Source organism: Herpailurus yagouaroundi, unplaced genomic scaffold, assembly GCF_014898765.1.
Source record: "Herpailurus yagouaroundi ecotype Mexico unplaced genomic scaffold, PumYag 139, whole genome shotgun sequence".
NCBI classification, from domain to species: Eukaryota; Metazoa; Chordata; class Mammalia; order Carnivora; family Felidae; genus Herpailurus; species Herpailurus yagouaroundi.
This window is the reverse complement of record NW_024412394.1, coordinates 74828505-74972683: the sequence shown is the minus strand read 5'-3', so window position 1 is coordinate 74972683 and position 144179 is coordinate 74828505. Positions and strand designations below refer to the sequence as shown.

Sequence of the window (144179 nt, the reverse complement as noted above, 5' to 3'; positions counted from 1 at the left end):
GGCACATTTTTTCTGTTGCTCTTCATAGAAGCACTTTTCCTGTCACTAAACATTTTGTAATGTTTGTATAATACTCATTACATAAATTTTCCATAATTAACCTTTGCCTTCATAATACAGGTTATTTAAATAGAAAAATTTTTTTAAGTCTCATGTCGGCTTAATCTCTCATGTATTAAGTGTGCACTATGTGCCACTTTGTTGACCACAGGGAACACAGCAGTAAGACAGGTACAGCTTGGGAGAGGTGAAATGGGATGATGATAGTAATACATTTTTAAGTTTTCCCTGTTTTCAGTTGATTCCATTTGATTGGTTGATTAGTTTCTAATACTGATGGGTTAGAATTTATTTAAATGAATGTTTACATGCTCCTTAAACCTTTACAATTCAGAAATTCTATGGATCTAAGTTGGTAGTCTTGTTTTATTTAACTGAAGTGACTTAGATTTGTAACTGCTTCTTTGGGATGTTTGATATTAACATTGAGCAACAATGTACATTTTCAGTAGAAAAGAATTGAAGTGTTAACATTAGATCTTAATCAGGGTGCTATAGTCAAAAGGCACTGAACTAGTTGAGTTGACTAATTTTGGTAAAACAAAAAATTTTAATGCTATATAGTTACTATTGCTTATGGATTTGCAAATATATTTGTTCTAATGAAACTTCATCCAAATGATATTCAACATATGGGAATTTTCCTTATAATGATTATACCGCTAGATAAATTCATTTGTTTGACATTTTTCTAATTATCAAACTTTTTTCTTATATCTTAAGTCTGTCCCCTCTGTGGAGGAGCTGGTAAGTGTCCCGTTTCTGTTTTGCTTTAATATGTCATGCTGAAGTGTTCTTAGTGTCTTATTTGCATATTGCGTGTTGTCACTTTGTATTTGAAAACGATGGTCATGATGGTGATTTTTTCATGTGCCAGTACCTGAAAAGTTCAGTTGGTGGCCGTTTGTTCTTTTTCGCTACATGTTGTTAAAGATTTTTCTTTTGTTTGTAATTTTATAACCATTATTTGCAGAGCCCATCAATGTTTGACAACTCCTGAGCCTTGTAACTTGCTCAGACCTCTACTTCAAAAGAGCAGTTGGTTTCCTCACTTGAATATTTCAAAGATACATTAAGTGGAAATAGCTTTTTCCTCTTCTATTTGAGTTTATCCCCAGGAAAAGAATGTGCATGTTGGTTTCTTACTCATCTACTGCATGTGCCATAACCTTTTAGTAGTCTTGGAATAATTGTATGGCCTTTGAAACAACTGAATTTTGAAACTCCTTATCAAAATTTATTTTAGAAAATAACAATATGTAAGTTCTTAATATTTTTCCCACTCTCCCAATCTAATCAGCCTCCAATTTATCTTATGGTTTTATTTCTTTTCAAAATACAGTGTTTGACTATCTAAATACAACATGAGTTTCTTGGTTGTTACCTAATAATAAACAGGCTAACTAAATTTTTTTTTTTTTAATCTAAAAGTGATTAACTTCAGTTTTCTTTGTCCTTTTCATGCTTGCAAATGTTATTTTTAGGCCTAAGAGTTTGCCAGATTCATTAAGTGTTTGAATTGTGAAGACAAAGTGGTGGCTTAATACGTGTTTCTCAGATTCAATAAATATTATGTAAATAGCTCATTGAAGTAATTGTTAAGTAGGTAATTCTTAATGTAAAGTTTATTTAGCCCATAAGCCAAAGAATACCTGGTCTTCTAAGAACTCTTTTTCTGACACAAACAGCATTAACCCCAGTAAATGTCATAAAAAAGATTTTTGTTCATGTTATCCAAACTTTGGGGGGTTTTTTGGAATTGATACTTGCCTTTTAGGAAATAGGTTCTGAAATAAATTGCAATTTTAGTAATTCCAAAGTTGTTATAAAAGGAAGATTCTAGATTATTCTTCAAATTCTTTAAAAACAGTATCTGGAAGTTAGGTTTTAATGGTTACATTTTTTTTTTACAGAAGCTGAAAAAAGGCTGCTAATTAATTTTCTTCTGTTTATAATAATAACAAATATTTTTAATCAAAGACGTGATAAGTATATCCAACATTTGGTAGTTACTCATTTTAGCTTGTATATTATGTTTTTGTGTTTTAAGTTTGTGGTACTCACAGCCTTGTATTTGAATATATCAAATAGTGATGTTTATATCATTTATTGATATACTATTGTCAGAACAGTTGACCAAAGCAGACAGTTAAATTAGTACCAAAATATATTCCATGAGTTGTTAAAAGTTTTTAGAATTTATTTCTCAGCTTCTTAATATCCAGAATAAAAAGGGAAATAATTACAATAATCAGTACCCATACAGTAGAAACTATCACTTGCCATTTGCTCAAGATAAAAATCTTTCTGGTGCTGAGGTAGATTTTTTTTTTTTTAATAAGATTTTTTTAAAGTTTATTTTCAGAGAGAGAGAGAGAGAGAGAGTGAGAGTGCACGCGTGCATGGGGAGGGGCAGAGAGAGGGGGTGTGGAGAGAGGCTCTGTACTCCTCGAAGAGCCCGATGTGAGGCTTGATGTCATAACCGTGAGATTGTGACCTGAGCTGAAATCAAGAGTCAGATGCTTAACTGACTGAACCGCCCAGGTGCCCCTAGATTTTTAAGTCTCACAAAGGGGACATAGTAAACAGTGTCTTCACGGCTCATCAACAAATATAGCCACATTGTCACTGATGCTGTGAATCAGTGAGTTGGTAAAAACAGTTCTGTAAGGCAGTAAAAACACTTCTACTTAGGATAAATAAATGGAAGTTTACAGTGTTTGGATAGTTTTCTTGATCCAAAACTAACACTTAAAATATCTATCAGGGCCATTATTAAACTCTCAGAAGAGTTTTGTTTGGCCACAGAGTTTGTGTGTGTACTTGAACTTGACTGCCTTTAGATTTTGTGCCTTCTGTTTTCCATTCTACTTTGTTTTGTATCGGCCTGTCTGTTTTGTGTTTGGGTCCTGAAGGCATTTACATTAGTAACTCCTGATTTATAGGAATAGACATACTGTACTTTATATAATTTTAAGGTAAATTGAACATTATTTCTCACATGTGAGCTTGTGATAAACATTTGATGGCAAAGATCTTGAGGTTTTATACTCTGGCTAACACTTGTAATTCACGTATATGGGCTGTCTACCAAGTGGAGCATACGATGGTATCCTTTTATGAGAGCTAAAAATGGATGTCCATCCTACCTCATAATAGGCAAGTGGGGCCCTGTTTTTCCTCAGCAAACAGTTCTTCATTCACTTTAACATATGGACAAATAGATGAGTCAGATCCCCCAATTCAGTGATAATCTGTACCATACATATGCTTATGTAGAGAAATTTTTTAACGTATGTTTCAATGCAGTTGTTACCAGCATTTTTCCATGACCACCAAATGTTCTTTATTTATTATTTTTTTCCATCAAATGTTCTTTAAAAAATTAGAGTATGTGTTCTAATTTAAGCAGTGCAACTTTCTTGTAGTCCTCTCAGGTAAATTAGCTGTGGAATCTGTTCCACCGCTGAAGGATTTTGACTTGTTTATAGAATTGTTGCATTAAAGTTAAATAAATGTTTGGGTACAACCACCAGTGTGACTATTTTTATTTTAGTCTAGGTTCTTGCATCATTCTTAGAAAGTAAATAGAGAGCAGATTCAATTATTCATTGAAACCACTCCTATTAGTATATGATGACATTAGCTTAGAGAAGACTAACTCTCTTAGTATCCTCAGTGTCCAAGTACTCCAAGGCATGCAGTTATCTTATGTGGAAGTGGTCCCAGTACCTTCTGGTACTAGTTAAAAAGAACTGTGTCCAAATCTTTGTTCCATTTTACAGAAACAAAGTGGTAACTTTTATCATATGCTTTCATTGTTGGTATTGTAGATTGTGCGCTTTTCTGTATTCTGAGGAAATTGGTCTGTTGTTAAAAAGCCTTAAATGTATTTTCATTACATTGTGCTGTTTTTTTAATTTTTTAATTAGGAGAGAGAGCTTGAAGCAAACAAAAAAGAAAAAATGAAAGAAGCCCAACTTGAAGCTGAAGTGAAGTTGTTGAGAAAAGAGAATGAAGCCCTTCGTAGACATATAGCTGTTCTCCAGGCTGAAGTTTATGGGGCAAGACTGGCTGCCAAGTACTTAGATAAGGAACTGGCAGGAAGGTGTGTAAAAAACGGTACCCTTGTACTCTTAGGTAACAAATTGGGTATTTAATGAGGTTGACTCTTAACCTCTTGTGATAAATGAAACATTAATCTTTACCTTAAGACTTATTTTACAGTTTGCTATAGCTTACTGTTAACTTAATATTGATAGCATTATATATTGCAGATTTATTTCGCTGTACTACATAAATATTTCTGGTTTTCACGCGCACACACACGCTTGATAGGAACTTACTATGAAATGCTAATAACTCCAGATCTGCACTTTTCAGCCATTTCGTGCCTTGAAACCATAAAAGATGATGTTCACATATACAGCATGACTTCCATAAGAAATTTTTTGTGTGATCGTTGAAACCCAGTCTTTCTTGACCCTTTAAAACATGTTTGAATGGCAGTGATTTTATTATAATAAAACAGTTCTGCTTGCATTAATTTTTTTACAAATAACTACTCACAAACTTTGGTGATTTATTATTGTTGGTAAATAATGTTTTACTCTTTGTTTTGATATCATGTTAAGAACTGATGTGAAGCAAATAAAAATAATTTCTGTCATGTTGAAGTGAAGATTTTCTAGTAACTTTTACCATATTTAAAATAATCATTTTGTAAAAAGAAGCTATCATTAAAAGAAATGTTTTTGTACGGTTAGTTTCATGTGAAGACTAGTAGTCAGTAGTATCTGATTTTATTGCCCTGCCCTGACTGCACGCAAGACATGAAACATGTTCACTGACATTAGTCTCAAAAGTTGTTTTTTAGATGCATTTGAATGAAGTATGTGATTAGAAAAGGTCTCATTCATTCTTTGTTTTTAAAACTGGTTTTCCCTTGAAGACATCTGTTCTTTTCAGAGTTTTCATATTTTACAAATCTGAAAGCCATCAGGAGGTTCCTGAATAGTAGTTTTAATACTAACTTAGGTATATGTAAAAGCTACTTGCATTCAGTAATTCTTGTGAATTCTCTCTGTAATAAAAATTATAGTAATGAAAAACTAACTGAATTAACTCTTTTCCCAATATAAAGGGTCCAACAAATACAATTACTAGGACGAGATATGAAGGGACCAGCTCATGATAAGCTTTGGAACCAGTTGGAAGCCGAAATACATTTGCATCGTCACAAAACTGTGATCAGAGCCTGTAGAGGACGTAATGACCTGAAACGACCAATGCAAGCTCCTCCAGGCCACGTATGCTTGCTCTGTTCCTATTTCTTACTTAGCCTCTTCTTTTCTTTAGTCAGAAATCCTTTCCATTTTTTTTTTATTCTAATAGTATTTAAAACCATTACTTAAAAAGTAAAAGCGGAATTAAACTTATTTAGAGCAGATACATATAGTTCTTTTCTGACTTATCCTGAAATGCCCTAAAAGTGATGTTTCTGAAAACTTAACTGTTGCTAGCAAATATATATTACTTTTACTTTGGCTCATATTTCAGAGTTTTCCTGGATCATAATTAGGCATGTTTAAGTTTGTTTTTCAAGCTTAGCAGAGAACTTGTGGTCGTATTAATAAATTGGCAAGTATTTTGGGGGTAGTTTATAAAATAGTTTTTGGTAACTAGATTTTCTGTAGTTTTTGAACTAACATTTACACCTGTTTGGTCTTGAATTAAGGTGGAATTTGAGATCTGTGTCCAATCGTCTGTTTCTAGCTACCATTGTATAAGAGCTTTTCTATCTGGATAAATCTTTATTAAATTTCATTACTACAGCTGCCTGATAATAAAAGCCTTACCATAATAAAATTTATGCATGTCTGACTCCTACCCAATGGCTTGCATATCTTCATACCAGATAAAGCATGGCCTTAAACAGTTAAAGTATTTGTTGCCTCTGCAAAGATTATCATAAGAAGAATTGATATGTACGTGAACTTGGTGGGCAAAGAGTGAGAATTACAATGTCAGACATTGGGGACCATTAACTTCTAGGCAGTGGCCAAATGACAAAAATTATTTTATGCTAAATAAAGGCTTATGAACTTTAATCTGATAAACATGGGATTTTTTAATAAAATGGTGGACTGAAGATTTAACATTATTTTGACAAATTACTTTGGTATAGTGAAGAGGATATACCAGGAGAGGGCCTAATTAGAGTTGAGGAGATACGTTAGGAAGATACTTTAGTAAGCTGAGGAGAGAGTGATGGACAAAGAGGAAGTGTATTTGAGAGGAAGGACAGGTTTTAGAGAAATAGCATCAAGAGGACTTGGTGATTAATTGCTTTTGGTTAAGTAGGTATTTGGTTAAGTAGGTATTTGGTGTTACCTACTTGGTTAAGTAGGTATTTGGTGTTGGCAGTTCAGTGAGATGATGGCATTCGTTTATAAAGCAAACAGAAGAAAGGAAGATTTGGAGGGAAATATGATGAGATTTGTTTTAGCATGTAGTGTTTGAGGTACCATTGGGTCAAACAAAATGTGTCCCATTGGATATATGACTCTGGAATTTAGGAGAAGTCTGAGTTGAAGAAATATGACGGAAATCATCTATCTGTTATAATCAAAACAATAGAATTGATTAACCCAGGGAAATGTGTGGAAAATAAAAACAATAGGGGTTCTTAGGTGGCTCATTCGGTTAAGCGCCCGACTCTTGATTTCAGCTCAGGTCATGATCTCACAGTTCATGAACTCGAGCCCCACATATAGGGTTCCTCACTGACAGTGCGGAGCCTGCTTGGGATTCTCTCCCTCTCCCTCTGCCCTTCCCACTCTCTCTCAAAATAAATAAATAAAATATATTGGAAAAAGAAAGAAAAGACAAGAAAAGAAAAAGAATAGGAGGCCAAGGATGGAAAGAAACTTTTATGGAGGGAAAGAAATGGATCATTTAAAGGGAGGATTCTGAGATGGACCTGTCAGATATAAGCCATCTGGGAAAGTACTATAATAGAAACCAAGGAAAAGAGGGTTCCAAGGAGGTAGGGTGATGAACAGTATCAACTTTGTGCAAGGTTTAAGTAGGGTAGTAACTAAAAAGTGTGCATTAGATATAGCCATGTTGGTTGCCAGTGACTGTAGAGAAGACAGTTTTAATTAATGGAGCAGGTGGGGGCAAAACCCTAATTACAGTGACTGGAATAGTGAATGTGAGAGGCAAGGAAGTAGATATAGTTAGGTTTGACTTCGTGTGAAGGTTAAGGAAAGATGGAGGGAAGATAATAAAAATAATAGGTGATTGAAGGGTTTTTATTTTGTTTTGTTTTATGTTTTTACGTGGATAGTATTTTAAAGCTGGAAAAGGCTTGGAATTTGTTTATATGCAGAACAGGGCTGCAGCTTAACAGAAAGGAAAGAATAAAGGTACCAGAGAAAGAACTATTAATGGAGTAAAGTCCTTTATTTAAGAAGTAGACTCCAGAGCTCAGCAGAATGGAAAAGTAATTAGTGAACCAATTAGGAATTTTTTTCAGTTCTACAAGTTAGTTAAAATGGTTGTAGATCTTTATGATATTTTTCTAATGAAAATAAACATTTTATCAACTTTTATTTCTTGAAGATATGTGCTCATCAGTTCATTCCTGGCAGTAGTTTCCTTTGTAATGTCCTGCAATTTAAAAGATGAGCAGTATAAAAAAATTACCCTAAGAGTGAGAAAATCATCTATACATTTCACTATATTAACAGAACAACTGTTTTCATTTTTCCATTTTACCTAGTAATTAATTTCTTAACACTTTACTGTGTATCCATTCCAAGAAATTAATAAAGATTTCTAAAAGCAACGTATATAGCATGGGTTTATTCTATTTGATATATCTTTTAAGTAGTACTAATTTTTCTTCTTTTTTTCCCCTAATAAGGATCAAGACTCTTTAAAGAAAAGCCAAGGTGTTGGTCCAATTAGAAAAGTTCTCCTCCTTAAGGAAGATCATGAAGGCCTTGGCATTTCAATTACAGTAAGAAGTAGTGCTTCCAGTCTCCTTTTCTATAGTTATATAGTCTAATCATGCTTCTGTGTTGGACATCCTTGGGAAACAAAGCGTTCTGGATATATTCTCTAAGTAAATAAGTTTATCCCCCTGGGCACCAACACTTTTGTGTAAACTTTTTTTTTTTTTTGGTATGTAAATCTTCCTAATGACCATTAAGTACTACTTTAGTAAAATTACTACTTTTTTCAGTATAATTTAACATTTTCATTATGCCTTGGGTCATAGTTCTATACAATATCCTATTATTGCCTCTAGGAGCCTTTGGGAATGGATCTGTTTTCTTCTGTGTTAAATGGCTCCATATTGTATTTTTCTTTTCTCTGGAGTGTATGTGTGTTATCTTTCTCTTGTCTCATTTCTTTGCTGTCAGATTTCACTGGCTCTTGGGTCCAAATATCCTTTCTAAATCTGATGCCTTTACAAACATTTATCTTGGGCAACATTTCTGAGAGCAACCTGTTAGGAAAAAGTAATATATTTGGAGTCATTTGCTGTTGTTTAGTGCTTTGTTTTAGATGAATGAATAAGATGGCTTTACAACTATCTTTGATTTGGTAATACTTAGACACTGTATAATACTTAGACACTTAGAACTATATAAGTTCATTTGCTTTTTGGTATTGCTTAATGTAGAAATTATTTTTATAATAACAAGTTTATCTGTTAAGGATTTATTGATTACCTACCTACCTTTTTGAATGCAGTGCCCTCAAAGAGCATAAATTTTAGGAGAAGTAACACACATATATACAAATATAATACATATATACATCACACACAAATAATTAGGATACAGGCTAGAAAATGAAAGGCACCAAATAACTGCATTTCATCAATTCTTTGTTGCATATTTTTTCACATTTTAGTATCTCTGAAATTGAGATTACACTCTTAGAATGATTTTTGTAGTACATAAAATAATGGTATGTCTTACCATTCATAGTGATGTAGAGTTGATAAAATCTAACAGTGCTGTGGAATATTAATACATAGAATATTTTTATTTATGTTTAAAAGAGTTTAGCCAATATTTTGGCTTTGGAATGTGTTTAAGAAACCACATGCATGTTACTGTTTTATTCAGAGAAAACTTTTTGATACTTGTAATAATATATTTACCATTACCTAAGAGCAAGTAATATTTCACTCAGCATCTATACAGTATAGATACTTATTGAAATGCATTTTTAAGAAGATATTTTATTGTTAGGATGGTATGTGACTATACAAAGAGTAAACTAATTGATTGCCCTTCACCTCCCCCCCCCCCCGCTTTTTTTTTTTTTTTTTTTGGTCAGGGTGGGAAAGAACATGGTGTTCCAATCCTCATTTCTGAGATCCACCCAGGGCAACCTGCTGATAGATGTGGAGGGCTACATGTTGGAGATGCTATTCTGGCTGTTAATGGAGTTAACCTAAGGGACACAAAGCATAAAGAAGCTGTAACCATTCTTTCCCAGCAGGTAAGTCCCCTTTATGTAATGAAAATTGGATCTATCGATTGGTTCCTTTTGAATCTATTGAATATTTTGTACTTCCCTAGGAGGCTTCTCCAGTCATAAAAGTGTTCATATATGGATACTAGGTTCCTTTGCTTTGGGCCTTTTATAGAACACATTCATCCAGATTTACTGAATAAAAAGATTTTATTTGCCTTTTTCCACAGTTGTGTAACTTTTAGCAAGTTTGTTAAGTCCCCTGCTGCAATGTCCTTATCTGAGAACTGTCAGGATTAAGTATGTTGATTCATTTAGGATGCTCAGAACAGGACCTGGTACTTAGGAAGCAAAACATCATTAATGACTAAAAAACACTATACAAATAGAAGGTATTATAGAAAAAACAATATGCTAGACATAGATTGGTTTCACAGTCATAAATATTAGAACTGAAAGAGTCCTTAGAAATCATTTAGCCTATCCCTCTTATTTAAAATGAGTAAACTAAGGTTCTTAGGGTTTAAATAATTTGCTCAAGGTTGCAGAGCAAATAAATTATAGACTTTGGATTCATATCTACAAGTCATATTTGTTACCAGGTTAACTTAAGGTGGGTTTTTGTTGTTCTGTTTTTTCCTTCAAGAATAGAGTTGAAGAAATTAGGTGTTGACAGTACATTGAGATTTTTGTTGGGTCATCAGTATGGAATTGAATCTGAAAGTTGAAAGTGAATTTATAGCTTGTTTGGTCCAACCATACATGTGGTGTAAATTTCTACGATATCACTAATCGAACCATTTACATTAGAGGAGGACCTATTGATGATAAAGTAGTCCATTCTGTTGCTGTATATTGCTGATTTTTAGAAAGCTCTTCCTCATATTAAGCCTAGAATCCATTTTCATGACTATTATGCACAGACCTAATTCTTTAACCTAGAACTTTACTGAAGACCACTGAATTACCCATCTTTCCTCCGAAAATGGTATTTTTAAAGCTTATCTGCTAAGAGAGATCTAAGAATGCAACCCTATCCTCTTTGTTAGTGTTTTCTTAACCAAACTTGGCTACATCCAGTAGTGTAAGAGTGAGATGAATGGCAGCTGTGATAAAGGAAATACAGACAGGCAGTCATAAACTTTTAAGGAAATGCCACGCACATTTTAAAATTCTGAAGCATAACCTTAAGAGGAGAACCAAAGAGACTGACTTAGTGAGTGGCAGTAAAAAATGACATACTTTCTTTGGAGCAAAGGCAGGACATAATTTTCAGAGTTGCAAATACCAGACTTGTGTATAGTGGTTATAGTCTCTTATTAAATGACTTGGAATGTTTTTTAAACATAAAATAATCTGTAACTTTTTCTCATATGCAAGGTTTTATTCAAGAATAGGGGTACAGATATTACACATTTAGTCTAGTAGAAAAAGCAAGGACTTTGGAGTCAAATTTCTATTTTTTGTTTTACTTGTTCATCATATTGGGAGAATTATCTGCTCTTTCCAGACTCACTCAGGTTTCTCATTCATGTAAAAGAGACTACACTACAATAGGGTCATTCTGAAGATTGAAGGATATAGTTTCGTATAATAAATATGATAATTACTATTATTAGTGACCAGATTACCTTAACACTGTGGTACTCAGTGAAAGTTAAGAAAAGGTTCAAGACCTGTTCAGTAACAACCAGGAAATCGTCATGTAAAGGTTTCTTGAATTAGTCAAGGAAATGTTTGTGTGATGCCCTTAACTGCAACTTTACTATCTGCCTACTTAGATGGATTTGCCAAATTGCTGTGTAAAGTACAATATGGCAAAATGACTATTCAAGTGAATATTTGTTCCAGAATTTTGTAAGTTGAGTAGTTCAGCATCCTTTTTTTAGTTTAGATCTGTTAGCAAAAATACTGTCATCAGTAAAAAGAGCTACTGTAATATTAAAAGGAAATTACTTAGGATTCCCAGGGTTGGTCTGGACATGATGACCTCTGTGTTCTCTTCCACCTCTTGAGAGTCTAGAATTTCATTATTTGTTGTCTTGAAAGGGGGCTACATCGGAACTCTCTTTCTCCTCGTGCCTATTACCCCAAGGAATTTGGAAATCGTTTTTGAGTACAATTAAAATAACTTCCTCATTTTCTTTCCTCATTTTAGAGAGGAGAGATTGAATTTGAAGTAGTTTATGTGGCTCCTGAAGTGGATTCTGATGATGAAAATGTAGAGTACGAAGATGAGAGTGGACATCGCTACCGTTTGTACCTTGATGAGTTAGAGGGAGGTAGTAATCCTGGTGCTAGTTGCAAGGACACAAGCGGGGAAATCAAAGTGTTGCAAGGTAAAAATTACTCTAAAAGTTATTTTTAATACATTTATTGTTAGTAAACTTAAGTTTTTAAATGTTCACTTATTTTTGAAAGAGAGAGAGAGCACAAGTGGGAAAGGAGCAGAGAGAGAGAGAAGGAGACACAGAATCCGCAGCAGGCTCCAGGCTCCGAGCTTTCAGTACAGAGCCTGATGTGGGGCTTGAACCCACGGTTCATGAGATCATGACCTGAGCCAAAGTTGGACACTTAACCGACTGAGCCACCCAGGTATCCCTATTATTAATAAACTTTTAAAATACAGATTTTAGATTTCTTTGGTAACACTGTTTTAATGATGGGGAAGCCATCATTAACAGAATGAATGAATGAACAGAAAACTATAAGCAAACAGAAACTTTGCTTATAGTTTTATTGTACACTGGTCATTATGCCAAAATTTTATTTACATAGAAGTTCTTCTGGATTCTTTAAGACAAGTATATTACCAGTTACTGAACTATATGAGATCCTGGAAAAGTAAAAAAAATTCAAGTTTTCGGGACTGAAGTAAAAACCAATATGCCTTTTAGAATAGATTTATCTTAGTGTCATCTTGCTGTCTTAATGCAGATTCTTCTCTCATAATACAGTGATTTATAGACTAAATATGAATATGTTATTAGACTGTGGTGATTGTTATTAGAATCCAGATATGTGATCTTGAGGATTTTTGGGTTAATTCCTTTGCTATTATTTACACATATTTTAAAGAAAAATTCTAACCTTTCTTTTACGTAGAGCAGTGGTTCTTAAATTGTGACCCATGGATCTCTGGGGGTCCCCGAGACCCTTCTAGGGGATTCGTGAGATAAAAACTGTTACTAATAATGCTAAAACATTATTTGTGGGTTTTTTGAGTCGATATTTGCACTGGTGGTGCAAAAGCAATGGGAGTAAAGCTACTTTTGCCTTAGTACGAATCAAGGCAGTGGTTCTACTACTATAGGAATCGTTTTCTTCCTTGCCATCTACTCTGAGTAAGAAAAAAAAAAGACAGTGACAGCTTCATGAAATAGTAAAATTAACTGTTCATTTTATTAAATCTTGACCCTTGAGTACATGTCTTTTTTAATACCATGTGTTACAAGATGGGAAGGATGCATAAAGCACCGAGTGCACGCTGAACTAGGATGCTGGTCTCAAAGAAGAGCACTTAGTGATTAAGTAGCTAGCTGAAGTAGCCATTTATTTCATGGAAGATGATTTTTTACTTGAAGAATGATAAATTATGGTTGTTCAGGCTATTTGGCAGCCATTTTCTTTCAAAGGAACAAAGCGAGTCCATCACTTCAGGGAAAACAGCTGACAGTATTTATTGCCAATGATAAAATGTCAGCTTTCAAGTGACAGTTAGAATTTTGTAAAACATGCATCACCCCACCATAAGCTTGATAGCTTTCCAGTGCTTAACTTGTAAAGTAAGATTGGTGGTAATGTTACTAAATGTGATTTTTTTTTTGATATAGTGAAATGAAATTTGTCATTTCATTTGGAATTGCTACATGACTCAGTGATCTAATATTTCTCAAATGACCAGTGTATGATGTTACAAAATCCTGCATGGGTAAAAGCCATTCAAATTGCAAGATAGACCAATGGATTTTGATGTAACAGAATGTGAACACTTTACTGATATGGTTTCAAGTCTATGGTGTCAAATTTTAGTATAATATCAAAGAATATTGACAGTTATCTGAAAAGGCTATTAAAACTAGTCTTCTCCAGGTGCCTGTGTGGCTTAGTTGGTTAAGCGTCCGACTTCGGCTCAGGTCATGATCTCGCAGTTTGTGGGTTTGAGTTCTGCGTTGGGCTCGGAGCCTGGAACCTGCTTCGCGTTGTGTCTCCCCCTCTCTCTGCCCCTCCCCCACTCATGCTCTGTCTCTCTCTTTCAAAAATAAACAAACATTAAAAGAAACCAAACCTAGGGGCGCCTGGGTGGCGCAGTCGGTTAAGCGTCCGACTTCAGCCAGGTCACGATCTCGCGGTCCGTGTGTTCGAGCCTGTTTCTGATTCTGTGTCTCCCTCTCTCTCTGCCCCTCCCCCATTCATGCTCTGTCTCTCTCTGTCCCAAAAAAATAAATAAACGTTTAAAAAAAAAAAAACAAACCTAGTCTTCTCTTCCAGCTCTATATCTGTGTGAGGATGAACTTTTTATATACTTGCTACAGATGGAACAGAGGCAAATAAGAAAATCCAGCTTCTAGAAAGCCAGACTTTAACGATATTTGTAGAATTGAAAATTATGCTCCTCTTCTGACTGAATTTTTAGAAAATGGAGTTATTTTCCCTAAGGCAAATGCTGTTCATGTTAACATTTGTTGGGCTTATTTTCATTTTTAACAAAGTAATAATTTTTTTAGATTTCTCAGTTTTAGTTACTAATATGGTAAACGCCATTAACCCACATAACATTAATAAACCACATGAACAAAAGTCTTTGGAGCCCTCAGTACCTATTAAGAGTGGAAAGGCATCCTAACACCAAAAAAAAATTGAGAACGTCTGGTATAGAGTTCTGTAGTGAACTGATGAACGGATGCCCTTCTGATAAGCCTGGATCTTGTGAATTCTCTGCGTGTACACAGCAGTAGCAGTTGTATTCTCCCCGTGCGTCTTGATCAAAACTATTGTGGCAATATGTCAAAACTTTACACTGTTGGTCTGCTTTCCCTATGATTTCATTGTCTTTTATCCTTTCTACTATCTGTCGGGATTAGAAGGCTTTGCCCCTCCCTTTTTTGCAGCTGAGGCTAAAAGACTTCTCTGTCACCTGTGTGAATTGCAGACCACTGAAAGTGTGACTCATATAACTAAAATGTATGCTCTTATGATATATTACTATTAATGGACTCAAACCACAAAATATAACCATTGGTTACTGTTTAGCACATGTCCAGACTTCATAGCTCACTAAGTAGATGACATAATCAACTCTGATTTATTTGCAAGCCGAGTATGTATTTTTTAGATTTACCAAAATTTGTTTTAAATGTTATCTGGACATTGTCTTGCCAACAACCTAGATTTTTAGCAGTAGGCTAGCCTGTGCCTTAGTGCACTGTAGTTAAATAATCTGAAAGCAAAATGTAAAAGAAACATATAACTTACTGTTCAATATATATTTGTATAAGTGGAATTAACTGAATTTTACGATTGTTTGTATCAGTTCCAAGTTTCACGGAAATTCTGGTAGGACATTTTATATAATTTTTTGATAGATCCAATAAATAATATGAAAAATCTGTACAGTGTTTGATATCTGCTGTAAGAAGAATTCCTCTGTCAGAAATTGCTAACTTGATTAGTTTAGGCCCCATTATTTACCTCATTACTATTACTAGTTATAGTGGGTACTCCTTTGTTTTTGCTCAGTAAAATTGAAAGACTTCTTTCAGATTAGATAGAAAGTTTCTATCTTTTTTTTTTTCCTCTTTCTTTCAGGATTTAATAAGAAGGCAGTAACTGATGGACATGAAAATGGAGATCTAGGAACTTCAAGTGAACCTCCTGTAGAAGACAGTGCTTCTAAACTAGACGATCTGCACAGTCTGTATCACAAAAAATCTTACTAAATTGACTGTCTCTCCAGACAAGATTCTTAATCAGACTTTTCTGAGTTTGGGGGCACTAGGGAAGATGGTGACAGAGACTATACAAGATCAAGGGAGGCTTGTAGCCTAAATGAAAGGCGGGTACCTCAGGGCTTCATGTGAACAATTCTAAATGCATAAAACTCCTGTTTTCTGTGGTATACCATAATTAGCTATTGCATGTAAAGCAATTTTGATTTTCCTAAAATTGTAAAGCACCAAAGCATGTGTTTCCCAAAGGGATATTACTAGGCTCTTAAGTACCAAATGAAGCACTACTGTTTTATTTGGCTCCTTTTCTAGTTAGTAGAAGGACCGTGCTAACCGGAATTTATAAGAAATAGCCTTTAAATACAAGAATAAATGAATCCATATTATATATTCCAGAATGTTAAGTGTGGTATTTCAGAGGACAGAACTTAACTCAATGAATTGCAGAAATGTAGGTTTGACTTAATTTTTTTTTAAACTAGAAGAATGGTTTTAGTTTTTTTATTTAATTTATTGTGCATCCTGATATCTAAATCAGTTCTTAATGATCATTTATTGTAATGAGTTTGCCTTTCAGCTTTATTCAATGCAGTACAAAATAGTTTTCTTTAAGCAATCCTTTATCAATCAATGCTGCACTAGAAATACTTCCTGAAAAGTTATTGTACATTGTACTTTTCCTGGTTTTTAAAAGAAATGCAGATGAGTATAAAATATCTGTTCTCAATTATGTTGATCTGTGTGCATGGTATTGGAGCATTACATTATTAATGTTTAGAGTCAGATTTTTTTTTTTTTTCTGGAATCCACGAAAGACAGTTTTCTACATTTTGAGTTGTTCATAAAGTTTGTCTTGTTGTGATAGTCTTGGCACTTACAGATACATTTTTCTGGCAGTAAAAGCTCAGATTTATTTGTCAGTGAAATGCATTTCATTCAAACAGCAGTTTTCTCTCAGAGTAACTAATTTGCCAGTCATCTAAAAAGCCAAGGCACTGGTGGGCAAGATAAGGCGAAGACATTTCAATACCGGAATTGTTTTGGTTGGCTTTTCATCTCAGTGTTTGACTGAAGTGCTCTCATATGCAAACTACAGATTTGTTTCTCTTATCCCAGGATTAAGCATGGAGGGCCTGTTCTCTTAGTTACTGCTCTTGGAGGCCACACTGTACCTTGCTGGGGAAAGTGAAAACATTGCATTTAAAGAGGTGATAGTTTTGCCAATATCACGTTTTTAAAGGATGTATGTTTAAGGGAATATTAAGTGGAGGAAAGCCTGCAGGCTTTAGAGTATTATCAGTACCTTCATGTCTAATAGTCAGATGTTATGTGATGTAAAACACATTTTTTTTCTTTCCTAGATGCACTATATATTTGTTCATAGGTAAATCTTTACAATGTATATACTTTATTTGGTGGTTTTGCTATTTATAAATTTGATGTTTTAACTATTGCTCCTTTATGGTTTGTTTTGGGTGGTTTTGTTCATCTGTATATCACCATGTTAGTTTATAATAGAAATGCACTTCCTAGTGTATATTGTTACTGATATTAAAATACCTTATAGTGTAACGTTGCCTCCAAGCGGAAGCTAGTATTTAATTGTACAACCAAATAAGCAAGCTATATGTTATTGTTTGTTCCTGACAGGCTAGGCCTCTTAAAAGAAGAAAAGAGTTTTTCCCTTATGCATTTCCCCCTGTACCAAACACATACCCCAGGACTGACATGGGATCTGCAAACTAGATTTCAGCCGGTATATTCATTTAGCCAAAAAAAATTCCATTGTAGCGTATCTGAAAACATTTTTGTTGTGACTCAAAACCATATTCTTATTTTTTTTTAATGCAGCCTGGGATGGGATGACCATGGCATTTTTTTTTGGAGAATATCCTTTATCCACTAGGTAGAATCCTTAGGAAATATTAGCTGAAACCTTTTGATTTTCAAGAACAATCTAGAAAGTCCACAAAGAGTTTTTCTAAGAACCTTCAATTGGCATTTCTACTTAGATGCTGCTTAGTAGGAATCCTATGGGGTGGTTATGACATAAACTCCTTTCAAGGATTGAAGAGCAGAATGAAAATTTTCCCCGATAGTTTAAAATTGCACAAGTCCGTCCCTTTTCATTCCTGCTTCACCTTGGTTTGCAAAGTCTACGTGAGAGCCCTGTTGCTCAGATGCTACCGTGAGCTTCCTGGCAGGTGTTTAGAAAGTACCCAGTTAAAAGTTCATTTTAGAATATATGGTCTCTGGGGGGTGAGCTAAGAATTATAAACTAATGAGAAGCGGTTTTTATATTTTCATATTTATAGGGAAGAAATCTCTAACACTCAAGTTTCTAGGGCAAAAGCAAACAGAAAAGAACTGTTGCAAAGCCATTACGGTTAAAAGGAAAAAGAAAAATATACACATTCACAAGCGGAATAGCTGAGAAAAAATGTTCGACAGAACGTGAGGCTTGTGTGTATGTGCGTATATATATTTACACTTTCGCCTCTAAAATTCTCTTCGGTGGTATCTGTTGTGAATATGATGGAGCAAAACCATTTGGGTCTTGAGGCTTGTTAAAGCAGGTTTAAGAGAGGTGAAAATGTTGTGAGTCTTATTAATTATAACTGAATAGTTGTCAGAAGGTAACACAGCTTGTGCCTGGTGCTGGTTTTATTCCCCACACGGTGGACTTACTTTGTTTTCCTGTTAAAAACAAAATATATTGATTCGTGTGTAAGCCGCACATTATTTGACATCTTTATTATGCAATCCACTATTCCACCTGTTCAGTCTTCCACTTACGGTTGGCCTCAGATCTATAGGATTTATGACAAATGTATTATATCTAGTTAAGTTGAGTTTAATATTTTTTTATTAGCCTGTAAATAAAGATGGCATCTTCTACATTAAAATGTGTTGATCTCATTTTTAAAAAAATAAACGTTTTAAGTTTCTTTCACATTCAGTATTTTGGTTTCTTTACTTCTAGTAGCTTCTGTCATTTGCACCAAGAGGTCCTAAAGTCCATGTAAAGGATGAAACCCAGTTACTATATTGAAATGTTTTTTTTTTCTTTTTTCTTTTTTCTTTTTGTAGTAGTTAACTGTTTGATCTTAGGAACTGTTTACTCTGGCTTAGTTAAAAACATGTTGGTTGGAAGGATCTGTCAGATCTGTCAGAGCAACTGTGGGACCAGTGTTTTGTTGAAACTTAGCAGATGGCAACTACTCCAGCCTCCTTGGGTTAGTTTTGTGTTGCAAATCTTGATAGTCAATGTTATCTCAGAGGATAACATTGAAACAAACTAGAAAACCAATCCTCTTAGATACACCATGTAAGAGGTAGATACACTATGTAAGAGGACAGTCTTCCATTTTATCACCTGAGCCTACAGGTTTGGAAGTTCCCAAATTATGTGTAAAATAACCTTTAGAAACATCTGGAAACATTATTCCGTTTCCTTGTGTCAGAAGTTTTACATGTGGTCGCTTACAGTCAGCCTAAGAACTGGGGGTAAAATACCTTTTCTTTGCTAAAGAGTTTTTGAGGTCAATCAGGAAGATAAACTTACAAATGATATTTTCCTCTAAGTGTTAATGAATACAAATCATATTTCAGAAAATTACTTGAGTTATGAACATTTGGAAATACGTATTTTTTGTCGTTGACTAACCTTGATTTAGTTCTAATACGATATGCTGTCAGCTTAAACTCCCAGTTCACTAAGCAGTTTGGAAGTCTTTTCCCCAGAATTCATCTGCATAGCATGTTTAGTTTATACCTTTTCATTCTTAACCAGTGTTCTAGGTGGTTTTACAACTTTTTTTTTTTAAACTGAAAGTGTTGCTAGTTACCATGTGCTGTTGGTGCTAAATATTTGATGATAAATCTTTTTCAGGTGTATTTGGAGAGCTGTAGCCCCATGGTGGCAGCCAGGAGAATGTGTCTCCTGGATCTCCAGCAAGAGGAGCATAGCGACTCCAGGCCGCCCCGCGGAGCCCAGAGCTGCTGGGCTCTGAAATCCAGTCCTGCCTTAACACCGAGACTCCCGCTTCTCCAGCTGCTGCCGTGACGCGGGTATCATGAGCCCTTGACTTTGGCTTGAGGACTCCCTGACGGTCTTGCCAGACTCCTGTGGAATTAACATGATCATCTGAAGTGCTTTTTTTTAAAAATTTTTTTTAATGTTTATTTATTTTTGAGACAGAGCATGAGCAGGGTAGGGGCAGAGAGGGGGGAGACCCAGAATCTGAGGCAGGCTCCAGGCTCTGAGCTGTCAGCACGGAGCCCTATGCGGGACTCGAACTCAACAAACCGCAAGACCATGACCTGAGCCGAAGTTGGATGCTTAACCAACTGAGCCACCCAGGTGCCCCTGAATTGCTTTCACCCAACCTTCCTTCCTTCCTTCCTTTCATTCAGTTGAGCTCATAACTGCATCAGAGTCTAGTTGCTTCCAGCTTCCCCCTAAACCCAGCTTCTGTTCTAGTTTTCCTCACCAGCATTGCCCCTAATCTGTTACACAGTGGACCCCTTCTTGGTCTTGGTGTCTGCTTCTTGGAGGACCCCAGCTAACACAAGTGGACCAGGAGTGAGATCTGAGGAAATAGGCTAATAGATTAGGAACTGGCTCATCTCCCACCCAGAGGGTGAAGAGAATGACCTCCTGCTGGGTAAGTGGGGCTACATATAGTCCTTGGCATGAGGTCATGGCTCAGTTACTAAGTATTTCTTAGATGGTGTGCCTGAACCTGTTATCCTTAGAAAGGCCTACCTGCAAAGTTCACCTTTGGCAAGTGTCCAGCAATTTGGATTTCAGGAGTGTACCCCCCCCCCCCCCCGGCTTTCACCCCCATTCCGTAACTGGTAAGAACTGTGCCTGAAACCTTTATACAAACAATAAGACGTAGGTTGAACACCAGCTTTCCTTCTGGGAATCTGGAATTTTGATACATGCTAGGCAGAGTGCCTATGTAACTGAGCCAAATAAAAACCCTCGACTCCATGCCCAGGTTCAGGTAAGCTTCCCTAATGGACACGTCACTGCTGGAGAATTAAGCTCATCCTGCGTGACTTAACTGGAAGGAGATTCTTGGAGCCTGTTCCTGGTTTCCTCTGGACTTTGTTCATATGCCTTTTCCCTTTGCTGATTTTGCTTGGTGTTCTTTGTAATATAGTTGCGAGTGTAGTTCCATGCTTAGTGCTGTGGGCCCCTCTAAGCGCCCCCTCCCCCTCAGACCGTAACTGTTACTCTCTTGGCTGCTTGGCCAGTAATTGGCCAGTAACAGGCTTAAATCCTAGCATAGCCTGGCTGTGGATGTGCTGGGTCTGGTAAGGGAGAAAAGAGACTAGAAATCAAAAGTGTAGGAATTAGCTCGCATATACAGGCAGGTGCCAAGGATGTGCTACTGGGGTTGGGTTTTGAGACTGCTTGATCAAAGACCAAACTCCTGTTAAAAGAATTCAAATTGAAAAAAATAATCCACACCTAAAACGTAAGGATACGGAACATTTGAAAGTGAAATGATCGGGGCGCCTGGGTGGCGCAGTCGGTTAAGCGTCCGACTTCAGCCAGGTCACGATCTCACGGTCCGTGAGTTCGAGCCCCGCGTCAGGCTCTGGGCTGATGGCTCGGAGCCTGGAGCCTGTTTCCGATTCTGTGTCTCCCTCTCTCTCTGCCCCTCCCCCGTTCATGCTCTGTCTCTGTCCCATAAATAAATAAAAAAACGTTGGAAAAAAAAAAAAAAAGAAAGTGAAATGATCAAGTAGATAACACTGGGCATATATTCCAGAGGCCAGTTTAGATAATTATTCATATCAGAGAAAATAGGCTTCAAGGGAACAAAAAGCATTATCAGTGATAGAGAAATCTACTTAAATTCTTAACTCTCAGTACAAAGTTAAAATAATTTCAACTTGTATATACAAATTTAAAAATGCCTCAAAATATGTAAAACAAAAATTAACAACCACTAGAAAATTCTAAAAAGCCATCACAGCAGTGGGAGGTTGCAACAAAACTTCCAAAGAATTCAGGAAGGAAGGAAGATTTGAACAGCAAAAGTAACAAGATTGTTTTAAAGTTCAAGTTATGACACTATGTGGTTGTAAAAGACTTCTGGCTTATAAGTAGGGAGATGGATGAATGGAACTGTAAGAAAGAAAATTAGATCCAGGAAGTGTAAACTACATAGACACAAACTTGGGACTCTATGCCTTGGAACGGTAAAGGCTGCAATTTGTCAAGGTGCCAGCAGGGGGCAGCAGATTCCAAATGTGATATTCTGCCTATTAGAGCTGGAAGGCTTTATGAAGATTGCCAAATAAAATACTCTTGGGAGGATGAATAAAGTGAGAACTAGAGAAGTTATATTATTTGTGCAGGGTTATATAGCTAGTAAGGGTCAGAGCCAAACCCCTCTCTTGATTCTAATTTAATAGGCCACGTTGAAAAGGAGAAAGGGAAATACAGGTAAAATTGTTGGCTTTTCAGTCTTTCTCCCCCAATAATGATTTCTTCTTTTTAAAAAATGTTTGTTTTTGAGAGAGAACATGAGCAGGAGAGGGGAAGACAGTGAGAGAGGAGACAAAGGATCCAAAGCAGGCTGTGTGCAGACAGCAGAGAGCTGGATGTGGGGTTTGAACTCATGGAGATCATGACCTGAGCCAAAGTCAGATGCTTAACTGAGCCACCCAGGGGCCCCTATTTCTATTTTTTAAAAATGGTGCAAGGTTTGATGGAGCCTAGGATTGATTCAGTTTTGATTTTTTTTTTTAATTTTTTTTTTCAACGTTTATTTATTTTTGGGACAGAGAGAGACAGAGCATGAGCGGGGGAGGGGCAGAGAGAGAGGGAGACACAGAATCGGAAACAGGCTCCAGGCTCTGAGCCATCAGCCCAGAGCCTGACGCGGGGCTCGAACTCACGGACCGCGAGATCGTGACCTGGCTGAAGTTGGATGCTTAACCAACTGCGCCACCCAGGCGCCCCCAGTTTTGATTTTTAAGAGTGACGGTTGAACTGGATTTGAATTTCACTAGAAATGGCTTTTCTGCAGTTGAGTGGCTGTTAGAATGCAGGAAATCCTCACATTACACAGCAGAGCCACAGACCCTTCAGACTCCAGCATTTCCTCCCCCGCTCTTTGCTCTTCTGCACAGGGTTCCCACCATCTCTAGGGAGCAAGGTGGCAACACGGTATTTGTGACAATTTGTGTCATTCTCACCATTGTTAAGGGCATTTTTACATCTGCCTAGGGCTGTAACAAATGAGTTGTCTGCTTCTGAAAGCAGAAAAATAGAACTAAAAAAAAAATCAAAAATGAATTTTCCAGGGAAAAAGACAAATAGGTGAACTGCTGGCTAAACTAATAAACTGAAAAAAGAGAGTAAAGGCAAATGTACAAAATAGGAAGGGAGAAATCACCATAACAAAAGCAGAAACTGAAAAGATAAGAAAAAACTATTTTGTTCAATTCTACATGAGCAAATTTGAAAATTTTTCTAAGATAGCGTGATTTATCATTCTCCAAAACCGAAGTTTTAAAATCTAAACATCTCCGTGGAAAAAATTGTCAGTGGTTGCCTCCCCTCCGTACCACAAATGTATGGTTTCATGGGGCAATGCTACCAAATGTTTGAAGAGCAGATAATTTCAGTGCCTAGCAAGAGAAGAACCTAAAAGAAGAAAATGAAATTGTTTTTGTCAAGCTAATAAAACCCGATAAAGCTTGATACAAAGAAAATGAGAAGACCCATCTCTCAAAAGAACATTCATGTAAAAATCCTAAATAAAATGTTACCGATGTGAATTCAGCATAGACACACATGCCATAACTATATAGGACATCCAATGATAACATTAATCATATGGCTGCATCTAGAAAGGGATTCTAGGCAAGAAAATCATTTGCTTCCAATTCCATAGATGCCGAAAAGTCATTGACAAAAATCCAACACGAATTCTTGGTGAGGAAAAAAAGGAATGAATGGATGCATTTTTAATATACACCTCAACATCTATTACTACCCCTAAGCCAGCATCATACCGAGTAGGGAGATACTAGAAGCGTTGAATATCGTGGTAAGGGAGGTATTGCCAATGGAACTAAGTGTACGTGTCATGTTGTAAAGGAGGCTGCAATAACCCTATTGGCGGATGTGATCACATTCCCAAAAAAACAAAGAGCATCAGCTAAATACTACTGGAAACAAGGAAATTTAGTAAAGGAGAATATAAGCAGAAATCATGGGACACCTGGGTGGCTCAGTCGGTTGAGCATCTGACTCTTGATTTCAGCTCAGGTCACGATCCCAGGGTCATGGGATAGAGCCCTGTGTCGGGCTTTGTGCTGAGCATGGAGCCTGCTTGAGATTCTCTCTCTCTCTCTCTCTCTCTCTCTCTGCCCCTCTCCCCTGCTCGCACTATGAAAAAAAAAAGTTTTAATGTTAAAAAATATCAGAGGATGAAAAAAAATTTAATAATTTATTTTTAATAAAAAAATACCCATATATATACAATAGCTAATACCAACATGGTGCCTACTATGGGTCAGGCACTGTTTTCAGGGTTTTACATGTATGAACCAGTGTAATCTTCACAACTCCATGGGGGTATATTCTATTACTATCTCCATTTAGAAATAAGGATATGGAGTCAGAGACAGGTAAAATAATGCTTTCTTGGGCACATAACTACAGCAGAATTTGAACGCAGGCAGTCCAGTTCCAGAATTCATACTTTTCCCCTCTAAAGCCATATTGGTCCTCGATCTATAAAAGGAGGGGCGTGCTACCATTCACGATGGTAACAACAACAAAAATCACCTGAACATAATTTAAACAAAAAGTGTGCAGTACTTACATGAGAACCATTTAAAATGCCCCGGAGGGATGCAAAAGATGGACAAATGGACAAGATTACTACGTTTTGGACATATAACCAGCGTATAACCGTGTGTGACCAACAATTACATCAGATGAAGAATGAATGAAGCTGAGACACATGGAAATTCTAAGTCAAAGAGATCGTTCTGGGAAGAAAGGGGACAGGTAATGAAATGGGCTTGGGATGTTAAGGGAGAATGCTTTACACTTGAGAGAGATTTGAACAAGTTTATAGGCCACGAGGAAGTCATCGGTTGAGAGGGAGAAGATGAAGACAAGGGGGGCGCCTGGGTGGCGCAGTCGGTTAAGCGTCCGACTTCAGCCAGGTCACGATCTTGCGGTCCGTGAGTTCTGAGCCCCGCGTCGGGCTCTGGGCTGATGGCTCAGAGCCTGGAGCCTGTTTCCGATTCTGTGTCTCCCTCTCTCTCTGCGCCTCCCCCGTTCATGCTCTGTCTCTCTCTATCCCAAAAATAAATAAACGTTGAAAAAAAAAAAAAAAGATGAAGACAAGGGAAAGGGGGATAGATAACTGGAGCAAAGTCTGAGGTGAGGGAGAAGGCAATGGGGATTAGGTCACCGGTGAAGGTTTTGAACGCCTTTCCCGTGGACACGGAGGGGAGAAGAAAAGGACTGGATTGGACGCAGTTTTCTGTGGGAAGAGGGATGGAGAGGCAGTTATAGGATCAGATTTTAATGGCCACTAGGTGAAGGAGCGTGGCGAGGCCTCGGTAAGGGGAAGGTGCGGAGAGTGACGCTGCTTTGGAACAGTTGTTGAGGCGGATGGGAAAAGAAGCGGATCAAAGATCAGTTGGATAAGGTTGAGGAAACTAGGAGTTGGTAAGAGTCAGTGCGAATCTTTTCCTGCTGCTGTGGACATGTGGGGATGGTATGTCGAGGGGTCCTGAAGGATTGGGGTTTCTGGGAAGACAACAGAGTGAAATGCTAAGACAGAACAGTTCAAGTGATGGCTGGAAAGGAAATGCAACTTAAAAAGTTTAACAACCAGGGGCGCCTGGGTGGCTCAGTCAGTTGAGCATCTGACTTTGGCTCAGGTCACAATCTCAAGTTTGTGAGTTCGAGCCCCTCATCGGGCTGGGCTCTCTGCTGTCAGCACAGAGCCCACTTTGGATCCTCTGTCTCCCTTTCTCTCTGCCCCTCCCCTACTTACGCTCTCTCTCTCTCTCTCTCTCTCTCTCAAAAATAAATATTAAAAAAAAGTTTAACAACCAGAGGCAAATGATATCTGGGCATCCAATATCTTCATGAGGTCCATGAATAAGTAGGAGGAAAGGTGAGGAATCCGAAGAATAGGAGGTTTGGGGCAGACAGAATTAGTAAGAGTTCAGATCCGACAACAAGAGCGTGGACACGTGTGGAGGTAGTTTCAATGGAGTGGAAGTTACTAGAGGAGACGTCAGAAAACCATGCAAGTGACCATGCTGGACACTGACCTCTCAGTGTGACTACAGGGAAGGAGCGGGGAAGACCGTGAGCGAGGCAAAAGTCCTCAGTGAATGGGGCACCTGGTTTGGAAGATATTAGATGCCACAGTGGGGGAGGGGGGAGGGAAGAAGGTGGAAGAGCTGGGGGGCATGGGTGTCACAAAGGGAGAGGATTTTGCACGCCGGAGAGAGAGGGTGAATGGATGGGAAGTGGGTGTCGGAGGAAGGCATGTAATGCCCCCTGGCCACAGCGAGTGCAGCCAACTGTTGAGGAGACAAGGTGACCTCCGCTTGAAAAGGACTCTAAGGGAAATGGTGTCGGAGGGCATTTAGGCTTCAAATTGGGTGGGGAGAAAGGAGTTAATAGGTATTGATCACCTGCTGTACGCAAAAGACCTACATAAATTAGTCTTCCCGGCAGGCCTTGTGTCATCATTTCTACTTTGGGATTAAGAAGTGGGTTCAGAAATCACAAATGTTAAGAGATGAACTGGGGCCTACTAAAAATTTTAAGTTTGATCATTTCTAGCTTCTGGTCGGGGAGGTGCCAAACCAGGAGTGCTTAGGAGCGCTCCACCAAAGAAACCAGGGGAAAGACCGAGAGGACGTGTGGGAGCAAAGAAAGGACATTATTTCATTGGCTGTAGCTTAAATCTTAGTTGGCTGCTCGTCACCGGTTGTCCTTAGCATTTGATTTTGAAACCTTGGGACACTTACAGGTTTAGACTTTGGTTTGCATACGTAGGCCACCATAGCATTACAGCCACCTCAGTAATGGGCTTCTTGTTCAACTGACTGAGCACCAAAAATGCGCTTGAAATCATGTGGTTAAAAAGATTAAATCCCAGGTTAGACCTGAGTTCTAAATCCTGTACTGTTTGAAATAAACATGGTATTCCCTACCTGTTGGGGAGGCATCCTTCCAAGCAAGATGAGATGAAAACCTGTCTGTAAGTTCCTAGGGATGTTAGAGAAAAGAAAACCAAAATTATCTAGAAGGCCCAGCTAATTTTTAAAAATAAGGGGACGCTGCCTTGGATGGCTGGGTTGGTTAAGCGGCCAACTCTTGATTTCCGCACAGGTCATGATCTCACAGTGCCTGAGTTCGAGCCCCACACTGGGCTCTGAGCTGACAGTGCGGAGCCTGCTGGGGATTCTCTCTCTCTCTCTCTCTGTTTCTGCCCCTCCCCCACTCATGCTTTTTCTCTCTCTCTCAAAATAAATAAACCTGGAAGGAAGAAAGGAAGGGAGGGAGGAAGGAAGAAAGGAAGGAAGGAAGGGAAAAAAAAGGAAAAGGAGAAAACGAAAAGAAAGAAGGGAATTACTCAAGAAACATTAAAACAGAGTGACAAACAAACACTGGAGTGGAGGCTCTGGACATCCCCGGATGGTGGGAGGTTTTTGGTCAGTCAGGTGCTATTTAACCTCCTTGAAGGGATAGCAGACAAGATTTGGGGTTAGGCATGACAGGAGTTGGAACAGTGAAAGGGTGAACCTAAAAAAATCTGCCCGATAAAACAGACAACAAAGGATGAATGGCCCTGGAGGACAAGGAAGTCTACTCTGAGAGACTAAAACCCAGGGCCTGTGCCTCACACAGGTTTGGGTCTAAGTTTTCGGCACAGTCTAGGAACCACCAACCCAAAAGTTAAACTAAAAACTGGTGCAGGGTTGATATTCCTGGTGTTAGTGTTGGCAGATTTAGCAAATAAGAATACAGGACACGTGGGGCACCTGGGTGGTTCAGTCGGTTAAGCGTCCGACTTTGGCTCAGGTTATAAGCTCACGGTTCCTGGGTTTGAGCCCCGCATAGGGGGCTGGAGCCTGGAGCCTGCTTTGGATTCTGTGTCTCCTCTCTCTGCCCCTCCCCTGCCCGCACTCTCTCTTTCTCAAAAATAAACGTTAAAAAAAATGTTTTTTAAATACAGGACATGAATAATTTTTAGTATAAATATGCCCCAAATATTACACAGAACATACACTAAAAAATTGTTTGTTGTTTCTCTGAAATTCAAATTTAACTGGATATCCTGTATTTTATATGGCAACCCCACCCGGTGTACCTGCCAGAGATGCAAAACCACCCAGCCAGGACAGTATCATGAGGTTTTTCACAAGGAGGAAAAAGCCCCGTTACGGGAAGGGTCACAAGAAGAAACGTGAAACCAAAGACAGAAACCATCATGAACGAGAGTCGGTAGGAACAACAGGACAGAGCCTCAAGAGTTCTGCTCATTCGTTCATTGAGCAAATATTTATCGAGCACTGTTCTAGGTGCTGGGGACATGCAGGGAACAAAACAAAACTCCTGTCCCTCACGGAATGTCACCTGGTGCAGGAGACTGAGAACAATAAACACAAATGCGCACTGTGTCAGACGGCGATGAATGTTCGGAAGAAAAGTAAAGCAGGAAGGGAGATAGGAACTGTGCGGGGGGAGAACTCTAGGTTTTACACGGGGGGTGGGGGAAGAGGACCTCATGAAGATTATGTCTGAGTGCAGACTAGCAGGAAATGAGTGCATGCAGATATCTGGGGGAAGAGCTTTCCAGAAAGAGAGAGCAGCACATGCAAAGGTTTCAGGACTGGTGTGTCCCTGGTATGTTCCAGTGACAGCTAAGAGGCCTGTGTGGCTGGAGTGGGGCGAACAAAGAAGTAGGAGATAAGGTCTGAAGGGTGGCAACATGATGGGGGGGGGGGGGGTGCACGTCACAGACGTGTCCTGTCCAATACAGCAGCCGGTAGCCATATGCGGCTATTTACATTCAAATAAACTGAAGTTCAAGGAAACCAAAAATGTCTTCCTCACTCAGTCCAGCCACATTCAAGTGCTCGATGGCCATGTGTAGTTAACGAGAACCATGCTGAACGACTCAGAGAATGTTTCCGTCATTACCAAAGTTCTACTGCACGGCACTGACCGAGCCTTATAAACATCGTACACTGGCTCTTACTCAGAGATGAAGGAAACAAGACAATCAGAAAGAGGATATGAAATTAGTATGTTTCAAATGATTAAACGAAGGAATCAAAGCCCAAGAAAATACCGCAACAGTGTTTAAAAAAAAAAAAAGGCACATTTGAAAAAGAATCAACATAGAAATTTTTTAAGAATTGAAATTAAAACCGCAATGGCTAAATGAAGCAGATTAGATAGCAGGAGAAGGAATTAGTAAACTGGAATATAACGTGGAATCTTACACAGTGTTTCATGTGGGCCACGCGATGCTTGAGAAGCTTCGTTTAATCTTCACAGCAGGCATGGGCAGGTGGATAGTATTTTCTCCCCACATAACAAGCATGGAAACAGGTACCGAGAGACTATGGCTCCTTGTCCAGGCAATCCCAAGTCTGTGCACCCAACCACTATGCCATATTGTACCTCAGGAACTGACCCAGAACGCAGCACAGAAGACAAAGAGATGGAAAAGAAGAGGGGCTAAGAGACCTGGGGGGATGGGATGAGAAGGTCCAATGAATCCAATAGGAGTTCCAGGAGTGAGAAAAGAAAACAGCAGAGGCAAACAAGATAGCTGAGAATTTGTCATGGTTGAGAAAGACGAATCCTAGGATTCAAGACGCAGGAGTCCCAAGTAACGTGAATACAAATGGATTCACAGTTGAACACACAGTCGTTAAGACCGCAGAATACCAAGAAACAGAGCAGACATCTTTAAAGCCGCGAGGGGAATTTATTTGTAGAACCGGGAGGCTGGGAAAGAGACCTGTAGAGTGGGAGAGGAGAGATCTGGGGCTGGCGGTGCGCACAGTAGTGTGGGTGCAGGGAGAGCGCTGGGTGAGGGGCTGGGCTGGGCTGTTTGGGGCGAAGACCACTAGCAGGATTGTATTCAATCCTAGTTTTCCATTAGCGCACTCCATTGTCCCAAGGTTGCAGCGAGCTTAGGTATGCTGTCTCGAGTACACGCTCTTTCAAGTAAGTACAGGGTGAATCCTGGGAACTGTTTGGTGCATGAATGAATGAAAGCGAGGCGTTTTGAGGAAAGTGAGGCCAATCTGGTGCCTACACTTGGGCTACTGAACTGATGTATTTATAGAAGGCCTTACAGCGATATACTTACGAAAGGCTATTCATGGTGTCTATAGTTGTGTCTATAACTGTGATTGCATTTTCTAAGATTTGAGAGCAAGTGTAATAAACACAGAACAATCTCTCACGTTCTGTCTAGAGGTTTTCTAGGCTGATTATTAATATTAATGAAAGTTTCGATCATAATAAAGCCCAGAGGAAAGTTTCAGCAGCTTCTGTGGTCTGTGTCGTCTTGTTTGTTGGAGATGTGTTGCAGCCACAACTGTACATGATAGAATGCAATCTTTGCCTCCCAATAGAATTTGCTAACATAGAAGACACCAGACAATTAGAATGATCTCATTCTCACCTTATCACATGTGCCAATGTTGCAAAACACTGAAAAAGAAAGGCGTACTATTTTCCTCCTCTTATCCTCTAAGGTGGGCAGTGTAGGGTTTTTATCCTTTCCACTCAACCCACCCGGTCTACACAGTGAGGCCACCCGGAGGAAGTGCTGTCCCCAAACAAAGTCCCATTCTCTTTCTGTTGTGATTAGATCACGAGTACAGGGAAGAAGTGTGAGGGAGGAAAATGTAAAGAATTCTATTCTTATGGACTAATATTTTAATGTTAGAAGGCTATATGCAGCCCGCTGAGAGCCTGGATTAGAAAAATGGCCTACATGTAGAACAAACACTTTGATAAATGTTGTCCCAGTTAATTCTTACTTGTAAGTCTTCATTAACATTTGTTTTATATATTTGAGAGAGAGAGAGAGAGAGAGAGAGATAGAGAGAGAGAGAATGAATCCCAAGCAGGCTCCACACTGTCGGTGCAGAGCCCGATGCAGGGCTCGAACTCATGAACCGTGAAATCATGACCTGAGCCGAAGTCAGACACGTAACTGACTGAGCCACCCAGGTGCCCCGCATTAATATTTTTACACACGGGGAAACTGAAGCCAAGGGTTATACGGAACAGACTGAATATACAAATGGGTAAATAAAAACTGAACTCTGATTCACAACCCACAGCAGTTAAGTGCAGAAAAGCAACCCATTTTATCCACAGTAACCAGCCCAGAAAGCCAGTCTTGCTGTTAAGTCAGACTTGTAGGAGGTCAGACCGCTATTTCTAGTTAACAATCCAGGAAGCCAAGCAATAATGCCTACATCAACCCCGGATCACTAAGATTTGATTAATAGCTGACAGCCTCCAAAATTTCTGTCCCCACTTCCAACTTAGGGCCAACTCGAGAACGCCAAATATGCATCCCTAACCAATGATCTAGTTAATCCATCCAACAGCTTCCCTAGGTCATCAGGCTCCAATCACTTGAAGCCCTCCTTTCTTTTCCATGATAAAGCTTTGCACCCCCCTCTGCTGCCTTTCAGTCTCTCTCGGCCAAAAGGCAAGTGATGGTGGTCGACTCCCCTCCTATAGCAAGCTTGAACAGATTCTGCTGGTTTGGTCGGGCTTCACTTATTTCCAAAATAACTCCGCTATCGTGGCAGATCAGGGTCTGGAACCGAGATCTACCTGACTCCAAACCCAGCCTCTTTCCACCGTACCACTTGCTCTTTTGTGGACGCTGAGCCTCAAATGCCTTCAATAGCCTGGCAGGCAGGACACCAATAAGGGGCAGGGCTCTGTGATTTGGCATAGTTTATTTTTACACTTAGTATGCATATAAAACCATGTAAACTCCACAAAGTAAACGGTTTATCCCCTAAAATAACCGAAAAGTCTGCCGTGAACTTCCAGCACCCTCACTATTTTAATATTTATACTTTCACAGAGAGTCATAGTCATACAAATAGGATTATAATACGTTTTTTAGGTCAAGGATTTTTTTGGTCCACATTTTGTTAAGCACACACTTTCCTCTTTGGCAAAAGAGGTCAACTCCCCACCCCTGCCCCAGGGAACCCAAAGCAAACAGACAAAAAGCACTGAACATGAGGTACAGCTGAGGTCCGGACTAATCTGGAATTAGAGACACACACTCAAGGGAAACACGGTTTCTTACAAAATCAGTTCACTTCCCAACCATCTCAGTAGAAAAGCTCGACGCGGATTTTGCCTTTGTCACTTTTGTAAGAACACACTTTAAATAACTTTGTGCTTCAGAGTACAATGTGCTATTTCTAAAGAAAGTCATGAAAAGTGTGGGCATCTGACCTCAGCCGTATTTTCAATCTGAGGTACAAAAGCATCTGTCACAGCAATTCAGACTACAATCGCTGTGCTGCCTTCGTTCAGTTTGCGGGGAGAGCAGTTTTGGTTGCTGTTAAATCTCAGCACTTGGCTTTGCAGAGTTTCAAGAGGTGGATTTGCACGTGAAAGCTGCACAGTATCTGCTAGGCCTGAGGTGAGGAAGAGGCAAAGTGGGACCTGGCCTTTGTCCCACTTGGGCAGGGAGGCCCCCTGGGGGCCACAGAGACCTCCTGCTCCCAGCGCCCCCTACTGGCCTCCACAAGTCCCATCTGAAGTGGAGTCTAAGGAACAGGCAGCTGCTGAGGTGGCTGTGTTGTGTTCCGTTTTAATCTACAATCCTAATTGCTAACCACCACCCTGGTGCGCTTCTCATGCTTCAAGTAATTTCATTCCTTCCGGAAGAATGTTAGCAATGCTTTTAGTTCTAGTTACCAAAGGAGAGGAGATGAGCCACAATAACAAGATTAAGTTTAAACAGACCTGCTGCTAACACAGTATCGGATAAAATATACTTAAAAAGTGAACATACTATTATATACGATTTCGCAACAGCTGCATTCTCCCACTTAACCACTGTGCAGAACTAAAACTCTGATAAAGCGAACTTAAGTTACTTTAATTCATGTTAAATACAACTCTGTACAGATTGCACATTTTATACCAAAGCAGCTCAATATCACAGAGAAATGAAAATGCTATCTGGAAATTTTCATTTTTCTAGCCCAACAAAAACCAACAGACCCCTGCCCTAAGGGTCAGAACACCACCAGATGCACCACTTTGTAAACAGTAGGAGAGGTGGTCCCTCGGACTCCACCGCAGGATCCTATGAAATCACACACACACACGCTCACACACACGCTCACACACGCGCACTTGAACATCTCCCCTCTTCCAGGGCCGCACACAGCCCGCCGCTCGGTACCGCAGCAGGTTGCTTTCACAGTGTGCTCACAAAAGAGCGGTCATGGCCGTGGGGCTGAGGGGTCGGAGGCAGTCTCTGGGGGCCGCGTAGGAGGCGCTGGCTGCTGGCTTTGCCCGCGGCTCCTGGTAGTCGGGGTGGGTGCGGTCCGCGGCCTGGCCGCCGGCCGTGGGCCGATCGTAGCCCGGGCGTGCGGCTGCGGGCGCGGGGTGAGGCGGCCTCTGGTAGGGCGCGCCGCCGGAAGACAGCGAGTGCGTGTGCGCCGGCCGGGGCCCCGGCACCCTGTAGCCGGAGAAGGTGTGCGCGCGCGCCGCGTGCCGCTCTACGATGGGCGTGGCGTACTCGGGCTCGGGGTTGGTCAAGGGCAGGGCGTACTCGTGGCGGCCGGCCAGCAGGGGGCGGTCGTAGTGGCCGCAGACTTCGGCGCTAGGCGGGGTCTCCTCCTCGGTGTCCATCGGACGGAAGGTGGAACCCTTCCTCGCCACCGTCCCGGTGCCAATCATGAGCGGAGGCTGGTAATCTGCAATCAAAAGCGCAGGAGACACATCGTGTGTGTGTCACACGGATGCGAGGGCAAGCCGGTTGTTTGCAGAGGGAGGTGCTCTGCGGAACCAACTCGGCTGAGCGCCTAACCGGTAGCAGGCAGGATGAGAAAGCCCGAGAATGGGAAAGGCGTACATGGCACACACACGGACTTGTGCAACCATACTGCTGCTTTAGGAAGCCTCGGTGGGTCACTAGAACCAGGAGAAGACAGAGATCACGCTTCCCCACACCTAGGGAATGAGAGGGGAAATACCTCCTGGAGCTCTTAAACTGGCCCTTGAAATGCCAAATTTTGGAGGGGGGGGGGGTTGGTTGCTGTGAGAAAAGGCAACAGTGATTAAATAACCTGGAAAGAGGGGCGCCTGGGTGGCTCAGTGGGTGTAGCTTCACTCTTGATTTCTGCTCTGGTCATGATCTCATCTTTGGAGAGATAGAGCCCACCAGTGGGGTTCTGCGTGGACAGCCCTGGGCCTGCTTGTGATTCTTTCTCCCTCTCTCTGTCCCTCCCCAGTCCACCCCCCCCCAATAAACTTAAAAAAAAAAAGTAAAGATTGAAAAATGAGAAACAAACAAAATCAAGCAGTCACACACTAGGGGTCTGGCAGCAGCCTTGGAAAGGTCACACTTTGGAGACAGGAATCAGAGAAAGTTATTACCAACGATGTCAGTCATGAGGCAAAAGGGGAACCAAGGCCCCTTCCCGGATGTTAAGCCCAGAAGCCTGGGATTCACAGTCCGGAAGCCACTTGGGAGAGGAAACATATGGAGCGTTCTTGGGGAGGGTTAGGAACAACAGGGTCAATTTTGGACACACTGAGGAACTGGTGACACTGACAGGCAGAGGTGTCCAGCAGGTGAGAATTACTTCTCGGGGACAGGGAGGGAAGTCTGGGCTTAGTAGACAAAAGTGCAAGGAAGGGCTCTCTATTGGGAGCTCTGGAGCAGGGTGGGTGCAGCTACTGAGGAGAGAGACTGTGGCTGAGTGAGGGCAAGAGCGAGACCCTAGGGGGGCCTTACACAGTCAAGGTGTTGGAGAAGGACCACACAGTGGGGAAGGAGGGCATGCTGCACCAGAAGCTAAAGAAAAAAGAAAGGAAGAAAAAGATAGACATGGGGGCCTTTTCTCCCCTGTTTTGTCTGCAAGGCAGCACTAGACTGTCAGCAGGAAAGGAATTAAGAGGATGGATTTTGGGTGGAGAGATGCTCTTTGTTCTGCAGCAGCTCAAGCAACCTTTCCACTGGTAGCTTTCTGACTTTGATATATTCATGAACTTCTGGGTCAGTAGGCCTGGGGCATGGCCTGAAAGCCCACACTTCTAGCAAGTTCCCTGATGCTTCTGGTCCTCAGAATGCACTCTGGGTCACGAGAAGCTAAGCAGGGCAACCCAGAGTGTGGTCTGCAGATGCCTATGTATCTGAGAACCGAGACAGGTCTGCAAAAAGACAAGCACACAAATTGAGAGCAAGTGTTTAGCAACTCCCAGCAGCTTGAGAGAGTATACTTATGTCCGTTGAATCTAATAAAAGAATTAGAGCTTTGTATTTTGTATGTCTTTTTTAAAATGTCATTACTGGGGCGCCTGGGTGGCTCAGTCGGTTAAGCGTCCGACTTCAGCTCAGGTCACAATCTCGCGGTCCGTGAGTTCGAGCCCCGCATCAGGCTCTGGGCTGATGGCTCAGAGCCTGGAGCCTGCTTCCCATTCTGTGTCTCCCTCTCTCTGCCCCTCCCCCATTCATGCTCTGTTTCTGTCTCAAAAAATAAATAAACGTTAAAAAAAATTTTTTTTTAAATAAAAATAAAAAATAAAATGTCATTCATTACTTCTACTTTATACAACTGACCCTTAAACAAAGGGGTGGAACGGTGTGTGTCCACTTATAGGTGAGTTTTTTTCAATATAGTATATAGTACTGGAAACATATTTTTCTCTTTCCTGTGATTTTCTTTTTTCTTTATTTATGTTGAGAGAGAGTGAAAGAGAGCATGTGCACGTATGCATGCAGGCAGGGGAGGGGCAGAAAGAGAGAGAGGGAGATAGAGAATCCCAAGCAGGCTCCGTGCTGTCAGCACAGAGCCCAACTCATGGCTGGATCCCATGAATTGGGAGATCATGACCTGAGCTGAAATCAAGAGTCAGACACTCAACTGACTGAGCCACCCAAGTGGCCCTCTTCCTTAGGAATTTCTTAGTAACATTTTCTCTAACTTACTTTATTGTAAGAATGCAATATATAATGCAAATCACATGCAAAATGTGTGTCAACCCACTGTTTATGTTACTGGTAAGGGTGGAGGCAACAGTAGGTTGTTTTGGTCAGCAATAGGCTGTTAGTAGTTAAGCTTTGAGGGAGTCAAGTTATACATGGATTTTTGTGCAGGGGGTGGGCATCCTTAAACCCCTTGTTGGTCAAGGGTCAACTGCATTGTATTTTACAAAAGCAGTGGTTTCTGACAGATTAGAAATAATAATTTTTTCAAAGGCAAAAAATGGATCCCTCTCCACAGTTTGAGAAGCCTGACCCTCAGCGATGGCTTATCAGGAACACAGAGGTCATTCGAACACTGGACAGGTTCTTTCATCTCCTGTCTCCTCTTTTCTCAAGGGCAGGAACTGGGCTTAATTCGTCTTTCCAGTCTCCCTTCCTTAGTGCCTTAACCAAAATCTTAGCAACAGATTATTTAAGGGCTTCCAGATTTTCATGGTCCCTCAGGGCCATTGCTATAGCTATGCTGTAGCTCTCTCAGTGTTCATTTGTAACACTTTGCAGAGGAAAGAGAGGACCGTACACATTGCTGATTCCTTGGGCCCCATCTCCACACCAGGTTTTAGTCATATTTCCCTCCTGGTCTCCTCACTCCCATGGGCAGCACTTGCTGCCTCATAACACCCTCACAGAGGCCTGACACGTACCTGCCATATCACTTGTGATGAGATCTAACTTTTGTGTCACCTCCTTTTCATTATCATAGCTGATGGTAAACTCAGCCGACTGGTGTCTGGCAAAGGGATACTTGATCTGCTTCCAACAGTCTGGAATAAAGATAACACGAAACCAACATGTATTATCTCAGAAGGGTAACGCACATAGTCTCTGAAGTGTTCCTCAATGGGCTGGACGTCAGGCCGCCTTTTGCCGGCTGACCGTGATGAGTGCGTGGCATGGCTCCCAGATTATGTGTAGGGAAACAGCATGCTGAGGTTGTTAGGACAACAGCAAACACTGTTCCATCCGTGTTTTCCACTTGTATCTGGGTTGCCACCAGGGCAGGTCCCAGATTATGCCTCTGTTACACCACCTGGGCATGGTTTTCCGTAATCTACACAGATAAGCATTCATGTCTCAGAGGAGTCAACACAGCTGGCTGCTGAGACCCTGTGCAGGTGGGGTCCCAAGCTGCCCCTGAGATTCTGAGGGGTCCTGCCCTGCTGCCCTCTCTGGCCTACAGCTGACTCATTGCTTGGGGTACCCTGTGTCCTGAGGATTCTCTGAAACCTGAACGTGAACCCTGCCCGGTTCTTCCTTCACTCTCCCAGAGTGGAAAATACAGTGGAAGCCTGGAGATGCAGAGCAGTACTGGACAAAGTTCAGTTCACAGATGCGGCTTTTATAACTTCTCCCGGATGACAAGCAGTGTGGTGGCTTAAACTCCGGTGGTCAAAAAAAAAAAAAAAAAAAAAAAAAAAAAAAAAGAATGTTGTGATGGGATAATACTGAACAAAAGTAAAGGTCACTGGCCATGAGAACTCTCCATTAAAATAGATAGGCCACAATATTCCATTCCTTTTAGACTTGCTAACTTAAAGGCTGCATATCTTCATTTTTTGACGATGTAAGTGTGAGCCACATAATTTTAATCAGCAGACCCTGTCCCTTCTCGAAGACAGAATAAAACTGTGGAGTTTTCTGTCAACCAACCTGTTTTCTGGGCCTGAGCTGATCCATATGGATTTCCTTTCTTCTTCCTCCTACAGAAACAAAAAAAATCCTACTTGAAAAGGTTTCTAAGTGAGGAGTACTGTTTATAAAATAATACTTGATACTTTCTACCTCTACACAACTTGTTTTTAACACATAAATTAGCATTTTATCTTGGCCGAAGTAATGCTGCTTTTCTATGCATGAGCATCTGAAAAGCAAACATTTTGGTTTTGTAATTAGTTGCATGATTAGAGGAGAAATTTAAAAATGTCAAGTCACATACTTTCTAAGGGCGGCAAAGATTCCCATTCCAGCAACCAGCAGAGCCAGGAGCACCAGTGGAATAACAACAGTTGTGACATTTATTCCTGAGAAGGGGGAAAAGCCACACATTACAACAGAAAGGAAGTGCAACCGAATTGCTCAATCTAAAACTGAACACTGATTTGAAAGGTCTTCCACAGTTTAATACACGGGGAAAATGAATATGTGCTAGGCATTTACTGATGTCAGACAGCAAAAAGAGAGGATTTCCAAATCCTGGCTAAAGGGGCGCCTGGGTGGCTCAGTCGGTTAAGCATCTACTCTTGATCTCGGCTCAGGTTGTGATCTCACGGTTCATGAGATCGAGCCCTGCCTGCATCGGGCTCTGTGCTGACAAGCGCAGAGGCTGTTTGGGAGTTTTTCTCTCTCCCTCTCCCGCTCTCAAAATAGGTAACATTTAAAAAATAAACAAATAAATAAAATAAAATCATGGCTAAAGTTAAAGAAAATAAAATTTTTTTTCTCCAAAAGGCGATTTTTGATGGTCCTCAGGGATTAACACTTACTCTAAGCTTGTTGTTTGGACGATATTAGACTCCCAAATCAGAATTGAGGGGGAAGGTTTACAGGAGCTACTCAGAGAGGTGAAGGACTTAAGCACAGGGTGGAGCTCAAGTACCCAGTCTCCCCCAGATGGTGGGCACGTTTGCACTTGCACAGTAACAGCAGCTGGGGAGGGGGAAGGGAAGAGAAGCCCCATGCTTCCCGTTACCAGGGCTTTGGAGCTGTGGACTGAGAGGAAAAGCAGCCTGATGACCTCAAACAGCATTTCCACTTTGCCGCACGGAACACCGTGTCTTCCTACTTTAAAAAAGGAAATCACTTGAACGGCCGCTAAAGCAGGCCCCAAGTTTATAGAAACTAGGCAAACTAAAGGAGAAAGATTTGTTCTTCACCCTTCTTTATCTTTGATCCCTGGGAAGAAAACAACGGGATGATCGGGAGTGGAAATGTGCAGTTTGTGAAAGGGGGAGATAAGGACCTTCGAAAGGAACAAAAGTTATGTGACTAACACTGGTGTTATTTACAAGAGTGGAAATTTGGGAAAAATCTAACAATTTAAACATCCAACAATAGGGGAATGGTTAACTAAATGATGGTATAGCCATATGAGAAAATACTAGAAAGATATTAACAATTGTGTTTTGCAACGATTTAATAACCTTGGAAGATCATCATAATACAATGTTAAGTGAAAAATACTTGCTACAGAACAAATTACAGGTTTTCCTCAAGGTGATTTACATAAATATAGTTGACTGGATATAGTGGGATATGGTGATTATCTACAAATGCTGATTTATGGCTTTTTGTTTTCTTATTTACCTCTAATCTTACTGAATTTTATAAAATTAATATATTATTTTATATTTTGAAAAAGTAAATGTACTTTTAATGTTTATTGCTTGAACTGACGATACATTTACATGTTCAAACTTCGAAACGTATAAAAAAGCCTCCCTCCTACCTCTGTTCCTTCTCTAGGAGAAGCCAAATTATATTTCTTGACATTCTTCTGGAGATGCCGGAATGATTATACATATATATTCATTCTTTATTCCTCATTTTTTACACACATGGTAGGCTATACAGACTGTCCTATACCTTGCTTATTTTTTTAAGTTTGTCAGTACATCTCCGAAAGGCTCCTATATTACAAACACATTTCTTTTTCATGGCTGCAGGGTATTCTTTTTTTTAAAAAAAATTTTTTTTAACGTTTATTTATTTTTGAGACAGAGAGAGACAGAGCATGAACGGGGGAGGGGCAGAGAGAGAGGGAGACACAGAATCGGAAGCAGGCTCCAGGCTCTGAACCATCAGCCCAGAGCCCGATGCGGGGCTCGAACTCACGGACCGTGAGATCGTGACCTGAGCTGAAGTCGAAGGCTTAACCGACTGAGCCACCCAGGCGCCCCAGGGTATTCTAATTCATGCATGTGCTATTATTTTTCCATAAAACATTCACCCAGTGTTTGAAGGGCAAATGCTACTTTTTCTACTTACAATATTGCAATTAATAGTTGCAGATATTCATCCTTTAACACATATCCAGCTACCTCTGAACCATCTGACTGCAGACATTGATATGACAGAGAAAAGTTTTCGTTGAAGTCACTGTAATATCACATGGAGTCCGGTCATACTCCTTAGGAAAGCACGAAACAGCAAACTGCTCTACCTGTGGGGATTTCTTCTGAGGGGATGGAGCTTGTGATGATCTCATCTTCTCTTTTAGTTGAACTAACAGTATTTGGACTTGTTTTGCGCCACACCAATGAATCATTATCTGAGGTAGAGGGGATATTGGAAAAACCACATTAGTAACAACAATTTGTGAAAGGGCACGATCAGAATCAAATAACTCGCTGACTTGCCCTGAGTCCTACCTTGTGTAATCTGGCAACCAAAGAGCTCCACGTTCAAGGCGATCCTCTGGTGCCATGTCTGGGGGACAACCCGCACGTATCTGGCCACGATGGGAGGGATAAAATTATTCCTCACTGGATCCCGAAAATTAGAGTTGCCCTGAAACACCTGTGGAAACAAAGAACTTTTACCTGAAGATGCTATCAGTTAGTTCCTAGGTGTTTCTCCACCCACTCATACCTGGATATATGACACCAAAGCCAGGATTCTATGTCTGTTGTAGTTTTGTAGACATACTTGAGAGTGAATTTACAAGGTTTTGCCAACCAAGGCTGAGTTACCTAAGGTGGTGCTGCAAATCTGCTTTCTGGAAACGCAGTGATGAGAATAACTAGAGACCTGCTCTCCTACTCAGTTCTTTCCTCCAAAGTTTCTCTCACCTTCTCTTTATTATTTGCAATTCCTTTATAGGTCCTCCACTTGGAGTTGCTGTTTTTGAACTTCATCACAAAACTCTTAACATAAAAGTTGAAATTCGACTGTGTGGATCCTGTGGTCATAATTCCTGGTAAGAAGATATTATTGACAGGTTAGTTTTTAAAATATATATAGCATGTATTATAATCTTAGGTTTCCTTTCCTTTTCTCACTTGAAATCTCAAATCATTTTACAAGCCAAATTTCCTTATTTGCATTTAGAAACCTGATCACACATGAGTGTTTCCACACTGACAATATACCATACAAAGGTTTCCTCGTTGCAGTGTGGGTTTTTTTTTTTTTTTATTTTATTTCTGAGTGAGAGAGAGTATGAGTGGGGGAAGGGCAGAGAGAGAGAGGGAGAATCTCAAGCAGACTACGTGCTATTATCAGTGCCGAGCCCTATGTGGGGCTCGATCCCATGACCCTGGGATCATGACCTGAGCCAAAATCAAGAGTCAGACGCTTAACCGACTGAGCTACCCAGGCACCCCGCTGTGTGGGCTTTCTACTCCATATATCCATACTTACAATCTGCATACAGGTTCTGCCCATAGAGACAATGAGAAGGTTTGGGAGTTACTTTTAGAAAAGACAGAGTACTTTGAGGAAGAGAGAGCGGCACCTATGTAACTCAAAAACATAATCTGAACAGCAAGTCATTTTGCATTTGTAAAACTGCACTGGGTCATCACCTGTTATTTTCTTTTTCTCTCCCAAATCGGTCTCCAGCCATTCTCGCTGTTTGCGGTTCTTGCTGCTGTCCCCCGAAGCCCATGATAGGTCTTGGTCCTGAAGCTGGGCTTGGCCAGGGGACCAATGGAGCTGTTCTCCCATCTCACTGACCCACTGCCAAGTAGTTCTGATTTGCGTATCAGGCTCCAAACTCAATGATCTGCTGCAACCTTAAAAAAAAAAAAAAAAGGCCAGAAAAAGTCCTTTATATATAAACACAAAAAAAAAAAAAAAAAAAAAAAAAGTAGTACTTCACCTCGCCTAGAATTATTCAGTTGATTTATTACCATTCTGATATCAAATTGACTGTTTAATTACTAGTATTTTAATGACTCAGACTCTCATTTGATTCATTTGTACTGCAGTATCTTGAAATGATTGCGGTTTCTTTTTTTAATGGACTTCACTGAAGTCACTTCCCCTACAAATGACATCCTTGTTCCCACCACAGCTGTTCCTTTCTAAACTTCTAAATTCACCCTCATTTCAGCAAAGTGATATGTGTTGTGAAGGCAACATGGACATTAGCAAATAAAGGCCACACTCCTCTCCCTGGACAAAGAAGACAGATGCAGACTGTTCTCCTTGAAATACTTCCCTTTATGCTGAGAGAATATTTACGTAGACTATATTTCATGACAGAGGGACTAAAAAGCCTTTATTTTACATACTTCTGTTTAATCACTTTATTCAAAAAAACCCACAAATTAAACTGTAATATTCAAAAGGTTTTTCTGTTAAAATCTAACGAAGGAATTAAAATAAGTGTCATTTCAAATTTTCATTCTTTTCTGGCAAAAGTTTGAGATAGCTTAGATTATAAAGAAAAATATTTTCTGCTTAATGATAATTGAACTATTTTGTATTTTTAATATTGGGTATTTTTAAGTCACAGCATACTTGGTGCTGCCTGACCTGTGGAAGAAAAAGAAAATCCTTTAAACTACATCATTGGAGGGGTATGGAAGAATAAACTAGCACTGAAGATTTTAAAATATCAAATTCTTTTTTTTATTATTTATTTTTAGTTTTTGAGAGAGTGCATAAGTGAGCAAGGGGCAGAGAGAGAGAGAGAGAGAAAGAGAGAGAGAGAGAATCCCATAAGGGGCAGAGAGAGAGGGAGAGAGAGTGGGGAGCCCGAAGCAGGGCTCGAGCTCACCTGATGTGGGGCTCGAACTTACAAACTGAGAGATCATGACCTGAGACAGAGTTGGATGCCTAACTGACTAAGCCACCCAGGTGCCCCACAAATTCTATTTTTTAATGTGTATTTATATTTTTGAAACAGAAAGAAAAAGAGAGACAGATTGAGAGCAGGGGAGGGGCAGAGACAGAGGGAGAGAGAAAGAATCCCAAGCAGGCTCCACACTGAGCGTGGAGCCTGATGCAGGGCTTGATCTCATGACCATGAGATCACGACCTGAGCGGAAATCAAGTCAGACACTTAGCCACCGACTGAGCCACCCCGGTGCCCCTAAAATATCAAATTCTTAAGGAAAATGTGATCCTTACCATCGGAGGTAAAGAGAAATCGCTTGTCTGACAGGGAACCACTGAAATAATAAACACAAACATGAGGAGGTGAGTTGCTTACCTGGATCTTAATGACTGACACAGCACCAAGCACAGGGTTCAGAGCCTCCCCTCGCCTCATGTGATCCTCACAACACCCCAGCAAGGCTGTTATTATCTTTGTCACTGGTGTTTTCTAGATCAAGAACTCAGGCCCACTGAAGGTGAGCAACTTTCCTAAAGTCACCCAGGTGACAAGTGGCCAGGACTCTGAGTCACTGCTGTTGGATCAAAATCTTGTGTGGATTCCATCATGCCACATTGTGTTGGGAAGGAAAGTGCACATACACCGTCTTAGGAGCAGCCTGAAATCCCAACTAACTGATACCCAGCAACGGAAGCAGAAGGAATGACTGCCCTGAATATTCCCTTTGCTTCAGTAGTCACCTTAAAGCATCCCAATCGTTGTCGATCATCAAGGACCACTGAGAGACATGAAGAAGACTGGCCACTTTTAGAAAAATGACCACGGCTTCTGCCCCAGCACTGCTGCTCTGGAGACAGCCTCAGCTCATTCTCTCTCCAGTCACACTCCTACCTACTGTAGCAACTAAGGCCAAGCCGTGAACCAGCTCCTGCGTCCGGATGACAAGGTACAGCTGGAGAAAACTCATAGCATCTCACTGAGCTGGCCCTGGCCTGGGCGTCACCGCTGATCTGGCATTCATCCCTGGGCCTGTGGACTCTAGCACTTTCACAGCTTGTATTACTCACACAGGCAAACTTATCACATCAACCTCGCCCCGCACTTCTCTCCTTCAGTGGAGAAGGGATTCCAAAGGCCTGAGACCATATTTACTCTCTATAAATCCCTTACCAACCTGGCAGTGTAAAAATACATAGAATAAATAGAAAATCTAGAGTTCTCAAGGTTAATCTTATGTGCATAGTATTATATTAGATACTAGAGATAAACATACAGAGATGTCATTTTTGTGTTCAATTATTTTACAATCTGAGAGTACTGCTTATAATTTTAAATGTTTAAGTCTGTATTATATGTGGCAACAATGGACAGAGAGACTACTGAACTGTGAAATCCACAGAAAACCCAGACTGGACACGAGTATAAGAATCTTTCCATCAAAGCTTGGTTGCTGTTGTTGATTAGAAGTAGCAGGTAGTCAAATTCCCTGGAATGGACTTTTTCTTTCACATTCTTTGTCCACTCTCAAGCAGACTTCACAGCCCTGCTATTCCACATAAAGGTTCTGCGATATCCTGAATATAATGGAGGCACCGATCATTTCTGACATGAAAATGCAGACCCACTGGGGTCGCAGGACTTGCCTGAATTCAGTGGGTGGCCAAGCCTGGGTGAAAACCCAGCTCTTCTAACTTTGAAAAAAAAAAGATGCACACTGTTGCAATTCACAATTTAAAGTTTTATTAATGTATTTAGAGCCTCTATTTGATTTTTTCCTTTTTTTTTTTTTTTTTATAATGTTCCTGCACTAAGTATTACACTTGAAATTTTACCCAAAGAAGTGCACAAAATGCTGCGGCAACCCAGAGGACCTAAACTCACTCCCACTGTCATGAGACACTAAAATATTTATTTCACCGTTGCCGAGAAAGAGAAGTTATGGAAAGAAGGATAACTGGAGTTAACCCCAGGAAGATGCCGCCAGGGGAGGCGCTGCTCCTAACGGCCCTCTGCCTGGCTTTTCTCCATTACCAGCTGGAATATGCTTTTCCATTTCACTCTAGTAAACTAACTAAACACAATCACTTAGAGAATTCTATTGGTAAATGAGCCTCCTCTTTTAAAAATGAAAACACCCCAGGAGGCTGGAGTTCTGAGGCAGTCACACATCAGGGTGCACGAATTCCATCAGATTACAAGTACTGCCAGCCTTCCCAGAGAAGTAGAGAAGCAATTGAGAACAGTCTGATGCAAACTGAAAGAAAAGCCTTCCCGGCTGATGGTCTGAGCCTTCGCCCTCTGTATGAGGTCAGCTTTTCTTCCTGATTCCATTCTGGTCTCCTCAAATCAAGGAAGTGACCTGACCCGGATGAATCCCAGAAGAACCTTAGATATTTACTTTAGGGACTCCTTCCTCAGCTGTACTGCTTCCTTCTGTGTTTTTTCCTGAACACCAAACAATCATGTGTGGGAACAGAAGTTCAATGACCACGCGTACAGTGGTTCCCCAACAGCAAAACAGCGCAGATGAAAACAACTGCTCCCTGAAGATTTGTGAATCGAAATGAGTGGAGGAGATGTATTCGCATGTGGTGGACTCTTCCCTGCTCAGTACCAAAAGTCAAAGCAAAATCAGAGCTAGAAAGAAGGGACCTTGATATAATTCTGGACTTTCTATCTATTCGCACCAAAACAAAAATTGGACAATGTGTTCCAATAACTACATGGAATGCGGAACGAAACTCTTCCTAAGCCATTAATGGTTTCGATTTCCGTACTCTTATCTTTGCATCAACGTTTAATTTCAGATGACTTCATCTGTATTCAGCGACTTCATCTGTATTCAGCCCAGAAGTAACTCAGAACATGTCTACTTTTGTGCAACAGTTTAAATAATTTTTTTTCAACAGTAAAATAAAACCCTGGTAGTACAAGTTAAACTTTTTGCAGTCCTATTCTTCTACAAAGGAAGCACTACAATGTATACAAACATAGGCAAGAGAATCCAAAAAGCAGATTTAACACCAGAGGTTAATTCTTCACTCCGATTTGGAGATGTAGCACCCAACAAATCTGGGCCACAGCCTGATACCTTCCTGAAGTAGCATCAAACCATAAAAAATGTCAACAGAAACAGATCCTCAAGGGTCAAGATCATGCTGGTTTTTGATCACTGTGCTTACTGTGTGCCTTGGAGAGATTGGTGCTCTGGTACTGCCAGCTTGGTGTACCCAATTGCAGTACCTGTCAGATTGCTCCTTGAGAACACGAGATTGACCCACCTGAACCTGAGGAGGAATAACCTGAGATGAGGGAGTGAAGTTTCTTTTTTTTTTTTTTTTTTCAACGTTTATTTATTTTTGGAACAGAGAGAGACAGAGCATGAACGGGGGAGGGGCAGAGAGAGGGAGACACAGAATCAGAAACAGGCTCCAGTCTCTGAGCCATCAGCCCAGAGCCTGACGCGGGGCTTGAACTCACAGACCGCAAGATCGTGACCTGGCTGAAGTCGGACGCTTAACCGACTGCGCCACCCAGGCGCCCCGAGGGAGTGAAGTTTCTGTGTAAGGCCCTGGGTTGTCCAGACTGCAGCCTCCAGAACCTGGATTTGCCAGATTGTTCTTTCACAGTAGAGGGCTGTCAGGAGCTTGCTAATGCCCTCAAGCACAATCATAACGTGAAATATTGGATATCGGGGGCAATGATGTTCAGGAGGATGGAGTGAAACACCTATGTGAGGTCCTAAAGCATCCAAATATATACACACGTATATATATTTATTTAAGGATTTTAGTTTCTAAAGGCACTCTGTTACTAAGCTTTTAGATCTTAAACTGTGGCACAAATTTGGGTGTAATTTGCCTTTGGATGTTCAAACAATATAAAAAGAACACTTCGGGGCCTGTTAAAGTTACAAGTCCTATCCAGAGGGAAAGTAGAGGGAAGTCTTATCCATAGCAAGCAGAGAGCACAAACACCGCGGTGAGCCTGCACATCAGGGTGTGAGGATGACTACCTTTTACAGATTGCATACAGGGTCACTTGCATTGCCTGTGAAAGACTTGGACCGAACACCCTTTCTGGTTACCCCCACCTGCATCCCTGACTCGGAATTACCAGTGGGGGCTCTGCCTTTTCTCCTCAGCCACCCACCAGCCAGGGCCCTGGACATGAGCATGGTGAGCTGACCACCACAACTCCTCTGGTGTCCCTCCCTGGGCCTTGGCTCTGCTCCCAGGTCCCCAGATGCTTTGTTCCTGCCTTCCACCAAACCCAAGGTTTGCTTCCTTCATGAAGGTGACCTAACCAACTTCAGTCACTGCTTCTAAATCCCCTCCCTTGTGAGCTTAGGCCAACGCTTCAATCCAGAAGTGAGTTTTAGTCTAAGTTTACTTGTGAGTTCATCGATTGGTTCTTTGGAACTTAAGATACTTTTTCCTATAAAAATAATACTATAACTTGTGGTCAGAATCCCTATGTGAAGCACAAGATTGCTAAACTAAGCTAGAATACATGTAAATAAAAAGTAGGAGGGGAAGGGAAAAAATTATTTCATAACTTTTTCAACATGACATCAGAGGTACTATGTTTATGCTCACTAGGGAAACTATCTACCCCCTTATGTTTTTAACCAGATGAAATGGTCTACATCCACTGGGAGAACAGAACAGGGAAGTATGATGATCATGTTCTTTCTTCACACAAGCAGGAACCACACCAAAATGGCGGGACAGGGCCGGGGGGGATCCGCATACACACTAGGGAGGGGTAGACAATACAGGCCCTAACCTACTTTTCCCTACTTTTGGATCCTGAAATGTCTGCAGTCTCTGTCCTGTGCCATATCCTTGAGCCCAAGACTATGTGACAACCTGTCCCAAAAACACAGGGTCATGGTAGCAGGAAGACATTTCTGAGGAAGACAGGGAGGGAGGAAGCAAGAGATAAACACGTGGCTTGAGGATCACTTTCTCTCATAAGGCATCCACCCGAGGAAAGCCTCCCTCTGGCCCACTCCAAGCTGCCTGTTTCAATGCGTGGACACCTGGACCACAAGGGGGGCTTATATTTAGCTCTTGTTTTCCACTCCGCAAGCTGAAGAAACCCAAACGCATTAAAAGCCCAGGTTGAATGTTTAAACAACTGAACAACTGACATACTTTTTTCTCATAAAGCTAAAAGCAGAGGATAACAGCAAACAGAGAGGTTAATGCTAATTAACAATCTTCCTTCACTTCCCAACTATTACTCATCACTAAGAGCTTCTCTCCAAGGATCTTTCAGGGGAGCTTGGTGGTTCTATGGGGGCTTATTTCAGTTCTCTGTCTCCTTCAGTACCTTTGGTAACATTGGAGATAACAGGTAATTTACAACTGGAAAAACCGAAAAGGAACAGGCTTTGTTCTCTCCTACTAAAGCACCTGAGAGTAGAAACACTCCTCTGCCCTAGAACTTCAGATGTGTGCCATTTTAATTTTAATTTACTTGTCAGCATAACCAGTGAGCTCTTATATTGCTGCATTTATCTTCTACAAACACACCATAAATGCTGCTTTAAGCATTCACACACATTCTTCCCAGCTGACAAACCCTTGGTATCATACACCCACTGTCTTTTCAAAACTGTGAGCTGATAAATTATGCTTTTGGGGTTACCTTCCACTCAAAACAGAAAACAAAGTACTTACTCTTTTGAAAGCACACCATTGGCAAGGATTCCTTCATATCGACTTATCCCTTTGAGCTGAAGCACGCTGATCTGACCTCCCAACTCATCTGCAATTATTCCAGCATGGATGGCGGCTTTGCACAATACAGAGGTCTGAAATACAGCAACATCATCACTCACAGCTACTCAAGAACACATTAAAAACATGGTGGGAGTTTTCCATTTTGTTATAACACGTGGTCAGGATCCCTGGTTGACCCATGACATTGCTACACTGTACCTTATTAAACAAAAAGAGGGGGAAATTACTGCATTACTATGACACGTGTGACATGTGTAGCAGTTGACTGGGCCATGTTCTCTGCAGCAGATCTCAAAATGACATCAGAGTCACCAATTTTATGCTAACTTGGGAACCCATCCGCTAGAGAGGAAGTAGGTAATTTAGTAGTGGTGACCCCCCAGTGAATAACAAACGCCTCCCCATGGTCATGCCCTTGTGTAGGCACCTCCTACTGACTGCACTGGGCCAGGTAGCTTGTTTGTTCTGCTGCAGAGAACACAGCACAACCAACTGCCACACATGTCACCGTGGCCACCTTCGACACTCTGCCCCCAGATGATCCCCCCACATGATTACAGGGGCTATTCTAGGCAAAGGGAGATTAAGAACTGACTAGCCCAAATGCTGACCCTCAAACTCATCAGCAAATAAAACGGTTGTTATTTTAAGCCACTCAATTTGGGGGTGGCTTTTCAAACAGAAATAGAAATAACTCATCAGTTTTTTACATCTGCTTTAGCAGATACACATACTAAGGATCCTTTGAGAAGGTGAATCTTCCATACCATAGCTTCATTTTACAATTGATTTAGAGACTGAACAAGGCATTAAAAACAGAACAGAATATGAAATGGAACAAAAGACTTCATAAAGGTCTTAGGGCAATGACGATGAGCAACCCAGGGCCCACAGCCTCCACCTCATTTCCTGAGTCTCCTCTGGGAGGGTCAGACAGCTGGCACCTGCCCAGGCCTCCAAGTCTGCTGCCTGGAGTGACAGACTGAGCAGGACCACCTGACTGGCTGATTAGCAGGTGGCCTTGGGATTGGCACTGGCACATTAGATGTGGGGCTGGAGGAAGGACTGAAACTTTTCCATGGGGTGCCCAGGCCCTTAGGTCCCCATGGGCACAGACCTGCCTGGGAGGGTGGTTAGGCAGTGAGCCCAGGACTGAGGGGCTGAGAAACATCATTTTCCAAATCATCTTTAGCAATGCCCCACTTCTCCATGATGGCTAATGCCAACATGGGAAGAGCAGCTCATGAAATTATGTCTTGATAACCGGACTTGGGAATTTCTCTTTGTGTTGACAACATTGTTACTTTATTGTCAGTGGAAAAAATTTCTTGGATTTTGGTTACAATATCTGGGGGACCAAGGAGACCAACAATATTTTATAATAATTGTGGTTGCAATAAAATTGAGAACTTCTGTGATCTTTAATTTAGAGAGTGCATATTTCCCAAACTAGGTTAGATTTGGGACAATGAGTCAGTCTTGCAATAATGGCTCTCAGAAACAAAAGAGAAGGACAGTTCCTGACAGAGAAGAAATAAGAGAATGTTGAAAGACAGATGTGGTTATTACCCTCCTTGATTTTGGAGAAAAACAGAAATACTAGAAGATGAGAAAAAGACAGTGTGTTATTTTATTTTGTTTTTATTAAGTTTATTTGAGAGAAAGAGAGAGAAAGGGGGGGGGGGGCGGGGAAGAGAGTGCAGGAGGGGCAGAGATGGAGAGAGAATCCTAAGCAGGCTCCACACTGTCAGCACAGAGCCTGATGCGGGGCTCAAATTCAGGAACTGTGAGATCATGACCTGAGTCAAAATCAAGAGTCAGACGCTCAACTGACTGAGCCACCCAGGAGCCCCTATTTTATTTATTAATTTTTAGAGAGAGGGAGTGAGTGCGAGCTGGGGACAGGCAGAAGGACAGAGAGAATCTGAAGCAGGCTCCACTCTTAGCACAGAGCCCAATGAAGGGCTTGATCCTACCACCCTGGGATCAGGACCTGAGCCCAAATCAAGAGTCAGATGTTCAACGAGCTGAGTCAACAAGGTGCCGCCAAAATAGTGATCTTTAAATTAAATAGGCAGCTTGTGTTTTTATTTTTTCTGAATGTTCCTTCTTTGAAAAGGTTTGTTATCATTGTTGTAGATTCTTGGAGTACAAAATGGAGCAAGCCAGTTATAACAGAAAAGCCTTGAATTTAAATTTGGCAATTTAGCTCATCGTCTTGGCTTTGTGTCTAACTCTACTAGGTGTGCATAAGTTATGTCACTGCTGTGGATCCAGCTCCCCAATTCCTGTGTACAATGAAAAACCTGGACTGCATGATGTCTAGTATCTTTTCTAATGGTCTATTACCTTGTGATTCTAATAGGCACCCTATGTACCTACTATGACGTCCCTGCCGGCCTGCCTAGGTCTCTCAGCCCCAAGATGAAAAGCAATTGGTTCAGTAGTCTACTGGGTAGATAATCCCACTGTCCCTGAGATCATTTGGAGTTTGTTCCTTGGAATTTGTTCTGTGGATGGGGTAGTCTTTATCCCCAGAGCCCTGCCTAGTGGAGAGCTCTCACTGGACTTGGCATGTCCCAAGGACTCCTTGGTTACAAGAGAACAGGTTCACAGGTCAATTAGCAATAGAACCTACCAGCATCAATGGCCAACATACATTCCCATTTTCCACAGTAATCAGCATTGAGGGACCCCAGCAGTATATACCCATTTTATGGAATTTATTCAACTACAGCTCACATTTTTCCATGATATTCAATGCAGGCCACAGGATACAACTCCAGGAGAATAACCACCAAATCTGGCTGTTACATTTTTATAAAATTATCACAGGATTATTTTCTTTAAGAAAAACAAAATTCCTCGCTCACTCAATCAACTTAAATAAATGTTTACTTAAATTGGGGCTTTTGGGTGTTGATTTTAAATTTTTACTTTCACTGAACTTGATTTTTATAAATTTCCTTTGGAAGAGGAAATTTATACTTTGATTTTCTAGCAATTTTCAAGGTCTAAGCCTCACTGAAATGTAAATATAGGAAAGTCACATCACTAGCCTATGTTAAATGGTGAACTGGCTTCAACTCAAACAGAATAATTTAAACCTAATTTTTCATTTACATTTTCTCAGACATCTGAGAACACCTACATGGCTCACAAAATTGCAGGTGACGGTATTAATTTCTAAAGTTCATTAAACCGTAAAACATGGCTAAACAGATCAGCATGAAGACTACATCAACCTTTTTTAAAAATGTTTATTTATTTTGAGAGAGAGAGAGAGAGAGAGAGCTTTTGAGTGTATAGTCTCAAGACAATGTCAAGACTACATCAACTTTCAAAGTGATTATCAAATCATGCCAGAATTGGAGTATTTTCTTATGTCTTCCTTTAGGAAAAGTCATCTTGTACTGGAAAGTATTGACAAAGTATTAAAATAAAATTTAATATAAAAGTAAATACTTCAGGGGTGCTTGGTGGCTCAGTCAGTTATGCGTCCAACTCTTGATTTTGACTCAGGACATGATCTCATGGTTTATGAGTTTGAGCCCTGCCTTGGGGCTTGGGATTCTCTTTCTCTCTCTCTGTCTCTCCCTTCCTCTCTCTCTCCCTTTCTTCCTCCCTCCCTCTCTCCCTCTCCCCCCCGCTCTCTCTCTTTGTCCCTCCCCTGCTCATGCTCTTTCTCTCTCTCAAAATAAAGAAACCTTTAAAAAAAAGTAAACGCTTCATATTGAATTTAATAAAACATGAATAAAGCTCATGTTTTAAAATGATAGTAAAATGTTAAATATATATGTTCCACGGTCTATCCTATGAATTGTTCCTATGTTGGTACAGTCTTCGTAATTACCATATTGGCAACATCTTCTTATTTTTTTTTTAATGTTTATTTATTTTTGAGAGAGACAGAACATGAGCAGGGGAGGGGCAGAGAGAGAGGGGAAGACACAGAATTCGAAGCAGGCTCCAGACTGTCAGCTGTCAGCACAGAGCCGAATGTGGAGCTTGAACACATGAAACACGAGATCATGACCTGAGTCAAAGTAAGACGCTTAACCAACTGAGCCACCCATGCACCCCGTCAACATTTTCTTTGCAAAAGTTATTTGAATTCATTTTAGAAATGTTGGAAAATATGAAAAAAATCACTCACACTGCTTGCTATCACCTGGAAACAATCACACGTTTTTATAATGTATTTCCCTGTGTAATGGCTTTTTGTGGGTGTGTACAAAGGCCTGGTTTCTCCCCTTCTCCTCCTAAACCAGGGGTGCACTACATATACTGTCTTCCATTATTCTACAGTCTTTCTTGAATATTCTGGGGGTATGGAGAATTTACTGAAACAAGTTATTAAGTGATGTCTTAAAAGCAGATGGTACAGTCAGCAGACTTGGGAGAAGGTGCCAAGAGAGAAACTATTCTAGGGCTTTTTTATTTCTGGTTTCTGGGTAAGGCAGATCTCAAAGAGAAGCTCATCCTACTTAGCTAGCGTGGTAAGCATATACCAATAGAGATGCCTTAATTCATCAGTCAAGGAGACAGATTCACAGAACCTTAAGAATTCAAAAAGACCTTTAAAGTTCTCCGCTGATACTTCCTGACAGACTGTCACTTTCTCCGCCCCACAGCACCTTCCTACACATATATAGGCCACGTCTGACAAATGGTTTAACGCCTACACCTGACACTTCCTGGGACTAGGGCTCACCATTTCTTGAGATACCCGACTCCATTTTGCACTGCTCAATTATTCCTTACATGTAACTAAAACTGGGTACTCTGTAACTTTCACCCTCTGACCCTAGTTCTGCCTTCGGGAACAACATAGAATGAACCAGTTCTTTTTCTGTAATTGTTCTTTAAGACAACATACTTCTTTTCTGACGCAGAGAACCTGTTTCTTCAACAGTTTCTCTTGTAACTTGTTTTACAGATTCTGTTGTCCTGACCTACAAAATATGCTTCGGTTTTGCAAAGACCCTTCTAGGAAGAACTTGCTACAACTGAACACATTCCCTAAGATGAAGGCACCACGGAGGACAGACTCTATGATAACCTCCAGGATCTCTGCCTCCTGGCATTCCCCCACTGCATAATCCCTCTGGGTTTAGGTGGGAGCTGTGGCCTTCTTCTAATTAAGAGAACAATAGCAAAAGTGGTAGGATGCTACTCCCATGATAACATTACACAAGGTTGTAACCTGTCTTACTAGGAGACTCCTTTGTTGGGAAATTCTCCCTGGGTTGCTTTGAAGAAGAAAGCAGTGATGTCAGATAGACCCGAATGGCAAGGAGCTGAGGAGAGCCTCCAGCCAAAATCCAGGAAGAAGAAACTGAGGTCTTCTGTTCAACAATCCATGTGTAACTGAATGCGGCCCACACCCTGTGAGCTTTGAAGCCAAGTTGAGCCTCAGATGAAATGCAGCCCCAGCTGACAGCTTGGATGCACCCCTGTGAGATCCTGAAGCAGAAAACTCGGCTAAGCTGTGCCCAAACGCCTAACCCAGAGAACACGAGAGGTAACACATGTGTTGTTTTAATCTTTTAAATTGGTAGTGATATTGTTATGTAGCAATAGATATGGAATACACCCACGAGATCAACATATACCAAAAAGGCACTGATAAGATTTCTTTGAAGAGTTTTCAAAATATAAATTTTCCCTCCAGATGAAGTCATCCTAAAAGCAAATGATATGAAACTAGCTACAGAGTCAAATAGGCCACCTGTGTGCAAGCACCTACAGTTGGCGTACTCAGATCGATAGGAAACCATTTACCTGTTATACTAAAAAAACAGAACTCTGTCAAGAGGAGAAAGATAAACAACTAAAATAAGAAAGTAAGTGATGCTATCTCTCTTACTGCACATAATTCTGAAGTTTCTTGCATGGGATGTTAAAATCACAAATAGAAACTCTTTATTGCTGAGGGAAACACTCCACTTCGACTGTTTCTCTCAATCTCCTGAAGTCATTTAGAAATAGCCTGTGCCAAGTATATCTTAAATCGAGGTATTGTAAATCATTTTAAGATTCAAACAATTTATAGGCCAAATGAATATCCTATGCCAATCTTGTAAATAAAGACACTACACAATGAAGGAAAACAAAGAGCACAACCTGCTGCTTCCAGAATCAGGATATACTAAAAGCAAAAATTAAAGCCAAGTTTGTTTTTCCCCTGCTAGAGATAAAATTATCAATCACCTGGAACATGTATGGTTTTTTCCATGCTTGAAGACACATGTCAGTAACTCTCAGGAAAGTTCCAACACTACACAGATTTTCCCATTTCATAACTCAAGCCAATTCCCAGATGCTGTAAACTCAACTATTTTATTTTTTTAATATTTATTTATTTTTGAGGGAAAGGGGGGTGGGAGAAGGACGGGCAGAGAGAGAGAGAGAGAGAGAGAGAGAGAGAGAGAGAATCCCAAGCAGGCTCTGTGCTGTCAGCATTTCTATTCTGTGCTGACAGCACAGAGCCAGGTGCGGGGCTCAATCTCACAAACTGTGAGATCATGACCTGAGCCGAAACCAAGAGTTGGATGCTTAACCGACTGAACCACCCAGGTGCTCCTGAATGAAACTATTTTAAATAGCAATGTTAATATTCAAAAATCAGATATCAAATTTCCAGGATAGAGATCTGCAAATAATAAGAAATAAAGGACTGTGTATATGGAGACAGGACATATACTTTTGGGAAAATGTCTTGTGAATTTATTTTTCTCTGGGAACAATGTGTGTAACCAGAGAGTCTCATTCTGCATAAGAAACTGGGGTGTGAGGAAGGAAGGAATACTATGTAAGTGCAGGGCAGATGGCTTCACTGCTCCCAGACACAATGTTGTTATCCTGTGATGTGAATGTTCATGTCCTTGGCTATGCTCTATGAATCAGCTGGAGCATTAAAATAAAGAAAATAGATGGAATTATACTCTTAGGGTTGAAAAGGGCTTTGTTTACCATTTCATTTACAGCATGCTTAAGTGGAAATGCACGGAAAAACAGGAATGAATGCATGAATAACCTTGGTTTTTATACTTATTATTTCATTTATTTTCAGAAAATAGAAACTTGCACATTTATCTATGGGGTTTGAGATCTTATTTGACTTTACTTCGGGATGCATTTAGGCAGAGCCACAAGTACTTTTTAATTTCCACCATGCCCTATAATTACTCTCAGGTACTTACATCTCTGTATCCATCCACCAGATTCCCAGAAATGTCTCCTGCTATGTCTCTACAACCAGCCGGGCAGAATTTACTGGAAAAATAAAATAAAGAATTTGTATTTTATTGAATTATAATTAAACTAAAAAGTATAAATTACACTTAAACATATTTCTCCTCTATAGAACATGCAAGAGGGAATTATGCTGTTTGTTTGATACTGATAGCACATCTAAATTTGGACTAGCCACAGCCTAAGTGCTTAATATTCACACATGGCTAGTATTGGACAGTGACGGTCTACATTAGTTACAGATTACTTTTGCAATTGGAAATAATTCATTGTGGTATAATTAAGAAACTGTAAGGCATTTCAAGTGTATATTGTGATGATTTAGGTTCCCCAACTAGTAAATTAGCATATCCATCACCTCGCATATTGTAATATCTAAATATATAAACATTTAAAATATATGTAATATGTATATTTTTGGTGAGAACATTTAAGTTCTACTCTCAGCAAATTTTAATTATATAATATAGCGTTGTCAGCGTAGTCAGGTTACACATTAGATTCATCTTATGGCTGCATACATTAATCAAAAACATTAATATCTCTGTATCAAATACATGAATAGTCATATTAAGTCCAACACAAGGACGGAATAGACTCGTTAATTTAGTTCAGTTTTGCTGTCAAATGAATTTAAGGTCACACTAATCAGGTACTGCCACCAAATGAGTTACAAAAACCTTTTGACTTTCAAAGCTTTCTACATTTCATGATTATAGGTGAGGGAGTGTGGACGTGTATATCACCGTACCTCATCTTTAAATACTACAAAACAACTGAGTTACAGCCTAGATGATCTGGCACCATAACATCACTCTGTAGGCCTGAATGTATTCTTTTCTGTAGGACAGGAAATGAACATTGATGCCTACAGGCCCTCTCACCACTGGGACTCTATAGGTACAGCTGGAAAGATCTCAGAGAATGTTGGCATGTGTTTATATTGAATGAATGGCAACCTTACAGGGCAGCTGTAATTAATTACTGGTTTTTTTCAGTTTTGTTTTCTAATTATTTAAATTATTGACCATTTTCATTTTTGTTTCTCTACTAGACTTAATAATAGATAACACTAGAACTGATTCTGCATATAAAATAATTTTATTTATTAGAATGTCTAAGATGGTCAGGACCATAGACCCTTGGGCCTCCCTGGGCAAGCTACTTCACTAGTTTGTGCCTCTATTTGCAGGATCTAACAGAACCTGCCTCGCAGGGATGCTGGAACATTCACATGAGTTACATACGCAAAGGCCAGGGAGCTATGACTGGCATTAACAAAGCACTCAAAGGAGTTATAGCTGGAGTTAGTGTTGTTGACAATCCTCTCTAGAACACTGGTTCTCAACAGGGAGTGAATTTTGCCCACCCTGGAAGACATCTGGCAATGTCTAGAAACATTTTTGTTATCACAACTGGAACGGACAGGGTAGAGGCCAGGGATACGGGTAAATACCCAACAATGCACAGAACAGCTCTCCAAACAAAGAATCGTCTAACCCAAAACACCATAGTGCCAAGGCTGAGAAATCCTGCTCTAGACTCTTATTATATAGATGAGGAAAGGTACATCAAAGAGATTGAGTAATTTTCTAGTTAAAGTAAAGCTGGGATCAAATATTCCATCTCCTATTCTCAGTAGGTTTCTCGTCTGTGGGAAAGACAAGATCAGCTCCCTCTGAAAGTGAAGAAATTCTAAAAGTCAATTGCAAATGCTGGCCGGGTTAAAAAAAATACACACTCTGGGCTCCATTATGCTCATTGGTATCAAAGTAGAGCTCAGGAGTCAGCAAACTGTGGCTCATGGGCCAAATCTGTGCTGCTGCTTCTTTTTGTAAATAAAGTTTTATTTACACATTTGTTTACATATTGTCTATGACTGCTTTTGCATTACAGCAACAACAGAAACTATAAATGGATGCAAAAGAGACTGGACGACCTACACAATTGAAAATATTTACTATCTGGCCCTGGACAAAAGGTCTGCTGACTCTGCTATATAAGAAATCATTTCAAGTATTCCTCATTAGTTAGAATATTAACACTGTATGGGTGCTTGGGTGCCTCAGTAGGTTGAGCATGGGACTCCTGACCTCAGCTCAGGTCATGATCTCACAATTTGTGAGACTGAGCCCCGTGCTGCGGTCTGCACTAACAGTGTGGAGTCTACTTGGTATTCTCTCTCTCCCCCTCTCTCTGCCCCTACTCTGCTCACTTGCATGTGCTCTCTCTCTCTCTCTCTCAAAATAAATAAATTAAAAAAAAAAAAAGAACATAAATGCTGTAAAAAAATTAAATACAAATAAGGTACTTTATCTGGTTTAATGTGAAGGAAAACAAAATGTTCAGCAACATATGACTGCAGCACAGCTAGGACACTGTACTCACCTGTATTCTGGCTTCAAATAATGGTTAGCTCGTTCCAAACATGTTATTAAATCTGTCGTAAATAAAGGTAATTGCAATTAGAAGCCTGAATGGAAGTTAGGACACTCATGCTAAAAAAAAAAAAAATAATAAAGAACTTGAAAGAATTTTAAATAAAAGAATTTAATAATTTTAAATAAAAAAGAACTTTTAAAAAGTGTTTATCCACTATCTAGTTATTATCTGAATTTTTTCCATTTAAAAATAAATCAACACTGAGAACACTATCTTCAGGATTTAATCAGTCTCCTCCATTTCTCTTTTCTACCACAAACGATGGTTTTTCAGCAACTGACCAATGGATGATAACAGAAACTATTTCAAACAGAAAAACCAACATTGACTCATTACTGTCTACCAAATGCCTACAAAGATCATGTGTATAACCTCTCTTGGCAGGAGGAAAACAATTTCAAAAGCCTGACTCAGTTCACAGAGAAGATTCGGGAACATTTTAATTTAGCAATTTAGCTAGTGGCATCTGAGTGACCATGGAACCGCATGTTTACTGAGAATACAACCTTTTCACTTTGATCAGTCAGGACCAAGGACTTAAAAAGAGGATGTTCTTTTCTTTTGGAGTATAGAACTGAATGGACACTCAGCAACAGAGATGTTAAGGTACTGTGGATTTTGATGCATTTAGTTCAACCTAGTATAGTTTCCACAATATTCCACACTTGCTGCAATAGTTCTTTCTTTCCTTAATATTTTCAATAGTTCTTAGGGAACAACATATGGTGAACACTAGCCATGCTGGGATTGGCCAGATTTGATTGGCTGAGAGGGAAATGAATGGTGCACCCCCTTCCCAGAGCATTTCTGGCCAGACGGGACTGAGCGCAGAAACTCTGGGCACGTCTGTGACCCTGGGCAGACGTGGAGTGCACTGCACAGTCATCACTCCGGGGCACGAGAGGCCTGGACAGGAGGCCATGCTTTCCTCCCTTGTCAGTATTCATGCTCCCTTCTCTCCTGCTCAAGTATCAGCTCCGTGGTTAAGGCACACTGTGACAGTGACTCCACATGTGACTCACACTCACATGCCTCTTCTATGCTGGTGCACTGGTATATGTGAATGAGGGTGGGGCGGAGGGCAAAGGTGCCGCTGGTTAAATGGTTTGTCCCCTAAGCTAAGAAAGGTTGGTGGAGGGCTCCAGAGAATAGGCAGACCTTAGCAGCCAGACCTTAAAATAGACCCGAAAATGTACCATCCAAGGTTTCTAGGAAAACAAGATCAACCCTTTCTCATATAGGTCAGCTGATCAATCTAACAAGCTTGATACATGTATTCTGAGTTCAGACCTAACTGCTTACAAGGACATAACATTCTACTCTTCCTACACATACTCGGTACCTGAGGTCACAATTCTATCCAGAGACGGTTATATGTAGCAAGAGGAATTCATAGACAGACACACGTTTACAGATTTGTGTTGATTCTTTTGCTATACCTGGATGGTCGCTGCTGGCATAGGTCAGCAAAAATCCCCGCCCGGAAATGTGGGATCCACTCTCAAAGCGAATAGTGACTTCGTTTGTGTTCAGTAGGAGTTCTTTGGGAACAGGCATACTTCCACAATATGGTCCTAAAAACAAAGCACACTTTTGACACATTCAAAATTTAGGCCAGCACAAAGAATGGGCATATTTCTTTCCTTAAAGGTGAAATTTAGCAGACAACACATATATAAGATGGTAATCTTTACCCAACTGAAGTTTTGCTTAATAGTGGAACTGCTGATTAGTGCCTGAATGTGGACTTGATTGTACTGACAAGCCAAGGGGGGAAGTGGCTAACTCCAGATAAGCAATAGGCTAGACCCAGTTAATTGTGAACAACCCAAGAGATAGGTTCTAGTTTTTGTAAAAGATGACTAACAAAGGTTAAACACATTAGGTAGTGAAGAAAATGTTATCATAAAAGTGATATTCTAGGGACCTCCTAAATTTGCTCAAAGAAACTCACAAATTTTTTTCCAAGGAGGTTCCAGAACTAAAAGGAGGTTCCAGAACTAAAAGACTGCCAATGCATGGTAACAATCTTGTTTTCATGCAATTTATACATTTATCTCTCTCTTACAGTACTTTCTGGTTAACCCATATAATTTATTTTGATTTGCAAAATGAAGTTTATAAAAAGGCAGAGGAATCTCTAAAGGCTTCTGAAATACCATAGTATAAGTTATGCAATTAGAATATAACACACTGTTTTCTAGATTGAATTGCTTGAAAAGCAATAGGAAGCTCAATGAACTCTCAAAGGACAAAATTAGATTTTGAACTAAACAAGAAAAACAGATCTTCCTAAGGCTACTCAAGTTCAAGTTTAGCTTGTAAACGGTCATCTTAAAAGTCATGTATGTTGGGGCACCCGAGTGGCAGAGTCAGTGAAACGACAGACTTCAGCTCAGGTCATTATCTCACAGTTCGTGGGTTCGAGCCCTGCATCGGGCTCTGTGCTGACAGCTCGGAGCCTGGAGCCTGGAGCCTGCTTCATATTCTGTGTCTCCCTCTCTCTCTGCCCCTCCCCCACTCATGCTCTGTTTCTCTCGGTCTCAAAAATAAATAAACATAAAAAAATTTTAAGTCACGTATGCAAGACATAATAATCCTAAGAAAATAGGGATTAGCAAAAGCCAATTTTGACAACAGGTATTCTTCATTAACCAAATAAAACAGGATGGGAAGAGTCGACAGCAACATCAGGTAATAGGCAAGAGACAGCAGTGCCAACATCAGGTAAGGAAGGAGGAGGAAGGAAAGAAAAAGGTCCAGGAGAGGATCACGAACCCAACTAGGCATTCCTCTCCTGCCATAAGGGACCAGATTTCTCCACTGTCCTTCCAGGTTTCAGCTTCGGAAGATGTAACAGAATAAAAGAGAAATGCTATGTGTTTACCTTTGTGCCTCGAATCTCTGTTATTCCCTATTACTGAATGAGAGTGAAATCCAAATAGAAAAAGATTACTTAGAGACAATCATCATATATAGTTACTTACATGAGTTAATACTAGCAAACTGCTTAGAACAGTACCTCGCATGAGGGCTATAGAAGTACTTCATAGTTAGTAGTGGGTAAATAAATAAATCTATTAAAACAAATAAACAATGCTTGTTTTCCTTTTAGACTACGTCCCATGGAGTTAGAAACTTTTCTATCCATCACTTTTTCTATCCAGCAGCTTGTACAATACCTGGCACGTGGTGGCCTTCCAAATATTGTTAGAATTGAAATGAAGCTAAATGTTCTTTTTATTTTTTTTAATGTTTATTTATTTTTGAGAGAAAGAGAGACAGAGCGTGAGCGTGGGAGGGGTAGAGAGAGAGGGAGACACAGAATCTGAAGCAGGCTCTGGGCTCTGAGCTGTCAGCACAGAGCCCGACGCGGGGCTTGAACTCATGAGCTGTGAGATCATGACCTGAGCCAAAATCAGCCACCCAACTGACTGAGCCACCCAGGCGCCCCCTAAATGTTCTTTTATTTGCAACAGTTTTTAAAAGCCACACCTGATTATAAAGATGCATAAAAGATTTAATCCTGGCATTAAAAATATTTTTTAATGTTTATTTTTGAGAGAGAGAGAGAGAGAGAGAGAGAGAGAGAATGCACAACAGCGAGCGTGAGCAGGGGAGGGGCAGAGAGAGAGAGGGAGAAACAGAATCCCAAGCAGGCTCCAGGCTCTGAGCTGTCAGCACAGAGCCTGATACAGGGTTCGAACCCATGAACCATGAGATCATGACCTGAGCCAAAGTCTGGGGCTTAACTGTCTGAGTCACCCAGGCACCCCTAATCCTGGCATTTTAAAATATCATGAAAAGGTCAGGAAAAGAAATGTGGAAAAGCAAGGGAGGAAAGAAAATCATTCGTGTAATAAATATATAGATGTTTATGAACTTTAATAGTGCTCACACCATGGTAGATAAGCAATTTACACTAAATCCATTTTTGTATAATCAAGTTGAAGGATGAACATTTTTTCAAAATTAAAGTGAGTCAGGTTACTGTACTTCACTTTTGCAACTCACTCTTAGTTCACATATACTTGAAATTCCTTTTTTGTGCAGATGAGTGAAGAGACTTGCTTTGCAAATCTAATAAAAATGAAATAACTAGTAACTCCTTGCTACTCATAAATGAGAATATTTTTCTAACCAAACTTATCTTTTCCAATATGAAATAAGAATGTATATCCTCCTCTCCAAATGGTGATAATGATATTGATCTCTCAAATTTCTATAGCATTCCAATAAGTCCTAATAAAAACAGTGAGGTAAGCAAGTCTAAATTGATCAACGAGAATTTGTTTGAATTCTTTTTAGTTGAAATATATTTGATATATAATACTGTAAATCTAAAGTATACTATATATTCATTTGATATATTTATGTACTTTAATGTGATTGTCACTGGAAAGATAATTAGCACTTCCATCATGTTACATAATTGGAATTATTAGTCTCTTAGAAAGTTTGGTGATTATACAGTTGACCCTTGAACAATGTGGTGGTTAGGGGCACCAACCCCTGTGCAGCTGAAAATCTGTGTGTACCTTTTGAGTCTCCAAAAAGTTGACTACTAATAGCCTATTTTTTTAAATTTTCATACTAATAGCCTACTGTTGATCAGAAGCCTTACCAATAATATAAAGAGCCAATGAACACATATTTTATATGTATTACATACTATATAATAAAGCTAAAGAAAAGAAAGTATTAAGAAAATCATTAAAACACATTTACAGTACCGTATTAAAAAAACAATTCATATGTAAGTGATCTGCATAATTCAAACCTGCATTGCTCGTCAACTTTAATTCAATACTGTTGCCTATATTCACTATACTGTGAATTAGATTAGGGTTTATTTACTACTTGTTACAAGCTTGTACCCTTAAATAACATCTGGCTTATCCACCCCACCCCACCCCCTGGTACCCATGCCATTTTACTCTGTTTTTATGAGCTTGGCTTTTTTAGATTCCATATATAAGCAATATCTTATAGTACTTGTCTTTCTCTGTCTGATTTATCCCACTTAGCATAATGTGCTCCTGGTCCATCCATGTAGTTGCAAATGGCAGGATGTCCTTTCTCTTGCCTCAACAACTGGATTTTTTTTTTTCAGATTTTTATGGAACAGTTGAAAGTAACAGTTGCAACACTGCATATATTTTACAGAGAAGAGATAAGAGCGTATATCATCATGCTAAGTTGTCGGGCAATGTATATCATTTCCTACACCAAAAAAACCACATAAATACAGTAAAACTCTAATTTGGTTGTATCCTCCCAAAGTCATGATAGGAATGTGAGTTGGGAGAGGTTCAAAGATAAAATGTAAACACATACATTCCTTTAATCACCTGTGCCCCCCAGGCTCCAGACCTTCTCCTCTTCTTACGGATGGATTGCAAAAATGCAACTAAGCCCTACAGGGGATGGAATGGACCCTCCCTCTATCAACGCAGCATTAGAAGTTATTTTGATGGGTTCATCACAGCACAACCCTCACAACAGCAGAAGGCAGCTTCAGTCCCGCGTGGAGGCTGGAAGTAGAATGCTGACGGTGGTACTGCCTATGGCAAAACATCCACATTATTTCCTGTCTGAAGGCCTGACAGGTAGATTCCCTTTCACAGAATGGAAGTTAACAACTGCATTCCTAGAGTTAAAAGGGGAAAGAGATGAAAACAGAAAAAATGTGACTGGCTGTGAGAGGGAAAAATAATGGGAAAGCACTGAAGGGTCCTACCAGTTTGTGCCAAGCAATGTTTTCAGTTCTCAGCCAAACTCTGTGGAGGATTATACCTTTTCTTATGAAAAAGCCTGTCTCCACCCTCAGCTGGCCAGACAATATATGTCACTGTTAGTAGTCTCCATCCCGACTTTTAAAAAGGGTCTCCGCCTATACTTAGACATTCACAAAGACAATTCCAATGGAAACCCAAATGAAAGCGTGGTGGCTCTGTCCATGGTTACGGTCTCTGTCCTGGGCAGTGTTCCTGGATTGGTAAACCTGTCTCAGTTCACAGACTGAACTAGTCTTTCTTGAGGGGGTCTTAAGAACATGGGCAGACCTCCACATAGGACTCACAGTTCTGCACGGGCGTTTGCTTCACAAGCGGCGGTGCTGTGTGCTTTGCAGCCCTTGGACTTGGTAGCTCCCACTCTCCCTCACTCTGACCTTGTCGGCGAAGCAGATTTCTTACTTCGCCATCCCCAGTTCCCGCCAGACTGGGGCGCAGCAGAGAAGCAGTTAGTTCATCAAGTAGGCAGACAAATCAGGAAAGATAAACACCTCTCCCTTTTGTGAAACCGAATTGGTAGCCCTGGATGGTGGGAAGGGCTATCAGTGACACCAAACGGAAGAGCACCGTGGCATCTGGCACCAGACAGGAGACCAAGACCTGGCAGACAATGGGCTGATTCCTTGGACAAAAGGATAAAAGGCCAGGAACCGTAGGAGCTGCCTTCATTGAGCACAGTAGGCCAGTTCCTCTCAACACATCCCTTGTCTGGAGCTACTGTTCCATGAGCAGCTGAGAGGGAAACCCTTTATCTTTCCTCGTGTGAATAAAAGAAAACTGTCCTACAAGGAAGAATAAACTGCCCCGAGCCAAGCCCAGAATCCTCTTGCTTGTCTGGCAATCTGACAATCTGTTCTGTACTACAATTTATGCTACTGCTACATTCTCTGAGGACTGTCTGGGACTCTACATTACAAGGCAATAATAGTGTGGTTGATAACTGCTCCAAGCCATTTTGGGTGGGCATATGCATTTCACTTTGAAACTGATGAAACTAAGCTTTTGTTTCCTCTGTGAAAGGGTGTGTTTTAAAAATGGTGGGTATGCCATTAAAAAAAAAAAAAAAAAAAAAAGACTCCTGCCCACCCATAACCATACAAAAACAGAGACCAAAGAGAAACCTAACTCCTGAGAGCTCTGTCATAAATCAAATTAAGCAACAACAAAACAACCTCCTGAAAACTTTCATTAACCTGATGAACACCCTCTGAAACACACATTTAATTTCTCATGACAGATAAGAACATGCCGATGAGTCGAAGTGACCCTTCCAAGGGAGTGTCACGGGAGGAGCCAGCCACATCACACGCTGCTGGCTGCCAGGAAGGTGGTAGCTGGAGCGGCCCGGATTTGTGCTTGGAGCCGTGCTGATAAAGCAATCTCTAGAAATGCTGAAGCTGCAAACGCCTTCACACTTGCGACTGTTTTCCGTTTGCTTTTTCAGTGCAGTCAGATGGCACGGTTGTCCTCGCCTGCCAATTGCAGTAGGGTCATCGTACAAAATTACAGAATTTTCAGGGCCATTTTCTTTGAAAAGGAGAGAAATTAGCATAAAAAAGGATATTCCTGGACTATGCTATTAAAACCATAGTCACGTAAGAATGTAAGTGGATACGTATCCCTGGAGAGTTTTGGTCTCTGGTTCCCAGACAAAAATCAGTGACAGATGATAAATGAACCAGGCAGATTCCAAGACAAAGGTGCAGCTTTCCTTGGGGCTATGAGACGCAGGTGAAGAGATGCTGGAACACCAGGGCTCACAACCCACCTAGGCCATTCCCTCTCTCCCAACAAAAGATGGCAGTTACAGAAACTCATCACAGTGTCTCCAGGGAAGAAGGATCTGGGGAAAAGGAGGAGGAGGAGGCCCATAGCTTTTTCTCTCTGAGGCTTACAGTTATGTCAATGAGGTACCTTGTGTGGAAGGTACCTCAATATAACCTTTCTTAATAAGTTTCTTTTTGAATTCTATCATGGCATAAAAGACAAAACAAAATAAAAAAAACAAATAAACAAAAAGTAGTCTTTCTCAAGAATGTCCAAAACGCAGACCCAATCAGAACAAAATAGACTTCTGAGGCCCAAAACAACTTTGCACAAGCTAGAAATTTCTTCGAAGGCTTTTGTTTTATTTTTAAAAGTTGTAACAGTTTTGCATGCTTCATAATATTGGCTGGGAGACATAAACCATTTATAAAATAGAAGTTACTAATCTTGTGCTTTCTCCCTATTTAGGATTTTTAAAAAATCAACAGACAGGGTATACTGCAGTATGCCAGATGTGTATCTTTCTAAAAAATATCATAGAAGTTGTGTTGCAGTTAGGAATGAAAACACTTAGTATCATTTCCCACTTTTCCCGTTTCTCTTGTTCCTAGTGTAATATAAATATTACCAGTTGGCTTCCCATCACTGTACTTCTAGATCACGGACAACGGTTAAAAAAAAATATTGGGAGTGGAGGTGGAAGTGCCGGAAACGTAAGAGAACAATTCTTGGGCTTCCGAGTTTTTCTATATCGCAAATCATTTAGCAGAGCACAACCGATTTAACCAATTTACCGTTAGGCTCCTGTGGTAAGCTGGTTTCTTTCTACCTCTAACCACAATGCCTCCTTAAGCATGCTGACTAGGAAGCATTTTCGTTTAAACCTTAACTTTATACTGGTACTCTGTATGTGAGTGATTTCTCAGGACTCCGTCTTCTCCTCAGGATACCTCTATGGGGAGGCCTGGAGAAGTTTCCATCTCTTCCAGCAAATGACAAAACTACAGCTCAGGTTTTCTTCTACACAAACCACTGGATCGGATGGTTTTTGTCATGCAGAATTGGGACATTACAGGGTTTAAGAGTGGAGTCTCTGTAATCAGATGCCCAGACTTGAATCCCACCCAGATCTAGTAGAGTGATAAGTGAGTTACTTGAGGTCTTTGAGCTTCAGTTTTCTTAACTGTGGATGTTAATAATAGGCCCTGTCCTTAGGGCCATCATGACAGTGAAAGGGGATAGTGACTCTAAAGAACTAAGCCCAGGGTACAGCATATAACTGAATGCTCACGTGTAAGCACCTTCTACAGTACTTTATGGTCTTTTCTATATAATAAGCAGAGTCCTAAAATTTTATGTAAATCAAGTCTTTTTGAAAATGCAGAGGGGATATTTGCAGAGCTTTTGTAAAAATCCAGATTTTTAAATATATGTTTGCCAAAACCAAGCTACATGCAGTCAGATTCATAGCGGGGCTATTGGACATCAGAGAAGGCTGTAGAGTAAATTGCATTGGCTTTAGTTCGTATGCATGCGCATGTGTGTATGTGTGTGTTAGAAGGGGTGGGAAACACAGGGGAAGGAAAGGAGACCCATAGTAGGAACACTGTCAACAAATGTACAATGGCATAAAGTTGTACAATGTGATGTGTACAATGTGATGTGGAAAAGACACAGACATGGGGAGACCCAGAAATGAGCTGGAAATGAAGGTGGGGAAGAGAGTGAGTGAGCCTTGAATGCCACCCTGACAAGTTTTTGTAACCAGGGGCATACAATTAATAACTTTCAAAATATGGAAAGAAAGAAATTATAATTCTATTCAACAAGATAGCCTTGGCTAGCCTGGAGGGAAGAGAGGCTGGTGAAAGGAGAGAGGGAAACATGGGGAGGCTCTTTCCACAAGAAACAGATACAAAGATGTAGCCTGACAGTGAGAATAAAAAAGCCAAACAGAAACACAACCAACTGTGGGCTTGCAGAATATGTGTTCTTGGTTCATCTCCCAAGGCTGGATGGAGAAAATCTGTAGAGGGAGCTGTTTCCGGCTTGGGGAACCCTTGTCACGTGCTTGGAATGCTTTGGGCAAAATGATTTGACCAGGAATGCACCAGGAGGGTAGGGTGCGGCAGCTCAGCCTCTACTGGGTGGAAGGGGAGTATTCAGGGTGCTGAGGGTGGACCGGTGGGAGCGATGAGGATGATGGCTCACACCTGCTGAGTGCTTCCTGTGTGCCAGGCCTCATTCATTTAAGTTATACATATGTGCCTCGATCACCCATATACAGCTAGATAGTACTGTTTTGCCCATTTTAAACATGGGGGATAGAGACAGAGAAAGACTACATAACTTGCTCAAGGTTAAGCAATTAAAAAATAAGCAGTATGGCAGGAATGTGAAGGCAGGCAGTCTAATTCCAGAGTCCACACTCTTCAGCACAAGTGAGAAATCTAGGCAGAAATGACAGCCTTAATCTCAATCAATGCTGAAGGCCAGCCTGGTTTTATTGATCCACAGTGACCCGGGTGGGGAAGCCTATGAGATTCCCTCAGAGCAAGGTCATTTGAGATCCTGAGGAGCCACTATCTGGTTTCCACCCAGATTCTTCCAGCAAGTCCATTGTCCAGGAACAACCCTAAACTTCACACATCCAGGGAAGGCCAAGTTTCAAGGGAAACTGGGACCCAGTCAATCTTCCTGAAACATCAGGAAAACAGAAATGACAATTCCTCTGGGGTCCCTGAGGGCAGTGGCAGCAGAAACAAAACTCTTGAGTGAATTCAAATCTCCAGGTCCTTTCTGGTCAGCAAGACGGGAAATGGAACTTAGCCATCGGATGAGTCATAAAGAGTTTTAAAGTTGAGAATAATGACCTTTAGTATGCATTCACAGCCCTCCCTCTTTAGTGTCATAAATAAAAGTTAGATATTTCATACTTTAAATGTAGGTATTTTGGTATAACACAGTATCTGAAGCAGCATCTACGTTTTCCCAAAGTTCAAGATATTTTAATGTTTTATGTAATTAACCTCTATTAATTTTTTACATTGTGAATATAAAAGGCCAGAGATGGAGAATCAGTACCAAAGCAGCACTCTGAACTGTACTATGAAACAATTCTAAATTTTAAGATATATTATTTAAATAGACTCTCTGTTTTAATCTTCAAATCCAGGCTTAAAAGTGAACCTGTTCAACCCTAGAGTAGTGTTGGCTACCTCAGTGAAGGTTCTGTGGTCTTATGTGCCCAAATATAAGATGAGTTTCCTCTGAAAAGGTGCCACCTTAGATTTGTGTTTTTCAAAGTCTCCTAGTACACTGACCTCTTTGAACAACAAGGAATTGAATTGTTTTGGGAAGACACTAGAAATACTTCAATGAATGTAGTCTTGAATGCCAAAAAGAGCCCACCTGACAAAGAGCTGTGAAAAGAAACAAAGAAAACAATGCAGTCTTAGTTTGCATTCCTGGGGAGGGGGGGAACACATGACCTCACAATTTCTAATGCTGGAAGTTTTTGCAAACAGGCCTTTCAAAGATCATTTTATTTCAGTTTTTTAAAAATGTTTATTTGTTTTTGAGAGAGTGAGTGAGGGAAGGGCAGAGAGAGAGGAAGACAGATTCTGAAGCAGACCCCACGCGATGCGGGGCTCGAATTCTCCAACTGGGAGATCCTGACCTGAGCTGAAGTTGGGCACTCATACCGAATGAGCCACCCAGGTGCCCCTCAAAGATCACTTTAAAAAGGTATAGTATTTGCCAAAAATGCATAATCTGACTTTAATCATGAAGGAACAACAAACCAACCCAAATCAACATTCTACAGAATAAGTAGCTGGAACTCTTCAAAACTGGACAAGGGACAAAGTAAGACTGAGGAACTTTCCCAGATTAAAGCAGATGGAGGAGTCATGATAACTGAATGCTTTGTGACCCTAGCTGAATCCTGGAACAGAAAAGAGATGTTCATGAGACGTTCGTGTTTCTTTGGAAGGTAGTCTCAGTTTCTTTGGTCTCTTGAACAGAAACCCAGAATTTCCACAGTTAGAGTGAAAACAACCTCTACTAAGCAAACTATACTTGTTACTTTTGGGGGGGGGGGGGAGCGTGGTCAGGATATTAGCACACATGATCTTGAAAGTCAGTGTATATATATTTTAGATCCAAATGTTTTGTAATTTTAAAAGCAAAACTTGTATTTAAAGATATCTTTAAAAAAAATAAAAAAAATAAAGATATCTTTAAAAACTTATTTTGCCGTTAAAATTTGTTTTCCCAAAAAAAGGTTGATATACCTTTACTTTGTCAATTTTGCTGCATCCTGGCTGTTTCAAGGGTATTTTGAAAGGAATAATCAGTGTCTTAACTCAGTGATAAATACATATGGAATTCTTCTGATATTGAACCTGAAATATCAACTATAATTATAATATGTGACAAACAGAAGAAGAATAATCCCACCTTGTCTCTATTAGGCCTTTTAAAAGCAATGAGATCAAGTGCATGTTTTGCCTGATTACTGTGATAGTTGGTGTGGTTTACACTTGTTTACAATGCATTTTACTACCATGAGTGTGGATTACAAAAGTGCCCAAAGTATATGAACCAAACATTTAAAACAAAATTGGCATATTAAAAATGAACTGCATCATGATTAAAAGTGCAGAACTTCAGCATACTCACAATTGTTAATGCAATCAGCATTCCAAGTACTTCCATTCTTGGCAAAGCTTACTAACACTAATGCCAGAAAACATTATTCTTTTTCAAAACATTAACTCCACATTCAAAATTCTGATAGTGTTGAGCCTTAAAATCTCTTGGCATGGGTTTTAACAATTCATTGGTTAATGAAAAAAACTGAGTTGGATAAACTAAAACTACTCAGCTATTTCAGCCACACATGTAATTGTTAGAGCTGTCATATATGGGGATTTGAAAGAGGTATTCCAGAACATACATTCTCCACTGCTGCCCTTGGGCAGGCACTTTGTGCCATCACCACCAGCCCAGACAAGTGTTATGGATCCTGGAGACCCTGCACTACTAGGGCTCTCCCTCCATGGTCATGCCAGGTCCTGTAGCTACACTGGCTGCAGAGTAACCTCCCGCTCTCCCAGGGACCTGGGCAACAGCCCCACAGGAATGCCCACCCCCAGCTGGACACAGGATGACAAAGCACTTGTCCCTCCCTCCTCCTCCTTCCTCCTCCTTTGCAGATGCCTGCACTCCTTAGGGAAGTTCAAACTGGCCAGGAGACTATTTTAACTAAGTTAAAATATTGGTTTAGTTAGTATTTTTGGTCAAAGGAAATCTATTGTTTATTAACGTATCAACATCTGATTGTTAAAGAAAAAATAGAAAGTGGAGAGAAGATATAACAATACCCATAGTTAAAACTTCTAAAGTGTCACTTTAAGATTCTCCAGCAGTTTTTGGGGTGCCTGGGTGGCTCAGTCGGTTAAGTGTCTGACTTCATCTCAGGTCATGATCTTGCGGTTCGTGAGTTCAAGGCCCGTGTCAGGCTCTGTGCTGACAGCTTGGAGCCTGGAGCCTGCTTCGGATTCTATGTCTCCCACTCTCTCAGCCCCTACCCTGCTCACACTCTGTCTCTCTCAGACATAATAATAAACATAAGAAATAAACTTAAGAAAAAAAAGATTCTCCTGAAGTTATGTTGTCTTAGTTGATGTGAAGGTTTTTTTTCCCAATTGATATATTAGTGTACATTCATGTTTTACCTAATAGTATATCATAAGCATCTTCCCATATTAATAGTCTTTTAAACAAATATGTGTTTAATATGCCAACTAACTGTAACATGTCTTAGTGAACTGATTCCTTATCATTGAACTTGTTGATTCACTTTTAAAAAAATCATTGATTCACACTGAGTCGATCTACTACATTCATGTCACTGGATTCAATATTATAAGCACATAGATAGGAGTCAGTGGCTCCTCTCAGAATGCTTTTCAAAACTACAAAAGATACAAACATACACACAACACATATAGCATATGCATGTCTACACTTTCTATATGTGGCCCTGAGCATTTAATTAAAAAAAATATATTCTTACAGGACTGAAATATCCTAATTTTCTTTCCAGGTGTTTCTTTTATTGCTGATTTCTGTAATCCTTGTCTATTGGGTTTGCCTTAGCACGACCGATCAGGAAATCTCTAAAGTAGCCACAGAAGAAAAATACTGAGCATCTTTAAATGTTTCATCTTAAGAACATCCCTAGCCAATTTGCGCACCTGGGTGGCTCAGTCAGTTAAGCCTCCAACTTTGGCTCAGGTCATGATCTCGTGGTTCGCGAGTTCGAGCCCTGCATCGGGCTCTGTGCTGACAGCTCGGAGCCTGGAGCCTGCTTCGGATTCTGTCTCCCTCTCTCTCTGCTCCTCTCCCATTTACATTCTGTCTCTCTTTCTCAAAAATAAATAAAGATTAAAAAAAAATCCCTAGCCAAAAACATTAACTACACCTGCATGTTAGACAAAACTGCTGTATGATGTAATACTGGGCTGAGACTTTGTTGTGGTTTTCTCTGAGGGGTGGTCCTGGGACAGAGAAGCAGACATCTGGAAACAGAGGTCTTAGAGCCACAAAGACATCGATATAAATCCTCCTCTCATCCCTTACTGAGCTGTGTGATTTTTGGCATGTTAGTCAAAAACAGAAAACAAAAATCCAACAAAAAACCCCAACTCATTGTGCTTCAGTTTCCCTACTTATAGAAAGGAGGTAAGAAAATAACATTTACCTCCAAGGTGGATGTAAGCGTTCTAGAAAACCTATGTAAGGGTCAAGCATGTGCCTGGCACACAACAGACACTGAATATGCTTATTTCCACAATGAGCATATATTCTGTTTTTAAAAGATAAACCTAGGGGCGCCTGGGTGGCTCAGTCAGTTAAGCGGTCGGCTTCGGCTCAGGTCATGATCTCGCGGTCTGTGAGTTCAAGCCCTGCGTCGGGCTCTGTGCTGACAGCTCAGAGCCTGGAGCCTGTTTCAGATTCTTTGTCTCCCTCTCTCTGACCCTCCCCTGTTCATGCTCTGTCTCTCCCTGTCTCAAAAATAAATAAAACATTAAAAAAAATTAAAAAAAAAAAAAAGATAAACCTAACCATATATAATAAAATATAAAGAGAAAATTTTATTTACTTGGCTTTACTGCTACAGGTGAATTGTAAGCCATTACTCATTTCCTAGTGAAGGGTCTAAGTCTTGAAAATTCAAGAGTCTAGAAATGTAGAGGTCGGTGCCCAGAAGCTGACCATGAGCACCTGGGAATCTACCTCCTAATATGCAGTTAATCCCATGCTTTTCCTCCTTTCTGTATATTCGCGAATACACATAGGAGATGATGAAGTAAAGTCACAGTGTGGGAAAGCCACTTCCACTCTCCAGTCCTGCTCCGGAATGATTTGCTCCCCTTTCTAGTTCTTCTCACCTCGCCTCTGATTTGAGAGAGCCCCAAAACAACAGAGGACTACTCTGCTGCTCTGTCAGCAGGTGGAATTAACTGCTCACCTTTCAAGAAAGTAGATGTTCCCCTGGAGACACCAGTGTGGAAAAGCCGATTCTGGCCCTGCAGTGCTTTGCCTCACATTTTACAGGAGAGCTCTGACACTCCACCCTCTTCTCTGAATGTGAATGAAATTTCCTGGCTAATGAGGGTTTCCCTGAAGAGTGCTTCCAAAAAATAATACACATTTGGTCACCAGTAAGTGTTCCCAGGGGCCTTAAGCAACCCTGGAATTCTCATTTTTCCCATTTGAATCAAACTGTGGAGTTAAAAAGTTGCAACCAATCATATGAAATCAACTATCTTTACTCGGTCAGAGCAATTCAGTCATCATTAAAATAGACATAATATTCCCAGGGATACAAAAATCTTGGATTTTTCTTCCCCCCATGGGGGTTAGATAAACACACATATCTGAATGGTCTCCAGGCTAGTCTGGGCCTCCACGCTGGGAGGAGGGACCAGGAGAGAGGAAACACATCTGTGTGCAAAGGTAAATACAACATTGAAAGTTGTGTGTGTTTGAGACGTTGCCTGTAGAGCTAGTAGGTAGACAAAACTTGCATCATTTTTGGAGTTGTATGCATAGGGAATTTCAGAAAACCTCTAACCTCAATAGACCCTGTACATAAGATTCTGTCTTTGTTTTTGAATTGTCTAAATCCACACTGTTTCCTTGGGCTCAGGATCACAGGGTCACTGTTACAGTGACTGCAGACTCCAATGTACTAACCGCACACCACAAAGCACAGAAAAAGCTTAGTTCAAAAGATTATTTTGAAAACTGTCCTTTGCTTTTGCTGTTCCGTTACCCTGAAAACTCTGACCTCAGACATGCACGGTCCATTCCCTCGAGTCACTTGGGTCTCTGGTCAAATGTTCTCTTACTGGAGAAATCTTCCTGACCGTCCCTTGTGAAGTAGCAGAAACCCACTCAAAAACAGGCCCTGTATCACCTTAGGATGCCTTATTTTTCTTACTCTTATTTTTCTTTAAAAAAAAATTTTTTTTTTAAGTTTATTTGAGGGAGAGATGGAGAATGAGCAGGGGAGGGGCAGAGAGAGAGAGGGAGAGCAAGCATCCCAAGCAGGCTCTGTGTTGTAAGTACCAAGCCCGATGCCAGGCTTGAACTCATGAACTATGAGATCATGACCCGAGCCAAAACCAAGAGTTGGATGCTCAATTGACTGAGCCACCCAGGCTCCCCTCTTATTCTTATTTTTCTTTCTCCCTACCTCTCATATTATAGATGCATTTGATTTTCCACCTCCCCTCCCCGGCAATGCAAGCTCCATGAAAGGAGGAACTTTGTTTTTTCACTGCTATATCCCACAGAGTTCGTGAATACCCCATTACTGTTCAATAAATATTTGCCACATGAATGAATGACTTGTAGATGTTTTAGCCAAATCCCATACATCTCCAATTCTCTTCCCAGCAAGATATAAATGCAAACAAAGCTCCTGGAATACATGTAAGGCTAACACTAAATCTCCTTAGATGTCTTTGTTGCAACTTACAAAGCAAGTGTATCCATATGAGCTACGCTAAGAATTTACAAAAAGCAAGCTTCTCTTCTAATCTTCCCAGGCTATAATACTAATGAACACACAATTTGCCCTCCCTCTCAAGTTTCAAATCATTTCATGCTCACAGAAACCTAGATATCTTTCTTACCATACTGATCGGAATTGGTGGTGAAGAGAAGGTAGTCAGAGGCACAGGTCTGGGATTCAATATCCAAATCTCCTAACCTCAGAATCAGTCTCTTCCCTTTTGGTACTCTGATAGTCTTTTCACAAACAGTGTGATTGGGGTAAGTCCCTGGATAATTCTTAGACGTCATTGTGCCGCTGTCCTGATAGGTCACTACGTGCCCACAGCCATCACCTGGTAAAGAAAAAAAAGAATGAAAGAAGTGAAATTAATTCTTATTGAGCATTGAGAGAGTCTAGTACAATCTCCAAGTCATGTATTTATTCCTTCTTTGCAGAGAGAGAAAAGCTAAAAAAAAAAAAAAGAAGAGGAAGAAGAAGAAATTATTTACTATTTCAGGGTATTTCATCTGGTTTCCCAGTTTAATCTTCTGAATATTGATCAAAATGTTTCCGATACTAGAATGGAAAGCCCTTGGCAAACACATCATTTAATCACACTACTTTTTCTAACCATCTATTTATCTACCCACTGAAACTTGCACAGTAGGCCCTCGACACTCACACATTTGCCATTTGTGGCAACGCCACGCAATAGTTTGTGATGGAGAAAATCTGACTTGCTTTAGAGGGTCATCATACTGCTACACAAGAAAATGTGCTCCACATGCTGCTGGTAGAATCTGAGACCCAGGCTGAGAGGAGAGTGAGAACCTGTAGGACGCTAGCAGCCATTTGACATTCGTATCTCAGTTAATGGCAGTCACAGATGTGAAGGTTCCTGATAGACCCAGGATGTGTCATTAGAGATTGTTGAGGGTCTAGTGCATTGAGCGCTTGCCACGTAACTAGACCTGGTATTGTCAGAGACACAAAAAAAGCAGCAAGGGCAGCTTTGCAGAACTAAGAGCAAAATGGGAGACGGTCACATGTTCAACTAATGTAATACTAGGTGCTATGTGCCATATCTGGAACTTAAAAGTGCTGAGGAAGGTAGGAGAGAATCGATTTCAGTGAATTATCACACTTCACTAAAATAAATTTTCTTAAGACTTTTCTGAGTAGGAAAAAACATCAATTGACCAACTCGTTGCTCCAGTAGATGAAAATGACTAAATCATTCACTCAGATATCTAAGTGCATGCACAATTGGGTGGGTTGCAAGGTAAATTAGCATACACTGCATTCAAATTGCAAAATTCCTGTGGTTAGTTTGGCTTCACATAAAAGCAAGAATTTCTGCCCTTAACTGGAGGGAGAGAAAGCAGAAATTAACTGAAGAAGGAATTCTCAGAGTAATAATAAAATGAGAGGCCTCATAATAATAAATAATAAATAAATAATAAAATGAGAAGTCTCCCACAGAGAAGCCCCAACTTGAGCAGCCTTCTTCCTCCTCTAGCCTCTTCCTGAGCTAGAGGAGGATTGGCCTGGGGCCTTCCTTTATCCCACTCTCTTCTGACCCTGAGGCTCCCAGCCTAAATGATAATGGAGGCTCAGTAAAAAAAAAAAAAAAAAAGGGGGGGCGGAGGGGGAGGCACAGAACTCCAGAATCTACTCCATTTATCAGCAGACAAGTCTAAGGAGAAGATCCACCCATAATCCAGAAGCTGCCACAAAATTCCCAGGGCCCCAGACAGGCGGATGGATGGGGAGAGAAGAATTAACCTTACCAAGCGATGGGTCAGAGAAAACCAGCAGAAACGCAGGTGGACACCAAGATAAACTACTATGAAACCTGGGCACCTAGGGAGAAGCTGTGCAATTTATCTGGAAGATGATAGAGACCCATACAAGTTTTTGAGAAAGGAGATAATGAAAGAAGTATTTGGAAAAAAGATAGTCTGGTTTGGCAATGCTACAGGAATTAGGATGTAAAGACAATCTGGATCAGAGGAGCAGGACAAAGGCTAGGAATGGGGCAGCTAGAAAGGGAAGGGAAAGAAAAACAGATATTCACAAGAAAAAAAAAACTACTGGCCTTGAGTTTTGGCTACTTATAGTAGGAAAGACAAGAGGAGGGAGAAAAAAAACAACAACAAACCATTGAGATTCTGAGTCTAGAAATGACTGGAACACTGAGGCTAATATAAATAGAGAAGCCGAGAGAGAGAGAGAGAGAGAGAGAGAGAGAGAGAGAGAGAGAGCGCGCGCATGCGCGAGCGAGCAGGTTTGGGGACAGACGTTGTAAGTCTGGTTAAGGCTGAGGTGACAGCTCTATTTCTTGACATCTCTGGCAGTGAGCACAAAATAGTTAAAAATTAAATGAAAATTATACTAGAGTGAAGCATGTGGTGCAGAAGCACATAGTGAACAGGGCTTTGATTTAAAATTTGAATTATCTGCCTGCTTGTAAAGGCTTTGGTTTAAAAAATCCAATTTTGGGGAGTCTGGGGGGCTTAGTCGGGTAAGCGTTCAAGTTCAGCTCAGGTCACGATCTTGTGGTTTGGGAGTTCAAGCCCTGTGTCCGGCTCTCTACTGTCAGCTCAGAGCCTGCTTGGGATTCTCTGTCCCTCTCCCCACCCCACCCCCCCACTCTCCCTCTCTGTGCTTCCCCCACTGGCGCTCTGTCTCTCAAAAATAAACATACAAAATCAGTTTAAAAATCCAATTTACAGTTTCTCTTGAAAACTGGAAAGACATGGCAATCATGCCAGCAGGCATTCTTATGGGGCTAGTGACACAGTGGCTGCCCCTTTAAAGGAGACAGGTGCCCTAGCTCCCCACCAGACCCTGACTGCTCATTTCTAGAACACGTCCCACCTTGGGAGGCAATGATTTTGAGCATGCTGCTAGGGCAACACTAGGGAAGCTAGTGTACAAAAAATCATGCATACAAATATACACATAACTAACCCCCTCTATGCCGCCAAGAGTTCACCTGGTCAAACATGTCAATGCCTTTTATTACTATGAAATTCTCTGCTTTAATAAGAAAAGAAAAAGCGAACTCTTTTGGAAAACACAACTAAAAAATATAAAATGAAGGGTAATTATATGTGAATCAACTTTCATATCATTATTGTATTCTTGATTTTAAGTGACATGTCATGACAAAGGAAAATCCCAGGGTATCACGTTTATCCAACCCTGTAATTACACTTCTTACCAATCACTTTCACTCTAAAGCCCAAGAGGAAGCTAATTTTACCGGGTGATACGGGGCAGAAAGTGAGCAGGTTTGTCTCCAACACTCCCCTCGTTATTCTGCCTGGGGGATCTGTGCCTCCTTGGAAAAATTTCTCTTTTCCATTAACTATCAGAATGAAACTCTAGGAGTCTTTGTTCTGCCAAAAAAAAAAAAAAAAAAAAAAAAAACCACCCAACCCTGAAAGGAGCTGCTGAGTCCTAATTCGTTAAAAAGCAAGCTGTCATTAGAAGTTGTAATTTCACCTCTGCCTATGGACAGAGACTATTTCTAGAGTTTTCTGTGGCAAACACTAATAATAATACATTTATCCCAGGGTATTAACTACATCAGGAATTTTCACCCTATTGTCCTCCCATAGTGTGATTAAGAAAACTAGATAGAATAATAATACTGTAATACATACTTGAAAGTGGATGAGAGAGTAGATCTTAAATGTTCTCACCACAAAAAAAGAAATGGTAATTTTGTGAGGGGATGGAGGGGTTAGCTAACATTGTCGTGGTAATAATTTTGCAATATCGAAGTGTGTCAAATCAACACATTGTAGATTTGAACTAACACAATGTCATATATCAATTATATCTCAATAAAGCTGGAGGAAAAAGCACTAGAAATATGCCAAAGGGGAGAATAGAGAACTGGTAGGGAGAGAAAATGGCTACCATATCATGGATTGTACAAGGCAGATTCATGCAAATAATCAACAATAGAGAAACAATATTCCCATGACCTCATCCTAACACTCTGGTAGTTTAACTCATCACCTGACTGTAGTTAAGAATCACTGACAGGGAAGACAACAAAAATTATTTAAAAATCTATCAGTCTTTGTTCCATTTCTTGTGTGTCAATGTCAATTTCCTGGTTGTGATTTGCAAGATGTTATCATTGAGGGTAACTAGGTAAAGGGTACAGGACATTTCTCTGTGTTATTTCTTGCAATTGTATATAATCTACAGTTATCTCAGAAAAAGTTTCATTAAAAAAATTGAAAAAAAATCTGTCAGTGTAGTTAATTTTGGCTGACGAGGGTAAAAATGAGGGGGCTTTCATTTTCTACTTTATACGTTTCTACACTATTTGGATTTTGTTATTCTGTATGTTTCTCCCATTTAAACTATGCTTAAATAAAATATACAAATTTACATTGAAAAAGTATATATGGAATGCCAACCAATAAAGGAGGCCACTTTTATTTGAAAATCTTTCTGTAACAAATTCATTACCCATCTTCCTCATATTTGTCTAAGGAGCATAGGGTGTTAGGTCTGGGGCGGGGCGGGGAGGGGGGGGGGGCGGCGCTATACATGTTCCAGTTTACAGATGAGGAAACACAATGCATACTGACTTTCCTTAAGGCTACTTTACTGATGGTGGATCCCAGACTGCAATTCCCAGGTGATTTAGCAATGGCTCTAGGATTTTAAAAAACATTTTTGTCTTCTTTGATTTTGTAACAAATACTTATGCTTAATCTTTAAAAAACATCTGAACTGCTGCCCTATCAGACCTTCCTTTGGATACTTTGATGACACCCTCCTATTAAAATGAACAGTTCCCTAATGAGAGAAAGCTGACTCCTGCAAGTCATAAACAGATGGAAAACCATTGGGTAGAAAGCTGAGGAAGAACTTCAAAATTTAAGTACCAGATGTGTTACCATCTAAACTCACTGATGGATCCCAGCATGACTACAAGTAAGGCAATCAGATACTAGGTGTCTCCAGGTTGGATAAAATGTGCTCTATGCACCAACACCTATGAAGCACTCTTGCCAAAAAGCAAAACGTGAATCAATAATTGACTCCAAATCTCATCAAGCCTTTACACCTAACTTCCAGGCTACAGGAAATGCACAAGTTTATTGACACTGTAAGGAAGCCATTAGCCAAATCTAGGCTGGAATATGCTAGTGCAACTGACCTAGTTTCTTCAACAATGAATTGTATAAAGAGGCATAAAAGAATGTATTTGTTTTAAACTAAAGGAAACTGAAGAACCACAGCAACCAAGTGAATCTCATTTGGATCCTGATTTGAAAAACCAACTTTATAAAACTGTTTCAAGAAGGTAAGTGGGGTACTGATATCAGGAAAGTATTATTCATTTTATTAGGTGTGATAATGATGTTGAGGCTGTGTTAGAAATGTCTTTTTTTAGGGAAGCCTACTGACATATTTGGGCTGAAATGGCATGATAACATGAAGTCTGGGATTTGCCTTAAAATACTCGAGTGAAAAAAGGGAGGAAGCAGGATAAGAAAAAAGAGATGGGGGAAGGTTGATGGCTGCTATGGAGGAGGGTTCAGTTTAAAAAAAAAAAAACTGAAATGAAAAGAAATGAAGGTCAGTCTTTAGGGGAAAAAATATCACCTTGGTTTTGAGGATTAAGCTCCATATGGTGTTGGGAGGCCTGATGGGTAGTGAGCCACAGTGATACAGGAGTGTGGGGTGAGACCGCTAGGTTCAAGTGTCACCTACCTAACATCAAAGGCGGGGGGGAGCATGGAAATAAAGGGGAAGGAGGAAGCTTTGCCACAGGGAACTTGTCTAGTCTTCAAAAGTGGCTACCACCCAGTGTTTATCTTTTTCTTCCTTTGAACTGTAATTTAATGGCCAAAGCACATGATGACTAAACTATCCGTCATTTCCTCCTCTCCTCTGCAGAATATTTGAAGAGTGGTCACTCCATGATGGGCCTAAATCCTGGGGTTTGCTTGGAGCCATAGCCGACTTGTGAGACTGATCAAACCCCTTCTCAAAACAGCTTAAAAAACAAAACTGGATGAAGTTGAGATTTTGGAAAAAGCTGCTAAGTACTCAGTAGTTTATAGATCCCCAAGTGACCTCTACACAAAATTTAAGTATTTTATTTGTGAACATTTGGAAACAATCTAAATTAGAAAAGGATGGTCAAACTAACTATATCTCCAAGCCATGTGGTAATAAGGAAAAGTTAAAGTCATGGTTTAGAATTCTCTTTAACTTAAAAACGGGATATAGTGTACTAATAGATATAAAGGGAAAATGTTTGAAGTGTTACGATGTAGGATTACAAGTGATTTTCATTTTATTGATAGATTTATTTTCTAAATTCTCTACAATATGAAAGCATAATGTAGACATCAGAAAAATAGTATAATGAAAAATACCAAATTTACCTAATGTTCTCTGTAACATAAGCTACTTTTAGCATTAGCCTTAAGGTACAGACTGAAAGAAGTCTCTTTAAACCAATACGCACAGACTGTCATTAAAAACTCACTCAACAGCTAGGAATTTAGAATAATGCAGATCTCACTTGAAGGAGCTCACAGGCAAAGGGAGAGGGGTGTGCTAACAAGTAATTCCTGAGAGTATAGTGACAGCTCCCAGAGGTATGGGCTCAATATCTATTCTCCAAATGCCTGAAATGAATGCATATGTCTCTATGCTTTTAATATCAGCTGTTCCGGAAATATGGATATACAGGGTATTTTCTAAATAAGCTTAAAACAAATCCCAGATGCTTGTCTACACGCGTCAACTGTTTATTTAGTCTACTCTAATTCCACCCACTAAGAAAGGAAAACAATAACTTCCTTAAAAGACTATTTCCCTTTGATAAGAAATCACGTTCCACTAACAGAAAAGTGAAATTAAGACATACCTAGTATGAACTAAGTTCTGTAATACTACAAAGCAAGAATTAGGCTTCAGAAGAAAACTTTCAACTGAATTGCACTTGTGGAAAATTGGATGACATAAAATACATAACGCAAAAATTCCTTTAAGATTAATTATTAACTAATCTATACAAGAAAACAACAGACCTCAAACATTTTAAAAAATTTATGACCCATAGTTAGAACATAGATTTTTTTGGGGTACCCAGGGGGCTCAGTCGGTTGGGCATCCAACTTCGGCTCAAGTCATGATCTCACAGTTTGTGAGTTGAAGCCCCGCATCAGGCTCTGTGCTCACAGCTCAGAGCCTGGAATCTGCTTTGGATTCTGTGTCTCCCTCTCTCTCTGCCCCTCCCCCACTTGTGCTCTGTCTCTGTCTCTCTCTCTCTCTCGATAATGAATAAACATTAAAAAAAAAAAGATTTTTCATTACAATCTAAGTAAGCACACATACACACACATGTAGAAACAAACAGAAGTCTAACGTTACAATTCTTTTTAGCGTATGTAATGCGTTATGATTTTCCTATTCCACTTCATTTTTTTAAATTGAAAGCATGCTGGTTGTGTCAACTGAATTAATTTTATTGCCTACTAATGGGTCACCACCTGCAATTTGAGAAATAGTGCTCTAAAATATCACAAGAGTGAAACCATTTCTAGAAACATGATTTCATTCCTGTTGTATCATTGCTCTTGTAATATTCAAGTTATAACAGGTCTCAACCCATATACAATCACCTGTGTGTGGGTGTGAGAACATCTTTTCCCATGTCTAAGATCAAGTGAGCTCTTGATGACTACAATCTTTTCAACCACAAAGGGGAGTTTGCAATTATTACAGTTCTTTGTCTGATGGCAATGTGAACAGATTTCCCAAGGTATTACTAATTTCATTGTCAGCCATACTCTCTCATAAATTTTGCTCTTTTCAGCTGTGTTTAACTTTTTTTATGTTGTGTGTTGCCTGGAATGGAAAAATAAGAGCAGAAGGTCAAAATTTTTCATTTTCTTGAAGGAAAATGGATAATACTATGCTGATAGAAGACACAGCTATAGATTAGAAGCATAGGACCGAGTTCTGCAAAACTGTTTTAGAATCTCTTTAGACCTTATTGCCACCAAGTACAATAATGGAAGCTAATGATAGGACTAATGATCTAAAGAAGATGATACTTTTGCCTCAGCAGATGAAAGACATTTGGCAGTAAAATAAAAGGAAACACAAGGTACTTATTGTCAAAAAGTCTCTCCATGTAAACTCCCAAGACGGTGTTTCCTATCAGCTGAAAGAACCACTTAAAATAAATCAATTTGAATGCATGAAAATGAAACGAGTCATTTCAAGAGGTCCTATCCAAGACTCCTTACATAATGTGAGGCTGTTTCCATCAGGGTGCAAGGGCATCAAACATTTTAAATGTTCACATAAGAAACATACCTAACAGTAAAAAAAAAAAAAATCTCAAAACCTAATTTAGTGCTATCCATTAATGTGCTATAAGTAAAACCACATAGAACTGCAAGAACTGCATAGTTCTTGGTCACTCTCCTGTTCTGTGATTCCCAAGGAAAAGTTAAAGATCACAGAAGGGGTGTGGGTGTGGGGGAAGAGGGCTTGCACACCTATTGCTTTTCTAATTTCATAAATTATTTCCATATACTTAAGAGGTGACAGATGACAATGGTTAGGACACTGGGCTCCTGTCCAGTACTGACTGTTTGACCTTAGATAAGTCCCTTTACCTCTCTTAAAGAGCTACAATTCATCATCACAGAGACAATGATATCGTCCCCCTCCCTCGACACACAGGGTTATCATGAGCATTAAGTGAGATAATGGTAGTAAAGTATTAAGCACAAAGGCTAGCATACAGTAAGCATTCAAAATATTTTAACTGCCATATTTTTATTTAAAACTACCACACATATTAAAGTAGCAAGAATGTTGCTTTGGGTTTGCTGACTTTGTCCAAGTTCCCTCACTCACTGGCTCCATGATCTTAAGAAATTACCTTTTTTGTGTGTATCAATTTTCCTCATCTTTAAAAAGCCTAACCACACATGCGCCTGGGTGGCTTAGTCAATTAAGCGTCCGACTCTTGATTTCAGCTCAGGTTATGATCTCAGTCATGAGATCAAGCCCCATGTCAGGCTCCACACTGAGCGTGGAGCATGCTTTGGATTCTTTCTCTTCCTCTTTAAATAAATAAACAAACATTAAAAAAGAGCCTGACCACAATTGGGCATGGTAAAGATGAGTGAGCCTGTGTTAAGGGTTAGAGAGTCTGTCAGAAGCTTTAATTAGAATACTCCCTGCCCCATTATGTATCCAGGGCCCCACTGACTGCTAGGACAGCATCTCCCAAAGTGGGCACTGTATGCTTTTGAGTCTTTGGGAAACTTAAAAGGAGGTCAAGTCTTCATCTCCAAATACGATCTGCAAGATAAATTTTACCTGTAGAATTTTACCTTTTTCTTTGCCACAGGCCATCTCACAGCCCTTAGAGTGCACAGTGACGTTCTCACAGCAAACACAGGTTGGAATATTCTCAGGGAACCCCTTCCTCAGTGGGTGTCTCCTGATGTAGTGTTCCATAGGGCACATGGCCGGCCAACTCCTGGGCTAGGCTCTCAAAAATGGGATGCACACTGGGATTCCATGATGGGGCTTCTGGGATTAAGGCTGAGATGCAGAGAAGTGGATTCTGGCCTTGAGACTTTAAAGAACGATACTGAAATTATACTATGTGAATCTGATAATTCAAAAGGAAGAATTTTCCTACTGTTGTGAACTCACAAGTGCTGTGGGGGAAATTTGTAACAAATTGGATGCATTCTTTAAGAGAAGTTGCTTAATTTCAGAGATAAAAAGGGGAAAAAACTTGTTTGTACAGCAAAACAAGTCTAAGACAACTATTTTATCTCTGTTGAATAGATGCTTAGGATAAGGAAGTTAGAGAAAAGCAGCTGCTGACCTTTACCAATAATGTCAGGATGTTGATGTAATGTCCAAGTTGCAATTGCTGGGGGTGAAGATAAACGCGGGAAATCTTTCCTGTCTCTACCATGCACTATATTTTCTAACCTTGGTTCCATGTTAAATATACACACCGCCAATATTCAGATAAAGTGTAAATGGACTTTTGACTTTTCTCTCTGGAGTAAAAAAAAAAAAGAAAAATCCAGTATACCAAGTGTGGATAAAGTTAATCTCAGTTCGTTAAAACTATAAACATCTCTCTCTCTCTCTCTCTCTCTCACACACACACACACACACACACATGTTGTCACTTTTCCAGATACATTTTTCAAAAACTCAGCAAGAACCAAAATGTTATTGGAATAGTTAAAAAAAAATCGCCATAATATTGTGAAAATGCTAATAACACCTGGCATTTACTAAACATTTATTATAAAAGGTGGCAGAGTATTCGAAGGGACTTTATGTTACTGAATCTTCTTATAAGCGTATTTTACCAATAATAAATATTAGTTCCCTTTTTAAAATTATGAAACATTTCATACATACACATATAGACATATAGAAAGTAATATCTCAAACATCCAAGAATATACCCCATAGCTTGTAAGATAGGCCATTTCCAATAGAGAACGACTGAAGACCCCAACACCCCTTTTCCATCCCACATCCCTCTTGTTATTGCCCCTGTTCTATGTGTGAAGAAGATGAGGCTCTGAGAAGCCGGGTAACTTGGCCCAGGTGGCTGAGCTGGCACCTGAACCTCTCCTGAATTCCAGAAACCACGGACCTCAGTCCCTGCGCTTTAAGGCTGCAGCTGCTAAAGTCACCCAATGTGGAGGTGAGGAAACTGAGGCAGACAGACTTAAGACTTGCCCATGCTCACATGACTGCTGAGCAGCACCATTAGTATTAAAACCCACATTATTTTTTTATAGTCTTACTCTTCTTGTCTCAAAATTAACATGAGGAAAGTAGCCATGTTTAATTCAGGGATTATTGTAAAACTTATGAGAAACTCTATCACCCTCTCTCTTTAATTATTTAAGCAAGTACTTTTTACCACAATATTAAGGGACAGTCTAATGAGAGGTGACTATTTTACCTCTAACAAAGGTTGTTCACTTTTCTTAGCACCAAGGTGGCTCCTAAAAGATGCTCTGTAAATGAAGTTTTCAGTGGATCAAAGTGCTGCTTCTTAACCTTCTGTGGGCACACCAGTCATCTTGAGATCTGGGTAATAGGCAGGGCCTGGAAATTCTGTGCGTTCAAAAGATTCTTGGTAATGATTATTTTGCTGATGCCTGAAAGATATACTCTGAATAGCAAGAGACTTAAAGAGCCCTTATTAATTAATTCCTATTAATAGATAGGGACCAGGGGTTCCTGGATGGCTCAGTCAGTTAAGCATCAGACTTTGGCTTAGGTCAGGATCACACAGTTGGTGGGTTTGAGCCCCACGTCTGGTTCTGTGCTGACAGCTCGGAGCCTGGAGACTGCTTCAGATTTTGTGTCTCCCTCTCTCTCTGCCCCTCCCCCACTCACACTCTATCTCTCAAAAATAAATGTTAAAAAATTAAAAAAAAAAATAGGGATCTTGCAGTGAACCTTTTCAAAAATGAAAAATTCTTGAGATACCAGTTTTATATGGTTTTAATATCTATTCCTAAAATTGGAACAAGTCTATATTAGCTCTTTGACACTTATTTTCATGATTTCATTTATAAGTCTAGAACAGGCAATAAGAAATTTCAGGATCTACATTTAAGCCAGGGTGACATTTCTGACACCTGGAAAAAAAGTGTCAATTTAGAAATTTAGGGGTAACTGGGTGGTTCAGTCTGTTAAGAGACCAACTTCAGCTCAGGTCATGACCTCACAGTCTGAGAGTTCGAGTCCCATGTCAGGTTCTGTGCTGACAGCTCAGAGCTTGGTGCCTGCTTCTGATATTGTGTCTCCCTCTCTCTTTGCGCCTTCCCTGCTTGCTCTCTGTCTCTGTCTCTCTCTCTCTCTCAAAAATAAACATTAAAAAAATTTTTTTAAGGAAATTATTTGAGCATATGGTAGAAAATACACAAAGAAATAGGATGAGAAATTTTCTAGGAACGTACACATATGTACCATATAGAAGTAAAAAGCAATCAATGTTTACTGACTAGAAAATAGCAAATCTCAGGAAAGAAATGGTATCTTATCATGCATCTACTGAAGTATGAAACATTAAGAGTTGATGGAGGAAAAAATAAACTTTATAAGCTCATATCACATTGCACAGTCCCCAAAAAGTATACTGCCTTTGTACATTCCACATCTTGTACCACAGACTTCATCACAATGCAATAAAAACACATGGTTAACTACTAATTGAGACTTGAAAAAGTCTTAATATTTCTGGAGCAACTGTGATCACCTCTAAGAGAAACCAAAGACTATTAAAGATTTATTGCATAAATAGCTTCCTGAAAATGTGTTTCTCTAAGACTTCTTTAACTTGATCTCCCCAGGACAAGAGCTTTCCTAGAAGATGAAGGACAGGAGACCATCCTAAGGTATCTAGGATTGTAGGACATGCACCTGTATCCCATTATGGACACTCAAAGTGAGTGTGTCTCGGGAAGCCTGGGTGGCTCAGTCGGTCGGTTAGGCATCCGACTTTGGCTCAAGTCATGATCCCATCATTTGTGAGTTCGAGCCCCGTGTTGGGCTCTAACAGCTTGGAGCCTGAAGCCTGCTTTGGATTCTGTGTCTCCCTCTCTCTCTGTCCTTCCCCCGTTCTCACTCTGTCTCTCTCTGTCTCTCAAAAGCTGAATAAAAGTTAAAAAAAAAATTTAAAAAAAAAAGTGAGTGTGCCTGGGGTAAATGATTCAATCTTTCTGATCTCAGTTCCTTTCTTTCATAGCTCTCAGAACTGCTGGGATTCAATTAGATGCAAAAACCACTTGATAAATCAACATACCTATGAAGGTAGGGTTTTAAATTTTTATTGACATAAAAAAATCTACATGGAAAAGCAATGATCGATGGATGCTTACACCACCAAATGAAATGTTGATGGGGAAGAGTAATTTTACTGAGTAAGAAACTATCATTCCACAGACTATTTACAGGTCATAAAGGAAAAAGGCAGCTTCACAATGGAGGGATCAAGCTGAAGTCACTGATCATTTTTAGCATGAAAGTGGGACAATAATAACAATAATAATGTATGCATCTTGAGACACAATCAGCAGCACATGACACCTTTGTGGTACTTTCACCAAAAACACTTAGCATTAATCTAATCAAGTCTTTAGATCTAATTTCAAGGTTATAGAGAATTACAGTGGCTAGCGCACCAAGTAAAAAACACAAAACTCAGAAGCCAGTTGGTCTAATTTAAGATTGATCTGTGTCACAAAATAGCTGAACCTGATTTCCTTGCAGGAAAACAAAACACATGTGTGTAGCGATCACTGGTACCTAAAAAGTGACTTAAGAGATAGAATAACTAACTGTAACGTGTGGACCTCATTTGGATCTTTCTTCGTATAAAGCAGCAGTAAAAAGACATGTTTAGATCAACTGGGTAAATTTGAATATGACTTGACTATTAGATGATATTAAGACGGCACCATCAATATTTTTAGGGGTGTTCAGTGCACTGTAGTAATATAAGAGACTATTTAGAAACGCAAATGAAATATTTGGGAGAGAAATGCCATTTGGTCTTTAACAGATGTCAAATACCTCAGGGAGGGGAAGTGTTTCTGTTAAGATCTTAGTAATACAGCACAGCAACTGTAGCAAAGAGGATGAAGGGGGGGGGGGGAAGAAGATGAAAAACAGAAAGAGAAAAGAATTTCCTACCCACAAGGCAAGAAGGTTTCATAAATTTTTAGACCCTAGGGAGCTAGGAGCAACAGTAGATACTGGGGCATTTCTCTATCTGGAGGCTATCTTCAATTTTAGTCTCTTGGCAAAGCAAGGGCTTTTTCAGGGGGAAAAAAGGCAAATCATGGTCCATGTAATTCTCAAAATAAGCAGCCTCTGTTCTAACTCCTCAGAATGGGAGCAATTCAATAAACAGCTCTCATGTTTCAGTGGTCCTATGGACTATTAAGTCTCAAAAGTTTCTTCTTTTGGGCTGAAATCAACCACATTTCAATATGAGGCAAGCTTGCTTTTGTGAAAAGCAGTAAGAAGGCTGAATTAAATCCATTCAGCCATTTAAAAATTAAGTGAGTCTCACAGAGATTTTACCTACATTTCCTGTAGGAAGTTTTATGCACTAGTAATTCAAATTTACTGTACTTCTTAACTTTTAATATCCATTGGCCTTGTACTTTGACAGAATAGCAAAATACAGTTTTCTTTCCCTTTTTTCAAGAATAAGAGTGCTCTTTAAAAAATAATTCATACACAACTTCTAGGCATATCCACTAGACAGACTTAATCATGAAATGGAACTAGATTAGTACTAATTTCCAAGGATTTTAATTTTGTGATGAAAGAGAGACTGTTCTTTTCCCTTCCTGTAAAATGTAAATATGTTGGCCACTGAATTAAAAGGCCATAATAGTGGTTGTAATTTGAGTTGGAAAATGAATATAAAACCATATAAAACAAATGTGGTTGTCAGTAAAGATAAACTCCAAATAGTCTAATCATTGACAAAGTTGAGTCCTTTAAGTATGAATTAAGAATCTCATTCAGGAAGGACCAAGAAATCTTACCTTTCTGATACTTACTACATTCAGAGTAATAATTTTCTCAAATATAGTACAGGCAAATTTCTTCTGACTCCAAAAGCAAGGAAGGGTTATTTGAAACACACAAAAGACAAAAATCTGGACAAGACCCATGGCTGATTGGACAAGACAAAAATTCCATTTTCCCATTAGATATTCCTCAGTAGCAGTAAAGGACTTGAAAATGAGTTTTTGGTTTCCCTGAAGGCTAATTCTAAATATAAATATAAACTTAGAATTTTTTCCCCAAACAGTATGGTGAAAGCTTTTAATAAAATGTGAAGTTGAAAAAGAAGCAGAATATAAAAGCATGTACAGACTAGGTAGTAGAATGAGTACCCAGGTATTTATTAGTTTTATTGTTGTTCTTTACACCTTACACATATTTAGAGATGAAATTTTATTACCCAATATTTAGTAAAAAAAAAAAAAAAAAAAGTAGATAGTATATAAGTGTGTGTATGCATATGTACATTGGTTGTGGGGATATATATTTGTATTTGTGTGTGTGTGTGTGTGTGTGTGTGTGTGTGCGCGCACGCCAAAAACCTGTCCTTACTGGTTCTCTGTGTAACAGTTTCCTTGCAGGATTACGGTATGTGGGTACAATATTATTTATCGACACCCTGCTTTATTCCACAACTGTTGTGCCTTGTAAGCATTGGGGAATATGTTTGGGAAAGCAGTCAGGAAAGAAAGTCTCATCCTAAGAGAAATTTTTTTGTTTTTGATTTTGTTTTTTTGTGGGTTTTTTTTGGGGGGGGGTGAAGCTCCAGTGTAGCTTTATAAAAAGGGAGAAATGGGGTAAAATAAAACCACTTAGCTAATACCTTGTTTCAAGGTTATTCTTTGCAGCTTTTCTTACAAAAAAATCCATCTAAGCTAAAATTACCACACATAAGACACAAGACATTTCTGCACATATTAGGTACAATTTCACACAGCATAAAAGCTCCCAGAGAGATAGTTCACAAAGGCTAGATTAATAGATCAAGTTGAAATAGCAGTAAACACTCAAGGCATACATGACAATGTGGTTTAATACAGTGATAATGTCACAAATGTCTAAACACTGTCCCAGTGATTTTCAAGGTGAAATAGGCCCCTGATGCCCTCAATGTATAAGCATCTGGAGATCTTGGGGACCTCCGACTCACCTGCTCCAATACCACCTGCTGCAATATTCTTAAGACTGCCAGTGCCTAACTCATGGAAGCTTTCCTGGTGCTGCCTGTAAAGGAGTCTCAAAGATTCTCAAGCCTTTTCAGAGTTGAATTTAATTATTTTCTTGAATACGTTCAGAGTGTTTCCTAAGTCATCACAATAGTCATGTATGCAATTCTGTTTACAACAACTTAGTGAATATCACCATTCACTTCATTCTCTCAAACCTCAGCCACACCATTCATGCGCCGACTAGGAAATAGTTATCTGGAACCCTTTCTCTACCAAGAACTGTACCAGGTGCTGGTGGAGACTATAAAAAGCTCCTTTCATCTCTACTCTCCCCTATTATCCTCGCTTCCCCCTTCCCCCTGGCCAAAACAAAAAACAAACAACAACAACAAAACCAAAAAACAAAAATAAACTCTCTTCAATCCAACTGAAAGGCAAGTTTGACAGTTGGTCTGGATTCAGCATACTAGAGCTCACAGTTAAAATTTATTTCTACATTGGGCTAGAAATCGCCATGTGGGTTTTTCCCAACAATTAAGTCTCTCCCACTCCCCTACCCCCACGGCAAACAGCTATTTTTTTATGTATATACAAAGCAGAGAACATCTGGAAAATGACATCAACATGACTCTTCAGTTGCAAAAAGACAAGATTACACCATATACTAAAGAAAAAAAAATCTGAAGGTCTGGTGATATTTATGGGTTTATCCTCAAAGCCAAACTTCAAATATACCAGAATGAATTCTTCTATTTTAAACCCATATTTCAGACTTTTTGTCTATAAATAACAATGGGACTAGACATAGAATTTTATTACTTTGTCTTGTTCTGGTTTTGAGTCTCAGCTAGAGTCACAGCTTTGAGTCTTTAACAACAGGGCAGGAACTGTGTTTCTACTGCTTCCCCCCCCCCCCCCCCACCAAGGAGCACACATCCCCTCCTGAGCCCCATCATATGGTGGCCACTATTCAAAGCACAAAGTTCCTCCCAGACCTGACATTCTTCTAGGGGGAATTCAGACAAATTAAATAAAAGGGTAAATGATATATTCTGTTGGAAGATGGTAGTGCTCCCAAGAAAAATGAAAGCAGGGAAGGTGGGGAGAAGGAGTCCTGGGGGATGGCAGGAGGGTTACAGGTGATTAGGGACATTCTCCCTGAGAAAGTAACATCTGAACAAAGACTGAAGGGGGAGGGAGTGATGTAGATATTTGGGGCAGGCCTATTCTAGGCAACATGTGCAAAGGCTCTAAGGCAGAAGAATGTCTGCCATCTTTGAAAAATGGCAAGAAATCCAGTATGGCTGGGAGTATGGGGGAGCATGGAAGAAAATGAGGTCCTAGAAGCAGTGGGGGAGGCAGAACAAAGGGACCCCATATTTTTCAAATTAGTAGTAATAAACAGAAATGAAAAGTAAGATAGCTGGCATTCATTGAGCTTTTACCATGTGCTAAGTGCAACTCCGGAGAGGTTATGCTATTATCTCCTTAAAAAACAAGAAATTTGTTACTCTAATATGTATAGGGTAGACTTTATGCTATAGGACACACATAGCAGTAAGTCCAAAACTTTACAGGAAATATTTCCTTATTTCCCTGAACAAGCTGTTTTGGTTTTGTTTTGTTCTTTCTGCCTTAACATGACTAAAACCTTTGATATATGGTGCAGTTAATTTCACTTTCCCATGCGTCTTAAAAATAAAAACATAATTCCTTATAAATGTCAGATGTCTAGCCTATTTCCAAGTTATGTTTTGTATGTGATTTTCAAGTCTGTTTCAGTACCAGAAGTTTAAGGAGTTCAACTTATAAAATAAAAAGTTAATAAATACAGTTCAGGACACTATTCAGAGTTCAAATCATAATAGCATCCTTTGGTTTAATGAATCCTTTAACACAACTTCCTTTCTGAACTATATGGTGCAACTTAATGTTTCTGAGTGGTACAAATTACATCTACTGTAGCCAAAAGGCACCGTCCATGTTCTGCTGGCATGTTCTCTTCTTTCTGATGTTCTTTCATTTAAAAGGCATCCTTGCCACCCAGCTGACAGGGCATCTGGGTGGCTCAGTTGGTTAAGTGTCCAACTTTGGCTCAGCTCATGGTCTTAATGATTTGTGGGTTTGAGTCCCACATCGGGCTCTGTGCTGACAGCTCAGAGCCTGGAGCCTGCTTCAGATTCTCTGCTTTAGATTCTGTCTCCCTCTCTCTCTGCCCCCCCACCCCCAGCCTGTGCTTGTGCTCTCTTTCTCTCAAAAATAAATAAATAAACATTTAAAAAAAAAAAAGGCATCCTTACATACAGAAATAAAGCATTCCAAAGGGCTGGGCTTGCTAACCAAATTAATTAATGGAAGCACCAGATGAACCTTCATAAAGAACTTCAATAGATTCTTTATTACTTAGTTTCTACTAATTAGGAAACAATTTGAAGATAATCTCCTAAACATGAAGAGACTGTTCAGTTCAACCCGAGAAACATTTACTGAGCACCTCTGTCAGGCGCCAGGATGATGGCGACAATCCCAGTCACTCCCTCAAGAACTTACAGACTAAAGGGCAGACAGAACCCCAGACCTTAGAGATGATGGAAAGTCTGGGGTGGGTGCAAACACTGATACAGAAGCTACCCAAATAAACTTGTGCTTACCTTTTAAGAAGCCACTCACCTAGAACATCAGACATCTGCTGTCCCATCTCTAACCAAATATACACAAGTGATGACTTAAGAACAGACCTTCCAATAGTAACAGATAAGAGTTGGGCAGAATTTTTAAGGCAATTTTTAAGTATCCAGTTCTATGCTTACAAGTTTCCTTAGACACTGACTGCTTATTTTTACTCTTCACTAACACTTCAATCACAAAGAGGAAATCTTTCATACACATCTCCAAATATTTTGGGGAAGGGAGAATCAGGGATGTTTAGTTAGCACAAAATCTTCACATGAATTAGGGTATTTTATTCTCAAAACTTATAATAAAGGTAAGAAGACTTAAGTCCAAGCCTATAGATTTTTTTTTTTTAATTTTTTTTTCCACTTTTTTTTTTTTTAATTTTATTTTTGGGACAGAGAGAGACAGAGCATGGACGGGGGAGGGGCAGAGAGAGAGGGAGACACAGAATCGGAAACAGGCTCCAGGCTCTGAGCCATCAGCCCAGAGCCTGACGCGGGGCTCGAACTCCCGGACCGCGAGATAGTGACCTGGCTGAAGTCGGACGCTTAACCGACTGCGCCACCCAGGCGCCCCAAAGCCTATAGATTTATAGTAATTGAATCAATACTAAAGATTAACTTATATGTGGTGTTATGAAGTTCAAAAACCATGTGAAACAATCTGTATAAATATCTCAATTTAGTTAACTAGGTCCAGAGGAGCAGGGCAGAAGAAGCAGCAGACGTCAGACCAAATCCTGCTCATCAAGTCCTACTGTCTGGGGCCTGGCAGGCTATAAACACTAGAAGAGGTGGCCACTTAAAAATTAAATAAATAAATGAATAAATAAACAAACAAACAAACAAACAAATAAATAAATAAAGCAAAAGCACCAGATAGGCGAGCGTCAGCCCTACAAAGGAACCAGTATAGCTTCTCCGGACTCTGACATAAAAAACTGGAATAATTTCACTGACTAGGCTTATAAATATTCAGATTAAAGTATCACATTCATTTCCTGAAACAGAACACAATGAATGAAAGTGTAATATTAAGTTGTCCATGACACAGATGGTAGCCATTTATCATAATCCTTACATTATAAAATGTTTCCGCCATCTCAAAGCTGATTTGAATCAGAATTACCTGGGGGAATTTTTTTTTAAGTGCCCATGGGCGATTCTGATTCACAATCCAGAGCTGGGGCTTTACAAAGCTTCCCGAGACCGTCGTGATCAGGCAGGTTGGGACCCGAGAAGCACCAGACTAGGCTGACTCCCAGAATAATGAAGGTAAAATGGAACAAACGGTCCTCTTCTCATCAAAAACAGACCGTTATGCCAGGGCTGCCCTCTTGTAAACATGAAGATGGCTAACAACACCTATGACCACCATCCAACCACAGCCAGTAGCGTATCTCAAGACCAAATGGGTGTGCCTGCTTAAACTTAGGGACACTTGCCAAACAGGTGACCCAGGGCTAATTGGGAACATCACAGATGTGAGAAATATTAAAAGAAAAAAATGACTGATTATTGCTTCATTCAAGAGGTTTCAGAACCAGAGTTCCTAGGAGATTTTTTTTTTTCAGTAAATGTCCCAAATCTAAGTTTTGCTTTTTTTGTGTGATTGAATACTTATGCCTTTACTGGTTCTTTTAACATCCTAAACATATAGGATGTTTCATGGAAACTCGAAGGACAACATCATCTTCCACCAGTCAACTGCTATAAAATCTCAAATTTGAAGCTCAATAAAAAATCTAAGCAATCACACTTGTTCCCTGAGAACTGCTCTACCAAGCACCTGTTCACCAGCCTGGATGATCTTGCACATCTGAAACTTCTTTGTAAAGATGGATGGTAGTTTTGGTCAGATTAGTACAGGGACACAGTGTCACAGGGATTCACAGACCTGCAGTATTAAAGTTGCACCTTCGGGAAGCACCTGGGTGGCTCTGTTGGTTCAGCACCTGACTCTTGATTTTGGCTCAGGACACGATCTCATGGTTGGTAAGATCAAGCCCAGGATCCAGCTCCCTGCTGGGTGGAGCCTGCTTGGGATTCTCTTTCTCTCTTTCTCTCTCTCTATCCCTCTCCCACTCTTTCCCTCTCTCTCTCTAAAATAAATAAACTTAAAAAGAGAAAGTTGCATCTTCAAACAGTGATGAGAAACATTTTTTAAGTGCTTAAGATACCTGTGATCAAAATCCTACATATTCAATAAAAGCATACATGTTTTTTAAATTTTTTATAACGTTTATTCATTTTTGAGAGACAGAGTGTGAGAGTGGGTGGGGCAGAGAGAGGGAGACACAGAATCTGAAGCAGGCTCCAGGCTCAGAGCTGTCAGCACAGAACCAGACTTGGGTCTGGAACCCACCAACTGTGAGATCATGACCTGAGCCAAAGTCCAACCCTTAGCCGACTAAGGCACCCAGGTGCCCCCAAAGCATACATATTTATTAAATTTTTAGGACATGCATAGCATTCTATTAGTGCCAAGGCATATTTTGTCTAAACTTCAGCTTTGAAACAAATAAATTGGTATGTAAGCAAACTTAGGAAACACCAGTAACATCTTAAGTAGCCATGCTTCAGACTGGGAATGGATATGTGGTTCAGTGGGGGGTAAAAAAAGCCAGCATTTGGTTTAGCAGTGAAACTTGCTTCATTAGAAAACACGGGTGGGGGTGGGAGAGCTGTCAAAATATTCTAGATGGTTAGTGCTATTCAATAACCTCGGTTGAATAGGGGCAGAAGTAGGGAAGGAAAGAAACATGAACTGAAAAGCCGCAGAAAGCTGCCCTATCAGGAAAGAACTAATTAACAAGGATTTGTCTAGGGCTGGTGAAACGGCTTACTGCTTTAATCAGGTGGATGCGCAGAGGCAAACTGGGCTGTGGATTAATTAATTACGTCCAACCTGAAACCAAGGACCAGGTCCACAGAAAGAGCAGCCTGGTCGGGAGTCGGCTCGCTCAAACACCCAAGAAGGAGCCACAGGACTCCAACTTGGGGTGCAGGCGGCACACGAGTGAGGAGCGGCAGGGCGGCCCGCCGGCCCCCTGGCCACAACCCCGGGGAAACATCTGCCCCCGGTTCCTACAAGCCGCGAACGCACCCGCTAGGATCGCAGCCGCGCACGGAGGGCCCCTGCCGCCCAGCAACTCGGCAGCCTTGTCAAGGGAGGCTTGGGCGCAGCGTCCCCACACACGACTCTCCCCTGTGGCGGCCGGGGTCGCCACCTCGGGGCCATGTCACTTCTCCCGGGGCCGGCGGAGTCAGGAAGTCTGGGAGCCGAGTGAGCCCGGCTTCGGGGCAAGAAGAGCGAACGCGGGCAGGCGTCGAGTTGCTTCTCTCGTTGAGCGGAGAAGGAAGGAGTTGGGTGGGGGAACGATCCGAAATTCAGTAACTTATTTTATACTCGAGCCGCCGTCGGCCAGAAAGGGCAGGACTCCTCGGGGTGCAGGCGGAGACCCCACTTCCTCCCGCGCCGGGTCCCTCCAGGCCCGGCCCGGCCCACCCCCACCGGCCGCGCTCCACTCACCCAGCTCGCCCGCCTGCAGCCGGAGCGGGGCGGAGACCACAAGCAGGAGGGCCAGGAGACCGCGGGCGCCCGCCACCATGGCCCCCCCGGGCGCCAGCCTGGCTCGCTCGGCCTCCCCTAGGCGGGCGCAGAGGCTCCGCTGCCCCGGCCGGGCCGCCTCCTCCGCGGCCGAGCGCGCCGCCGGGACTGGGCGCAGCCGCGGCCCCGCACCGAATCCCATTGGGGCGGCTGGGAGCCCAGCCCGGCGGGGGCGTCGCCCGCCCCGCCCAGCCCAGCCCAGCCCAGCCCAGCCCAGCCCCGCTCGCCGGCCCCCAAAGGAGGAAGTCGAGCTCCCTGGCGGCTGCTGGCCGAGAGGCCGGAGGCGCACCAGACTCGGCCCGCGGTCTCCAGTAGGTACCCGGCGCCCCTCGCTTCACTCTCCCCTTTTCTTCCGCCGCTCTTCCCCCAATGCACGTGAACCTGGGAGACAGAGGGACACCTGGCCTGAGGACCTGCCCTGAGCCCCGCTGTGCCTAGGTCCTCCCCAGAGTTCCGGAGCGCGCGGTGGGTGCGTCAGAAAGGCTGCTCTCCACCAGGAGAGCAGCACTGGAGAACTCGAAATGTTGTTTGATAGGTTGATGATGGTGACAATTAAAATGTCATTCAAGTCCCTCCATTCATTCATTCAAAAGTTATTAAGTTCCAGCAGTGTGGCAGGCAGGCACATAAACCCTTGTGACACTTGCAGACGTTAAAAATAATCAGGCAAGTGTATAATGCAAATTGCAGTAGGTAACATGAAGACTACTTGGGGAGCACATTCAGGAAGATTTAATTAGATGGCGGTGAAGAGACCGCGGGGGAGCAATCAGCCAGGAGAGGCCTCACTTAAAAAGTGGCTTCTAAACTGAGACTGAGTGGGATTTGGGAAAGCAGAGGGCGGGGGACTGGAAGACAGCCGCAGAGTGCGAAGGAACTGAGCGAGGAAAAGGCCAGGGTGTCTGGAGCAGGGTGCACAGGTGGTTACATGGCAAGAGGTGGAAGCCCGTGCACGCAGCAGGGGCCAGAACGTGGAGGGCCTGGAAGGCCACGTAAAGGCTGTTTAACTTGACCCTCGGACTAGAGAGCAGCCACGGAAGGTTCGGACGCGCGAACTGATTCTCCGGGGGTGTGGAGAAGGGCTGGGGCGGGGCTGGGGGAGGGCAAGCATGAAGAGTGAAGATTTACAAGGCTATTACCGAGTAGTTGAATGGGGAAGCGGCAGTGCAAATGAACGTGGACAGATTAAATACATATTTTATTTATTTTTTTTTCAACGTTTTTTATTTATTTTTGGGACAGAGAGAGACAGAGCATGAACGGGGGAGGGGCAGAGAGAGAGGGAGACACAGAATCGGAAACAGGCTCCAGGCTCCGAGCCATCAGCCCAGAGCCCGACGCGGGGCTCGAACTCCCGGACCGCGAGATCGTGACCTGGCTGAAGTCGGACGCTTAACCGACTGCGCCACCCAGGCGCCCCTAAATACATATTTTAAAGACTGTGATACCTTCAGCCTGCTTGCAGGTCTCCCGTGCTTCCTCCACTGCTGCACCCTGCAATTTTCCTAGGTAACACGCAGCCATAGTTAACACCTGCTAGTCCCCCCAGAGGTCCAATATTCGCCAGCCGCATGCTCTTTGGATACCCGGATAGACTCTGTTTATGCATGCATTCATTTTTTTCGTCTGTCATTATTTTTTAACCAGGTAAAAACCCTGTTGAAATTTCCAATGAGTTTGTCTTTGGGCTTTGCTTTCTCAAAGACGGCAGAGCCTACGGGAAAGAACTTGGACTTTAGAAATGAGGCTGATCCAAGCCTGAATCCCGGATCAGCCATTGACTAGGATTGATCCTCTCTGGGCCTCACTTTTTTGGGGGAATAGAATACGTAATTGTCCTGGCTGTCACAGTGAGGAAATAAAGTATGTATATACAGTTCTAGCATGTAAGAAGTACTCAATAAATAGGTTTATCACATTTGTATTAAAAGTAAATTCAGGGGTACCTTGGTGGCTCAGTCAGTTAAGCAAGGGGCTCTGGATTTTGGCTCAGGTTATAATCTCACATTTGTGAGATCCAGCTCCCACTCCCACCGCGTGGGTCTCCTTGCTGACAGCAGGGAGCCTGCTTGGGATTCTCTCCCTCCCTCTCTCTGCCCCTTCCCTGCTCCTGTGCTCTCTCTCTCTCTCTCTCTCAAAATAAATATTAAAAAGTATATATTTAAAAGTAAATTCACACCCATGAAAATATTGAATATTCTCACACAATAAACATAAAGGATACTTTAAAACATTGAATTACTCCCTAACTCCAGCTTTCCCTGTTTCTTTTTTCTCTTCATTCCTTCTAAGGAAGTGAGTTGGGGCAGCTGCTGCTGCCCTCCAGCAGGTGAGGATCTGTGAGCAATGAATGAAGACAATGAGAGTATTGTCTGCAAGTGAGGAATTCACAGGGTGAGCCAGGTGGGCTCCCAGAGGTGACCTTTTCCATCTCAGGTAATACTTTCATGGGAATGAATTAATCTATTCTACAACAGAATCCTGAGCCAGATCAGAGGCCAGGTTTAGGATCTGGTAACAATGACCGAACAAGAAGGCCAACTAGATCCTAGGGCTTTCAGTATGCCATGCTTTTCTTGAAAAAATAAAAGCAAAGCATAATGAAAGAAAACTATGAAAATACAACAGATAGTCAATTATAGTTTTGTATATAATGAAATACATAGACCTTACCAAATTGATCTACTTCAGTCATATAGACTTTCATGTTCAGCATGTGTGTCTGTTTTACTCTTGAGAAGATTCCACTATGATTTTTTAAATAATGCATTGTGGAATCTCAGAACTTAAAGTTTGAGATTCTATTGAAATTATAATTATTAGGATCCACTTATAGCATCTCACATATTAAGATGAAAGAACTACTTATCATGTGAAACCTCTCTGGAAGGGTTTCTCACAGAGCAACTCCACATTTAACCTGTCTCCTCATTTACCATCCAGTCTTTATATTTTGCATATCTTACTGCAGTTTATGTTTACATTTGCTAGCTCTTCTGTAAAAATAGGGGGCAGCTAGCTGGTCAGAGATGCCTTGTTTTGCATACATAATATGTATTCTGTATTGCTTAGGTAAGACAGAACTTAAACAGAACTGCAAGCCTATTATTCTAAAATATTTAGAAAGCTTTAGATTGTGCTTCAATTTGACAACCTCATCAATTGTATCCTTAACATTTGGTAACCCTGTTGTGATCTATGAAGAAGACCAAATGGGATATAAATTTGAAACCCAAGTAGGCTTCTACTTCCTGAATGCTCCCTCTTTTTCAGTTATTCAATAAATTCAACCCTACAAATACATTTTGAACTTTTCTGTATGCAAAACAATCTGATGGAGATACAATGAAAACAAATACAGGTGCTTCTCTCTCTCCATTCATAATCCAATGGTAGAAACTTGAGAAAAGTAATTACATGGGCTCATAAGTGCAATGATGGGAAAAGTCCAGAGTGTTAGAGAATCGCCAAGGAAGGAAAGGTATATAGCTGAGGTTTCAAAAGCCTGGAAGAGTTGGGAAGAGTGAAGATGGGAATTAGAAGGGAAATATTGTTTGTCAAATGAGAAGAATTTGTGAGAAAGCTCCGAGATAGAGATCATAGGGTGCTCATAGGAACTGAGCCGAATTCATTGTGGCTGGAACAGTGAGCGTGAGACAGGAGTAGGCGCCTGAAGTTGTGGCAGGAGGCAGGGGTGGATCTGAGGGTGCCCAGGGCAATGGGAAGCAAGAAAAGTGGAGGAACTTGTTCAGATTTGATTTTTGGAAGAGCACACTGGCTGTGGGGCGGGGAATGGATTGGAAAGAGGCAGAGAGACCAATTAGGAGTTTGTGGCAATACTCCAAGCCTAGGGATGATGGAACCTGCCTTTTGTGCTCAAAGGGGCAGGGGACCACTGCATCAGCAGCATCAAAACACCCGTGAGCTTTTTAGAAATGCAGACTCCTGTCCACACCTCTGCCTAGACCTCTGAGCAGAATCTGCATTTTAGCAAGATCTCCAGGTCAGGATAAAGCCATTGGTAGATCTGAAAGATAGACATTAGAAAAGGTGAGTCTTAGGTGTAGGCATTGAGGGAGAAGGAAGATTAAATTCTGAACGCAACAGCCCAGATAGTTTGCATCACACACGTTCTTTCCTCATCTCTAACTCCCTATTGACTTTTGGTTGCTGGTGTTCAGTAGGTAGCTGTGTCATCTAAGATCTAACATGGATTCTGAAATGTTGTAGCTCACTGTGGTCAGATCTCACATTCTGGTCCTCCCTTTTGCAGCTCCAGAAAGTTGATTTTTGTCAATTTGTTTGAACTTGGGATACTGCTCTATAATTAACTTAATCACAGGAATCATATAAGACAGCATCAATGTCAATTTATTGACACTGAGAACTATAAAATGGTGAGGGATATTTTCTTCAGCTTTAAAACAACTTAGGAAGGTAGAAACCAGCAGAGGTTATTAGATGAACGTGGAAGAAAAACAAGGCTGATTATTTTAGTGGTTCTCATGTGTGAAGGCAACAAGTAGGAGTGCGGGATCATTCCCATTCCTCATCCCTATTAAAGTAAAAAAATATATATATTCTGACACTCAGTAAGGAAGACTTTCTATGGGAATATTGCAACAGGGGTCAAGACTATGGCAAGAGGGAAGAGAGATCAGGCTTAACTCTGAATACAGCAAAGACATCCTGGGATTTCCAGCCAATGAACAGAGTAAGGGGGGCATAGATGGAAAATAATTAAGAGGAGACATCAAGAATAGGGGCATTCTTGCTAAACTCACTTAACAGGGTTAAGACAGGTAAAGGACTCCTACATTAAAGGTGGAGGATGAGAAACTTGATCAAGTTTCAAGGGTGAGGAAGATCCAAGGTGATCCAATATGGTGGAGGATTCTCCCTAAACTGACTTGGCAGGCAGAAGAGAGCCCAACGGTAAGACCTAGTTGAAAAATGGAGCTCAGAAGACCAGACAGTCTGTGATACTTCCTGCTTAGACATCCAGGATACTGTCTTGATGTTAATGTGAGCCACTGGGAAAGTGGAGGTGATCCCTTGGGATCTCTGGAAAGCATTCTTGGAAGCTGAAAACATGAAAACTTTAAAGGAGAATTGACCCCATCCCTTGGGCTGCCCATGTGATTCTCATATACCTGAGGGCTGAGGGTTTCATATAACAGACATCTGCTGTGGATGGAGTAGAGCATCCACAAACACCTCACCTGTGCTGACAGTGAGGGAAATCATGAAGTTTGGGAAAAATGAGGGCTCTCCATCCAAAAGCCTGGGCCATTTATCTCAGCTTCTGCTAAGAGATTAGGTACTGATTTTTATCTTCGTTCCTTCCCCCACATCCCTACACATCATTTGACTTTATATTTTGAAGAAAACAAAGACCATTGCAGTCACCAGTCCATTTAAGCAGGAGATGCATTTCTCTTAAGCAACAGGATAAGTGGTGGAGCAGGAAGACATTGACCGAGGTGGCTGGCCATCCCTAAGATCCCCTCAGCTCTGTCTCCAAACAGGGGTTTGTAAATTCCATACAAACCTACTAATTTGTATCCTAATAAACATCTTGAATGCAGAAACTCAGTGAAATTTAAAATAAAAAGTCCTAACGATGAGTAGGAAATGAGACTACTATTAAAAACTAGAATCTGCTTTTCTTTTCTACAGCCTTTTATCTCCTACTTCATGGGCTTCATCTCAAGAAAAGGTCTTCATTTAGTTAAACAAGTGAAGGATAGAATTTCAGCTTGTTTAAGAGACAGACTTTGCCTTTTCAAAGAGGATGTTTTCCATTTTCCCTAAAAGATCTGAATGTTTATGTCATATGACTTAAAAAAAAAAAATCATGATTCCAGACCAAATGGAGATGATCATAGGTTGGAAAAAAAGAGAGATAAAAATCTTGAAATTAAGAAGTTGAGTAATCTTTTCTTAGCACAGAAATTTCTAAGTACACAGAGAGGCTTTTATGGGTTTGATTCTGAAGTCTTTATTTAGACAACAATTCTCTTAGTTAATGGAATTTTTATTTGAATAGAGAACATAGAATGAGGAGATTGAGAGGCAGGTTAAAAGGAATCCAAAAGACTTGCTACTTTGTTAGCAGAACTCCCATAGAGAGCCCGGCAGTCTGACACCAGGCTGTCTCGTCTTTCCCCTCCTCGCCCCCTTCCTGCTCTTAGCCACTCTGCTGCCTTCTCAAACGTGCCAAATGAAATCTTGAAGAATACAGGTTTCGCAGACTTTGGTTAAAATATTAGCTAAACAGTTTCTACCCTTTCTACCCTGTCCCTATTTGTCAGTCCATAGCAGAGGGGCTATTGAAAAACAACAACATCACCTCCACTTTCTCAGGCCAATGTTTTCTGTCCCTTCTTGAAGGTAAACCCAGTTGGCTTTATTCCTGAGGTATATATACCCTGAAAACTGCAACATACTCAACTCTCTTCCTCATTAACAGTAAGACTTTGAATTACATACTATCCATTAATTGATGCAGAGAAAACACTTGGCAAAATTCAGCAGTCATTCATGAAAACAACTGGAAAATAGAAATAGAAAGTTCCTCAACTTTATAAAGAACATCTAGTAAAAACCTACAGCTAACATCATAGTTAATGTGAAACCCTGATGCTCTCCCACTGACATTGGAAACAGGTAAGAATGTCTGCTCTCCCTGCTCTTCCATTTTTATTCAACATAATGCTGAAAATTATAGTCAATTCAATAAGGAAACGTCCCCTCAAAAAAAGGAAATAAAGGACATACAGATCAGAAAGGAAGAATTAAAACTGTTTTTGTTTGCAGGTGATATGACTGTCTATATAGAAAGTCCCAAGAAATCTACCAAAACTTTTACAACATAGCAAGCTTAGCGAGATTGCAGAATGCAATATAAACATACAAAAATCAGTTGTGTTTCTATATACTAGCAGTGAATGTGGATGTCAACATTAAAAATAAAATTCCATTGGGGTGCCTGGGTAGCTCAATCAGTTAAGTGTCCAACTTCGGCGCAGGTCATGATCTTGTGGTTTGTGAGTTCAAGCCCTGTGTTGGGCTCTGTGCTGACAGCTCAGAGCCTGGAGCCTGCTTCAGGTTCTCTCTCCCTCTCTCTCCACCCCTCCCCTGCTCATGCTCTGTCTGTCTCTCAAAAATAAATACATGTTAAAAAAATTAAAAATAAAGTAAAATACAATTTACAGTTTCTAAAAAATGAAATACATGGGGTAAATCTATTAAAACATGTATATGACCTGTATGCTAAAAATTACAAAAACACTGATAAACGAAATCAAAAAGGGGATCTAAATAAGTGGTGAATCCAACAAATGATGTGCTGGGGCAACTAAACATCCACAGGAAAAAAAGAGAACCTAAATCCAAGTTTTACATCTTATACAAAAATTAAAAATTAACTCAAAATGGATCATGGTCTTAAATATCAAACATAAAAACTATGAAGCCTTAGGAAAAAATAAAAGAGAAAACCTTTTGAATGTAGGGCTAGGTAGAAAGTTCTTATACTTGGCACTAAAAGCACAATCTATAAAAGGAAAACCTGAAAAGTTAAACTACTTTAAAATTAAAACCTTTTGTTCTGGGGGTAAAAAAACAGCTAAGAGAATGAAAACATATGTTACAGAGTAGAAGAAAATATTTGCAAACCATGCATCTGACAAAGGACTAGTATCTAGAATGAATAGAGAACTCTTAATATTTAACAGTATAAAACCCAGGGTGGCTCAGTTGGTTAAGTGTCCAACTTCGGCTCGGGTCATGATCTTGCAGTTCTTGCATTCGAGCCCTGTGTCCGGCTCTGGGCTGACAGCTCCGAGCCTGGAGCCTGCTTTGGATTCTGTGTCTCCCTTTCTCTCTGTTCTTCCCCTACTCATGCTCTGTCTCCCAAAAATAAACAAAACAAAAAAAAATTAAAAAAAAAAGCATCCAACTCTTGACTTTAGCTCAGGTTATGATCTCACAGTTCGGGGTTCAAGCCCCACATCTAACAGTGCGGAGACTACTTGGAATTCTCTCTCCCTCTCTCTCTCTGCCCCTCCCCCCTCAAAATAAATAAATAAACTTAAAAAAAAAAGAAAGTATAAAACCAAAACACTCCAATTAGAAAATGAGAAAGACATGAAGAGACGTTCACCAAGCACAATATTTGGAAGCACATGAGAAGATATTCAACATCATTAGCTATTAGGGAAATGCAAGTTAAAACTATGAGCTATCAGTACACGCCTATCAGAATAGCTAAAATAAAAATAGTGACAACACCAAACACAGGTGAGGAAATAGAAGAACTGAATCCCCCATACATTCCTGGTGGGATGTGGTATGGCCACTCTGGAAAATCATTTGCAAATTTCTTAATGTACTAAATATACAACCACTATGCAACTTACTAATCACGTTTCCCAGAGAAATGAAGACTTATGACCACACGAAAACCCATACACAAATGCTTATACTAGCTTGATTTATAATAGTCAAAAACTAAAAACAACCCAGGTGTCTTGCAGTGAATGAATGGTTAAACAGTCTACTTCTGTACCATGAAATATTGTTCAGCAAGAAAAGGGAAGAGACTACTGATATACACAACAACTGGGATGGATCTCCATATTCATTGCAGATTATTCTAAGTGAAAAAATGCAAGCTCAAAAGGTCACATGCTGTATGATTTCATTAATATAACATTCTTGAAATGACAAAATTATAGAAATGGAGAACACACTGACATACATACATAGAATCAAAGTTAATATCCTGATTGTGATATTACACTGTAGTTGCACAAGTTGTTACCATTAGGGAATGCTGGGAAAAGAGTATACCAGATCTCTCTGTATTTTTCCTTACAACTGTATGTGAATCCACAACTATCTCAAAAAGTGAAATTAAAAAAAAAGCTATTGAGGATATAAACTGTGCCAAAAGTCCACAATAAAGCAGGTCCACGGTAAAAGACCTTGTGACTTCCATGTCAATGTATAGACTAAATCAGTTTGGACCCTCACATTCAAGATTTGGGCTTAGGCTTGATTTAGGGGTGGCTTGATGTGTGAGTTTTTGGACAGTTCTAGACATCCCACTTCCTCTCTTCCCATTTACTAGTCTACTGCCCAGAGAATTTGGTTTATATTCACTGTAGGATTAGAGGAATGTTTTTGTTCAATTTATATTGTTAATAAATCTGTTGGCCCACACCACCCAGTACTAAAACAAAACAACTTTGATTGGAAGCAAAAAGTGATCTTTTTATGTAGATAAAATAGGTCATATGAATCTTTTCAACTTGATTGTGTGGGAAACAATACCTGTGAGCAGCTTCCCCTAAACTGTCATAAGAAGAAGTATGGGTTCATTTAGATGTCAGAGAGAACAAAAGGACAACCATGAGGCAAAATGATTTAAGAATTTGATTGAAAAAAAAGAGAAAGATTTCTATTTTGCAAAGGACATACTGAACAAAATGTAGAGGTAGATGAAGGACTAAAGGAAGATATTTGCAACTACTAAACAGACTAAACTGTTAGTTTACTAAACTAAACAGACAAGGAGCCAACATTTGGAATACATTCGCGTTTACAAATCATTCAGAAAATTCCAGGGAATGTACAGAAGATGAGCAAAGGACATGACATACTACTTTACAGAAGCCTTAATGGCTAACACGTGTATAAAGAGCTGTCCAAACTTATTAGTGATTGGAGAGAAATGTGAATTTTAAATCAATGAGATACCAGTTTATACCCGTGATAACGGCAAAAATAGAAAGATAATATAAAATTTGGTGGGAATTTTGGGTAACATGAGCCCTCTTGTGTTGCTAGAGGGAATGTAGATTGGTACAACCAACAAGACAATGATTTGGCTGTGCTCAACCAAATTAGGTACTCACAGCTCAATGATCCCGCCAGGACCATAATGGATACGCATGAGGATGTAGAGGAATCAGAATGTCCATCACTTGGGGGAATGAGAAGTGGAATGTGATGGTTGCACATCTTGGAGCACTGTGCAACATTTGGAAGCGATGAAGTTCATATACATCAAGTTCATACAATACTACATATAATAGTATATAATGTATTATATATGTAATATATATGTATTATATAATAGTAATATAATAATACTACCTAATGCTACATATAATAGCACAGACAGATCTTACAAACATGATATTGAGTAAGAAAAGTAAGTTATAGAATGGGACCATGAGTATACACATTTATATAACGTTTTAAAATATACACTCCAACAACAATATTTTCTACAACGTTGTATACAAACTCAAGAAAACTATAAACTACATTTATGTTATTGCCTGGGGTGGGAAAGAAAACAGGGGTAGTGTGTAAATAAATAAGCAAAAAGGGGCTTTGTATAGACTCTTGACATTGATGAGATTATGCCTTGGAATGAGTAGTACAGAGTTCAATCCTCTATACCTGAGGTAACTAAAGAAGCTGAGATGAGGAAGAAATAGAAGGCTGGTGGTACATGAAATTGAGAGCTGTAAGCATCAGCTTAGTGGAACTGGTAAATTAAAAAAACAAAAACACATTAAGGAATGCGCAGCTCAGCACTTTCCTTTTTTCTTAGGAGGGAGCCCTTATCCCAAAGGTCTGCTCAGGTTCAGGGCTGTCAAGGATCAAGTGGGAAAATCTTCCTAATACTGTCGTTTAGTTAGTAGACCCAGTTAGGTCTCACACTTCCAACCAAGGTCTACTGGTAATGGTTCCATGTTTACTTTATTACTCAACTTGTTTAAAACTGGGTAGGGGAGAGGGGTACAATTTATTGAGGTCGCTCTAGGTGGCTGCAGCTGTCACAGATGCACAAATAGCCTGGACTGTGTTGTTTTTATTATTTGGCAACCAATTTTCCTTCTATATTACTCGCCTAGATCAAGGTACAGACTGGACTTTGGCAGAGTAGCATACTGACTTGAGGAGTAAAAGTAAACCATCGGAGTGGAATGAAGTCATTATCAGAGTTTCCTATCAGAGCCTTTTGACTGCGGTTTGTGTGTAAAATGAAGGGTACAGATTAAGCAAGCTTGCTTATCAGGTCTCACTGGTTACTTTCAATTATTACTAAGTTCCTAGGGTGTGGTATTTTAGAAAAAAATGGAAAGGGGGCTGCAGGCATGCTGGGAAAAACAGATCGCAAAGGAGGTAGCATATAAATACCTTAGTAATTGTGAAGTGCCTCATGCACTGCAATGACTGATGTCCCTGAATCTCGGGACAAAGGTGATATCTGCTCCATATATTCTGTTCAACTAGGTGAGAACATATCTGATGCAATTTTAATAGGTTGTCATTAAAAATAAAAAAACATTTAAAATGGTTAACCGCAGCCGTTTAAAAAATCACTAATACGCCACACCCAATTCTCCAGTGTTGTTCAATAAATGAGTTATGATTTGATATTACTATTTGAAAATAATCCGTATATTTACAAAGTCTATTTCTTGTACTCTTTAAAAATGTGCACCTTATTCCTCTCTGCAGTTATCTAAGCAATAAACCCAAGTTATTATTATGAGTTCCAAGGTCTTTTCTAAAACTAGTTAAACAGGTTAAGTGCTTCAAACAAAGAAGTGTCTTCAACTCAAGCCATTATTTTGAATACTCTATTGCCTGACAGAATGTTGGGAATTTGCAGCGTGTGTGTTTTGTAGTATGTAATTGCAGACTTTGGTCAGAAACACAGTGAAATAGTAATCTGTAATAAATTTGTATTACACATATAGCTAGGTTCCCAGAATTTCTTCGCAACTTAGAATGATAATGACTTTTAATTTCTACAGCTCCAGTTTGAGGAAACTGTGGCTTTATGAATCTTTGGCTGGCAGTAATATTTCTAGTATGGTAAAAACATACATCTTGTAGCGTCTGTGCTCTGATATCAGCTGAGATGCTCACGTCTTTCTGCACACTGAATTAGAAGGAATTGATATGAATATGAACAGTCATTTTTATAGTATAGACTAGAAATCTTCTGGGAGTGATTTGTCACATAAACTCCAGAAGCCAAACATAAACAAAATTTTAGATTATTTTTTTCTGCTTAAAATGCAATGTGCGATTATTATAAAAAGGTAAAACATTTCAGAAGCATAAGACAGAATGCTTTCTGTCTTTTTAATTTCTTTTCCTCACCAGATAACCATGGTGACATTTTCGGACTCCTTCGGAACTTCCAAAATTGAGCCTTCATTTGGCCACAGGAACGTTGCTATTTAAGTATGATTATTATATCATGACTCTATTGACCACCTGATAGGTAAACTTTCTAAATGTAGATAAATTTGATGTAACATGTGTAAAGTTATGAACAAGACTTTGCGGAATCATTTTATAGCGTTAGACTTGAATCATTTTGGATCCCATTGTTTTGTACAAGAAGAGCTGGTTAGGCCTGTTTTTCTCGGTTCCCACAGTCTCACTGGCTCAATCCAGCTTTGCACAAAATTGTTATACACCCAGTTAAAACTTACTTTTGCACTACCTGAATGCTTTTACTTTTAATAATTCTAAGATAAGCTACTTGTTGACTTCTTTAATGTGTAGGAAAAGCGTGAGCTAGCATAGGTTCTGGTTATTTAAACTTTGATGAAAGCAAGAGCTGCTTTTGTCCAAGTAAGAAAATCTTTGGGGATGGTTAGTTCTTTTTGTCCTGGATAGATAACAAAACCTCAACAGTTTGACATATTATACTTTCCAGTGGATTAACGAGGTAGATAATCAATCTCTGTTGATTTGTAATCAAAATTCTTGGCATATCAAATGGGGATGGGTACATATAAGTAGGACAGTAGTTTTCAATTTTCAATTTGTAATTATCAATGCTTAATTGAAGTGAGAAAATACTAAATAAATGATGAAAGTGCTCATTAAATGAATCGATAAATAAATGGTTCTTTTTTTTTTTTAATTTTTTTTAACGTTTATTTACTTTTGAGACAGAGAGAGACAGAGCGTGAACGGGGGAGGGGCAGAGAGAGAGGGAGACACAGAATCTGAAACAGGCTCCAGGCTCTGAGCTGTCAGCACAGAGCCCAACGCGGGGCTCGAACTCACGGACCACGAGATCATGACCTGAGCCGAAGTCGGTCACTCAACCAACTGAGCCACCCAGGCGCCCCGATAAATAAATCGTTCTAACAAGGATGTTATATTTTCTCATCAACAATCAAAAAGACAAATGGTTCTAAGTTCATTCATTAATTCATTCACTCACTCAGTTGTTGTTTTGTTAGAGCATCCAACCATTCATGCATCTATCCATCTTTCCAACTACCATCTTCTCAAAACATACTTTTTGAACACCTTCTCTGGAGATGACCTTGTGAGGGAATTAAATAACAGGCCAAAAAAATCACATAAAACATCAATGGCATCCCCATAAAGCTAAACATCAACATTCTAGTTAAAATTCTTCGAGTGGATTTTGGGGTAATGTTTCTAAAAAAAAAAAAAAAAAAAAGGTCAAAAAAATGGATTTATATAGACCTGAAGAGAATTGCCTCAGGAACTAAAATAAGAGGTAGAAATGTATACCCCACCCTGGAAGATCTTGATTAAATAGGTCTGAATCTGCCAATTACTATGAGTTCTTGATCAGACTGCTCTATTTTTCAATGCTGTGTTTCTCATCGACAATAGAGATACAATGCAACCTACCTGTCAAGCTTATTCAGGAATACTAAGTGAGATACTGCACATGAGAGCCTCTGCAATTCCAAAGTGTGATACAGTTATAAGGTGTTCGTGACTATTAATATACGTCAATGAGGTAAAAATATGTTCAGAGGTATAGAGAGTTTTTCTCAGTTTTTGCAAACGCTGCTAAGTGCTAATGGCATTCTGTTCTAAGGTGAATAGTCAATTTTCATGAGTCAAGATAAATTCATATGCAACAATCCTTTTTTTTTTTTTTAAATTTTTTTTTCAACGTTTATTTATTTTTGGGATAGAGAGAGACAGAGCATGAACGGGGGAGGGGCAGAGAGAGAGGGAGACACAGAATGGGAAACAGGCTCCAGGCTCTGAGCCATCAGCCCAGAGCCCGACGCGGGGCTCGAACTCACGGACTGCGAGATCGTGACCTGGCTGAAGTCGGACGCTTAACCGACTGCGCCACCCAGGCGCCCCGCAACAATCCTTTTTATTTGATTCAAGTGTGGAGTGAGGGGAAGGATGGGCAGAGGAGAGAGGAGGTGCAGAGATGTGGGGTGAGAAACCGGGAGTGGATACTATGAGATGGCGTGGAGTGGTATCTTGAATGGAGTGTTCTTACCCTGGAGAGTATTGTGCTCATGATCCTTTTGAGGCTGATCCTGTCAGTAATCTTGAGAGCCCATGGACATTTTGAAAGGACACTTTAAAATCCCAGAACATTAGTTCTAGAAGAAAATGCACAGTTATCCATTCTAACCTCCCCATTTTTGGAAGAGGAAGTAGTATAGAGAGGTTAAAGTCACTTGGTCAAAGTCACAGAGCCTGTTGGTGGCAGGGGCATATGATAGTTTGACATAAGTTGATTTGACATGGGGCCATCTTAGAATTCTAAAAACTACGTTACTCAACTTTTATCTGTTCTTATTTTTATTATTTTTTAAATTTATTTAAAAAAATTTTTTTTTAATTTTTTTTTTAACGTTTATTTATTTTTGAGACAGAGAGAGACAGAGCATGAACAGGGGAGGGTCAGAGAGAGAGGGAGACACAGAATCTGAAACAGGCTCCAGGCTCTGAGCGGTCAGCACAGAGCCTGACGCAGGGCTTGAACTCACGGACCGCAAGATCATGACCTGAGCCGAAGTCGGACGCTTAACCGACTGAGCCACCCAGGCGCCCCCCCAAAATTTTTTTTAATGTTTATTTATTTTTGAGACAGAGAGAGACAGAGCATGAACAGGGGAGGGTCAGAGAGAGAGGGAGACACAGAATCTGAAACAGGCTCCAGGCTCTCAGCCGTCTGCACAGAGCCCGACGCGGGGCTCGAACTCACAGACCTCGAGATCATGACCTGAGCCGAAGTCAGCGGCTCAACCGACTGAGCCACCCAGGTGCCCCTATCTGTTCTTATTTTTAAATAATTTGTACAACAGGCTTGGGGCTCATCCTATGCCTGAATCACCCTGGTGTCAGGATCAGTGAGGAGCTGGTGTGGGTGGGGCTTAGGCACTTACTGCCAGAACACATGACCAGCACTAGTATGTTGACTACACTTGCTTCTCCAAGAATGGCCCTCATTCTGTGGGAACTCTCTCTCACATTCCACTATTTCACTTTTTACGTCACAATATTTTTATTTACCTTCAATTAATGAATGTGTTTGTCTGCTTCACAAAGGAAGCCACTCTAATTTTCATTTGGCATTCCAATGCCTGCCTTACTAACAATGGTTACCTTACTTGATTGGATATAGAGAAGATGGATGATGGTGGGAGGGATGTCTGGACCACACACTCTGATCCCTTAGTTCCAGACTGTTCAGAAAATCCACAATTCAACGCCATCACTTCTCTCAGTATTTGGTGACATATATTATACTTAAAACTAACAAACACCACTTTAAGTTGGTTTTGGCCAAACTTCTTGCAACACGTTCTTTAAAAAAAGTATCTTTGCTGCCTTAAAAATATAAAAGCAATAGATTTGTAAAAATTCGAACAACAACATAGAAATGAATAAAGTAGAAAGAGCCTTGAAATAGGGCAGAGTTAGAAAAGGATGAGTCATGCATATCCATAAGAAAAAATAATGTGGCTACTCTAAAGAACAACAACAGGGGCGCCTGGGTGGCTCTGGGCTGATGGCTCAGAGCCTGGAGCCTGCTTCCGATTCTGTGTCTCCCTCTCTCTCTGCCTCTCCCCCGTTCATGCTCTGTCTCTCTCTGTCCCAAAAATAAATAAACGTTAAAAAAAAATTAAAAAAAAAAAAAGAACAACAACAACAGAAAATAACAAGTTTGGGTGAGGATGTGGAGAAATTGGAGTCCTTGTGCCCTGTTGATAGAAATGCAAAATGGTGGAGCCACTGCTCCATAAGCAGTATGGAGTTTCTTCAGAAAATAAAAAACCAGAATTACCGTGTGATCCAGCAATCCCACTTCTGAGTATGTATCCAAAAGAATTGAAAACAGGATCTTGAAGAGCTGGTTGCACACCCGTGTTCATGGCAGCATTATTCCCAACAGCCAAGAGGTGGAAGCAACCTAAATGTCCATCGACAGATGACTAGATAAAGAAAATGTGACATGATAGAGATGTTAGCTAACACTATGATGGAAATCATACTGCAGTGTATAAATGTATCAAATCAACATGTTGTGTACACCTTGTGATATCAATTAAATACCATGTTATATGTCAATTATATCTCAATTAAAAAAAAGAAAATTGGGGCGCCTGGGTGGCGCAGTCGGTTAAGCGTCCGACTTCAGCCAGGTCACGATCTCACGGTCCCTGAGTTTGAGCCCCGCGTCGGGCTCTGGGCTGATGGCTCGGAGCCTGGAGCCTGTTTCCGATTCTGTGTCTCCCTCTCTCTCTGCCCCTCGCCCGTTCATGCTCTGTCTCTGTCTGTCCCATAAATAAATAAAAAAGTTGAAAAAAAAATAAATAAAAAAAGAAAATGTGGGATAATCATACAATGGAATATTATTCAGCCTTTAAAAAGAAGAAAATCCTATCATATATTACAACATAGATGGACCTTGAGGACATTATGCTAAGTGAAATAAGCCAGCTACAAAAAGACAAATACTGTATGATTCTATTATATGGGGTATCTAAAGTAGTCAAATTCTTAGAAACAGAAAGTGGAATGGTGGCTGCCAGGGGTTGGGGCAGAAAAGGAAAGGGAAGTTGTTGTTTAATGGGTACAGAGTTTCAGTTCTGCAAGATGAAAAAATGCTAGAGGTCTGTTGCACAACAGATAACACTACTGCACTGTTCATTTACAAGCAGTTAAGATGGTCAATTTTATGTTACCACCATAAATAGGTAAATAAGTGAAACCCAGATACCTTAAAACAACAACAAAAAATCCCCAATGATTTTATTTTAATGAAGGGCAAGTGTTCTGTCTTAGTATTTCAGAGCTGAGGCTACTCCACCTTGGGAGGTGGGACCTATGTCACTCTGCCATGCTGCCTCTTGGGGTAGAGATATAAGTGGCCATCACCCCTGGTGTGAGGAGTCCCAGGACAGCCATGTGCTACAGGAGAATTAGGATTGGGTCAATCCACATTCTGCACTGGGTAGGTTACTGAGTCTCCAAGTCTCAATTTCTTCATCTACACCTATGGGTAATATCTGCTTTTCAGTGCTTGGAGGATTAGAAGGCTAGCCTTGTTAATAAAGAATTCAATAAGTGGTAGCTATTATGACCGACACCTTCAGGCAATTCTAGTTTGACATCCAGGGTCTCTCTAAATGCAACACAGATTCTTAGTGGTGGGAACAGGCAATGCCAGGGAGGGTTCCTGGGGACAAACCCACATGAGCTCAGAAGGCTGGCTTTGCATTTCAGAGCAACCAAATTATCTTAGCAGGCAAAGTGTCTTAATGGGCCTTTGAAATCTGTTATGAAGGTGGGCAACCATCCCTGTAAGAAACTTCAAAGACATAGCTCTCCAAAGCATCATTCATATCAGAAGAGTGCTTGTACCTCCTAGTCTATCAAACAGGAAGTTACTATATAAACCTCAGGATCTACTGGGAAACTAACTCTGTAAGAAGGAAGTTCCTGGCCTCTTGTAGAAGAGAGAGTAATTGGGCCAACTAAATAGCAATCCATCACTTCGCATGCATCAGGCAATACGATGTAGAGAATATATCATTTAGTGCAGACAATACATTTATTTTTTCAGGAAAGCACTTTTCACATCCGAGGTATACATTTTATGTCTCAAAGATCCTCTGCAACAAGTGGATTGCAGTCCTGGAGGGCACTTGTTAATACTAAAAATAATATTACAAACAAACAAAAATGACTGTTCAATCTAATTACAATTATTCAGTGGTTGTGTTTAGAAAAGTCGTAGAAGTGGGCACTTAGAATCTCAAAACAAAAGTTCATAGAACAGGATAAGAATTTAAACATATGCTATCTTATTCTCTCTTAGATTAGAGTCTTACTGTCTACATATTTGAACTTCAGCAATACCATGATAAATGGCTGAGTCAACATGGACAGACAGAAGACAAACAACTAAGATTAGGACCAAAGACTCCTAGAAAAAGACAGATTCCAGCATGAATAGCACTTGGAGATCAGACTGTTTTTTGTTCCATAGATATTGTGACCTGACATCAAAAAAGAAGAAACTATGTATATATGTCACTAGATTCATATGGAGACTGCATTTTCTTTTTTCCTCCTTTGCTAATTTATCTTTACTCAGCTGTTGAGTCTATAGTGCCTCCTTATTAACAGAAGAAGGTGAACACTGGCCTAATGTGCCAGTTAGAACCTGTAACAGGAAAGCTGTTTTTCTCAGCAATTTCAATATTTTCATGAAGAAGAAAGTGTCCTTTATTTTCATGCAAAAGAAACTAGCCCACACTTTCCTGTACCCTTACCTTTACTGATGTGAATAAATAAGACAGTTTCCAAATTCCAAGTCTGTTGTTTTGTGTAGGAAAAATTATACATTTTCTTCATTTTCCTTTTTTAATATGAATGCAGAAACACATATAATTTATGAATACCAGGCCTGTAAACAGTGGGATTTTGCTAATGAAGCCAATGCAAGTTAAAGGTGCCTATTTCCCAGATAGGTAACCGTTAAGAACATTCTAGAAGAGAAGTTCAGCATTCAGTGAAAGGTTGTACTAGAATCACACTTTCTCAGTTTAAGAATTTTAAGACACTCACGTGTCCAGATTGGGTGTAGAGCATGTTAAAGTAATTTATTTCTAAAAATCAAGTATTGAAGCTAGTGAATGACTGACTTAAAAAGGAGATTTGATATTATCCTTATTACATTCCTATCACTCACCTGAATTTTAAATACCTTGCTGAAGAGGAGGAAAAGGGGTAAAGTTACATTCCATGAAAAATACCATAGGCATAGTATCTGAAAATGTGACCTGTTCAATTTTTCAGTGGAAAAATGCATAAAACATTGAATCTTGTGATTTCTAAGGCTCATATTCTATAATTATTTCAGCTGCAATTAAAAAACTTTAAAGAATGCTGGAATCAATAGCCTTTGAACTATTTGATTGAATTTGCATTTTTTTATCTTAAACTTATGGTTTGGAGACATCGATGGTTAAACCATGTGAGGCTGTTTACCAGGATAAACCAAAGCCATAGATCTCACAAATAGTTGGTTGGACTTATTCATTTTCCTATCAAACTACATAGTTCCAACCAAAGATTAGGTTTTATGGACACAGCTTTTACTCCAATTCTACAAAGGTTTATGGGTGTCACACTGCCACCCTGTGGACATGAGACTTTTCAGCTTTTAGGGAGGTCTTCATAATTAACTAGTACTCCATCTAAAACATAGGCAGGGCTTATGCATTGTAACAAATATACCACTCTGGTGGGGGATTTTGATAAAGTGGGAGGCAATACATGTGTGCGGGCAGACGGTATATGAGAAATCTCTGTACCTTCCTCTTAATTTTGCTGTGAACCTAAAATGGCTCCAAAACACAAAGTCTTAAAAATATCGTATGCCTACACACACACACACACACACACACACACACACACACACACACACATCCTGCATTATATATAATGCATTATATATAATCTATATAAATGTGCTTCATATATGCTTTAAACTTAATACATAATATATGTATGCTTTAAGCTTAAAATTAATATATGTGAAATTTCAGACATTGTTTATTATGTAGGAAATAAAACAATAATTGTTTCTCACTAAAATGTAACTCTGTAAAGAGATAGATACTGCATGAGCCAGTTTTTAAAAATATAACTATACCTTCACCAGAAACCATAAAACTCAAAGATGGGCTTTTCTAGAATTGCCTTCTGACTAAGTTCCAGTCTAGGAAGACCAACTGTCCTGGTTTGCTTGGAACTAAAAGTTTTCCCAGGTCACAGTACATTCAGTGCTAAAACTGGGAAAGTTCTAGAGAAACCAGGAAGAATGGATCACATTAAGTATGACACACAGATTGCTGTCTTGCCTAAGGATTGCAGTCTTCTTTGTTTCTAGCAATTTGTCACAGAATTATGGGAGTTCACAGTGCCCTTTTTAGGGTAAAAGGAGAGTCTGATGAATTAAAAGTAAATGGGGCCAATGTCTTGAGAAGCATTATTCACAATTGCCCCAAAGTGGAAGCAATCCAAAAGTCTGTCAACTGCCGAGTGGATAAATGAATGTGTTATATTCATACAATGGGATATTACACAGCAATAAAAGTAATGAACTACCGATACATGCTACAAAATGGATAAACCTTGAAGACAGGATTCTAAGTCAATAAAAACGGTCACAAAAAGCCACATGTATTATTTCCATTTATATGAAATATTCAGACCAGCAAATCCATAGAAATAGAAGGTAGATCAGTGGTTGCTGGGGGCTGGAGGCAGAGAGAATGAAGGGAAAAAAGATAGGAGTTTCTTTTTTGGATAATAAAATGTTCTCAGATTAGATAGTGGTAATGATAGCACAGTTCTGTAAATATACTAAAAGCCATTCAATAGCACACTTTAAATGGGCGAGTTGCATGGTAGGTGAATCATATTTCAGTAAAGCTGTTTTTTGAATAAAGTAAATAGATCCTTGGTGTCAGGGCTCTACCGCAGTAGACTGTTGGCAAAAAGTATGATGAGTGGTTTGGAAACACGAAAACCCAATTTATATGTAAGTTTCCATGATTAACTCCTTTCAGGTCTATAAACTATGGAATCGATTAACTTTTAAATGGTTTAAGAGAGTAAAGAAGCCATCAATTTCAGATGCAACCTTTACCTGTGTGGAAATTTGGAGATTTAGCCTCAGATACAACATGTTCACCAAGTTGAGCTGTGAGGAGGAAAGAAGTGTGGGTGTTGAGTGAGGTGGTTGGCCTCCTGAGGCGGGATTCTCACGGCTGTCTTTTACGAGCATCCTACCTTTCCTACTGTTGTTGTCACCCCAGGTGCAACCAAGTGCTGAGTCTTGGGGAAAGCAGGAAAGCCTCCCCTTTCAGGCCACACAGGGCTTTTGTCCTTTAAGGGGGTGGATGGCTGTGGTCTGAGTATGTTGATAAGCTCCTCAGAGTTGCCATTCATCAGAAATTCAAATCAATGGGGCGCCTGGGTGGCTCAGTCAGTTAAGTGCCCAACTCTTAAAAAAATTTTTTTTTAATGTTTATGTATCTGTGAGAGACAGAGCATAAGCAGGGGAGGGGCAGAGAGAGAGGGAGACAGAATCTGAAGCAGGCTCCAGGCTCTGAACAGTCAGCACAGAGCCCAGTGTGGGGCTAGAACTCACGAACCATGAGAACATGACCTGAGCTGAAGTCGGACGCTTAACGGACTGAGCCACCCAGGCGCCCCATTTAAGGGCCCAACTCTTGATTTTGGCTCAGGTCATGATCTTGCAGTTCGTGAGTTCGAGGCCCACATCGGGCTTTGCTCTGACAGTGCGGAGCCTGCTTGGGATTCTCTCTCTTCCTCTCTGCCCCTTCCCTGCTTGCGCTCTCTCTCAAAATAAAAAAAAAATAAAAATAAAAAGTTCAAATCAGTAGATTGTCACTGAAGACAGCTGTTCATCCCAAACTTTCTGTGAGAAAGAGCTCCTGGAGGAGTAGCTCCTGAGGGAAACAATCTCATTTTAAATATAAGGCAAAAGATAGTGGTATGAATCATAAAATAACACTAGTGGCTGTTTACAAGAAAACAAAGATGAAGGAAGAACAAATTATTGTAAGCAGAAGGAAGCAGCTCCTTCAGGAAGATTTATTCATAAGGCAGGAAGCCAGTGCCTCTAAAAGCACCGACTATCACAGAGCTGGCAAGAGTAAGCTCTTGAATGCTTACTTGAGATGAACAAACCGTTTAATTTACAACGATGGGCCTTTGGGCTGGGGGACAGGCTTCTATGCAGTATTTGTCATGTCCCCTGTTACTGCCTGTTTTCATTCTCCTCAATGATTTCTTCCCTCAAAATTCCCCTTATCCAGAGTCTCTGAGGTGGTGAATTTATGAGGGGAATAAAACTGAATATTTTAAAAAATGCCTTAGAGTGACTTTAACTCAGATGCCTTAGACTTGGTGTTACTGTGCCACTAATTTTTTGTTGTTGTGCTTGAATCAGAGGCATTCTGGAGAGTTATAAATGTTACGGGGATTTATAAGGCGTTTCTGGAGGGGAGCTCCCGTGTGGGAGAACCAGTCACGGATTTAAACAGTTCAATTTCAGGAGGGGACAATGAAGTAGGGCTTCTGGCCCTGCCATCTGTCCTGAGGCTCAGCATGGGAGTTGGGGAGGGCAGTGAAAAATCTCCATCTGGTCCTGGGTCGTCTTCCACAGGTCAGGAGGAAATCACACAGAACTCACCTATGAGGCTCCAGGGAGCTCAAGTGATGACTGTTGGGAGTTCGATCTCACGAAAGGGGGAAAATTTAGGTAAATAGAAAATTGACCTAAGATCAAAGCGGCAGAGGGAAACTGCTGAAATTGTATTTCAAATAGGACCCATTTTTGGAATTTGTTATTATATTTATCTTTGAAAAATCTCTGTAAAACCCAATGAAATTTTTAAAAAATAGTGGTACTTAAAAGATTCTTCTAGTAACAGTTATACTAATAGCTGATCTCTCTCTCTCTCATCTCTGTCTCTGTCACACACACACACACACACACACACACACACACACACAGCCTAAAAACCACATGAATGACTTTAAAAAGTCTTTTTATTTATTTATTTTTGAAGGGGAAGGGGCAGAGAGAGAGGGAGAGAGAGAATCCCAAGCAGGCTTCTCACTGTCAGCACAGAGTCCGATGCGAAGCTCAGTCCCACAAACTGTGAGATCATCACCTGAGCCAAAATTAAGAGTGGGATGCTTAATCGACTGAGTCATCCAGGTGCCCCTCACATGGATCCCTTTTTGGCACAGTTTTAAATAAATATTTATTGAACAGGTACTAGATTGAAGCATCTGGAACTGGTATTTTTTTAAGGTCAAAATATTCAAATATCAGCCATTCCACATGGTTGAACCTATGGTTAAAATTGTTCAAGGAATCAGCAGTGAAAAAACAAAACAAAACAAAACAAAACAAAACAAAACAAAACAAAAAAAACCACTCTCCTACCCTCAAGGGATTTGTAATCTACTATGGAATACAACCTTTATACAAATAAAGAGTAATCAGTCAACAAATAACTACACATGTATCGACTCGAGGCAAAAAAAAAAAAAAAAAAAGAAGAAGAAGAAGAAGAAGAAAACCCCACAAAAACAAAACAAAACCAAAAATAAACCAAAAACATGCAAGGAGCCACAGGCCTGTTCAATGAAGAAATCAAACCTAGTCTCAGTGGTCAGTGAAGGTGCCCCTGGGAAAGTGATATGGAAGGATGGGTGGGATAAGTCCGATGGAGACAGGTATGGGTCTCCTGGGCAGTGAAGACTGATGAGGGAAGGCCCAAGGGAAAGAGAAGAAACCAGAAGGAGTTCTGGCTACTTGGAGGGTGAGGTAGGAGAAGGAAAGCAGAGGGAGAAAAGCTGAGCAGGTAGACTGAGGAGATCTTTGCTAACATGTACATTTTAGGGACTTTAAACCTGGAACTCTCAAAAGGTAAACTGAGGCATATCAACAATTTTAAGAGTTTATTGGAGTAAATATAGATTCTAATCAGGCCGTGCTGAGCTGGAAGCAGGTAGGAGCACTCTGCCAACAGGAGTTAGGGAAAGTCCTTATGTAGAGAAGGTGTAGGAGCAAAGCAAGGAAATTATCTGATTAAACAGTTGCCTTATTTGGGAAAAGACTAGCCGGCCATTCGTTCGTGACTGGTTGCTCCTAGGTTTCAGTTTCTTAAACTTGAGGCATTTCCAGGCTTTGGTTTTGGTTTGCTTATTAAAGCAACTAAAGCCTTAGAGCCACTTCAGTCTAATGGCTTTCTTATTCAATTAATTTAACAATCCTAAGGGAAATGGGAAGGCACCAAAGTGGCGTAAGCAGGGGAGCAACAGAGTTTTACACTGCGTATTGGTATAGAATTAGTTTTCAGTAGACTGTCTTGTCCACATTTCCAAGTGCTGCAATAAGATCTGAACAGACTGAAGTGTCTGAAGTCTGAACTGGCATCTGGCGACCCACATGTCGGGAGTAGAGAAGCTGTGCACCTGTTCCTCCAGGCAGACTGTCCACTCCTGACCAGGGCAGCACTTGTCCTGGTGAACAGGGAGGCAGCTTTCTTACCACAGCCCTCCCAGCTGGGTCACTTGAGATTCATTTACTGGCTTTCTGGTTCCTCTGAGCAACTCTGACTATTCAGTTTCCAGAGGAACAGATGGAAGTAGAGATCCGGAATGGAGGTTGCATAAGGAAGACATCACAGTTCTTTTGTGACACGCTTGAAATAAATCGCTTGGAGTGGATTGCTGGGCTCTTGAGCAGAACCCTGAAAACATCTGGGCCAGGGTTTTGGAGTGACTATTTCAGTGAGAATTCAAGGCAGATATAAAAGCAACTGGAAAAGCACAATAATGACTACAGGAGCTCTTCTGCTTTGTGCAATCACACTACCTGTAATATTAGAACACACAGCCATCTTGGCTGAATATGGTGCACTGTGGTTGGATAAGAATGTTTAATATCTGGGACAAATCTTACTAGTAAATAACAGCCCTGTGCTCCTGAGGCTTAATTAGGACCCATCCTTCCCATGTGGGTGGAACAAACTACCAGGGAAAATAGTGAGTTCTTACTGTGAATTTTTGACATCAAAACTTTCCCGTTTGATACCCATAGTCATCACCCACAAACATTTCTGTATCACCTACAAGATGTGAGTGGAGCGAGGGTTTCATATTATCTGTTATCAGTTTACATTCTGACTTTTATTACACTGTATCAATTTAGAAGCTCTTGGCTAAGAATCAGAATAAGAAACTGAAAACTGAAAATGTCTTAACACAAATATGATCTCGCTTGAAGAAATCTGCAACTAGGTAGGTCCAGTGTTCCCTCAATTTTTCACTGCTATTTATATTGAAACATGTTATGGAGTAAAATGCTAATTTGACATGAATTTTAAAACCAAAATTGGAGATACAAAGAAAATTTGAGCTCATAAGAAGCTCAAAACTCAAAGCTTAAGTCCAGTGATGGCCATTATCCCCCACTTAACTCATTAATTCTGCTTTGCTATCAGGGTTCTCCCAGGGAGAAGATTAAAAAACACAGGGCATGGAGGTCTTGGGAACGTGGTAGTCTAAATTATGTTGTGAAATATATTTTTAGTAATACTAAATTGTACTATTTAATATATTTAATAATATTTGAGTATATTATATATTATATTATTGAGTTAAAAATAATATATCATAAATTATATTTTAGTAATAATTAAACAATTCAACAATTCAACTCAAAATTCAACAATTTAAATATAAGAATTAAGAATTTAAACAATGATTTACAGATAACAGCAATTTATATAAATATGAATTATTTTGTTTATTTATTTTTTTAAAGTCTATTTATTCATTTTGAGAGAGAGAGAAAAAGAGTGCAGGTAGGGGGAGGAGCAGAGAGCCAGGGAGAGAGAGAGAGAGAGAGAGAGAGAGAGAGAGAGAGAGAATCCCAAGCAGGCTCCACACTGAGTGCAGAGCACGATGCAGGGTTCAAACTCACAAACTGTGAGATCATGCCCTGAACTGAAGTCAGATGCTTAACCGACTGAGCCACCCAGGCGCCCCAATAAATATTAATTATTTTAAATGTAAGTTGTATTATTATAAACCCCCCCTTTTAGAAGGGGTTTGCAATCATTTTGCATTGTAAAACTTCTTTCTTTGTAGCGAAGGATACAATTGGAAACTTTGTCTGACAGACTTGTGCAATATTTGCAAATGCAGATCAGGTGATTTAATGAAGAACTAAATCTAAAGTCATGGTTTCCTGTTTCTTCATCCTCCCTGAGTTTAAACTGCCTATATCATTTTAGTAGCCGTGAGAGCTTCTGAAAGAAAGCACTTGGCTCTCAGCTGTAATCTTTACTTGTAAATGGTCAAAGTACTCTCTTTGAAAGTAGTTGAGGAGATTGAGAAACCTTTTGAGTTATACAAATAGCTAAAGAAAACAATGTGCAAACGTTCATAATTTGTGAGCAGGTAACCCATTTTATATTAGCAAAGGCTAGTTCACCATTCCAATTAAGATGACAAACTTATATCTCACTTCATAATAAACAAACTTATGTAGAGTTCACATGATGCTATAATATCTAAACTAGCAACAGGTGACAAAATTCTTAAACAGGAAGAAATTTATTAAGAACTTACCACACGGCAGGTACTAAAACTTTGAGATTGAATCTGTTGTCTGCCTTTCCAGATGAGGACAGAAATGAAGTAACTGCCAAGGCCACTGAGCTCACAGGTGGAGCCAGGTTTGGATGTAGGCATACATGGGAGTCCATGTTCTAACTACTGTACTAGTTCCAGAAGATAGAAAAGGTGTGGGCTTTGGCTCTAGGGACCTGTGGTGGGGAAAGAGAAATAAAGTGCACTGGAACCTAATACCGTGTCTACCACCTCATAAACTCTCCATTGCCTGCTGTACCAAGAGCCTCTCTTTACCACTGCAGTAATTTTTGAAGCAAGGAAATCTTAAGGATTCCCATTCTTCTCTTTCCTAGGTGAACTTTGATGTACTCTTGGGAGGACATTTAAAAACATTTTTTTTTAATGTTTTATTTTATTTTTCAGAGACAGAGAGGGAGACACAGAATCCTGAAGCAGGCTCCAGGCTCTGAGCTGTCAGCACAGAGCCCGACACGGGGCTCGAACCCACAAACTGCGAGATCATTACTGGAGCCAAAGTTGGACCCTTAAACGACTGAGCCACCCAGGCGCCCCAAGGAGGACATTTTTAAGTCTGAAGCTGGTATTCAGAACTATTTGGTTTTGTGCTCGGACTACTTAGTCATAAATGGTCAGTAATATAAGTGATTTAATTAGTAGTAGGGTTTCTTTTTTTCCTCCCCCTTTATTATTTCTCAGTATCTGGGATAAGGCCACTGTTGGAGTTTTTCTCATGTCACTTAATAATTACAACTATGATCAGACGTTTCTTAAAATGTGTGACTGCATTAGAAGAAGCAAGTCCTGGGGCTTGGCTCTCATGGGTCAAAGTCTCTGTCTCCCTCCCTTACCTCCATCTCCTGTCAGTTCCCTGCCTTGGCGATCCATCGGTGATCTGCGATCTGCGATCTGATCTGCGTGGGTGCTTTCCTGACCTCCGCCCACCATCTGTCCTTGGGCAGTTGTTTTCTTTTCTCAGTCCTGTATTTCCTGCCTGGGGTAAGGGTTTGAAACGGCAGCAATTCTAGCCCAAGAGGATGGTGGCAGTGGGGGGTGTGGGGGACCATGTGCAGGGTCATTGGTGATGCTGTGTGATAAGGGATCCCTGGGCCTCAGCACCTCAGGGGCTGGAGAAACTTCATTGAGAACAAAGGTTGCAGCACTCTTGAGGGTGGGCAACTGTGAAAACCCTCCATAGACTCTGGCTTCTCTACCTCTGGAGGCTGGGAGCAGAGGAAAATTTTAGGAGCCTGACTTTGCATTTGAAAACCTCTTTATTACCAAAGCATTTCACTCCAGGGCTGGATTTGGGTAAAATGTTTAAACTGTCATCCAATATCCGGTCTGAACCACTGAAAATATCTTCCATGAAGACCTAATGTCTTTTAGCCTATGATCAGATTAAAAGGCTCAAAACTGCAAGTATTTGAGGGAATTAAATAAAAAGCAATACTTTTCTTGCGAACAAGGGTTAAGAAGGCACTGGGTGCCTGGAAGGAGTGGTGGGGGGATGTCCTTCGTCTATAGACAGCAGGGTCAGGACAAACCTTAGGGGTGTCAGCGCTCTGAACGCAAAAGTGAGCCGTGGAGGCTAGTGGAGGTGATGGAGGATGTCCAGCCAGCAGCTAGTGCGTGGCGGGAACCAGGGGTCAAGGAGCACATTATTTGTGAAGATACTAACCTGCAGATGTCTATCCGAAGTTTATGGAGCCCCCGACTCTGGGCAGAAGCTCAATAAATGGCAAGTGAATCACAAGTTTAAAGGGAGAAATCCAGCCAAAATTGATTCTGTGCAGCCCTCATCTATGGAATGAGGAGGATGCCTTAAATTCTAGCCGATGATAGGATTGAGAGCCCAACCTGGCGACACAAGTGAGTCAGCTGTTTGGAAGTTCACCTGAGAGGGGGTGGGGGCCATGGACACAGGGAGTCAGGGGAGCAGATGAGGGAGGGTGCTGTGAAATGTGTCTGAAGACTGCAATGGATGTACGACACGCTTATTGTAGTGTGTGGCTCATAGACAATACTGGAAATGGAGAAAATATCAAGAAACAGAAGGTTTTCTTTTTTTAAAAAAATTTTTTTTTCAACGTTTATTTATTTTTGGGACAGAGAGAGACAGAGCATGAACGGGCGAGGGGCAGAGAGAGAGGGAGACACAGAATCGGAAACAGGCTCCAGGCTCTGAGCCATCAGCCCAGAGCCCGACGCGGGGCTCGAACTCACGGACCGCGAGATCGTGACCTGACTGAAGTTGGACGCTTAACCGACTGCGCCACCCAGGCGCCCCTCAGAAGGTTTTCTTAAAACACACACACACACACTCCACCACCACCACCACCACCACCACGAGAAACATGTTTTGGTATATCTCTACCCATTTTTTTCTTTTTGTTTTTCATAATTGAGACAGTCTTAGAATACATAATAGAGATTTATGTACTTCTTTCTACCTAACATTATGGCACGGGTTTCCTTAAGCCATTAAAAATGCTTTATTACTCTGATTTTTCAGATTTTCTTTTCTCTAGTTTCTTTTCTTAATTTGTAGTAAAAATACAGTGTATGATAGCTATAACATACAAAATACATGCTAATCAACTATTTGTGTTCTCAGTGAGGCTTCTGGTCGGCAGTAGGCTATTAGGAACTACGTTTTGGGGGAGGTAAAAGTTACGTGCAGATTTTTTGACTATGGAGGGCTCCCGGTGCCCCTAACTCTCATGCCGTCCCGGGGTTAACTGTGCCTGCAGAATTCTGGGCTGGTTTTTAATGACTGTTCAATAACTCATACAAAGAAGGAGTGACCACTTAAAAAACCAGCCTTTTTGAGTTTATGGCTTCTGAAAAAGCTCCAGAATGGCAGCAGCAGGGTATAGGCTCTGAAGCACAATAGTAGCAATAACAGCAATGGTAATGAAATCCCCTGAGCACCTAGAGGTGAATAAAAGTTTGAAAGGAGACAAAAAACAAAACAAACAACCCCCCCCCAAACAACAAAAACAACCCAGACCCCAAATTAAGCCTTTGCATTGTGATTTTATCTTTCATTATAGGAAGCAAAAGGCAGGCACTGATTGATCCCATTTCCATTTTCAAGCCTCAGGGGAGGAACGCAGAGAACACGAATGTCAAATAGCTCACTTTTGCATTTCAACCACCGAGGTCCCAGGCTAAAATGAAATTTTAATTTCATAATAATGTAGTAAAATGAAATTGCAGACTAGAAACTGAACTGTGTCTTTTTAAAAAAGTTTCCATTCCTCTAGGCTGGGACCTTGGTTCTTGAAACTCAAAAGCTAATTGTTTAATATTTTCCTTCTTTCATTCTGTAGCATCATCCCTTCCCTGAGGCATAGAGATGAGATGCACTGGGTGCAAGGAACTTACAAGACAGACCCTGACGTCCTTCTCCCCACCCCACGCCCCCCACCATGCCACCAAATATCCCCCCAGAGAAACAGTTATTGCCCTGGTGATAACCAGTATATATCTTTGGGCCATTTTCATGTTTCAGCTTATGTGCCATGGTAGACAATGACCAGGTTCTAGCGGGCCTGATAAGGAGTAAGGGATGATGGCAGAGGTAGGTCATGAATAAGAATTCAAGGGCAAATTCTGAAGACCTTGAATATTGGTGTGGCCCCTCTTCAGTCTGGTAGTCTAACAGGTCATTGTTTGGAACTCCTTTTGATGACTGTAAAATTTCATTTCTCTGGAGTTATATGATACTGATGGAGTACAATTGAGTTTCAGAATGTACACTCTATATTTTCAATGAATATAATTTTAGAACTCAGGTATATTTGATCATATCAAATCAATGCTGTTGCTAATGAATTGTAAAACTCATTCTAATAAAGAAATAGCAGAGAAGTTTGTACTTAATGAAATTCCTCACAGTTAATATATTGTCCTAACTAAAGTTTGGATTGTATTGTGTGAGGACTGGTATTATTTAACTAAACTGTGGTAACTAAAATTTCTGCCTTTCAGGGGTGTCTTGCTGGCTTAGTGGGTAGAGCATGTGACTCTTGATCTCAGGGTCATGAGTTTGAACCCATGTTGGGAGTAGAGATTACTTTAAAAAATAATAAAATGTCTGCCTTTTAGAACGACGCAAATGATGACTGCCCACTTGGTGGCCGATTGTATTTTCCAAAGGTAGTGCAACAATCTCTTCCATTCTACATGTTCTTCTCAAATCTCACTATTTTCACATCAAGAGGTGGGACCTATTTCCTTCTCCTCGATTCTGGGCAGTTTTATGACTCTCTGGCAACCAATAAAATGCAGCAAAGGTAACTATGACTTCTAAAGCTGAATCATAAAAGACAACGCAGCTTAGCACTGGAGCACTTGCACAAAATCTCTGAGTCACCATGTAAGCTCTCCAATTGCTTGGAGACCATCATGCTGGGAAGAAGTCCAAACAAGCCCATGCAGAGAAATCACCTGGAGAAGATATATGAATTGATTGAGATTCAGTATTATATTATTGGACTGTTAGATTGTTTCCAATCTCTTTTTTTTTTTTTAATTTTTTTTTCAACATTTATTTATTTTTGGGACAGAGAGAGACAGAGCATGAATGGGGGAGGGGCAGAGAGAGAGGGAGACACAGAATCGGAAACAGGCTCCAGGCTCTGAGCCATCAGCCCAGAGCCTGACGCGGGGCTCGAACTCACGGACCGCGAGATCGTGACCTGGCTGAAGTCGGACGCTTAACCGACTGCGCCACCCAGGCGCCCCTCCAATCTCTTGATATAAGTAATTCCATAACAAATATCTTTGAACACAGTCCATTTTTCATGAGTGTAACTAAATGCCAGTTAAATTCCAAAAAACAGAATAAGCACAAAAACTTGAAATTGAAAGCTATTTTGTGCTCGCTTGGGCAGCACATATACTAAAACTGGAACGATACAGAGAAGATTAGCACGGCCCCTGCATAAGGATGACACACAAATTCATGAAATGTTCCACATTTTTTATTTGTTTGCAGTATTTTTTAACAAATCATACTTTTTAAGTTTGAGTGAAACCAACAAAAAGGATATAAGTTATATCTATAAAATTTTGAGATTAAATTTAGTGTTAAAATGCAAATAATAAGTGAAAAGTGTCCTCAGGGACTGTGTCATTTGTATTGTATTGTATTGATATATTTCGTAATACATACATACCTAGTTAGTATCCAAAAAAAAAAAAAAAAAAAAAAAAGAATTGAAGGTGATTTCTTTATCACCTTCCCCCAATAAAGCTACATCAAGGAAGTACTTAGCGGTCCATTCTGTTAAGGAAGTAAATGTTACAAATATTATTTGTGCTAATGTGGCACAAGACATAGGTACCACAGTGAAGAAGATGACTTTCGTTAGAATGAGGAAATCCCTTAGACAAGGAAGTTTATTCTCTGACTTAAATGTGTATTTTGTGGAAAGATGGCCATTTTCCTCTGACCAAGAAATCAGAGGGTTGTATATTCTTTAATCTGCATTCTTTAAAATGGAGAGAATGGGGGCCCCTGGGTGGCTCAGTCGGTTAAGCGTCTGACTTCGCCTCAGGTCATGATCTTGCATCCATGGGTTCGAGCCCCGCGTCGGGCTCTGTGCTGACAGCTCAGAGCCTGGAGCCTGTTTCAGATTCTGTGTCTCCCTCTTTCTCTGACCCTCCCCTGTTCATGCTCTCTCTCTCTGTCTCAAAAATAAATAAATGTTAAAAAAAATGAAAATAAAATGGAGAGAATGAACAAAGACCAGGTAGCAAAGATCAGGTAGAAGTTTTTTCAAGACAACAAGCTTTAGGGGTCAATTCTGGAGTCAGTACTGTTTGTCTTTACGTTATAGAGCAGTTTCGTCAACATTTGCTCAAAGATGTTTAGCTTTAAAAAAAAAAACCCGGGGCGCCTGGGTGGCTCAGTCGGTTGGGCGTCCGACTTCGGCTCAGGTCATGATCTCGCGGTCTGTGAGTTCGAGCCCCGTGTCGGGCTCTGTGCTGACAGATCAGAGCCTGGAGCCAGCTTCGGATTCTGTGTCTTCCTCTCTCTGTGACCCTCCCCCATTCATGCTCTGTCTCTCTCTGTCTCAAAAATAAATAAACGTTAAAAAAAATAAATAAAATAAATAAATAAATTAAAAAAACTCAGGCATGTATTGCTCACAATGAGAACCTGGGGCCAATAAGAAAAGCTTGTTATGTTAGTATAATTTATTTAAGAAGACATGGTATAGAGCTATATGCCAACTAACTTGGATATAAATTAAAAAAAAAAAAAAGACACCCATCATATTGGATTAGGGCCCAAAGCAATTACCTCATTTTTTTTTATTATTAAAGTTTTTTCAAAGTTTTTTTCAAAGTTTTGTTTTTTTAATTAAAAAGAAAAAGAAGATGAAGATGAAGACAAAGGCGAAGAAGAAGAAGAAGAGGAAGAAGAAGGAGAGGAAGAAGAAGAAGAAGGAGAAGAAGAGGAGGAAGAAGAAGACATGGAAGTTTGGGGTACCTGGGTGGCTCAGTAGATTGAGCGTCTTTCTTCGGCTCAGGTCATGACCTCACTGCTCAAGAGTTCGAGCCGGCTCTGTGCTGAAAGCTCACGGCGTAGAGTCTGCTTCAGATTCTGTCTCCGTCTCTCTGACCTTCCCCTGCTAGCGCTCTGTCTCTTTCTCTGTCTCAAATATAAAATAAAACATAAAACAAATTTAGGAAAAAAGACATGGATACTTAAGTCATAAGAAAAAACAGCAAACACAAAACTATCTGGCCTTAACGAGTTAACCCCCAGCAATCTAAAAAGTAGCTCTCCAGAATGACTCACTTCTGTACCTTGTGGATTTGAAATTCTTAACTTTATCTTGATGTCCGACTCATTGAAACTGTACAGTATTTCCTTTTCAAGAGAGCTACACTTGTACATATCTTAGAGAGTGGCTAGTTTTAGCTCTCTGTCTCAATAGCCTTGATAAAGCAGTATTTTAGTTAATATGTAGTGAAGTTCTCAAAGTGCGCTAACAAACTTCCTTGTCTTTACTCACCCTCCGAGTATTTGTCTATTAATTTCAGCTTTATTTGCTTTTTAATTTCAAAATATGTATTTCAAAGGGTTCTGTTCCCCCCCCCGTAGCATCGTTTGATTCTATTTTTCTGATAATTCTTCATTATAATAGTGTCACCGTTTGCTAAAGCGTAGACGGTCCAAACCCAGTTTCCTGTGTAGCTGAACCAACCTCAGAGAAGTGAAGGGGTGGATGATCTCGAGTGTTCCGGTTTCAGACTGTGCACGTGTCACACGCTTGCTGAAATGCAGTTTGCGTTTTCTACGTGGTTTCCTTCCCTCTGCGAAGCGCACTTCTGAGCTCTAACCTTTAGACAGCAGGTGATCTTCTTTATGAGAGTAAAAGGAAACGAAATTATGAAATAGCTGCTCTGTGAATGTTACAAGCTGTCTACGATTCAAAGGTCTAAAGCAAAATACGTAAATATTATTTTATAAGGCAAAGATATTCTAACATGTCAAAAAAACCCCAAAAACCCCAAACTCCACCAGCCACCCTTTCAACTGAAACTTAAAGAACCGATGTAGTGAAATGGAGAAAATGAGAACAGTCGCCTGAAAGTCGCCATTGGTGAAGTGATGAAGAACATTTCCTGGCTTGGTCCGAAACTTGTCAGTTTTGTGAGTCTTGGCTGCATATGGATTTCTGTGGTACAGTGTACAGTTTTAAACAGCTGCCTAAAGTCATGTGTGACTAACCTGGTAAGTTTTGCTGGTCTAATATTTGTCTTTGCAGGAACTGGAACATGGAAAATTCAGCTTGTTGCAAATGAGTGAGGTATTTTTTCTTTATGAGAGATATTCTCCTAAGAAGTGGCAGCGAGGCCAGAAAGATTCTTTTTCCAAAATAAATTAGGGATGTTTTTAATTACAGAAGGTAGGGGAGCTATTTTAGTTCTTTAAGTTATCTGTTCATAGATTTGTGTGTGTGTGAGGAGGCATAGGACTTGGGTTACAGAGGCTTCAATGTAATAAATTTTGAATGCTTTAAAGGTATCAATTTAAACTCATTTATTACAAAACCGTTTGTTTGTCTTGAAGTCAGAAATAGGTTTGGCCACAGGGCAATGCCTACTAGCTGCAGATGGCAGGCAGTACTGTTTATATTGTGGATGGATGGAGGTATAGGCAGGTGGATGCCCAAGGAAGCAGATACAGATGCCATATAGAACAACATTTTATTTGAAAAGCAAGACTCGTTTTTAAATTGCTTTACTTCTGTCTGTGCATTTGTAATTTTTTTCAGTTATGAGTGTTTTGGTTAGAAAATTTATGTTTTCCTTCTCATTTCCGGGTGTCGCCCTTCCTGTATACATTGTTTCATATCTTTCAGTTATTGTGACTCAGTTGTCCCTAAAACAGCCACTGAATCAACCGTAAAAACTAAATACATTCTAGCCACGGAAAGATGCACCCTTCTTATGTAAAGACAAAGGAAATAGCAAGATAGCTTAAAAGGTTATACTGCTTATAGTCCTACTTTTTAGAATAATAAAAGTACCAAATACAGTACTCATTGTCATGTTAAAGTATTGGAGGTAGAAATCCGTGGCAGATAAAAAACAGATTTATTCATGTTACGCTCTTCTGGCTTCATTTAAAATATAGTTTAAAACACTACCTAAGCTTGCTATGTATAGTAGCACTTTTTAAAGAAGCTTGGTATTTTATACAATTCATTGTTGAAGACTTCATTGCCATTAATGTAGAATTGTATGCTTTAGGTTTTTACAGTTGTCATCCAAACTTAAAAATGGAAGAATAAGACTATTAAATGTTTTCTTTACTAAAAAAATTAAACATTTTCTCTGATTATAATAAGAACATATACTCATTGTAACATATTTATAAGATACAGAAGAAATAGAGAATAAAGAAAAGAGTATTCTTTCTTCTAACATGTATGTAATTTTACATACAGTTGGGCACTCACCTTTTCCATGTAACATTACATTGTAAGTTTTTCCTATATCCTGAAGTTTTTATGGAAACAAGATCTTGAATATATTTAGAATATTTCCATCCGATAAATGTACCACCATAATTTGTTAATTTCCCCACACTATCAAAACTGATGTTGGTTGCTTCCATGATTGTAGCCTCCCGTTTATTTGTTTTATTTTTTTTTCTTTTATTTTTCAGTTAGGTTTAGTTTTCTCTTGCCTTTGTGTGGGCTCCTTTGGTCTCAGGCAGTAGGAGTGGACAGTTTGTTCCTTGTTGCACTGCCTTCCGTTTACCACCTACAGACAAAGGCACAGCTGATATGGTGGCGGCTGCAAGAGACACGGTCTGCCAATTTCACTGGTGACTGTAATAAATGTTCTCCATCTGGGCCTCCCACACGGGACCTGGAGTGACAAAAGCTAGGTGAATAAACAGTGAGCATAGCCATGGATCAGGGGAAAGGATATGGAAAGTGCTGGAGTTTATTATACTGTGTGAATTTTTTTGTGCTCCATTCTTTTAGCCTGGACATTGGCTGTGAAGGTAAAATCTTTGATGTCACCGGGTGGTTCTTGATAGTGAGGCATCTTTGCCATTTAAAAAGAAACACGACGTGTGGTCCAAAGGAATGTTAGAATTGCTGTCCATTAATGCACAAATCATAGTTCTACGCATGAACAGGAGTATTTTACATCAGTTGGGGGATCTGTGTGTGTTAGTTGAGTGTGTTAGCTGACTTGACATTTTTGAGTTATATGTGCCTGTGCTGCAGAGAACAAAAAATAATTAGTGGTCTTCAGAACCCTAGTATTGTGGGATCCTTTATGAAAGAGAGACAAAAGGGACTTATGGTCAAATAACTTATGGAAATGCTTTTTGCCAGCTTTTTGTAGATTCACAGGCCACAACAATATATTAATGGATTTGTTTAATCATAGTTTTCTGATCTTCTTTGGCAACAAAACTTTTTTTTTTTTTTTTTGAGTAACAAGTCCCAACAACTGAGGAACTGCTGTTGAGAAATGCTGTTAGAAGCATCAATTCAACTCAATAAAAGACTGTTAGAAACAATAGAGTTCAGAAGTTTATCCTGTTTAAAAAAGCACAAACATTAGTACCTTTCTCGTATATTGGTATATAACTTTATAACAAGATAATAGAGCAATCCAAACATTCCATAAAATATCCAGAAATTAGCACCATTTGTATTGGTGTGCAAATGGGCAGACCAGTAAAACAGAAGACAGTCTAGAAATTAAACCAGGCACTTAAGGGTGTGGGGAATATGATAAAGATGGCAATTCAGACCAAAGTAGAGCTATTTATTTAGAACAAAAAATACCTTCCTTCAGTAGGTGAATGGATAAGTAAATTGTGGCACATCCAGACAAGGAAATATTATTCAGAGCTAAAAAGAAATGAGCTATTAAGCCATGAAAAGACATGGAGGAAACTTCAAGGTATATACTAAGTGAAAGAAGGCCAATCTGAAAAGACTACATACCGTATGATTCCAACCACATGACATTTTAGAAAAGGCAAAACTATGGAAGCAACAAAAAGACCTGTGGTTGTGAGGAATGGGTTTGTACGTGGTGGTGGTGGTGGTGGGGTGATGAATAGAGCACTGAGGATTGTTAGAATAGTGAAAATACTCTGTGTGATACAGCAATAGATATATGTCACTATGTATTTGTCTAAACCCACAGAATATACGACTCCATGAGTGAGCTCTAAGGCACGCTACAGACTTGGAGTGATTATATTGTGTCCATGTAGATTTATCCTTAGTAAAAATTGTACTCTTCTGATGAGTGATATTGATAACAGGGGGAGACTATGCATGTGTGGGAGCAGAAGGTATTTGGGAAATCTCCATACCTTAATCTCAATTATGCTCTAAATCTAAAGCTGCTCTAAGATAAAGTCTTTAAAAAAAGTTTAAACAAAATTTTAAAAACCTAACTACAATACTGATTCAAAATAGGTTCAAAATAGATTCCAGGAGGTATTAAAAAATAGTGTGCTTTAAAAAAGTAGTGTGATTTAAATATACACAAATAACAAAAAGAAAACAAAACTTTACCCCATGGAAATTTTAGCATAAATTATGGAAGAATATTTCTACAATCTTGAAGTGGGAATGCCTTAGGAAGCCTGATTCAAAAATATGCATCATGTTGGCAAAGATGAAAAACATTTATAGTTGGCAAAGTTGGGATAAACCAGCACTCTCATGTACAATTGCACATCAAGAAATGTATCTGAGATTATTACTTAACTAACCAAAGATACATCTGCAAAAAGCTGTTTACAGCATGTTTGCACATAACATTACCACTAGATTTCCAAGTTCCTGGTACTGTACTATTATAACTAATACATTATTATTTGAGTCCTTGCAGAGTTTTGTGAACTTAATGTTATCTCATTTATGTCTCTGATGAGAGTACTAAGTTTAGACAGCACAGGTGACTTTGAAAATATCACATCACGAGCAAGTGTTGCATATGGGACTAAAAGGCAGACTATTCTGCATTTACCAGGGTTGAAAGTATGGAAATGATATTAGTTCTGGCTGAGGTGGGCAGAGTAGACAAGGTTGTGCCCAGAAGTAGGTATGGGTTAAGAAGATTTGAGATCCAGGACTGGGATTGCGTGTTTTAAGCAGATCACTGGAATAGATGGAGCTAAGGTAAACTGGTAAGGATCCTAACTGTAAAGTAAGGAACATGAATTTGGTGAAGATTATAGAAGGTGTTGTGCTTTGGTTAAGAGCACAGGCTCTGGAGACAACTTTCAGATCTCTAAATTTTAACTCTTGGGCAATTTGCTAAACCTCCCTGTGTCTCAGTTGTACAATGGAGTTAAAAATAATGCTTACTTAGTAGGGCTGTTGAGATGTTGAATGAGATTTAGTGTAAAACACCTTGTAGAGTGCCTGGAACATAGGAGCCACTCACTGCATGGTGGCTATAATGATGATGAAGAGTGGGGTGGAGAATACCATGAGATTAGAGAAGTGTGTTGACAAACTCTGTTTCATCAGAACCCTATAGACCTGACTCATGAGGCTACCTTGCCCAAGACCACTTGATGGGCTTTCCATTCAGCCTGTTAAATTTAGTCTTGACTCAGTACTGTTACAATATGGCTTTATGGTCACCAAGAAACATCTGTTAACTTATTGTTTAAAATGGAACCGAGAGGGGTGCCTGGCTGGCTCAGTCAGTGGAGCGTGGGACTCTTGATCTTGGGGGTGTGAATTCAAGCCCCATGTTGGGTGTAGAGATTGCTTAAAAACAAAACCTTTAAAAATGAAAAAAAGATAAAATAAAATGGAATGGAGAATCTACCCAACATCCACCCTGTTGTTTTTATGAGCTAACAGATTTTTGAAGGGATATGAAAATTCGATTGCAAAATGACTCTTACATTTGATTTTATATGATTGTGGTTCAATCATATAAAGGAGAATCAAAAGCTTCATTTTGAACAAAATTGTGGAAACAAAGTACTATTGTGCACCTGGTTGTAAAATTAATCTAAAAGATACAGTTCTTACTCTCTAAGTACTTATTATGTAAAAACAAAACATGTTAAGCATAAGTGGTTAAGGAATGGAGGTTAGAGGAATCTTCACTGACACATCAAATGAGAGTGGAAAAGGCAACATTGGTTCTTTGGCTCCTGTGTCTGATTACTTCTCAAGTAAATCCCCACAGTGGTAGGCCACTGTATAAGACTTCCAAGAGATAGGACTTCTGGAGCATTCCTGTGGAATAGACCATCTTGAATTTATGTGTTTATTCCTTCCATATGTATTTATTGAACACCTCTTATCATTCTGGACTGTTATCGGTACTAAGGACAGAGTGAAGTACAAAATGAATGGTGCTTACATAGAAGGGGAGAGAGTAGTCAGTGAACTTAGTGATAAACAGGTCTTCTCTTTCCTCTGAAAATAGTGGGCTATTCAGAAAGCCACAAGAGATGCTTAAACCACATACAGGGCCCCTTGGGATTTTCTACCATCTCCTGGAACATATCTTGCTTGCAGTGCTGGGACAGCTAAGGATAGATGGCATGCTCTTTGCTGGATTGTCTTTTCCAATTCAATGGTTCAAATTCAGCAACTTTTCAGGGGAGGTTCTGAGCAATATAGAGGTACTAGGAGTATTCACTTAGTTATCCTCTGCTCATAATTCTAAATCAGTCAGGGAGGCAGTGATCTAAATTAGATCATATCCATAGAACACTGTTCGGGCACATATATGATTATCATAGGCCTAATATTGCCATCTTTTGTAAGCCTTTTCTATTTGCCAAGGGCTCCACTCACGTGATGATCAGGGAAAGGATGAACAATTTATGGATTTTTCCCTCTTAGTTCCTGTTTCTTTTAGTTTACCCCAGCACAAAAAGATCTTAAAATTTGTGAAAATATGAGAAAAAAAAGAGTAATCTGATGTTTTCCTATATGTAAAATTCTGAATTTGTATTTCTTCTCTCTTCTTAGTAAGTAAGGTGATTTTTAAAAAATCTGAACATAATTCATCTTTAACCTATGAGTCCTTTAAATGGATGAATTGACTAAAGTCGCAGGTTTATTTAATACCGTGTGAGAATCTATCCAATGTCCTCAACCACTCCTTACAGTCATATCCCCACTCCCACCTTTATCATTTCTGCAGAGTTCTTAGACATTCCATTTTACAATTTGCACTGGCATTTTACCTGATTTCGGGACTGATTTAATGACTTTAAAACACTGTACTTTCTAGTCAGAAAGCATGGAGGAGGCAACGCTATTCCAGGAAGCTTTTTATAAAAAGGTGTGGTAATTGTACTGAACACAATATTGATAGCTGGTATTTATTATCTCCTTCTTCACTTCAGGGCAGGCAGCTTGACATTGGCATGCCATATAATCTGAGTGAACCGGTGAGTAATCGCTTCCATTGTCTGGAAGTTCATAGTGTTTGTATTGATAAAAATGGGGCAATGGTCAGATTTTATTACAATGAAAATGTTCCCTAAGTAAAGTCTCATTTATTGGTCCTTGATGGAGGAAACTCAATTGAAAATAGTGAGACGTCAGAATTATAGAATATTCAAAAATGAACTCAGGCACTTCCTGTTTTGAAGAGGAAAGAACACAGGACAAATTCAACTCTGTGATTTTGGTTCTACATTACTGTGTGGCTTTGGATAAATACTTAATATTTCTGAAACTTAGTTTTATTATATGCTGTCTGAGAGCATTGGATTAGATGGTCTCCAGTGTTTCCTCTAACAATTACACTTATGGTTTTATTACTTTCCTGCACCTGTATCCATTTATTTAACAAGTGTTTAGTGACTCAAAATATAAACATGAACAGACTTCCCAAGCTGTTGATCTATTTAGGTTTTGATATGCTGCCTTCTGGTTGAGTTCCCAGTTTTGAGTTTTGCTTGTTTTTTTTTTTTTAACTATTTAAGTTTATTTCTTTCTTTTGAGAGAGAGAGAGAGGGAGAGAGAGAGAGAGCGAGCACACAAGTGGGGTGGGGGCAGAGAGAGGAGGACAGAGAATTCTAAGCAGACTCTGCACTGACAGCCCCGATGTGGAGCTCAAACTCATGAACTTTAAGATCATGACCTGAGCCGAAACCAAGAGCCAGATGCTTAACCAATTGAGCCACCCAGGCACCCTTGGGCTTGGCTTGTGCGTGAGGACATGGCAAGGACGCACAGTATGCTCGATGCCATGTTGTCCAGGACTTTACCTGCTGCCAGCCACCCGGTGGACATTGTGTTCCCTGAAGGTTGGGTGCTCTCTGGCTTCTAGGCCTGCCCACCCCACCCCACCTGTACTCAGCAATCCCGCAGCCCTGTAGTGAATCACACCAAGCCCTGCTCTGCCTGTAGATATGAGGCCTCTGCTTAGAATTCCAAAAGTCTTGATCCTTCTGAGGCCATGGATTCCTGGGTAGATATCTATTTCTAAAATACTTTTTGTTACTAAGTTGTACTACCAGGTAACAAGAAAAAGTCACACTTCTTTAGTCACCATTGTCTCTTTATTATCTTTTGCAGTGCATCCAAGGATGTCATTTTTGGAACTCTGTAGATCAGGAAAACTGTCCTTTAAAGTGTGTAAGTATTAATTATGTTTCTGTTTTGATACTAATAATGCCTTCAAGAGAAAAGTCATCTAGGAGGATTCCCGCTTGAATTTCCACTGGCTTTCACTTAGTTTGCTTGACTCTAAAGGAAAAGTATGATAGCCTGAGTGATACATAATTTGAGATAAACATTACTAATGCAACTGGAGACCAAGGGAGTTTAATGAAAACCATGGAACCCAGGAATGTTCAATTGCTCCAAACCATAAAGGCCTTTTAGTAGAATGTCAGGCCTTTGTTAAATTTCCTAGTCTTACGCTGCTCAAAATTTAAAGCACAGTAATCTAAGGATCTTGTTAAAATGCAGATTCTGATTCTGTAGATCTTGGGTGGGACATGAGATTCTGTACTTGTAACATGCTCCCAGGTGATGTGATGCTTGTAGCCCTTGGATTACACTTGGATAGCAAGGCCCGAGATCATGTTGAAAGTTTCTCTGCAGGGAACACGGCAGCAACCTAATCCAGGAATCATAGCCCCTACGTTCACTCCACTCTATGTAGAAAATACATCCCCAAATAGTTGATTTTTAATTTATCCCAGCTTTGCCATTTAGTGTATAACTAGGTAAGGTACTTAACCTCTGGGTACTTTCTTTCCTCATCAATAAATTAGGATAATAATAGAATCTCCTCCCTAAGGACGAGGCCCTATACACTGTAATTACTCAGATCTAATGAATAAGAATTTTGTTACTTAAAAGTGAGTTGGTTCCTTTTTTCAGATTGTTCAGGTTGGAGGTTAAATCATGATAATTTGGGGGTAATTTTAATATTGTTTTCTATTAATAAGTGAAACTATATCATTGAAATTTAAATAAGGACATTAACTTTTCCTTACAAATGGTGCTCATAGCTCTTCCTGTATGATATGTCCGCAGAAGTCACTATTATGGGAGTTGCTTAGGCCGACTCTCACATTTGTGACTATGTGCCCCATAGAATGGAAGTTACCAAAACGTGGAACAGGTGCTATCTGGATTTTGGAGCTATTACACATTCTAAAAGCACTCTTAACCTTTCTTTTGGTACCACTTTTTACAAATTTCAGCTAAGATCGTTACTTGTTTAGTTTGTGTTTGCTATCTTTTGCTCTGACACGTAAACCCATCAGAGTGGGTCTCTCTCCTTCTGGTTCACACTGTGTCTACTGCACAGAACACAGTGAGGGGCACATAGCAGGTGCTCAGAGACCACTTGCTGGGTGAATGAATGGGAAGTACCATTTGTTGCTGGCAACAGTCCAGGAAATAGAGTGGGCACCGGAGCAGCCAGTCTGGGCAGGGGAACCTACTGGCCTTTGCTAGCCAGAGCGGTGGGTGGTTTCCATTTCAGCTTCTGTCTCCACTGGGCATCTGCCAACACCTCTTCATTCGCTAACCTGGTCCATCACAGATTACCTCTTAGTTGCCTGGGATTTTCTAGTAGACATCAGGCTCCACCATTTTTCCAGTGATGCAAACATGATTTTTATAGCTGTTCATACAGTGTGGCCTGCCTGGAGAGAAGGCCCAACTCTGGGCTTCTTGGTCTTGATTGTTTTTATTGGTTATTCATCAATGGTGAGGCAAGAAATTAATTTGAAAGAAAAATATACCAAAGTGTCATTAAATTATTTACAACTTTAAGGATTTTAAGTGGTTTTCTTTTTCTTTTTTTCCATGCAGAACGACACATATGCCACTGTTTGTGAGGTGAGTTGGCAATCACAAGATGTCATCAAACTCCATGTTTTCATCTATTATATTTAAAAAGCTATTGAAATAAGAATGAAGAAGCCAGGGCATCTGGGTGCCTCAGTTAAGTGGTTAAGTATGGGACACTTGATTTCGGCTCAGGTCACGATCTCACAGTTTCCTGAGTTTGAGCCCTGTGTTGGACTCTGCATATCAATTGAGTAGAATCAACTTGGGATTCTCCCTCTCTCCTTTTCTCTGACTCTCCCCTGCTTGCACTGTGTCTCTTTCAAAATAAATTAATTAATTAAAAAGAGAGAGAGAGAGAGAGAGAGAGGCACTTGGGTGGCTCAGTCAGTTAAGTGTCCGACTTTGGCTCAGGTCATGATCCCTTGGTTTGTGAGTTTGAGCCCTGCATTGGGCTCTTTGCTGTCAGCACAGAGCCTGCTTGGGATCTTCTGTCCTCCTATCTCTCTCCCCCTTCCCTGCTTGCTCTCTCTTTCTGTCTCTCTCTCAAAAATAAAAAAAACAGGGGCGCCTGGGTGGCTCAGTCGGTTAAGCGGCCGACTTCGGCTCAGGTCATGATCTCGCGGTCTGTGAGTTCAAGCCCTGCGTCGGGCTCTGTGCTGATGGCTCAGAGCCTGAAGCCTGTTTCAGATTCTGTGTCTCCCTCTCTCTGACCCTCCCCCGTTCATGCTCTGTCTCTCTCTGTCTCAAAAAATAAATAAACGTTAAAAAAATAAAATAAAATAAAATAAAATAAAATAAAATAAAATAAAATAAACATTAAAACAAAAAAAAGAATGAAGAAGACTTAGTAATTCTCAGAGCACAGAAATGCTCACCTGGGAGTGCTATAAATGTGGGTATAAAAATGACTGTGAGATTCCATTTTTGACACAAATATTTGCTGTTTTATATACCCGTGTGCATATATATATGTGTGTGTATATGTATACACACCTTCACATATATACATATATACTACTCTAATTTGATTGGACAGTTTCTATTCTGAGTGTCTGGTGGGGGAAAAGGTGGTTGGGGAAGGGGGAAAGTGCACATCTAGGGATACCCTTACCTCTGCTGATCTCATTTTCTTCCCCACAAATCACAGTGGTCTGTCATTAAATACAGAACATTAAAAAAAGAACACTGCAGTTGCAATTTTCTTCCTTATTCAACAAACTCCTCTGACAACATTTTAAGGCACAGCTTTTAAAATATTTTATTTTTTATTTGTTTCCCCTGCTGTGATAATATGACACTTGATGCTGACTCTGGCTGTTCAGATCTCTTCTCAGCACTCTGCCTGTTCCCCCTGCCCATGCTGGTCCCTCCCCTGCATTGGATTTTCTCTTCTTTTTCAGAAAGACCGTAGAGATTTTGATCATTTCTTATTTGATCTTCCTCAACTGTTTTGGATTCTATGGCCCTCAGAATTAGTTTTAGGTTGACAACAGATGTTTTTGAAGAAAATGCATTATTTCTCAGCTAGAAGTTTATGTTGTGTTCTATGCAAATGTCCTTGAAACCAGGGAGCAGAACTATTTTCTTCTTCCCCGGGAAAGGAGTATAAGTTATCATCCATTAGTAAAATAGGACAATGTCTTTTTACTAGAGAATAAAAATAAAAAACAAAAAACATTACACTGGAACATATTCTCAATAGCCTGTGCTCACTTTTCGCCTCAAGTGATTTTTTTCCTTGGGGACAGATGGAAGGGTCAGGGTTGGCTAAGAAGTGGTAAAACAGAGGGGAAAATTCACTCCATATGTAAAAAAAAAAAAAAAACAATTATAGGTCTTTCTTGATTGAGATTTAAAAAAAGCTGCCTGAGAGTCTTTTTATATGACTAAAGTAAAATTACCTCCCCCTCTCCCCAAACCATCCCTGGGGAGACTGTGTCAAGAAAGGCAGAGAGAGTTCAAGGCTCTCAAGTGCTGAAGCAGCCCAGGATTGGATTTCTAATGCTGTAGCTCCCAGGCAATCATTGTGCTGCCCAGTTGCCTGTGTTTATATAATGTACATCTTTTCTCACAGTGTTATAACTTCCATAATTATTCTGTTCTTTTCTATTAATACTTGGCTATTTTACACTTACAATTTTTTTAATGTTTATTGTTGAAAGAGAGAGAGAGAGAGAGAGAGAGAGAGAGAGAGAGAGACAGAGCACAAGTGGGGGAGGGGCAGGGAGAGAAGGAGACGCAGAATTCGAAGCAGGCTCCAGGCTCCGAGCTGTCAGCGCAGAGCCCCATGTGGGGCTCAAACCCACCAATCATGAGATGATGACCTGAGCCTAAGTCAGCTGCTTAACCGACTGAGCCACCCAGTTGCCCAGATACTTCACTATTTTACACTTTAAATAAAGTAGAACTGAATAGCAATACATGCTTTATAGATATGGAGATCGAGATAGGTATGTGGAAGGAGACTTAAACTCAGCTACCCACACCTGCAGGAAATCAAACTCTTCAACCATTAATGCGTCAACCCAGGAAGCTGGGAATTTCTGCACATGGTCCTTGGAGGAAGTAGTCTTGAAAATGTTAGCTTAACAAAGTATAAGTTGGAAAATGATGTTAACCCGTGAGAGGGCTTATCCCTGGTAATTAAAAACACAAATGAGATCATATTGTTCCTAAAAATCTTTTTATGGCTTCGCATTGCTGTTTCAGAAAAATTACGAACTACCGTTTGCTGGCTCCCCGGCCTCTTCTTGCACCCCTCTCCCTGTTCTCTGTGCCGGCCACACTGGCCTTTCCCTCTTCTGAGCACAGGAGGCACACTCCTGCCTCCCAGCTTTTGCCCTTAACACCCATAGGAGCCCAGCTCCTTGAAATCACTTAGGCCTTGCTCTAGGGTCATCTTAGCATGGTTCTTTCTGAGCGCCCTGATGAGACAACCTTCCTGCCCAGTCAGGACTTATGCCTTCAACTTGTCTTATTTTCTGCATAGTACTTTTCATTATCTGTTTTATTTTATTTTATTTTTTATGGCTTTTTTTCTTTTGTAAGTTTGTTTATTTATTTATTTATTTATTGAGAGAGAGAGACAGAGACAGAGAGAGAGAGAGAACAAGCTGGGGAGGGGCAGAGAGAGACGGAGACAGAGGATCCAAAGTGGGCTCTGTGGTGAGAGCAAATAGCCCGATTCGGGGCTTGAACTCAGGAACTGGGAGTTCATGACCTGAGCCCAAGTCAGTTGCTTAAGCAACTGAGCCACCCAATCAATCACCCCTGAATGTATTTTGTTTAAAAGAATTTTTACTCTGTTGTTGTCGGTCCTCTTCTAAGAGAACGTACATTCCATGAAGGTAGGGAACTTACTGGTCTTGCTCCCTGCCAGATCCTTCAAGCCTGAACCCGTGCTTGGCACACACAAAAAATGTACTCAACAAACACGTTTTGAATGAATGAACAGTGTTTTAGGGAAAGAAGCCACAATTCATATGGAGAGGCTGTAACTAGGGGCATCCCAGGAGGGTGGTAGGTGTGTCCTCCTTGTGCTACAGGAGTAAGAAAAGGCATTTTGCAGCAAGTGAGCCAGTCTGATAAACACAGGAGTGGAGCCAGAGGACAATGAGACAAGTGGTTTTACTACAATGGGAGAAATGGCGGTAGGGACTAAAACAGAGACAGCAGGTCGATGTAGCCCCTGGGAAGCATGCACTTGGCTTCTGCAGTGGGAATGGTAGCTCAGTAGCCCGGAATAAATACACTGTATAATTGCCCCATCCACGGGCTCTGGGCTCAGATTCTCTGGATTCCTTAAATCCAAAACCTTTAGATGCTCTCTAGGCAATTTGAGCACTGGGTAATGTCATGCGAAGTCCAACGTTAGATAACAGAGAGAGGGAATCTAATATACAGTGTTGCGTCCACTTGATATAATATTTAAACTCCTTAGAGCAGAAACTTCCAGTTTTATGACTACAAGTTCCGGAGAGCTATGTACAGCATGGTGATTATAGCTAATAATACTGCATTATATAC

The 144179-nt window shown here is 40.2% G+C and overlaps 3 protein-coding genes and 1 non-coding gene across 9 annotated transcripts in view; 3 read left to right on the top strand and 1 right to left on the bottom strand.

Moving 5' to 3' along the window:
- The window catches only part of GOPC (golgi associated PDZ and coiled-coil motif containing), a 39802-nt gene extending 21390 nt beyond the window's left edge, over positions 1–18412 (top strand). The window contains exons 3-9 of one of the 3 annotated variants that reach the window (XM_040474480.1): positions 784–807; positions 3993–4168; positions 5204–5369; positions 7991–8086; positions 9421–9585; positions 11717–11897; positions 15367–18412. In XM_040474480.1, coding sequence (XP_040330414.1) covers positions 784–807; positions 3993–4168; positions 5204–5369; positions 7991–8086; positions 9421–9585; positions 11717–11897; positions 15367–15497 — 939 coding nt within the window. In that variant the 3' untranslated portion in view covers positions 15498–18412. Of the gene's footprint in view, positions 1–783; positions 808–3992; positions 4169–5203; positions 5370–7990; positions 8087–9420; positions 9586–11716; positions 11898–13391; positions 13652–15366 lie in introns of those variants that run through there. The other 2 variants (XM_040474482.1, XM_040474481.1) reach the window with 2 other exon arrangements.
- A 13095-nt stretch (positions 18413–31507) lies between these two features.
- DCBLD1 (discoidin, CUB and LCCL domain containing 1) lies at positions 31508–96922 on the bottom strand. The gene is made up of 15 exons (XM_040474623.1): positions 96703–96922; positions 74817–75029; positions 59482–59616; positions 57989–58040; positions 55549–55621; positions 48281–48414; positions 42887–42927; positions 41335–41544; positions 40600–40724; positions 40180–40327; positions 39972–40079; positions 37749–37833; positions 37463–37512; positions 36457–36576; positions 31508–33518 (listed from the first exon to the last, which is right to left on the bottom strand). Exons 1-15 carry the CDS (start codon positions 96920–96922, stop codon positions 33028–33030), a joined length of 2205 nt encoding a protein of 734 aa, XP_040330557.1. The 3' UTR covers positions 31508–33027.
- A 31305-nt stretch (positions 96923–128227) lies between these two features.
- LOC121030159 (U6 spliceosomal RNA) lies at positions 128228–128334 on the top strand. Its single transcript, XR_005790090.1, has one exon. It is a non-coding gene; the product is annotated as a U6 spliceosomal RNA (small nuclear RNA).
- Positions 128335–130466: 2132 nt separating this feature from the next.
- The window catches only part of ROS1 (ROS proto-oncogene 1, receptor tyrosine kinase), a 124346-nt gene continuing 110633 nt past the window's right edge, over positions 130467–144179 (top strand). For 2 of the 4 annotated variants that reach the window (XM_040474475.1, XM_040474474.1), the window contains exons 1-4: positions 130469–131098; positions 137240–137284; positions 138420–138479; positions 140175–140201. In XM_040474475.1, the coding sequence (XP_040330409.1) occupies positions 130976–131098; positions 137240–137284; positions 138420–138479; positions 140175–140201 (255 nt within the window). In that variant the 5' untranslated portion in view covers positions 130469–130975. Of the gene's footprint in view, positions 131099–137239; positions 137285–138419; positions 138480–140174; positions 140202–144179 lie in introns of all 4 variants that reach the window. The other 2 variants (XM_040474472.1, XM_040474473.1) reach the window with 2 other exon arrangements.

Coding starts and splice junctions, on each gene's coding strand:
- DCBLD1 (XM_040474623.1), bottom strand. CDS start 96,922: ATGGGATTCGGTGCGGGGCCGCGGCTGCGCCCAGTCCCGGCGGCGCGC. Junction 55,622..57,988: donor TATTTGAAGCCAGAATACAG/GTGAGTACAGTG, acceptor TTATTTTTCCAG/TAAATTCTGCCCGGCTGGTT. Junction 33,519..36,456: donor CATCACAAGTGATATGGCAG/GTACGTGTCAGG, acceptor TTTTGATTGCAG/ATTACCAGCCTCCGCTCATG.